The sequence below is a fragment of the Nelusetta ayraudi genome, unplaced genomic scaffold (assembly GCF_046127955.1).
Source record: "Nelusetta ayraudi isolate G7.1 ecotype Tasmania unplaced genomic scaffold, CSIRO-AGI_Nayr_v1 ptg000169l, whole genome shotgun sequence".
In the NCBI taxonomy this organism is placed as follows: Eukaryota; Metazoa; Chordata; class Actinopteri; order Tetraodontiformes; family Monacanthidae; genus Nelusetta; species Nelusetta ayraudi.
This window is the reverse complement of record NW_027466219.1, coordinates 572781-709666: the sequence shown is the minus strand read 5'-3', so window position 1 is coordinate 709666 and position 136886 is coordinate 572781. Positions and strand designations below refer to the sequence as shown.

General features: G+C 45.4%; 14 protein-coding genes across 19 annotated transcripts; 9 read left to right on the top strand and 5 right to left on the bottom strand.

The window, feature by feature from the left end:
* Window positions 1–5808: 5808 nt before the first annotated feature.
* Window positions 5809–28522, bottom strand: arhgef7a (Rho guanine nucleotide exchange factor (GEF) 7a). Of its 2 annotated transcripts, XM_076014595.1 has the most exons (22): window positions 28020–28522; window positions 25650–25733; window positions 18843–18927; window positions 18595–18728; window positions 17571–17775; window positions 17373–17461; window positions 17010–17104; window positions 16796–16891; window positions 16485–16607; window positions 15818–15956; window positions 15684–15743; window positions 15441–15587; window positions 14360–14446; window positions 13657–13735; window positions 13433–13572; window positions 12534–12758; window positions 12087–12180; window positions 11343–11432; window positions 10701–10880; window positions 7263–7362; window positions 6669–6723; window positions 5809–6482 (listed from the first exon to the last, which is right to left on the bottom strand). In XM_076014595.1, exons 1-22 carry the CDS (start codon window positions 28182–28184, stop codon window positions 6360–6362), a joined length of 2595 nt encoding a protein of 864 aa, XP_075870710.1. In that variant the 5' UTR covers window positions 28185–28522; the 3' UTR covers window positions 5809–6359. The 2 variants fall into 2 exon arrangements, with proteins under 2 accessions (XP_075870710.1, XP_075870709.1); XM_076014594.1 differs by lacking the exon at window positions 10701–10880 and having other exon boundaries at window positions 28020–28519.
* Window positions 28523–31353: 2831 nt separating this feature from the next.
* aff3 (AF4/FMR2 family, member 3) lies at window positions 31354–50284 on the top strand. The gene is made up of 19 exons (XM_076014626.1): window positions 31354–31580; window positions 33766–33810; window positions 36490–36568; window positions 36966–36998; window positions 37093–37150; window positions 37680–37731; window positions 38601–38635; window positions 38767–39001; window positions 41893–43758; window positions 43838–43950; window positions 44806–44968; window positions 45053–45153; window positions 45889–45952; window positions 47369–47505; window positions 47605–47676; window positions 47806–47899; window positions 48734–48783; window positions 48891–49087; window positions 49274–50284. The coding sequence occupies exons 1-19, from the start codon at window positions 31509–31511 to the stop codon at window positions 49393–49395; spliced, it is 3588 nt and encodes a 1195-aa protein (XP_075870741.1). The 5' UTR covers window positions 31354–31508; the 3' UTR covers window positions 49396–50284.
* Window positions 50285–52397: 2113 nt separating this feature from the next.
* On the top strand, window positions 52398–63673 carry rev1 (REV1 DNA directed polymerase). 2 transcript variants are annotated; one of them, XM_076014560.1, is made up of 22 exons: window positions 52398–52757; window positions 53939–54014; window positions 54201–54333; window positions 54508–54676; window positions 54765–55304; window positions 55426–56267; window positions 56463–56561; window positions 56897–57013; window positions 57103–57229; window positions 57320–57448; window positions 57635–57789; window positions 57863–57982; window positions 58076–58296; window positions 58380–58552; window positions 58846–59069; window positions 59152–59327; window positions 59416–59655; window positions 60105–60204; window positions 60580–60788; window positions 60878–61025; window positions 61564–61666; window positions 61758–63673. In XM_076014560.1, exons 2-22 carry the CDS (start codon window positions 53949–53951, stop codon window positions 61867–61869), a joined length of 4203 nt encoding a protein of 1400 aa, XP_075870675.1. In that variant the 5' UTR covers window positions 52398–52757; window positions 53939–53948; the 3' UTR covers window positions 61870–63673. The 2 variants fall into 2 exon arrangements, with proteins under 2 accessions (XP_075870675.1, XP_075870676.1); XM_076014561.1 differs by lacking the exon at window positions 52398–52757 and adding an exon at window positions 52799–53424.
* A 1720-nt stretch (window positions 63674–65393) lies between these two features.
* mrpl30 (mitochondrial ribosomal protein L30) lies at window positions 65394–68871 on the bottom strand. Its single transcript, XM_076014654.1, has 6 exons — window positions 68811–68871; window positions 68516–68656; window positions 68227–68310; window positions 67812–67958; window positions 67626–67699; window positions 65394–67537 (listed from the first exon to the last, which is right to left on the bottom strand). The coding sequence occupies exons 2-6, from the start codon at window positions 68555–68557 to the stop codon at window positions 67405–67407; spliced, it is 480 nt and encodes a 159-aa protein (XP_075870769.1). The 5' UTR covers window positions 68558–68656; window positions 68811–68871; the 3' UTR covers window positions 65394–67404.
* Window positions 65440–66996, top strand: txndc9 (thioredoxin domain containing 9). Its single transcript, XM_076014653.1, has 4 exons — window positions 65440–65613; window positions 65744–65862; window positions 66113–66367; window positions 66451–66996. Exons 1-4 carry the CDS (start codon window positions 65440–65442, stop codon window positions 66563–66565), a joined length of 663 nt encoding a protein of 220 aa, XP_075870768.1. The 3' UTR covers window positions 66566–66996.
* Window positions 68872–68967: 96 nt separating the features above from the next.
* Window positions 68968–72528, top strand: mitd1 (MIT, microtubule interacting and transport, domain containing 1). Its single transcript, XM_076014652.1, has 7 exons — window positions 68968–69298; window positions 69383–69484; window positions 70201–70337; window positions 70437–70523; window positions 70613–70725; window positions 70810–70870; window positions 70962–72528. The coding sequence occupies exons 1-7, from the start codon at window positions 69148–69150 to the stop codon at window positions 71055–71057; spliced, it is 747 nt and encodes a 248-aa protein (XP_075870767.1). The 5' UTR covers window positions 68968–69147; the 3' UTR covers window positions 71058–72528.
* A 779-nt stretch (window positions 72529–73307) lies between these two features.
* On the top strand, window positions 73308–78949 carry cracdla (cracd like a). Its single transcript, XM_076014650.1, has 10 exons — window positions 73308–73614; window positions 74518–74578; window positions 74808–74955; window positions 75045–75180; window positions 75250–75411; window positions 75692–75940; window positions 76029–77133; window positions 77299–78071; window positions 78245–78356; window positions 78444–78949. The coding sequence occupies exons 2-10, from the start codon at window positions 74530–74532 to the stop codon at window positions 78638–78640; spliced, it is 2931 nt and encodes a 976-aa protein (XP_075870765.1). The 5' UTR covers window positions 73308–73614; window positions 74518–74529; the 3' UTR covers window positions 78641–78949.
* Window positions 78950–79866: 917 nt separating this feature from the next.
* On the top strand, window positions 79867–82813 carry creg2 (cellular repressor of E1A-stimulated genes 2). The gene is made up of 4 exons (XM_076014651.1): window positions 79867–80373; window positions 81519–81688; window positions 82132–82245; window positions 82365–82813. The coding sequence occupies exons 1-4, from the start codon at window positions 79942–79944 to the stop codon at window positions 82504–82506; spliced, it is 858 nt and encodes a 285-aa protein (XP_075870766.1). The 5' UTR covers window positions 79867–79941; the 3' UTR covers window positions 82507–82813.
* A 1009-nt stretch (window positions 82814–83822) lies between these two features.
* On the top strand, window positions 83823–109655 carry mgat4a (alpha-1,3-mannosyl-glycoprotein 4-beta-N-acetylglucosaminyltransferase A). Of its 3 annotated transcripts, XM_076014647.1 has the most exons (17): window positions 83823–84422; window positions 94399–94566; window positions 94734–94874; window positions 94988–95035; window positions 101161–101294; window positions 101377–101423; window positions 101967–102080; window positions 103182–103257; window positions 103595–103709; window positions 104204–104334; window positions 104451–104558; window positions 104653–104727; window positions 104847–104965; window positions 106207–106285; window positions 106578–106638; window positions 107014–107126; window positions 107225–109655. In XM_076014647.1, exons 1-17 carry the CDS (start codon window positions 84329–84331, stop codon window positions 107249–107251), a joined length of 1650 nt encoding a protein of 549 aa, XP_075870762.1. In that variant the 5' UTR covers window positions 83823–84328; the 3' UTR covers window positions 107252–109655. The 3 variants fall into 3 exon arrangements, with proteins under 3 accessions (XP_075870762.1, XP_075870763.1, XP_075870764.1); XM_076014648.1 differs by lacking the exon at window positions 94988–95035 and having other exon boundaries at window positions 83825–84422; XM_076014649.1 differs by lacking the exons at window positions 83823–84422; window positions 94399–94566 and having other exon boundaries at window positions 94750–94874; window positions 94964–95035.
* A 756-nt stretch (window positions 109656–110411) lies between these two features.
* coa5 (cytochrome C oxidase assembly factor 5) lies at window positions 110412–111620 on the top strand. The gene is made up of 3 exons (XM_076014609.1): window positions 110412–110643; window positions 111101–111184; window positions 111315–111620. The coding sequence occupies exons 1-3, from the start codon at window positions 110542–110544 to the stop codon at window positions 111354–111356; spliced, it is 228 nt and encodes a 75-aa protein (XP_075870724.1). The 5' UTR covers window positions 110412–110541; the 3' UTR covers window positions 111357–111620.
* LOC142880642 (inosine-uridine preferring nucleoside hydrolase) lies at window positions 111617–114552 on the bottom strand. The gene is made up of 7 exons (XM_076014608.1): window positions 114416–114552; window positions 113860–113969; window positions 113543–113730; window positions 113045–113224; window positions 112857–112968; window positions 112572–112708; window positions 111617–112469 (listed from the first exon to the last, which is right to left on the bottom strand). Exons 1-7 carry the CDS (start codon window positions 114469–114471, stop codon window positions 112122–112124), a joined length of 1131 nt encoding a protein of 376 aa, XP_075870723.1. The 5' UTR covers window positions 114472–114552; the 3' UTR covers window positions 111617–112121.
* Window positions 114553–117814: 3262 nt separating this feature from the next.
* On the bottom strand, window positions 117815–121040 carry LOC142880617 (SLAM family member 5-like). The gene is made up of 9 exons (XM_076014557.1): window positions 120799–121040; window positions 119865–120158; window positions 119324–119578; window positions 119088–119186; window positions 118924–118983; window positions 118591–118683; window positions 118331–118435; window positions 118142–118177; window positions 117815–118013 (listed from the first exon to the last, which is right to left on the bottom strand). Exons 1-9 carry the CDS (start codon window positions 120845–120847, stop codon window positions 117898–117900), a joined length of 1107 nt encoding a protein of 368 aa, XP_075870672.1. The 5' UTR covers window positions 120848–121040; the 3' UTR covers window positions 117815–117897.
* Window positions 121041–121194: 154 nt separating this feature from the next.
* klhl6 (kelch-like family member 6) lies at window positions 121195–126501 on the bottom strand. 2 transcript variants are annotated; one of them, XM_076014559.1, is made up of 7 exons: window positions 126188–126501; window positions 125926–126091; window positions 124572–125021; window positions 124254–124491; window positions 123663–123865; window positions 122666–122879; window positions 121195–122335 (listed from the first exon to the last, which is right to left on the bottom strand). In XM_076014559.1, exons 1-7 carry the CDS (start codon window positions 126442–126444, stop codon window positions 122037–122039), a joined length of 1827 nt encoding a protein of 608 aa, XP_075870674.1. In that variant the 5' UTR covers window positions 126445–126501; the 3' UTR covers window positions 121195–122036. The 2 variants fall into 2 exon arrangements, with proteins under 2 accessions (XP_075870674.1, XP_075870673.1); XM_076014558.1 differs by having other exon boundaries at window positions 125926–126097; window positions 126194–126279.
* A 1433-nt stretch (window positions 126502–127934) lies between these two features.
* On the top strand, window positions 127935–136006 carry LOC142880635 (immunoglobulin superfamily member 3-like). The gene is made up of 10 exons (XM_076014599.1): window positions 127935–128406; window positions 129005–129379; window positions 129493–129909; window positions 130067–130471; window positions 130585–130944; window positions 132116–132490; window positions 132572–132964; window positions 133873–134283; window positions 135199–135573; window positions 135665–136006. The coding sequence occupies exons 1-10, from the start codon at window positions 128310–128312 to the stop codon at window positions 135853–135855; spliced, it is 3399 nt and encodes a 1132-aa protein (XP_075870714.1). The 5' UTR covers window positions 127935–128309; the 3' UTR covers window positions 135856–136006.
* The last annotated feature ends 880 nt before the right edge of the window (window positions 136007–136886 follow it).

Sequence of the window (136886 nt, the reverse complement as noted above, 5' to 3'; positions counted from 1 at the left end):
CCTGTAGAGCTTCTCCAAGCATCATTTTTAGCCCTGCGTTTGTGTCCTCATGTAAAAAAAAAAAAGAAAAGAAAAAAAGGCTCGTTTATAGCTTCCTGTCGACACTGATACTTTCTTCTACCTTCCACATGTTCAGCATGAAACAAACTGGTTGCATTGACTAACATAAGAGAGCGGCATGCCCTTTGTGACATCACAGTCTGTTTTAACTATACGTTTCAACACGCATTCTATGAAAGTCTGAGCAAGCAAAAGAAGTAAAAACCTGGCAAGAGATTGCATAATATTGTCTTTGAAAAAAAAAAAAATCAGCCTACTTCTGCGTTATTTTTTGTGTCCTTTTCCCAACTCTTACTGGTTGAGTTTGACGAGTGAAATGCGCAGCTAATAGCTGTTTGATGTGGATTAACATGCTCCATTACCCCGATGTACCAACACTGCCAGAATCATTACAGCGCACGAACACGCGAGGAAACACACGCTTCACGACACAGACACCAACACACTGACTGCTCCGTCCAAATCCACACACACACACACACACACACACACACACACACACACACACACACACACACACACGTCCGTCCAGCAACACTCCCCCTCATCCCAAGTCCCATCATTGCACAAGGCCAGACAGGAATGGCGTAATTCCGGGGGATAATTTTGGGGGATAATCTTCCGCAAACCGTTCGGAGCGCTGCCACCCAGTTTGCCCGCAGCCTGATTAGCGGGCTCTGAATGCCAGCCACTTGTAGTGACCAGCCCAGCCAGCAGCCACTTTGCTGTTGCCGCTGCATGCAAATACACAAAACAAGAGAGGACGGGGGAGTGGAGGCGCTGAAATTCACTGAATATTTCGGGTTAAAGACGCCACACACAAAATGGCGCGAATTCTCAATAATAAAAAAAAAAAACTACGGTGCAATTTAACGCAAACCATCGCCCAAGTCCCAACCCTCCAGTGCAGCCTTGAGGCCATGTCGTGGCTGAGCTGACCGAGTGATTAGCAACAGCTGCGCAACAATTTACCCAGTAAAAATTTATTTAGTAAAACTGTTTGAGACATTTGGAATACTTGCCTGTGACACATGACGCTTGATAGAGGAGTGCACGGCGTGCGTGTGTGTGTGTGTACTGTGAGGCGCGAATCTCTGCTTCGTCGCCTCGAAAACCGCCGAGCGAGGAGCCGCTGCGGCTCATGGCTTGATGAATACTGACATCTAGTGGCCGGGGTTATAAACGCACAGGGTCACGAGCGGCTGTTAGCTAGGAGCCGAGTCAATACCGCCACCTCTTGGCTAGCTAAGAGGTGACAACACATTTTTATAAATAACCGCCACCCTCCACCCCGGCAACACACGGTCATACGGACACACGCAGACACACACCCACACAAAACTGGGAACGAGGCGGACACACACGCCACGTTTTTTCTTGATGGAGTCAACAGCTTGTTCAAGCACGTTGTCGTCTCAAATATTTAAATTTATTTCCCAACACATCTCAAAAATACACGAATTCACAAGCTAGCTTATGACAGTAAAATGGAAATCATTATTGCGTGAATAAGTCTTCTTTCTTAAGTCACTTTATACGAGCGTGTGTGTATAATTGTGTTACACACACACACACACACACACACACACACTTACACACGCACACACTTACCAATACATGTGTGTATATTATAAATCTATAAATAGTGCATTTTATTTAACCCTTAAAAGTAATTACCAGTGATTTTTTTATGCTGATAACTTTCACATAACTTAGTAATACTAAGTATAAAATTAATAACTAATAGATTAATAGTAAGTTACTGAAAGTAATTGCCCCTTGGGACTAAATAAAGTATTCTGATTCTGATTTTAAGTACTGTGATGCACAGCAAAACTATCTGACCTGCTTTCACAGCTGACACAAACCTCAGTTTTTGTCTCCCCTTGCACACACAACTCAAATCTTTCCCTCAGACGGTGGCGACACACTCACATAGACACACAAACTCATTTCCAGTGTTCCCAGTAACAGCTGCTTCGAATTTACTTACCATTTTACAGCTTTTTGTCTGTCACTGAGAACAAGTCTCTGGGTTCACACGAATACTTCACCTTGAGAAAACTTTGTCCAGAATGTGCTATTGAGTCCAAAAGAAGGACAGGAATATAAAGTCAACATTGCAGCATCACAGACAAAAAAAAAATGTTTTACAAAAGTATCCAAAGTAAACTGCTTTTCAAAAAGACTCCAAAAGGGACTGATGCCCCTCACAGTCCAACAGTTTGAAATTGGAAGGTGGGCGAGGAAGACGCTCTGAGGTGAATCAGCTGATGCAGGCAGCAGGTTCCTCCCATCGGTCAGTCAGTCCGCTGTGATCAAAGTCCAGCTGTTCCTCGTCAAACAGGAAGTCCTGAGCGAGAGGCAACTCTCCGGGGGGGAAGCTCCCACCTGTCCGATCACGGGGGGGGGCAAACGCTGAGGGATAGCAGCAGGCACACGTGGAGGCAATGGAGAGGCGTGAACAGCCAGCTCATGGGGCAGTGAGCCTGCAGAGGCTGGAGGAAACTCCTGGTAAACAGTCTGTCTCCCCTCCTTTTCTCCCCTCCTCTCCTGTCCTCTCCTCTCCTCTGCACCTCTCCCAGTGGTTGGCCGCTTTCTGCTCGGCTCCATCTGCGCTGCACTTGACCGAAAAATAATACAAAAAAGAGAGAGAAAAAATACACTCCACCATCAGCTCCAGCATCCTCACCTCCGAAGCGGACCCCGCTCCTCTTTAATGTCACTCTGGCTCACGTGCCACCAAAAAAAATAAAAAGGAAAAGAAAAGAAAAGCCACTCACCTGTTAGAGGTACTCAGAGCCATTTCCAAGAAGTCGCTGTGCTCTTATCCTTCCCATCGTCTCCTCTCTCCCGCTTCTGTCATTCCCACCCCTCTAACTCCCGCCACCCCTCGCCAATTCCACTCCTTCCACTTCCCTTAGAAAACGTCCTCAGCCTGTACCCGGCCATTACCAATTTTCTTTGACATACTATTTGCTATTAGCCCCATGGTCTTCCTCCTCCTCCTCCTCCTCCACCTCCCTCCACACTCCATCCCTGCCTCTGCCTGTCCTCCTTATATATCCTCAGCCTTGCGCTTTGCCTTCTCCCCATCTCCAGCAGCATGAATATATTATTATCCACACAATGGGGCGCTGCTTATTGTTTATGAATTACCAGCCTTGCGGCCAAACAAAGCCTATTTTCATAAGAAACCTCCATTTCATTTCAGCTCCAATTAGATTGGGGGGCTAAAGAATAGGAGTCCTCGGGCCTCAGCCCCTAAGGATGGCAGGTCCATTCAGCTTCGTTCAATGGGGCCTTATTGCTTTCCCATACAAAAGAGCACGTGGATGGGCTTTCAGACTGAAACACCAACCAAAAATGACTGGGAGACAGTACTGTACAATAACAAATCTTTAAAGAAAGGACACTGAGTGCTTATCCCGCCATCCATCAATTCATCCCTCACTCCCCGCTTTCTTCCTCTCCTCGGTCGCTACATTGTGAGGACCTGGACATTAATGACAGACAGTTGAAAGAGAAAAGGGGAAGCGGGAGAAAGGAGAAGGAGAAGAAAGAGGCAGAGCAGCTCCGTTTTTTACAATACATGTCAAGTCTAAATGATCACTGGCTGCTGAATAGACAGATGGAAGGGAGAAGGAGTGAGTCACCTACATGCGTGCGAGTGTGTGTGTGTGTGTGTGTGTACAGCTGATTGATTCTTCGCTTTGAAAAAGAGAGAAAAGAGTGAATGAAAGAGAGAAGAAGACCTTGATGCTTTCCCCCCTCTTCCTCCTCCTCCTTCTCGTCCTCCTCCAGCGCCACAATAGTCGGGGGGGGGGGGGGGGGGGGAGGGCCGTCGTCTGAGTTTTATTGTGGAGCTGCGACAGTGACGAGCTGTCACTTCGTCTGAGCAGGAACGGCAGGAAGAGACACAGCAGCCTTCTGCTTCCTGGGCTGAGAGGTTTCAGGGATTCAGGGGGAGGTCCGGTTTTCAAGCTCAGATTCAAGCTCAAATGGTTGTGTTTATCAGGATGGAAGCTTGTTCCAAACTCTGAGCACAAGTAGTCTGCACCCTGACCTCAGGGCTTCCAACTCCAAGTGGAGTGGATGACCTTGAAGGCACTGCTTGGCTTATGAATGATGCACCAAGATGTCAGTATTTAGTTGGTGGGAGAACATGGGAAGAAAATTCTGTTACTTATTGGAAAAGGCGCCCACAAAGCGCTTATGTAGAGTTTGATGTTGTCGTGTTCGCAGCCAAAATACCCACTGAAGTCTCCTGTGATGTGGAGGTGCTAAGATCGCTGTCACCAGTCAAGCTAGACTTATTTCTGAGCTTGTCATCCAGCCCAAATTGTCAATCAAGTCAGTAGGAGCTGATGATGTCTAGAGCCGAATATCACGGGTGTTTGTGTTACACACAACTTGGTGTTTCAGTTCTTCTCTCCATTTTACTTGAGTCTAGAAGTTCTCAAACTAAAAAGAAAAATTGACGAATGTACAAAATATGTAAAGTAGGATCAGAAGCTGGTTGTCAGCAACGACACTTAAAGTCTTATTATTTTGGTCGTCTCCAGTCTGAGACAGTAAGCGATAGGGGATGATGAAGTCACATGTTGAATAATTAATACTATCAATGGAGCGCCACAGGACTTGGCAGAGTAAAAACAAAAGGCTTGCATAGGAGGTGCGACTCAGGTTTGATATTAACAGCGTCTCGCTCTTGACCTGGGCTAAACAGTCTGTCTTGCTCATTTATGTGTTCCAATACTTTGTGTGTGTGTGTGTGTGTGTGTGTGTGTGTTTGTGTTTGTGTGTGTCCCCTCCACTGTTTTGAAAACAAGCAGCCCTTTGGAACCTTTTTGTCTCGGCTGATATGCGCCACGAGTCACGCGTTTTGGGGGACGGAGTGGGAGGGGGGCATCATCGCTCTGATGAATAAGCGCAGATGTCAACCTTTTCAGTGCCGCTCTCACCTTGCTCGCTCATTAGTCACCAAAACACTCACCCTATTGTCTCACGCTGAATATTCCTTCAGAGGCGACAAAGGGCCGACAAACCGCATTCATCTTGCGGATCAGATGAGGTGGATGGGGAGATAAATGGCGGGCCGGTGCTGTCACGCTCTGACCTTGTTGGCCACTGGTGAAAGGAGCCTCTGGCTGCTGCTGCTGCTGAGGTGGATCCTGCATTATTTTTCATTAATTACGAAATTTGGAGCCTCCAACGCACACGGTGGCTACACACTTTGGCTGCAACTCCCTTCTCTGAGTTCCATTTCTTCCATTGCTGGAGCACAAGTTGAAGGGATAATTCACAGAGAATTAAAAAGTCACCCCACCAGTACTTACCCATGTGTGAATGGAGGCCCTGGTGACACTTTTTAAGCCTAGTTTCTATTAGTGTATTCTGTGTTGCTCATTTTTACTCTCTTACCTCTTTTTAGCAACCTGTGATTAATGTACCCTCTTTTACATCAGAGTAATGATCCTGTCAAACCCCCCCCCCCGAATCCCACCCTGAAACGCGTGACTAGGGCTGATTGTTTTCAAAACAACGGAGCATCAGCGAGGTGTTGAGTTCAGTGCACAGACACACTTTGTTACATCACCAAGGGCTGTTTTCCAAACACCTTGCGCCTTATCGCACACCTTTTGCGAAAACAAGCACAAGAGGAATGAACTTTTTAACATGAGGAGTTCACTGACAAGGACGCAGGATGTTGAGGATGCCAGGAGGATAAAGACTCATTCCAGAATAATTTTTCCAAACCCACATTTATTTCAAAAGGCTCATATTTTAGCAGTATTTACATTATCCGCTTATACAGTACACGTCTGATATCTGTACAGTTCCCTAGGATGCCTGGGGAGAATGTCAAAGTGTGAAGAGGTCAAGACGGCGACGGAGACAAGAAAACTGAACGACACAAAAAAAAAGAGGCGAGTCAAGGCGACCAATCAGGACACTGAGCCTGTACCAACGACAAATCAGAAAACAAAAACATTAAATAAAATAAGAGGTTGTGAAACAGCCTTTCTGCCCATGAATACCATTGGAGTACCACAGATGTACCACTGGACAGCGAACTGCTCAATAACTGTAAACAGAAGGTTTGGTGTCTCCCTCCAGCCGAGCACACAGGAGGTGGACATTCAGGCGGCGGGACGCAGCGGGAGGGTGAGGAGGGTTTTCTCCCGAACCCTCAGAGACTCAGGGCTGTTTGTGGAATGTCAAAGTGAAAGGGACGGGGGACAAGGCTGCGCGCGTGCGCGCACATGCACGTTCTATTTGCGAAAGCTTCGGACGGTTCAGAGGTTCGTTTCATCCCACGTCGGGTCGTTCATGCTCTTCAACACTCGCCTCACCACCTTCTCCAGGTCCTTGCGCGCTCTCTGCTCCTCCTCCAGCGACCTTTTCATCTTCTTGTTGTCCTGCCAGGTAGAAGCAACTTATGTGCAATTGTTTTTTTTTGGGGGGGGGGATTGTGGGTTATAACTTCACAGTAAAACTGACTACTGACGGTGGAGGACGCTTTAGAATAAAAAGGACGACTTTATAATTACAACAAAATGCTATTACTAGCCAATGACAGAGTATTACAGATTTCAGACACTGACCTGTTTGAGCTCCTGGACCTCGTCCCGCAGGGCGTACACCACATCCACCAGGCTCCTTCAGGGTGACCACATAACAGCAGGTTAGCCTCGTTTTCGGAAGCTTGTCATGGAATTTGTCGTACGTTCCAAACAACGTGTTACTTTATCTCGACTAAAAACTTTTATTTCACTACAATTCAATTTATCCCAGATCCGTTTACGCTACACGGATTGCAATATGCGTCTCAGGTCAGCAGGTGGTATCGCGTGCTGCTCGTCAGCATCTCAGCACAGGAAGTGAAGAAGCGAGAGGTGAGATGTGTCGCTGCGCTCATTAAAGATGCTAATATGAGTAAAAGGTTGTCACTTCAAACGCTTCAGACTTTATTATTCTTCAGGTAACTACTTAGTCGTCAAGCAAGTGAAGGCAACATGGGCAAATACGAAATAATGCAATGTGTTCTCATCTCTTTGAAAAGAAAGGTCCCAACTCAGCTCTTCTGGAAAAGTTATAACTCTTTGTTTTTTTACGGTGATGACTAGGACTACTACTACCAATAATAATAATAATAATAATAATAACAACTAGGCAAAGACAGTTAAATGTCATCTTACTTTTCCTCGGCTGCACTCTGCCCGTTGCGACTGGGCCCCTCCACCAGCAGCTTCTTCTCCCCGGGGACGATCACATGGAGTCCCGCTTCAGTTCGCGGCCCTGTTTTGAAAACAGAAGAGGGCTCAACGATCGGCACTCTGGCCAGCGGTGAGGAGTTGTTCGACCTCAGCGCCTCGGCCGCTGAAGAGAGAGAGAGTGTGAAAGAGAGCAGAGAAAAAACACCAGAGCTGCAATTAAGGAGAATGTTAGTCAGCGTCAGACAGGAACCGTATAGAAGGAAAGGAGAGACAGGAAAAATAGACGAATACAAGGGGAAAACGCAGAGGGTCATTCTGAGAAACCACCAGGATTCCAGAGTCTACCAAATGACAGATTTATTCAAAACTCATAATACAGCGTTTGGGACTTGAACACTTTGAGCAGTGAACGACATACACACTGACGGCGCCGTTAGCAAAGACACGGTCGCATGTGGACGGTCCTCATCCCGCCTGTCCCGCTTATAGTTTCTTAAACCACAGAATACAGCTGTCACACAGTATAGCACATGATATAAGGACAGTGATATTCTCAGCTCAAGTACTCATAGAAGGTATAATGATATTTTTCTTCTTCTTCTTCTTCTTCTTGCTCCATGACAACTAGTATTTACATAACTGGGGTACTATGTGCTCTTATACTTCAAGTCCACTCTGACAGTATTCTGAGGTTGGATGTTTACATAGAAATGTTCCTGTAGAATCACAGGCTCTGGTTTCTTTTCTTTTATTATTTTCTTTTTTTTTTTTTTTTAACCCAAATACTTTCCAAACACCAAAGGTGAGTATTTTCACTACGAATGAGCTTTTTACTTTACAGTAACACTGAATACTCAGGTCTACCTTGAAGACTATAATCATACACACTCTAGGTAGACGACAAAAGAAGTACAGAATTGAACAGATTCTATCCCCCTGCACCCGCTGGCCCGTTATATGATTGTGCAAAACAATTCACTTCATGTTATAGTTTTAAGTGTAAAATTTCATACAGACCATTCAAATGTAAATAATAATAATAACAATAATTTAAAAATAACAAAACTTTCAGGGCTCATACTGTAAACACTGACATACAGAATTAAATATAAATAAAAACAAACAAGAAAGTAAACATTTCCGAGACAGTGTACAGTCCTGTAACGTGGGCCATTAAACTCCATTCGTCATACACGCTGCTCGCCATGAGAGGAGATAGACTCGACCTGGATGCCAACCTGTACTTTTAATACCAAAAATACTTCTTCATAAAAAATAGTCATTAATGTGAGAGATGGCAGGAGGAATCCTGTCCACTTTGTGAGGCTTAAGCACGGGCGCCAGCTTGCTGTGACACGAAGGGATGCTGGTGTTTCCCCCAGGCGCATAAACCAGTGCGGTAAACCCTACGACTAAATCTACATTCAGGGAAACTGGTTTGGTCTCGGAGACTGTTGAGAGTTCGTCACGGTCGGTGCTGCGAGTTGGAACGACCGCAGGCCGGAAGCTAGGACGTGCGCTACGCAGAGTTTCTTTGCCGCTTTGCGTTCATCCTCGAATACGAAGAGAAGAACGCGAGGGTCAGGATCTTTAGCTAGAGACGGACCAAGCACAGACGAAAGACGTGCAGCGGGTAAACTGTTTGAAGATAGTCAAGTTCCCCAAGCTTTGGAGGCAAAACTTCTACATGGCCCCCTGGTGGCAAACAGGAAATATGCATCAATTGTTTCAAGAAGAAAATTGTTCTTTTGTACTTTCAAACTAAAAAAAAAAAAAAAAAGACCAATTCAGTTTATCTGTTTTTGGTGTTTATATCATATTAACACATCATTGGCCTTCACTACTGTCAACACTAGAAGCCTAAACCCAACCCCGAGACCATCTAAAGCTAATCTATTGTATTTGTCAGAGATTCTGGTGGTGGTAGATACTCAGTTTTATCTTTTCTACGAACAAAATCTTTGTCTCTCTGCAGCAGTTTTTCAACAGCAAATCTGATATGTGACTCGTTTCAACGTGTTCCAACGTAAAAGCGTCCTAAACTAAGAGGGGATGTTTAAAAAAAAGAAAAAGGCATTTACTTTGACTTTGAGGGATTGTAGCTGTGGTTGGCAGTATATCACAGTTAACCTGGCATGCTAAGGTTGTTTCAAAACGCATCTTTTGCTTGGTTACGTTTTAAAATCTGAGATTATGCTTGTGTGTAAATGTCCATATAACCCTGTTGAACCACTGGCAGATTTCAGAGATCAGGCTTTAAAGGATGATGCTTCAAAACAAACAAACAAGATCAACCAAGAAATTACGTAAGTCATTGGTATTATTGTTTCACCTCAATACAAAAAGGTATACACTCCAGCCTAATTACTGTGACGTTGCCTTGACTCGGACAAAGTTTTTGCAGTGTGTTGAGAGAGAGAGAGATATGTGCATGCGAAAAGCCATTGTACAATCCATTCGATTTCATGGAGGCGCTTTCTTTGACGGGAAGCTGACCTGCGATGCGAAAACCTTCAAAAAATATTGAGATAAGAAAATGTTTAAAGTGAACTAATCTGTAAGGAAAACCTGCTTTGAATTTGACCGACTTTCATTTAGTGAAGATTTGAGTTCCTTTGCTGTGTCAAACACTGAGCTGCGTTTTTACGAAAAATATGCACGGTATGGAAACTGCGTTGTCAACGTTAGCCATGTCGGATGTTCCTCAGCACTAATATACGACCTAGGTTACAAAAATGAAAGAATGAAAGATTGAGAATTTGGATACTCTGCTGTATTACCAGGCAGCAGGGCCGTGCGTGCCCAGAGATATGTTTCTGTGTGTGGCATCTGTGCTATGTTTAAGCATAAGTACTGGAGAGAAGTACTACATGGTAAATAGTCTGCACTCATTCCTGAATTATATCTGAATATCAGACAGGAAAAGCTCCGCCCCCTTCTCCTCCCCTCCAACCCCCGCCCCTCCCCCATCTCCCATCCCATCCCATCCACTCCGACGCCCCTGTGCTCCCTGCTGAGAGTGCTCAACGTTTTATGGTCAAACAAGGGGAGTGGTGACATTCAAGCAAAATGAACCCTAATAATAATTACTACACACTCTACTGCATGACACCTACACAAAGAGAGGAGGCACATAAAAGGGAAAGTGGCAAGGCAACAGGGAGATGCTCCAGACATCTTTAAAAACGAGCCGTCCGAAAAAAGAAAAGCGCATAAGTCGAATAAGTTAACGGAAGAAAAAGAGAGCAAATATAAAATCATAGAAAATAAATAGATAAATTAAAAACCCTACTTTCTTTTTTTTTTTTTTCTTTCTCCAGACATTGAAGATAAGAGGTAAGCGCGCCGTACGTTACATTACAGTGCAGCGTGGCAGTACAGTCACGTTTCCTTAGTTCTGGTGGGAGATGCAGCTCTTGCGCGGCACCGAGCCCATCCGGTAACTGTGGCTCGTCCAGATGGAGTCATAGTCCGAGTCCTCCGACAGGTCGGAGGAGAGCTCCGGCCGCGGCACGCTGCTGCGGCGGCCCGGCGAGTCCAAGCAGGACCGGTCCACGTCGGCCAGCACGTGGTTGTGCATCAGGTCGGTGCCCTGCCAGGCTGCTCGGTGGGGGGGGTTCGGGAGGGTGCGAGGGAGGGGGAGCGATGGTGCAGAGGGTGGAGGCGGGGGATGGGTTCAACGCGCAAACAAAAATGGGGAAAACCATAAAGAAAAAGGCAATGTGGATGGGATGGCGGGGGCGCAACCCAAGACATGGAGGGGGTCGAATCGTAGCGCGTTGTGGAGAAAAGAAACAAGTCGTGGACAAAAGCAAAATAAGATTTGAATAAAATAATAATTTGAAGTGAAAGAGGAATGCCGAAAAAAGTGAAGAGTGGAGAGGAAGAGACAGTGAAGGAGAAGACTTTGTTAGAAAGGTCAGTGCAGAACAACATCGGGGGTTAAAAAGAGCAACAGAGGGCACCAGGCGCGGCGTTAACGGAGACAGGAAGTGCGAACCTGGCCCTCCGCTCACCTCGCACATGTTACAGAGTGACTGGCACGCTGGCGTGATAGCTTACTGGAGTTGAGGGTCTGCCTGGTCTTGGCGCTGGTGCAGTACGCTTCGATCACCTTCAGGATCTGCGCGTCTTCCTCCAGAGCAGCCGTGCCTGAAGGAGGAAGCGGTCATCGTTTGAAAGGTTTTAGCAAGCGGCAAGCGCACGTGGCCGTAAAGAGCTTCACATCAAGATCAAGAGGATAAACAGGAAGTGACTGAGAGACCTGCTGATGGCGGAGAGATTCGCGTGGTTGCTACAGTAGCAGCAGTTTTGACAGAACTGGACGGTAGTTTCACATTAAAAGACAAAAAGAATTGGACGGTTTTTTTTCAAAACATTTTTTTTTTTTTTTTTTTTTTTTTACATCTGTGCTAAACTAGCAGCGATATCTGACTGTTCTGCTAGAACGTGATGCACTAAAAGATCACCTTCTAAGTTCCCTTTCCATGGACTCTTTACAGGATAAATATGCAACATAAATCCAAAGGATTGAGGAAACATTACATTCAGTTCAGTTAGATCACCATCAGATCACACAAGGAAATGTGAAAAGATTTTTAGCAATAAATGTAGTTGTAGAAATTTGTTAATGCCTGCCTGCGGATGATTAGTGCTCCTGCACTTCTGTGGTATTACAGGAAGTAGGAGAGTTTAGCTATTTTCTATACGTATGACTTGATTCTCATTAATAATGCCAGTGAGTTAGGATCCACAGATGTGTCTTCCAGACTGACTATGTTTCATCAGAGTTGAACACAAACTTACTCTTCCTCAAGGCAAATTCCTCCTCTGACTGTTTCCTCTCTGGCTTGCGCTTTGGAAGGAGCTTCTTCACACTCTTGGGGCTTTTACTAAGATCCTGCAAGTTTAAGGGAGAAAAAGGAGACGGGCCATTAGAATATGAACATAAAGGGAAAAAAATATGAGGATTAGGCTGGATTTCAACTACAAGGTGCATGTGACCCAATTTAGGTTTTATGCTTCTTCAGTAGCAAGGTTTAAAATTGTAACATGAACAAGCACGCAGGAAAAGAGCATGAATTTGGTTCCTGTCAGATAGAGAGAGTCTTCTTTACATGTGGAAATAGATCAGATAGGATCAACCAACTTGAATGCACTAACGCAGATATCGGCCGAGGGTCACTTTTCAAAGCAGATGCAGGCAGATAATACTAACTTCAGTGTTATTCACATCCAAGCTGTGTCACTCACTTCCTTGTAGCACAGGGCTGCTGAGGGCCTGAGCGGAGGCGCGGGCCGCAGGCAGCTCAGGCTCCAGGGTTTGGGGGTGTTGGGCGGCTCCAGGGGCCCCCACATCATGGTGCTGGAGAGGGAGGTCCCGTGGGAGGAGGGGTGAGGCAGGGTGTGGTAGGTGGGCGCCACCGTCATGGCCCTCCCCTCGGCGTGCCGGGAGGGGGTGAGGGGGTGAGACGGGAGCTGAGACGATAAAAAGGAAAGGGTTAGGGTTGGGTTACACTCCAATTAAATACAGGGTGTTATTTTGCTGCAGGGGACACTAGAGTCTGAGGAATGATCTTCCCAAAATTCAGATTTCACACATTGTATGTTCACCAAAGATGTCATCAGAGCCAACAAAGGCAAAGCGATTGGCAGGGAAAAGGTGACTTACATTGGAGGTGAACTATTTCTTTAATCTCAGAGAAAAAGATCCAGTGTGTAAAATTTGGCTAGATTTACAATTTTTATATTTGCAAAGGTTTAACATACTGCCCATAAATACGTTAATAAAAGTGAATACTCACAGTGCAATAAAAGTAATTTGGTTTTCCTATTCTTAGATTGGTTCTCATATATATAATAATATACATAGAGCAATAAGGGTCTTGCTTCTAGTTAGTAACAACCTGGCGCTGCCATTTTTTTAATGAAGCCGCCCTGACAGCGCCCTAAATAAGACACAGGCCGTCAGGCAGGCTACCTTAAATACTGGACTGCCTTAAAAATTTTACACAATGGCCCTTTGAGCCACACAGAATCATATAGTTTGTTGTTCATTTGTTTTTGTTTTTCCTCCAATGGTTCCTGCGCGGCTCTGCTGGAAAAAGTCAACCTGTCCATTCACAGTGTTGAAGACAGGACGGGATCCTGACCGTGTGGCAGGGAACGGTGAGCGGCTTGTGGCTGGGCGCCGTGGCCGCCGTGTGTTTGATCTGTCGGCTCAGGTGCTCCACCCAGTCCTGCAGGTCCTGCTGGTTCGTACACACCACCTGGAGCCGCTCGAACATCGGCCCTGCGGGCGACGAGAAACGGCAGCGGCGGTCACCAACGTGCGATCGCTTCAAGTGCGATTTTCAACATTTTCGGGTCGTCCTACCGTTGAGCTCGAACGCGTTTTTGTGAGCGTCACTGTCGTCCAGTTTGGTCACCGTCATGCTGGCCAGAGGCAGTTTCCCCTGCAGAGGGGGATCACAGGGAAGCAGAATGTTAAGTTTTTCAGCTGCAGAGCTGCTCACTTCGAGTTTCAAGGAAGTAAATGGAAAAAAATAAACACTATCCTTTGAATAAAAAAAACACCACAGAAATAATATAATTTATTGTTTTGTCAAGACACATAGGCTTTCTAATTCCTACAATACCTGCTCTGGAATAAGGAAGGAATAAAAAAAACCTACATGTCTGAAAAAAAATAGGAAAGCAGGATAGATAGAAATAAAGTTATTGAAAAAAAAACATAACAATCCCATCTCTTTTTGTTCAGTGTTTGCTTATAATTGCACGTGTTGGTCTTCAGTCAAGTCTCATTCAATGGAAGAAATCCTGACCTGGTTGTTGAGGTTTGACTTTATGACAAATATGTGGTTAAGATAAATATATGTCTTGGTCTTTGTGCAAAGGAAAGATTATAGCAGCAATTGAAACTTTTGCACCATTAAGCCAATCTAATGGGGCAGAACTGCTCCACACATGAGTCACTTTTCATGTCACACACTGTGTCACTGAGTCAGTCTACAGTGCTTTGCCTGTGACTCAACACGTGGGCGCAGCGTGAACTTGAGCCGCAGGAGGGCATCGCTCACCTGGAATATGAAGCCGCTCATGCGCGGGCTGGCGGACAACATGAGGAGGACGTGAGGGAAGAGCATGAGGTAGCGCTCGCTCTTCTCCTAGCAAACAGGAAGGAGAGTTCAGTGAGGTTAAAGGAATTCATGCCAGACGTCTGGCGGGAGCGGCGCGCTGTAATTCCGTCACCGCTCGAACAATGAAAACGTTCAAGACGCGGAGCGAGATAAGATGCCAAGGATTGAGGGGGAAAGAATGCCGTGAGGAGGACTCAGCGGCTGTCGTCAAGTCAACACGGAGCTCAAGGTGACGCAACCAATCAGCTCCTGGTTCGCACATCAGCACAGCCGACGGAACGGTACGTTCCCTTCCCGCCAGTCACAGCAGTGAACACGCACAGCGTCGCTCGCCACGGGAACCACGCGGCGCAAAATCCAATTTATTCAGCACACATCCTTCCAAGAAACCGTCAGGCTCGTTTCAACGACGCTTCATGTTGGTTTCTGGTCGCAGGAAATTTCATTTACAATTTTTACTCCTTTTAACATATAGTCCGGATTTTTTTGCTTAAATTTCAAAGGTATTTAACAATAATAACGATACATTTTATTTGAACACCCAAGGACACTTTACAAAATGCAATAAAGCAACAGTTGAAAGTTACACATAGAAAAGAATAATAATAACATTTACTAGGTACATGCAGTCCACATTATTATTATCATTCCTGCCGCAAGCTTGTCCACTAGAGAGCAGTGATAACACTGTTGACAGGCCCATAAGTGTGTGCTGTTAATGTCAAACTTTAGGAATGGAACACTCACATTTATCGACAACATTGAATAACTCGAGCAGGCTGTGCGTACTTTGCAGCTTTCTTTGACTCTGTTTGAGTCAAAGAAAGCTTTTTCCATTTGTTGTTTGCACTTCAAATATTTTCAATAGGGTGTCATTTAAAAAACAGCTAAAAATGCATTAATAAAAGTGACAAAAACACACACTTATGATTTCAGCATTCCAGCACATTTTCACATCCAACGCCTCTTATTCCTTTTCTGCGCCCCTGAGAGACAGCAGATGAATGTGTCAAGCCAGTACCTCTGAGCCGGGACTCTGGACCAGCACCTGGCTCATGTAGAGGACGGAGCCCAGGGTCTTGATGTCGTCCCCCTCCCACAGCCGGATGGACTCGGTGAGGATCTGCAGCTCCAGCTCCTTGCGCTTCCTCACCTCCTGACACTGGGCCTGGGCGGGGAAGCAGACACAGGGCCGCTCACAGACCTCGCATCAACTCATTCTGTCTGAGGACACCTGAGGTGAGAAGTTGCCATGCATGCTTACCGACAGGTTTTTGAAGGAGGCCATGCACTTGTGGATGTCTGGCCGGTCAGGGTGACTCTCCTGCAGACAGACGAGAGGAGGTTATGAGGCGAGTGCTATCAAAGAGGGGCTCCGTAACGTGTCTGGATACGGACCTCCATGTGCCTCTCCAGCTCTTTGAGTAAAGTGGGGTATTTGTCCAGCCTCATGAAGGGCTTACTGAGGCCTGTGGTCAGCGTGAGGATCCCCGGACTGCCGGCACCTCTCGCCTCCATGAACTCCCCCAGCACTTCGCTGCAGCACCAGAGGCAAACAAACAGGGACATAAAATAAGCTATAACAATAAACTTACAACAATAAAAACTGCCTAATTTCTGTGTTTTTAGTGGCATTTAGCAGCAAAAAAAGGCAAAAATTTTATTTAAAAAAAAAAAAGCTGTTTCTGTCAGTAGAGTAATAAGTGCAAATTATCATTATGCTGATGTTAGGCCTTGTTTTCGGTCACTAAAAGTGATGCTGATTTTTGCAGAATGCCCAGGATTATTCTTCACAACTGGCAGAGTCGGATAATGTGCATGTCTGCAAGGACTTGGCTTGGCTTTGGTGGCTTTTCTTTTTGGATCACTATCTCACAGGTAACTCCTTTATTAAGGAACATTTATTTTAGATTGCTTCTTTGCTTTGTTTGTTTCTGAATTGCTGCATTTGTCAATGTCAAAAACACGTGATTCCACACAAGCTAGTACACAAAAGTACAAGGTACACAAATACAATCTATTCTTCCTTTCACACAGGCTAAATGGACGTCAAAATGCAACATACCCATGCTGTGTGAGCACATTAACTGCAGACGGGTGGTTAGAGCAGTAACCCGTGTACAGGGCCTTCATCTGGGGCATGAGGTTGAGGAAGAAGCCCCCCACCCTCTGCTGGCTCTCTGGAAGCCTGAGGAAAAGAAGAAATGAAAGGATGCACAACACTTTACATGCTTATGCAACGATGCCTGCAGCGCATTTCTTTCCTCTCTGCAACATGGCTGTAATACAGGAGGTCCAACACTAGATGTCCCTGCTCTTACTGAGAAACAGTGCTGCAGTGTGTGTGTGTGTGGGGTGGGTGGGGGGGGGACCTACTTGGTGCACTCTTCCAGAGATTGGACCAGCATCTGCTGGAAGGTGCAGATCTCCTCCAGGTTTCCCAGAATCAGCGCCACATCAGAGCAGCTGAGCCTGAAACACACACGGTCAGAAGCCTTATGAGGCGCGAGATACGTTTGTGCAGTTTTCCGGCTCACAGCAGCTGCACAGTGGAGGTTTAATTCTAATGTCTGGAGTAAATGAGTCGTACTTGTCTGCGCTTTGAAGAGCTCGCAGGTAATTTGTCAGGAGGCTCTGAAGGTCCTTTGAATATTCTGTCTCGGTTTCCAAAATATTCTGCAACACCTGGAGGACAAATGGAAGAGAAAAGTCAACGTGGGTAAAGGGGGGAATTTCAAGTAATAGGCAACTGAATTGAAAGAAGATGTATTTTTTTTTCTATAACCAAAACATTTTTAAAATGAATAATCGCACCAAAGGTGAAAAGGATATTCCCCTTTCAGAAAAAAGAGAAGCAAATGTTTGAAAGGAGAACACGCAGAGATGCAGTTGATACAGAAAGAAGCAGCAGTAATCAGTAATGCAAGTCAAAAGCTAAATTCCAGGTGCTCACCAAGTTATAGTACGTCTTGCTGATGGCAGATGTGTCGAAACCTTTCGGCGGACTCTTCAGAGTGCCGGACTTGGGCGACACCTGTTTGTCTGCAACCCAGGACAGAAACACCTCAGTATTTGCAATCAATGACATTTGAAACCGTCATCCTGCTCACCAACGGCTGACACAGTAGGAGACGGCTGCACGTCCACCTACCGGAGCCTTTGAGCTCGCGCACGTAGTTGCTGGGAAACCAGCCGGTCCTCCCGTTGAGCGTCCCCTCCCACCAGCCGCCGTCCTCCTGGCGGGTCACGCCGATGAGGTCACCCTTGGCGAAGGTGAGCTCGTCTTCGTTGGTCTGCTGGAAGTTGAAGCGCGCCTTCACCAGCAGCTGCTGCTGCCCGCTGTTCTCCGACATGTCCTTGGGGGAGGGGAGATGAAGGAGACGTCAGCCGAGGACAAAGAGGAGAAATTACAGCAGTCAAAAGTCCCCCTTGGTGAAGTTCACGAATTATCCACTTTGGGAGACTTGGGACTGAATTGTTTTCAGCAACATCGTTAGTTTTTATGGCTGTGTGGTGGTTTCTCTGCAGAGTGAAGGACTTAAACCAGACAACTAAAGAGCATGCATGAGTATGAGGCTAGATGCAGTTTTTTAATGACATATCCCTTCCATTTTGTACAGATCTGTAAGGAAAAACCATCTATGCTCCTAACGCTGGCATAAAATGAAGGCCGCAATGCCGACAAGATATATAACACTGCTACTCAGGTTTCAATCTTGCCAGACAAACAAAAATTTTAGACGAGTCAGATGTGGTTTGACTGTGGAGGAACTCTGTTCCTCATTAAATCAGCCAGGCATCGGCTTCAGAGGAGATTTGAAAACAATGAAACTATGAACCGCTGCGGTTTTGCTTTGGGTCGTTTAAAATGAATGCAAGTAGATGACAATATTGAATTCAAGTCAACAGCACCAGCGCAGGCCATGGCCTCGGGCTGAGGCCACCCCGAATCTGCCGCTGCGATCAAACCCGGCAGAGACTGTGACTGCGCAGCGGCATCAGCAGGAACAAGAATCAAGACCTGCAGTTGGCAGCAGCAGCGGCAGCAACGTGATGCAGTTTGCTGCAACTTGGATTTAGCGTGTGCGAGCACAGCTGCAGTCTCCTGTGATTTCTAAACTGAGCGAGCGTTAGAACCTCCTGGAACTGTATGTGTGTGAGTGAGTAGACGTTACCAGACTGCGAAACTGGTTCTGCAGCAGCTTGGAGGATCGGCCCAGCGAGGCCTGGCAGGACAGGGACTCGAAGGACTTGATGCGGTGGGCCGAAGAGTGGCGGGCGCACACCGAGTCGCTGCCCACGCCGATGTCTGGGCAGGGGGAGGAGGCAGCAGCAGTGTGTAAACACAGTGGGGAAGAGGGTGCGAGGGGGGGGCTCAGTGCCAGGGCTCAGCAACACACACAAACCTTGCATTGCGACTCACCTGCCGTCACTTTATTCAGAGCCACCAGGCTGCTCAGCACCTTGGTGAAGTTCAGCCCCAGCAGCAGGTCACTGGCTTCGAACGGCTGTTGAGGAGAAAGAGCCGTCAGACCCAGCAGTTGTCACCCCGAGGTGCTATATGATGCAAAATCCACTACACTTGTGTTTTCTTTCTTTTTAACATAATTTATTTAGTCGTAGTCAGAATATTGTATTTATTTAACCTTTATTTTACCAGGAAAGTCCCATTGACATTAAAAGCCTCTTTTCCATGAATGGTCAAAACAATTAAGGTAGGCAACGTATGATAAAAGAGAAATAGCTAAATAAATATATAGAAATAAAGAAAAAATTAATTAAACAGCTGCCCGCATTTCTGCCAACCCGGCTTTACCAGGTCATTAATTGTCAGCCACTCATTAGTCTTTTCAAGCAATATGTGCCTTCAACCTGAAAAACACATCTTTTTCTTCTGCTTGCACTTCTGGAAATCACACCTTTAGAAGCACGCGCAGCCAGGTGGTCTGGCACATCGATCGCCTCCTTTTTGCCTCCTTTTAAACACACACAGGGTCCGACACGCCGCCGGGCTTGCAGGAGGTTCTAAACACTGGGCTAAATGCACCGTTTTTCCAGATCTGCAGAGTTTTGGGGATAATTAACGGTGGGAGGCGGCTCTGAGACAAACTGCAAAGTGCCAAGATCAATACTGTGTCTTCTCCCAGCGGCGGCGCCGGCAGCGGGCAGCCGATCGATGGAGCTCGCCTTCTCTGACAGAGGAGGTGGGCGGAGGGGTGAGCAGACACACATGCATCATCTGCATCATCTGCAGCAGCAGCAGCTAAAAGCAGATACGATGCACTACACACGAGTTAAAATAAGATCCTGGCAGCTTCATGAAGCTTCTGAGGAGAAAAGGCATCAAAGGCCACCATTGGCTGCGTTCAATCATTTTATTTTATTTTTTCTCATTAACAAAACGAAAGAACGAAAAAAAAAAAAAAGCATTTTGAATCACATGAGTCACATGTTTTTATTTTCTTTTGAATGGCTCTGAGGATTCATCAGCAGTTAACCACTTTACCAAGCAGCAGTTATTTTGAGAGTGGAACAGTTTTGCCATTTGTACCTCTACCCACATGTTTCTTTAACCATCCTCTTCTCCTCAAGGTGCTGCAGATCAGCTGACTGGCTGAGAGCCAGACAAACAAAAAAATTGCTATAAAAAAAAAACTCTTTCCCTTCAGGACACAAGAAAGCTTTTAACAGCATGACATGTTTGCTGTTTGGGGATTTTTATTTTATTTATTGTCTTGGGGCTACACTGATGATATATGACATAACAATGGGTATATATACACTACCAGTCACAAGTATGGACACGCCTGTCTCTTATTTATCTTTACTACTTTCTACACTGTAGAAATGTGGATTAATGTGGCAAAATAAAATTAAAAAAAAAGTTAAATACCTAAAAATGTTATCTTATATATATTTTATGTGAAGGGTGGCTATTCTAGATCATCCACAATATAAAACTTGTTATTTCACACTTTTTTGTTTAATACATATTCCACATGAGCTAATATCTACAATGCAAACAGTCATGAAAATGAAAGAAAAACCATTAAAGCAGAAGTATGTGTCCAAACGTCGTGTATCTGTGGCAAAATAGGTGTGTACAGATCAAGAGTTTGGGTCTCATACGATTACTTTGGTGTATCAGGCCACAGTATCCACAGTCTGAAGAAACTAGCATTATACAAATCCACTGATATGTTCACCTTTTAAATCAACGGCGCAAATGACACCACCGCTTTATTTCCTATGTTTAAACCAATGTTTCAACACGGAGTAACAGGTCACTTAGCAACAGCAGCTTTGCGTCCTAATGACGAAGACACTCGCACCACGTCGCCCTTCACGGGACGCCACGCGAGCAGCTAAAGGTCCCGCGTCAGAAACCATTTTCACATCTATATTTTTCCTCCTACGATTCTAGCGGAGCTGCCCTGCATGATTAATGAACCATTAACCTCAACACATCTCCTGCAAACAGCACGTTGAGTTAGCACCGCGTTTGCCTGCACCGACGTCGCACTCATTACGCAGCGTGGAATGTTGACGCCAGCACTATTTAAACATAATTACGGTCACGCACAAACAATGCGGGAGTGTCACAGACGAGACGGGGAGGACGAATGGCCGAGAACGCGGACCACTACGCCGACGGCAGATGGTTTCTCCTTCTCTGTGGGGTTTTGTTGACAATAAGACGCGCACAGAGGAATGCCGGCCTGGGTTTTTAATTTAACTCGAGCTGCGTTGCGTCACCGCATGAATGGCAGGGATTGTATCTCTGTTGACGGCCGCTGCCGTCGCCGTCCTCTTGGCTTCCTGCGCCGAGGGCTCCGCGCCGTGTCGTTTGTCTCGCTTCAGCTCCGCCGAGGGTTAGCCGCTGTCAGACGAGAGTCGCTTTTATCTGCCGCTCTGATTGCAGAGACGGCCCGGGGGAGGGGGGGGGGGGGGGGGGGACCGTGCGGGAGGCATAACAAGAGTGTGTTTTTAAGGGAGGAGGAGGCCGAGTTTACGTTGCGCACGAACGGGGGCTTCAGTTGAGATGCGTCGGCAACTTATTAAAGTAAATAAATCAAACTTGCCGGACGTCGCTGTTGTGGATGACTTGGAGGTCATTTCACCTGCTTGGTTTTTCAAAAACAAAAGTATCTATTAAACGACACAGTTCTGGAAGCTGGCCATATGTGATGTCACAAAGGGCACTGATGCCTCACTCTCTCTCAGGTTGGCTATAGAGCCCCCTGAAATGCCATCTCTTACCACCTTGTTTGAGTCACCAACCAAACAAGTGCAACAAATCATCAGTTTTATCTTGAATCTAAACCAGTGGTTCTCAAACTTTCTCTGTCACGCCCCACCTTGGAGGAAGAAATATTTTCATTCAAATTTGACGTGGCTGTGTCTTGAGGGATCCCGATGAACCTGCAAGTGGCCCCATGTCTCGAGGACAAAGTTGACTTTTGACCCCATAGACTTGCATGGCATAAAATGAGGTGTTTTTGCAAGAGGGCTGTAAACAGAGAGCTAAATGCTGCTGTATTTCCAAAGATCCGTGGAGGTTTTGCAGGGCTGCGCCACTGGATTAAGGGCCACAGCATAAGAAAATAAAGGCGAAAAAAAGATGTAAAGATAAATCAAACATTCATGCGGGAGGAGACCCTGTTATTACAAAACACGACTTGCTCGGGCACGTCCCCGCCGCCTGCGCATCACACTGGTGCAGCCGCTGTTTGGCGGCGTGGGCTGTAGACAACAGCGCGACGCCCTTCAGTGACTCAGCGAGGTAAAGCCCGGCGGTGAGTCCCGCCCACACCTGTCATGCTCGGGCAAATGACTGTTTAGCTGCTGAGCAGAACAACTTCACATCTGCCTGATGGTTTCCAAACGCCGACGGTGACGCCGCCGTGAATCCCCTCGCTGCCGAGGCCTTTGATCGATGATCAAACAGGAGCATGGCAGAGTGACAGGGTGCCGTTGACTTGTGTCAACACACTGCAGAAGCCAAGACGGTCACGTGACCTCGATGATATAAAACAGACGGAAGAAAGTCGCAGGCTAAATATCCAGGAATCCGTAAGGAGGTGACGGCTCTAAATCAAGTCCGACCAACATCGGCCAATCCCATCGTGTTCCACTCGTCTTGTGATGCAGAAGCGGGAAGTTAATGAACCTGATTTGCCTCCATAAAGGATTTACAAAGTTATCACACTCCAACTGGGAGGGTGTCAATTTACAACTAACCACGCTCAAGTCGATTTTGTAAATAATTCAAATCCAGACTCTTTTACAGCGGTGCCAACTGGAGCTCTGCACTGGTTGATGTATTATTTAGTAGCAATTTAAAAAAAACAAAAAAAACAATCAGACAGTCTCCAGTTACATTATGATATTTAAGATTTCAGATTTTAATGTGTTTTCCAAACTCTGTCCAACTATCTAATATGGTATAAATCCTATTCTTGAAACATGCTTTGGCCGCAATTAAAATCAGGCAAACCATATCACACACAAGTAATAAAACCCAACTATAAAGCAAAATTGTGATGACAGCATTGTTTGTTCAAATCTGTCTGCAAATGTTTGCGTGGTCAGGCATCTTAAAAAGCACCGAATGTGATAAGAAGCAATTCATCCTCTGACACTCTGAGGGACTGGTGTGACGTCAGGTTTGCGCGTTGAAACCCCTCAAACGGAAACTGCAAAACAAAAAACACGCCTTGCGATAACATGTCGGTGTAGGAAAAGAAACCCTTCCAGTATTAGAAGAGATAAGAGAAGAATTGCTGCAATAGATTCAAAACAGCACAGAAAAGCGGCTGCAGGAAGATCCCCGAGCAGAAATGAGACGGCCTCCCGAGAGCCGCGGAGACTTTGTTCTACTGCGCAAAGTAATAGAAAAGTCTCAGACGTATCTACAAGGGGGAAAGGAAACTTTACCAGACTTGCCACAGCTCCATGACAGTGAGTACAGCTCTTGCCATGGAAGTAAACCTGCCACATAGACCATGTATCGGCATGCTTCTGACTAAGCATGACAAAGGATGACTTGGGCAAAGTCAACACATTGTTATTTCACAATTGCGCTTTTTCAAAGTTCGGAACTGTTGCTCAAGTTTTGCGCCGGTGTTCCATGGAAGTTCAGCTTTTGTTTATATGCCGCCATCCAAACACCGATTCAGTCAAAGTCAATACTGTATGAACATACTGCGAATATGATGATGGCTTACATGGCGCCTCTCAAAAGACCAAGAAAACAAACAAAACAAAACTATACCATAATTGTACCACAGAATTCCCCATTGGACAGCAAAGGTGATCATGTGATCACTCTTACGTGAAGGCACAGAGTAATGTTACCACCCTTGAGGGACCTGCGGGGTCATGGGAAGACTAATGATCGCTTCCTGTGGCTGCAGATATGGGGGCGGGGTTAAGGGTCATTCACAGCAGCTGCCAACGTGTGAGCAGTGGTCTGCTGCGGATGCTCAGCCAGGCACACAGCTTAACTCTGTTTAAATCGAGAGGGATGCAGGACGGGGGCTGCAAAAAAGGCATGTTCCCTCTGGCGTACAAGGCCACGGCTCTAATCTGGAGCTCCGACAACCTGGGGTCAGAGCCAGAAGTGGCGTGGCCGCTGGACATCGTCCATCTTTTGGCTGTACAGATGGTGAACCGGACACAGTCCTTAGCGCTTCCGCAAAAAATCTCGTATAGGCAGGATGGGGCTTGCAAGCGCTGAAGGAATTAGTGACACACAAAAACAAGCAAAGATAGATAAATAAATAAAATCCAGCGATTCTCTGACTTCACGATCCTTGGCTGGGAGAAGTATAAACAACAGATTGATGGGAGTCAATCACCAATTTGTTTTTGGTGGGTGATGATTTATTTTCCCTTTTGTGCTGAGGGAATACAACCTCACCACAACACCACTAAATCATCTGGAAACGTACACATCCATCTCACCAAGATCCACTCCAAAGCGTTTTCACTCTGTCTTACTATTCCACTACCAATCTCCTGTAAAGCTGCGTGTCGCTTTCCTCCTAACGTTTGATATTAAACACTGTGGCACAGCGTGGCTGGCCACGGAGCGGCGACAACACAACTTGTACCAATGGAGCCTCACATTGGCACCTATTACCTGGCAGGATACACAGTCTGCCATCTGTGAATGTCTCCCTTTTTACCAACCCCATTAGAAAATGTTCAGGGGGAAAATTATTGTGTTCTGCGTCAACAAAAGACAAGACACAAGTTTATGAGTCACAAAGGAGCGATAAAACAGCAGATTATTGCTCAAAAAACATTTTCCTAGATGAAGCTTCTCTGCTAGAAAATAATAATCAAGATAATGGACATCTTTTATGCTGTGTAACACCACTAAAGTGGTTTAAAAAAGGGAGAGAAAAAAAGAAGTCATGCACTCGATGTGACAGTGCTTCGTCTCGGCTCCGTCCAACCGCTTTGCCTATTGGCTGCAGACTCGGCACGGAGGGGAGAAGAACACAGGGATGTATTGTCCCGCCGTGACAGTTCAATGACCCTTCTGTGCGGTGGTTCAACACATAGCACGCTGTCCTCCATTTGAAGACGATTATGAGGACTCTTCCACCACTGGGTTGTAAAGTATTTCCTTATAGATCTACAAATTCAACAGTTAAAACTGAACACCAGGGCTCCTCCTATAGTGTGTTACAACTTTTTTCTTTCTTACATAACGGGCTTGTTGGTTCTGTGGTAGCTTCACTAAAGGGAGAACAATTATCCCAAGGCGTGAGTGTAAATTGATGATGGCAGGAGAGCCACGCGAAGAGCCCCCCAGCGCAAAGTTTCCTCGTAAATTACGAGGCGTTAAAGCGTAAACAGAAGATGACCAGCGCTCGAGACAGTCTGCTGCTGTTGGATGCGGTTAAGGCTGCGTGTCTGGCGTTGTAGTTTACACAGACGTGGACAGGCGATGAGGAAGCAGCGAGGTGTGATTGTTCTCGGGACTGTGATTTTTCCTCTTACTACTCCTCCCCCCTTGCCTGCCTGCCTGTCAGGGGCTCGTCCCCCTCCGCGGACCCTATTGTTTATTTGTCTGGGTTCCTCTCCTCCGATACGCGCCCAAATAAAACAGCACCCCTGGGTGTCGGAACGCCTGACAAGGGTGTGGTATAAGCAGCGGAACAAAGTCCAAAAACGTGTAGAGGGGGGTGGATAAAAGAAGGAAAAACAGGGCGCTTACCTCGACGCGGAATGATGTGCAGCCCTTGAGGAACTCCTTTATGTTGTGCAGGCACTCGCCGTCGTTTTTGGGCTCCTGGTAGACCTGCGAAGACGGAAAACGCAGGTCAGGCGGACGCTTCCAGCTTCCGGCCGCTCACAATGCGCCTTTCTGGGTTCCCGAGCACAGAAAATGGGTCTTCGTGACCGACACGCATTCTCGACACACGGCAAGCGGGGCCCGACGCTCTCCGGGAGGCTAGTAGACTACTCGGCTCGTGCAGCAGGGAAGTGGAGGAGGCAGCAGTGTAGGGTCGGGGGGGAAGTGACGTCACAGAGGAGAAATTGACTCTCCCTCGCCACTCTCCCCCCACCGGTGGCGTTTGGATGATCCTGTAACTGTACACAAACACCTGTGCGGTGTTTGTGGTCATAAAAACACAGCGCCAAAAGAGATGAACTCTGAAAGGCGTTAAGGGTCACGTCTAAAAATTAGTTCAAGATGTGATTATCAGATGCAAATCAGATGCTTTGCCCCACGTTTGCTAAAAGGCTATACACTGCATGTATGTAGTATAGTTGTTATTTAGTTATGAGAATTAGTTACAGTTACTCAGTTAGTAGTCATTGTTTTCATTGTAAATGAGTAGATAGATAGATAGATAGATAGATAGATAGATAGATAGATAGATAGAATTTCCCAGTCCCAAAATTCATACTTTCGGACCCATTCTAGCTGAGATGTAGAACATTTTTGTAACTCACTTAACAAAGATTTATTTAGAAAATGTTTTCCCTTCTGTGTCGCAGAAACAGCCAAACAGATCTTTGTCACACTGTGTTTGAATAAGCACAGTTTACAACAGGTAAAGTGTGGATTGAAGCAAAACACAGAATTCAGCTGAAATTCTAGATTTTTTTTTTTTTTTTTTAAATTCATATGGTCCTACTTCCTCTTTCATGAATAAGAACAAATGGCAGCTTGAACACGAACAAGCATGTGATACTGGCAGTAATCATGTGTTTATGGGTTACGTTCTCCTTTAAAACTACATCGACTGCCTGCCTCTGTATAATTCTATTTGACATAAAACATACAAGCTACCAATATGTAATACTATGTAAGATTTGTTTTTAAGCTTTGTTTTCAACAAGTTCTTCATCCCGCGTTGGTTTGTTTACTTGAATAGCTTTTTCGATCTAGTTTCCAGTGGATGTATCTTTAAAAATGTAAAAAATATATATATATATTGCACTGCCAGCATTCTAAAACTACAGTCAAAAATCAATAATTAGAAGAACATTAGTATTAGCAATATTTCATGTATGATGTTTGTGAATTTCACCATGTTTTTCCCTATTGAGAGGCCACGCGCTGTCTCCTCACCTGTATCACAACCAAACACTTGTGCACATTATTGAGTTATGTCATGTGATAGAAATGAGGCAGCGAGCCATTGTCGTTTCGTGGGGAGGAGCGTGGACTGATTAAACCTGTTTTGCTATTTTATAGGCAAATGTGTCGAGCTTTGCGAGGATGTGCAAGCAGCCCGGAGCAGAACGGTTCCTCGTCATGAAAGAAAGAGCCCTACATTCGCCAAGCTGCAGCTTGACAGATACAAACACTGCGCTGTTTCTTTAAACGAGGAGAGGGATCCATCTCTATCTTTGCGCCTTTGCAGTCAATGGCGGCCCACACTTATTTGCTGTGGTCATACAGATAGCCGGTCATCCCTGGGATGATCGTGGGTTGTGTTTCAAAACACGCACTGACATTTAACCCACATCACACTGGATTAAAATTGAATATGAAAAAAAAAAACAGGCTGCTTCGGAAGCGCAACAGATCTGCGTGAATAAAAACGCGATAACACGGCCCTCGGTATTAACGCCTACTGGATGTGGATGGTGGCAACTGATACATTTAATCGACCCGTTTTCTGTTTTTTTCATTTAGTCTTTTTTTTTTCTATTTGGCCCTGACTCGTCCTGATCTAGGGCACATCGATAGGCAGTGGAAACAACGACCGTTGCGCACGTCTGTGTGTGTGTGTGTGTGTGTGTGTGTGTGTGTGTGTGTGTGTGTGTGTGTGTGCGTGCGTGCGTGCGTGCGTGCGCGCATATAGCGCCGTTTCCGCAGACAATAACCCGGGCTGCCGTGACCTACAAAAGGAATCGCCTCATGGACCAGTGCACAGACAGAGAGAGAAGCCCCAGACAACAAGCCGCGTCGCTTTTCACTGATCCGGGCGACGCACAGACGCGCAGACGGGGCGGGCGGTTGGTTTGTATGAGGCGGGGAGGAGGCGGTGGTTAGTGGCGGCGGTGGTAGTGGTGATGGTGATGATGATGATGATGATGAGCGCCGCTGGGGGCTGACGGTTGCGCTTACTTTCTCCGTGGATCCCGGGCTGAGCCGCTCCAACAGCCTGCACAGGACCACACCATCTCTCAGGGAGCTCTGCAGAAACGCTTCCGGATCCGAGATGGTCTTCTTGGGCGACTCCAGCACGCCGAGCGTGATCAGCCACGTAACCGTCTGCTCCGCCGAATTCATGTCCGGTCACGGCAGATCTTGCTCCACCAAATAAAAAATAAATAAAAGAAAAAACAAACGGCCGTGTTTGCGTCCTTGCCGCGGTTACGCTGTCATCAGTGCGTTCACAACGGGAGCGCGATGATGAATCCACCCCCCGACCGAAAGACGATGCATCGGATGGAGGAGAGGCGATGCGGGGAAACCCACCACCTCAGCTCGGATGCGGATGACGGCTTGGTGGGGGTAGGCGGTGTTCGTGGTGGAGGTGGGGGTCCTGTTTTTCCCTCTCCCCTTGGCTGGCGTGTGTCCCCCTTCCCTAACCTGCTGCTGCTGCTGCTGCTCGCCGTGACGCGCTCAAGCGGCGAACTGCATACATGCGCATCGCAGCCGCCAGCCACTCAATCCGTTGGATGACATCACACGAGAGGGACAAGCCAGTCCGAGCAGCTGCTTCTCTGTGGCTATGCACATTCTCCTCAACCCCCCTTCCCCCTTTTTATGTCTGTTGTGAAACATACAAGCTTTCCTTCCTCCTACATTCTTGTCTCATGCTGCTGGAGGCTGTGCAGATGATGATTTTTGTCTTTCCTTTTTTGGGGGAAGGGGTGTGGGGAGGGGGTCCTTCAGCTGAGAAGAAACGTCACATTACCCGTTTCAGTACCAGCAGTACCTGCATTCTGGATGGAAATACAAAATACACACATATAAAAGCAATAACCAATTAAAAATGCTGATAGTGCCATTTAGAAAATATTCACACAATTAAATCATTTAATGCAAATTAAATTATTCTTACTCAATCTCCGAAAGACCCAGCTTTTTCTGTCGTGCTGCTCACCAATTCATTGGAACTGACACATGTATACAATTCTGCGCACACCCTGCATTTTAAGGTGTTTGTTGTTGTTGTGGCTCTGCCGCACAGCTTGTCGGGTCGGTGTTACTCAATAACAACAACAGTCTCGCCCTCTCATTGCTTTTTTGTCCCCAGGCAACTGGGAAATGAAACATTAATAGTGATGCATGTTGTATCAACGAGGGTTCTGGAGTTCATTCCTCACTCGAGCCACAGGGTGGAGCTCTCCGCTTGGTGTCTGCTCATCCAACACTCAAGGGCCTTTTGGCAGCTTTTAAATTAGGTTATACCTATTTAGTCTCCAAACAGGTCAACAATTATTGCATCATTTAGATCAAACTGTAACCTTTGGCTGAAATACTCAGAGCATCAGAAAGCACTAAAACAAGTTGTTTAAAATTTGGTAAAAGACAGCTGGGATAGGCTCCAGCAGAACCCTGTGACCCTGAATAGGAATAAGCGGGTATAGAAGATGAATGAATGAATGATGACTTTCAAGACTACACGCACAATTACTTCCTCCAAAAGGTTAATAATTGTTTTAAACTGGAAGGTTGAAAACGTGTATCTTAGGATTTAGAATTTCATTTCCTACAAAAAAAAACAAAAAACGACTACCTGCTGGAATCTGTGATGGAGCATTTTCATAGAAGGAAGCAGCACCAACCCCTCAAGCAGCTCAACCCAAGCACTTATCAATCTCCAACTTCCTCCAGAAGGCCAAGTGTTTCTGTTGGAGATGGAAAGTGACTGTATGTGTTGTTAGGAAGGCTTCTGACTCCTGAGGCCAGCAGCGTTGCTCGCAGGCAGTGTCAAGGGATGCCGTTGTGCCTTTGAGGTCCTGTCGTCATGGTCTGTAACCATGGGTGCTCTCTGGCTGTGGAGACTGGCCCAAGGCATTTCTCATCCCTCCATTCCCATCTTCATCCATTCATTTCCACTGTCTTACCCTGTCAATGGAGGATGTCATCATGGAAACATTACAAGCTGCCACCTAGTATATGTTCTTTTCCTGAAATCTTGTTATTCTATAAACAATCCATATGGGTTGTTTTTTTTGTTTTTGTTTTTTTACCTCCGAGAGGCAAAGTCTTGTCGAGTACGAAATAAAGCTTTGTTTCTTTCGTTTCAGCTGCCATTTGAAGGCACTTACCCCATGGACTTAAAAAAGGTACCATTCTATCTCTTAAAAGGGGTTATATCAAGAAATATGATGTCATCTGTGGTCCTGCAAATCAGTACAGCCTTAATGCACTAAGGCTCCTTGTATTCGGCTTTCTCGTTGCTCTCGGCCATCCGGCCCTGAGGCCTGGGATCTGCGTAGACAGCTCATATTTTACTGTGACAGGGCAAAATCTATATGCAACTACCCCAAGCCAATTCACGAGCCAGAGTATACTGAGCATGATAAAGGGTGGACAAGTGCACAAGGTCAGTGTGGAGACAGGAGACGTGACAGAGAACCAAATTCATGCATACACATTAAAACAAATGTTGCCCATATCTTATGTTCACAGAACAAGCTTTTTCAAGCATGTCCTATTAGAAAACAGATTGATTGGTTCAAAACATAAAGTTTATTGAATATAACCCGTTGTTAACTCCACAAGATTTATTTAATTCACCAGCTAACTAGCAAGATTAACAATTTAATGTGAGCATGTTTAGCTTACATTCTAACCCGTAGCATAATTTGGCATTCCATGTCTTCAAAAAAAAAGCTGTACATTAAATATTCATTCATTCAGTTGTGAAGCAGAATGTGGGGTTTACATGACATGACATGTTTAGTCGTAGACGTTTAGCCAAATGCAATGATTCATTAGGCAAACCGGGTCGATGCTAACTAGGACATTTGTTTGATGCATTTTTTCCCCAACTGCTGCAATTACGAGAAGTACTAACACCACTATTGCTCTCACTAATACTTATAGTAATATTAAACAATAATATACAAACATCACTCATTTTACACTTGACAAAGGTCTGCGAACGTGTTAGCTACATGCTCGGCTATGCACCCTCGCGATAAAAAAAAAAAAAAAATACACATGCACAATTTGATCAGAGCATATGGCTAGAGCAGCCTGATATATTCTATCCTATAACAATGTCCTTCTTTCTTGTGATCATTTGTGAATGCGCATGTCTGTTTTGACACAACGCTAGAAGGCTGTATGACTACATTTAACTAGAATCGTTCAAATCGGCGGGTCTACTCCAGAAACTCGCTGGGCTGCTTTGAGTCGTGATCATGCCGCATGTGTCATCGTCGACGTCACCGGTCCGCCTACATCGCCTCGCCTTGCCTCGCCTCGCCTCGCCTCCCCCGGTGACACTCGCACTCGCCTCCCGCAGCTGCACGCACGCAAGATCCGTTGTGAGAGAGCAGAGAAAGAGAAGAGCCGGCCCGGAAGACGCACCGCTTCCAGCGCGCCCACACTGGCAATGGACACCGGAGCGGAGAACTGATCTACTCCGGAACCATGCCTGAGGTCCTCGGGGGCAAAGGGGAACTTTCCGTCATCTCTCTTCTAGTTCGATGCGGGTGTTCTCAGGTGAGTGGCCGCAAGAAGCTGACATGCGTAGACTCACATCCAGACTCACTTTTGGGAGAGTGATGCAACGGTTAGTTTGTGTCAGATGTCTAACAGCTTTTAAGAAACATTGATAAAAGAAGAGTTATTTTCTTGCAGAGTTGTGCCCCCACCCTCTTTTTTTTTTTTTTTTTTTTTTTTTTTTTTTTTTTTGTGCATCTATCGCCATCAAGATTCATTTTGAAGATTGAAAGTGTTCTGGAAATTCCCCCTGGGATGCACTTAACACAAATGGAGTTGCTGAATAGAGCGAAACAGGAGGAGTTAAACTGTGTTATATGGCGATACTTGAGTGTAACAAGTGTCTAATAGTGCAGAGTGTCTGAATGCAGCTTGATGCAGGTGTTGTGATGTGTTGTGCTTTGTTTGGTCCCTGGAGATTATGGTCACCCGGGTATTGCACCAGGGCTTGTAGCCTGTGATGCTTGTGGGAATGAAACGCATTGCGTTGATGTTAAAGGGGCTGAAAGTGTAAACTGAGGAGGCAGTGCTCACTCGAGCCAAAGCGGCTGCTTGCTGCTTGCCCGGGCACACACACGCACGCAAGCACGCACGCAAACACACACACGCGCTGGGCTGTCTGTGTTTATGTTTTTCATTTGGTGCTCACAGCATCATAGCTGCCTTGTGGCTCTAACAATCAGACAGATTCTCACACACGCCGCTCGCCATCCTGCAGGCAGAGTGCAGCCACTCAGACACTGACCTTAGTGAGTCATGCATGCAAGAGGAGACAGTTTCACAGTCACCCCCCCCCCCCCACACACACACACACACAAGCACAAAGCGCACACACATTTCATCCTGTGCATGCTTATACTGCACAGATGGCACAGATGACAAGTGGGACAAGGAGTAAGAAGCAAAGTACCAAACTGACAAGACAATATCTTTTCTGTCTTTGTAAAGGAAAGATCTAAGATAATGTTTCACATTAATTCATTACACCCTTATTCAGATCTTTCTTTATCATGTTGAAATCTAATTGAGCAGTCTCACATCAGTAACCACTAAACAAACTCAGTCCTCTGTTTGTCCTGTATTATCCTGTGGAAAAGCTGGGTTTTAGCTTCCGGCTTAAAGTGATGCTTTGTTGGATCTTCTATAGGTTTGGAAGGAGACACTGTGGTTTCACAGGGTAGAAAAAAACACTTATTCTGAGGAGCCGTCACTTTGATGGGTGAGGTGTCACTTCCCTTTATAACATCACAGAGAGCGAATTTCCAGGTTTGTTTTTTTTTGTTTAGCACCCCCTTTCTGAAAGGTAGAGTGAGCAGAATACGCAAAGGGTGAACTTTTCTGATTTCTGTAGAGTTCCATGTGCTACAAACACATTTTGTGCCATGTACAAAATTTTGGCAAAGTCACTTTTGCATTACATGAGGTATGAGTTGGAGCTAATGGAAAGCTAAGTTGACTATAAACTGAACAGGTACGATAAGTATTATATGAAAAAGTGTTTTCACGCAGCGCCCCACAGTCATAGTGAAACTCGCCCATGAAAAGAACAGAGCCATGCACAGCCTCACAGTTGGGGAAGTGTGAGCGATGTAAGGCGTTTTGTGCTTTATCTTAATGCTTGAGCAACTTCCCACTTTGCATTCATGCTGTGAATCAGAATTGTGAGCTCAAACGTGGAAAGGGGAGGGGGGACTGGGGAAGATGAGAACGAGTTGAAGGGGGAGGGTGTATGCGTGTGTGTGTGTTTGTGTGTGTGTGTGTGCGTGTGAGACGGGGATAAAAACAGAAAGTTGCCTGCAACCGTATCAGCATCCATCTGATCATCCACAGCTGTGATATCCAAGATATGAGTCATCGGCCGGCTTGAACCTCCGCACAAACTCTCACAATTACTGTGCGGGCGATGGTGACTCTTGAGGTGTACAGTAAAGTGTGCAACAGCGTGTTGTGACTGTTGTACCGCAAAGAAAGAAGAAGAAAAAAAAGGCGGGAGGAAACAGAGAGCGCAGGAGGTGAATCTTCTTTTTAGCCCGTGTCACTGTGGTTCAGTGAGAGAGCAGTGACGAGAGAACGTGGACAAACATGAAGGAGTTTTGTCCTCTGCGTACCTGTGGGTGCTTGAGCAACTCTTGCTTAATGTGTGCAAACTGAACTGTAGATAAATCTATGCATTCTCTTTGTGCAGGTTGCAAGGAGCCATCACAGCAGCAGTGCCAAAGATATTCTCCAGGTAAGAGAGTCGTTTGTAATTGCTTCCTGCCTTTCACCACCAAGACTATTGTGTTAACAAATCAATATCAGTATATTAGAATTGGAAGACTCAGTCAAGAAGATCCCTCTGTGTTACCCTTATTTAAAAAAAAAAAAAAAAACTACAAAAAAACATTTCAGTATGTATGCTAATCTTTTTAGTGTACAGTAGCATCACACCTCAGTCTGAGCCTGGTGTTGTCATGTTGGAGGTCACAGTGTGGAACCTTTCTGATGTCTGAGTCCAGTCACGAAGATGGGTGAGGAGGAGGAGGAGGAGGGAGATAGAGTGGAGGAGGAGAAGGAAAGTGATGCAGAATGAATGCAGGAGGGGTCGGGTTGGGAGGAAGATAGCAACACATAACTCTCCACCTGAGAGACCTTGTTGTTGTTATAGGAAGAGGAGGAGGAGGAGGAAGAAGGCGGGGAGGACTGCTGCTGTGTCCTTGGTGACTGGAGGGAGGGAGGGGAGATAATGAAGTGAAAAGATGAGAGGAAACACTTGGCTCCCCTCAGGGCCTTTACTGTGGAGGGCTGGAGGAAGGGAAGAGGAAGAGGGAAGCCACAGTCACCTGCTGCCTCGTTCATAAATATGTGGCATCAAAAGATGTGGCTTAGCACTCTTATAGTGTAGCTAAGGAACTAATCTGACCACTCTGTAGGGAAAATGTATACAATATTTGCATAGATACAGTTTTTGAACAGATACTGTGTAGCCACACTGAATGTACTGCCTTTGGCTATTTTGTTTCGAAAAACAAAAGATGCAGTTTAACCGGATTTGGTGGAGGGTCACAATGTTTCAAAGGTCTGACTTAACATTGACTTTACCATTGTTATCTAACAACAATAATCCTGTCAGTAGAATTAATGCTAGTAGTAATGAAAAAAAATCTCTTACTTGCTTTGTTTGCTCCATGTTCCAGAAGAAAGTGCGTGCTTAATCTGCAACATTTGAACATCAGCCCTTTGTGATGTAACAAAGGGCAACAATTCCTCACTGATACACCATGGACACCGGCCAGGTGTTCATTCCGCCCTTTAAGGCCGCCTCTTTACAAACACAAAAGGTCACAGAAAACATCAGTTCTAGCATGAAGCTAAAATTGAGCATATTTGCAGGATGCTGTAAACACAGGGCTAAATGTGATATTTTTGGGATCTGCAGCAATTTATTGACAATTAATTACGCAAGACTGCTCAACTGGAGTCCACACTATGGAAAACACGCATCCAAAGTCAGTATAGCATGGAACCTTTAAGATACAGCATGAAGCTGAATTGTGAAAATGTCATGTTGTGGAGGGCAGAGTGCCTCCAAGGCAAAGTAGTTGAGTAAGACATTTAAAGGAGGCTTCCATCCTCCTGGATGTGTCTTGGCAAGGGCACTCAAAAGTGCAAACTGCACTCCAGCCGAGCCATTGACTTTGCTGCCTGTCGCCTCTCGAGCTGATCTCCAGTTGGGGAACACACACACTCACACACACACACACCTTTATACACACACACACAAACACAAATGATGAAACATCCGTGGTCCTCAAACGCAGCCTCTTCCCCAGAGTTTTTTAACACCGCTTTCAGGAGCAAAAGCAGCCCACATCAGACAGGGAACCAGATCATGCTAGGACGCTAGGTGAATGATACCAAAAGGCATTTTTACCAGCATCCACTGGGGCCTGGCTTTCGGAGTGAGACTGTAGGCAATCTAATCAACCGAGATTATAATCAGAGCGAGAGCAAAGCCTGGATGCAGAGCTCGCCCAGCATAGCTGGTTCCCTCTCCAGTGTCACACAGAGCCAACATATAAAAAGAGACTGGGCCAAATGCTCACAACATTCCAGGTGTATAATCATGTGTAATCAACACAAGATGTGCATGAGTGGCGTGGCAAAGTGTGCCGCTCGGCAGTGAGCGTCCCGACGCTCATCCCGCTCCTTTCAACAGTGTTAATCTTTCGACGTGTCAAAAATACAGAGAGCATGTGCACGATTTCTGCGTTTGGGTGAGAACGTGTGAAGATCATTTAAAAAAAGTTTTTTTTTTTTTTAGCACTTTCAGTAACCATAAACGAACAATACCCACACAAAAAATGGTGACTGAAGTACTGAAGAATGTGATTTGGAAAACAGCTGGGGACTTTTTCGAACCATGTAATAGTCAAATCCCAGCCCCCAAACAAACACCATCCCACCGAGACTTGTGGAAGAGAAGAAGGGTCACAGGAATTAAAATAAACAAATAATCCTCTTCCTTTAAAAAAAAAAAAAAAAAAGCAACTTCACTATAAAAAAACAGGAAATATGATATTGTTTTAAAAGTCTTCAATGAATCCATTCGGAAACAGGAGAAAAAGGATTTACAATTTACAATTTCCATATTAGTTTTGACCACTGACCCCTATGGCCCAGACTAATACAGTGACACTCCCCCTGGTGGCCAAGAGCAGTACAGTGAATGACACTCGACCCGTCCTGGCTGTTTGCGCCGCACGTGTGAAAAAAGGGAGGGAAAAAGTTGCCCCAAACTAATTGAAAAATAGAGGCAGTAGATTTAGGACGGCCGGACTTTCTCGGTGTCACCACCATTAATCACAGAAACTTCCCTGGATTCACCTTTGACCTCTCACCCCCACTCCTCTTTCTTTCTGTGGCACAGGACATGACACAGTCCTGGCCGTCCCAGCAAGTCTTAGGGGGTGACCCGGCCCAGCGGATGCTCTACAACACTAAGGCATGTCAGTGTGTGGAATGTGTCTCTTTGGCCTCTATATTAGCAAATCACTTTTGAAAGTGCAAAACTGATCAAACATACAGGCCTGTTTGCAAAATGTTACAACAAGTTTGAGACAAAAAGGTCAAAATGCGACGTTGTCGGTGACCAAGGAAAATGTTATGAATGATAAACTAAACAGAAAATCAAGAACGAATAAATATAATTTGTATGTTTATTTGTATGTATATTGCGTTTGTTTAGTCTTCAAAATACAAGTTAAATTCAAGTGGCAGGCGACAAACAAAACGCAATACAAAAAAAATGCAACCAAAGAATGTGCTGAATTAAAATGTTATTCCTAATCTGTTGCAGAGTTTCTGATTCCATCGCTAATAATTTCTCACTCTTTCCCAAGGAAGCAAAACCACCAAACACACAGCAGCAAAGGCAGGGTTTGTCTCTTTATGCTGTCTATTAAATAGTAAGTGCAATCATAAAACTGTTTTCCGGCTGATATATGTCCCACTTCCTGGTTTCTCTCCCCAGGTCGGGGGGATGCTCAGCTGCGAATGGCCCGTCACCCTCGCCTGGCACCTCACAAATCGTAAGTCCGCCCTTTTGGAAACACAATCCACCGCGGGGCAGTTAAGCTCAAACTGCAGCTCAGGTACACACTCATTCACCCAAAGACGAGGTGAATTTCCCTCCCCGGGGCGAAGACAGAGCGAAACAGGTGTCGAGAACATCAGGATGAGCGCAGCCGCGAGGGGAAAGAATCACTGATAGAGGCAGAGCGATGGGAAGTCAGTTAACACTGTGTTCTGGGAGGCCAAACACAGGTCGGGTCAGAGGTCGTCCAACATTCTTGAAGGCTGTCAGCGGCAGACTGATGAGCTCCCGTTTGTTGCCCCTTTACATCCTCATTTTAATGCGAACCTCATGTTGCGCGAAACCTGCACGTTCGTCACGAGCCCTCAGTGTTTGTCCAGCTGAGTGACAGTTTCATTGCAACTTTCACTTCTTTTGATCGCCCTTGTTAAAATATGTTTAGCCACGCATGCAAAAGCGATGTCAGTTACGCTGTTTGAATGTCGCATTCACTTACGTGCGTGTTTGTTCTTCTCTGCTTGCAGCATGCTCGCTGATGACCTCAAGTTAAGCAGCGATGACGATGACATTCACAAGGTCTGCAGTGCATTCAGCTTTCCCTCTAAAGTTTTTGAAAGTTAAGAAAAGTAAAACGCTTTTCTTGTTCTTGCAGACGTTGTTCACTCTCAGGATGTGTTTGATTGATTGTGTTTGACATGATTTTTTTTGAAGCACAAAAACTGAAGTTGCATTTTAAAAATAAAGGATATTTAGATAGGATCGTCAGCTGGTGGCAGTTGAGTGAATTTCATTGTTTCCCAAAAAGAATTATTCATCTGAAACTGCGGCCATAGAACCTTTAACTTGCAACTAACTCACTGAAATGGTTTTGAGATTTTGAAATTAAATTTTGCATTTAAAAGAAGGCACAAATACGTGCACATGCATATAGCTGTTTTCAAAATCAAAGTCTTGAAAGCAGTTTAGCAACACATAGACACTTCTGCCACCTGAATCTCCAGTGGCAAAGCTGCTTGCCTGTCTCAAGATGGAGACAAGTGGTTCTCGCCATCATCATGATTTAAAAAAGAATTCCTGCCTTGCACCCACATCCAGGATCTATGCTATGGTCCATGGTGGCAGAAGATTATTATACAATAGTCGGAGTTGCAAGAAGGGGTTTAGATTTTGCAGAGCAGCAACATGTAGCGTGCGTGAAAATGTGCAGCTAATCTGAAGACATGTAGGAGAGAAGTGCATGACTGGAGGTTTTTATTGAGGGATGATAGTTTTCTGGTATGCATGCTATAACACAATATTAATAAGGACAAAGTGGAAGTATCGCTGAGAGCAGCAGGTTGTTAACTGATCTCTCTTTCTCTCTCTCTCTCTCTCTCTCTCTCTCTCTCCCTCTCTCTCTCTCTCTTTCTCTCTCTCCCTCTCTCTCTCTCTCTCCCGTCCTGAAGGCGACTCGTGCACCAACTTCCTGGGATGGACACAGGTACCTGACGACCGACTCTTTTGCCTGTCACGCATCGTTCTAATCCAAATCTGTCTGCACCCACTGGGCCACGCACCCACTCTGACCCTTCTCTCTAATGTTTGTGCGTGCTCGTGTTTGTTGACTGGCAGCTTGTCAGCGCAGCGAGCGCACACACACGGCAGGCGGGTGAGACATTCCAGCTCGGACTCTTCCGACTCGGACTGCTCGGCCCGCTCGTGTAGCAGCAGCGGCAGTGAGAGCGGCAGCAGCAGCAGCGGCGGTGGCGGAGGAGGAGGCAGCCTTCGCTCCCGCAGCCCCAGCAGGAGTCCAGAAGCTGACCCGGATCCTGAGTCGCCGGGTGACTCGCAGCGCCACGCCCGAGAGGTATTCCCGTCTCCCTCGGCCCACGCCGCGCGCGTGTCTTGTCAGTCCATTTTTCCCGTGCGGGTTGTGTGGCTCGTGAGTTAAATTCTTGGCGGGGAGCGGTGGCCCGGAGGCAGCGGACGGCAGGTGTGGGGAGGGACAGAGGGACGAGGAATGCATGTGAGTCAGTGTGGTTTGGAAGGGGGGTTGGTCAAAGAGCAGAGGCCAGAGGTTCCTGAATGCCGCTTCAACAGTGACGTCTGTTTCCAGGTCTTCGTTTTTCAAGCATGGAGGTGCTGCCTTGCACAATTAGTTATCAACAAAACACATATGGTTCTATTCATGGACGACACAGCAAGAAGGTTGTGGGTTCGATTCCAGGCCTGGGACCTCTCTGTGTGGAGTTTGCATGTTTTCCCTGTGTCTGCGTGGGTTCTCTCCAGGTTCTCCGGCTTCCTCACACAGTCCAAAAACATGCATGCGAGGTGAATTGGAAACTCTAAATTGGACAAGTGACCCAGTTTATCGCACATTGAGATAAAACAAAAGAGTTCCCGATTCGCCTCACGTGCATGTCTTTGGACTGTAAGAGAACCTGGAGAACCTACGAGAACATGCAAATTCCACACAACCCTCTTGCTCTGAGGCAACAGTGCTGACCATGTGCAATGTGTCAGCCTTTCTTAGTGCAAGATCCATACACAGAAGTATCAGGGCCCTTTTTGACATCACAAATGGGGGAGGGGGGGCAAGTTGCAAAAGTGCATGTTTCAGCCGTGCAGGAGCCGTGAATAGCTTATTTTGTATGACCGATAGATATAATCGCTACATATGTTGTGTGTGTTTATTCTTGTGGTTTATTTTGATTATGTAATTTGCACAGTAACTGGATCACAGATATAGTTGGGGACAACTAGTTAATATAGTCACCTGCTCACCTGCACTGATTTAAACTCCATTCAAGGAGAGAGGAGTGAGTCGTGGGTCGCTGTATTTTTGTCGACCGCTGTACATCCTCACCTGAGACTTTTTTCCCCCCCTATTTTTGGACACGTTATAATTAAGTTGGCTCGTGCCTTTAATACATGTTTGCTCTTCATGTTTTGAGCTCAGTGGATTTTCAAAAGCACATCTGACCAACAACAAAGCCCAACCTCAGCCTCTCAACGACTTCCTGCGGTCGTCGCCATAATCACGTACTTCACTAAAAGTGAACCGAGGAAAAGGAAAAAGTTCATTGACATTAAAGAGACGTATGTTATTCTCGGAAAAACGTGTTTGTGTTATTTTACACTTTTATTGTTTCCTCCATAATTCCCTGTGTGTTCACACGTAGTTTTGACGCCTTCAGTGAGAAACTGCAATGTCAACAGTCACGAGAATGAAAGAAAAGACATTCAATTCATCGAGTGTGTCCAAACTTTTGACTGATAGTGAACATGAATGAAAAAAAAGAATCTACAAGAATTCACACCGACTGCAGCTCGTGAACTGGAGAGACGGACTGAACGGTCTTGGAGCAGCGGTGACGTGGGACGCGGCGGCGATCGCTTAGCGGGCAACGAGGTGGAAACCCCGCTCACGCTTTATGAATGGAGGGCCCTGTACGACACAGCTGACTGTACCAGCGCCGCCGCTACGTTAGGGCCCCTATAGAGGAGCAGGGGTGTGGAGGGTGTGCGGAGGTGGAGTTTATGCCATGTGTTTTTCATTTCTGCAGACGGTTTTAAATGCCTTGTGGAGGAAGAGATGGGGGGTTGGAAGGAGCAGAGCCGAGTTCCAGGTAGAGAGGCAGAGAGGGAGGGGACAGAGAGGGAGGGAGGGGAGGAGGGGAGGAGGGGAGGGCGCTTCCAGACGGTACAAGAGATGCAGTGTCTTCACTGGAAAGAGGGAGAGGGATGAGGGGAAGGGTGGCCACTGTTTGACTTGAGGAGCAGAGGTTTAATTTAGCCTCCCCCCGGCTCTCAGCGACGGAGAGCTGAAGAGAACACGGGGCAGAGAAGGAAGTTTCCTCTCCAGCTGTGAGTATGGACCCTTGCTCTCTCTCTCTCGCTCTCTCTCTCTCGCGCTCCCTCGCTCTTTTTTTTCTCCCTCTCGTCGGCCTCGTTCTCATGGTTGCCGAGCAAGTTGTTGAGCAAATATTAAGTGAGCCATTTGGCGTTATTGGACGGCGGGGGAGCGAGAGTCAGCCTTCGCTGCACAGATGTGGACGGGGAGAGCAGGACGGCCGGCGTTGGGAAAGTTTGAATGTCGGTGGGATTCGGGGGGGTTATTGCACAGATGTTTGTCAGACGTTGAGTCACCGACCAGAGTTGTCACTTGGAGTTAGCGAGGTATTCGTCATGTGCGGTATGTTGTGGTATGCGCGCACTCGCACTCACTCTCCCTCTCTCTCTCTCACACACACACACACGCACACTAGTATGTGTCATTCCTCTCATGGCGACCTGGCACTACGCTCGCATCAAGTTTAAACTAGTTTTTGCCTTTTGGAAATAAGTCGACAGTTGCAAATTCACTTAACGCTCAGTGGGGGGAACTCAAGTTTGCATTTAAAAGGTTTTAAAGGTTTAAAAGGCAGTTCTTCTCATTTTCAACCTTTTAACAAGGTATGGTGCTTCCTTTTCTGCAGGGGCAGTTTTGGCTTGTTTGTTTTTTGTATTTACACATGCATATGATCATTTGAGAATAATAGAGGTTTGCATGTTCTTGGTACAATGCAATATGCCATGCAAAAGTAGTCCAATAGAATAATGGATAAGAAATGTCTATGACACTTCATTGAATATATAATATGTAATACACTATATATTACAAACTAAACTTGGACATGCTCACGTGTTAAAAACAGGAAGTAAAGCAAGTGAGATCGACATTTAACACATTTCTTCTGCGCTTTTTTTTTTTTTAAGAGTGACCGTCCCTCTGCCGCCCAGTGGCAGCTGGATAAATGGCTGCAAAAGTCCAAGACCAGCTCTGCCAGCAGTGAACAAGATCCCTCCCGGAGGATTCCAGGACGCCTGCCCTTGCCCCACAACCAGAGAGCCCCGTCCCCGGCCAGGTCCTGGGACAGCAACAAGGAGTACAGTCCCAGCCAAAGCCCCATCCCCAGCCCGCAGTTCCACTACAGCCAAAGCAGCGCCGTTCCTAGTCCTGGTTACAGCTACTGCCCGAGTCCCAGCCCTTTCCCCAGCACCTGCCCCAGCCCCAGCCCCAGCCCCAGCCCCAGGCACTGCCCAGTCCCCAGTCCAGATATTATCATCTGCCCCAGTCCTCATGGAAGCCCGAGAGCCAGCCGCAGCCCCAGCCCCATAACCAGAGAACCCCCGAAAAGTCCGGGTCCCAGCCTGCCTGCTCCTCCCAGGGCGCACCAACACCCGGAGAGTCGAGGCCAAACGCGACCCAGTCCGGCTCTTAATCCACACAGGCCGAAAAACAAGTTGTCCTCCCACCCTCAGCCACCTCATCAGTCCAGGACTCAACCCAAACACAATCAAGACGGAAGCCAAAGCAAATCCAAGGCTTCATCGGATTTACACTCCAAGCGAGCTCCCCGTGATAAACCCAGACCCAAGGAGAACGGCCGGCCCGCTTCTAAGCAGCCATCGGAGGCTCACAGAGACAAACATCTTCCACATCTTGAGCCGAGTGGCCGACCCGACCACAGGCCCGGGACTTTGTTTCGGTCTCGCACGCAGCCCAGCCCCACAGGAGCGAAGCACTCGGTTTCCGCGAGTCGTGAAACTCACCCCGCTCTCAGTTCTCTTTCTCAATCTACCTCAACAGCTGTTCCAGATTCCGACACCGGGTTAAACTCCAGATCGCGCACTAGCTCTGAGCACAGGGCCAAGCCCCGGGAGGCTCGAGCGCCGACTACCGCGCGTGGTAACCATACAAAAACAACACAGAAGAAACCCAAGCCGACACAGCGAGGGGTGGAACAGAGAGGAGGCCGGCCGAGCCGAGGTGAGAAGAGGAGACCGGCGAGGAAGGAGGAAAGGCACCGGGAGAAACACCAAGGCAAACAGGAGAGAAGGGAAGACAGGAGGCTGGCGGAGGAGCAGCTGCTGAGACGTTCCTGGGTGCAGAGTTCTTCCGAGGAGGAGGAGGGAGAGGAGGAGGGAGGCGAGGTGGTCGAGAGGCAGAGGGGGAGAGAGGAGACCGACAGAGGGGGACGCGGCGGCAGGAGGGAGCAGAAGCAGAGGCCCGAATGGCAGGCGGCCCCGGCCAAACAGCCGCACTGCCGACCCGAGGCCCGAGCGGAAAAGAGGGCGAGAAGTGAGGAGGAGAGGAGCCGCCCGCCTCCCGCAACACGTTCCTCCTCGTCCTCCGGTTCCGACTCGGAGCCGGGGTACCGGGCTCCCGTCGCCCGAGCTTCGGCCGACTCCACGTCCCACGAGAGAGCCTCCAAAAAGAGGCCGGGGGAGTCCGCCGGGTCGGCCGACTGTCGCGGCGCCAGCTGCCAGAAGCAGGAGCGGCCCAGAGGAGGCACTCCGGCTGAGCGGAAGCAAAAGCTTTACACCTTGGTGCCGTTCGGGCGAGGCGAACGCTCGACCACAGCCTCCCAGCGCGGCCTCCGCAACCTCCTGGTGCAGATAGACCTGTGTCTGCTCCGGAGGGTCCCGGACAGCGGGGAACTGTCCCCCGTGAAGAAACCTCCTGCCTCCTCCTCCTCTTCCTCCTCCTCCTCCTCTTCGGCCGCCAAAGACAAGCAGAGGGACATGAAACACCCCTACGTCCCTGACGGCGCCGCCAAGGACGGCAAGAGGAAGCGGAAGGTGAGTACCGGCGTAATCCGGCACAGTTGGGCGACTCTGCTGGATGAGTTCCAACACGTGTGCGTTTGTGTGTGACTAGCTGGAAAACGGCGTGTCCCACAAAGAAAGCAAGAGGGGCGCCCCCAATGCGAACCCCCCGTCGGGCTGCAGAGAGTCTGAGTGCTCCCTGGTCACAGAGACGACGCACAACGGGTGAGTTGAGACGCCGGACCCGCCTCTCTTGCCTTGAATGAATGAATGAATGAATGAATGGTTTCGTTCGCTTACAATATACAATACTTACACTGTGAGGCATCAACCAGCAAGAACGCTTAAATACAAGTTTGCACGATATATTTTCTCACCCCTGCTACCCTGAGTGCATTGGGCAGTTGGTATAGAAAATGAATGGATATTTTCTCACGGCAGAAATGTAACAAACTTTGTAGCCAAAAAAGGCCCATCCTGTACAATCTACATCAGGGATACGCAAACTAATTGATTGGTGGCTCCACGGTATTTAGCTCTTTATTGAAATGACTCTTAAAACACTGAAAAAAATGCATGAAATACAGCTATTTTATGATTTACTTACTATTAATATTATTTCTTCAAGTTCGGTGGGCCGAATTAAAAAGCCAAACGGGCCACATATTGCCCACAGGCCGTAGTTTGCCCACGCCTGATCTACACGATAACCCAGAATATCAGTAACAGAAAATCACTTTAAATTATTCTTCTTGATCATCAACCTTTTAATAGTTTTTCATTGAAATCCTTAATTATTTTAAAATGTTTTATTGAATCCCAATACAGATCTGCACAGTTTCAAGTCCACTCCAAGATTTTACCCCCCAAAATTAAATACACCTGTACATCTTTAACATTAATTCTCACAGAACTTATTTCAAAGACACTCCACCTTCTTAAATTATATTGAATAGAGGTGGGAAGACTTCTTTACTCAAAATAGTATCTCCAATGTTTTTATGTATACACGTTTTGCAGAATGCGTGCTTTTTGCGTGCTCATACGTCCACATACAGCAGTGTTGCTGCGTGCATGCAGGTTGTTGGAGGAGTACCTGGACAGCAAGAGGCCCTTGTCTCCCGTGTCTCCGCTGTCCGACGACCCCGAGCCCGCCAAGCCTTTGACCAAGGCCAACACCTCGGAGCTGCACTTCGGCCACGTCCAGAAGAACAAAGACAAGAATCGGGACTCCACAATAAAGGTAGAGAGAAAACGCACCCGGGGTTCCGACCCTGCGGCCTTGCTTCCCGTCGTTTGATCCGTCGTGTCTTTTGATCCCGTGCAGCCCAAGACGGAGGACGAATGTGTCAAAGTGTTAAGACCCCCCCAACCGCCCGAGTCCTGGGGTCCTGCAGGACACAGGGGGGCGCTGCCAAACCATGAAACGTGAGCACAGTCTGCACCACCACACCGCCACATGCTCGTCAGATAAAAGCCGCTTATCGCACACATAATATTAGCACAGATCTGATTGGCCGTGACTCAAATGTGCCAAAGGACACAGATATGGCAGAATTGGTACATGTCAAGCTTCTACAGCTACAAAAAACAGCTTCATTTTGGGTCGTATTTGTTGATTTATTTTACAGTGTGCTGAATGAAAATGCATCCTAAATGAAAAAAAAAAATCAAAGTGTGTTTTATTTAAGAATAAAGGAGAATTAAGACCATTAGTCTGTCTGAATCTCCAGAGTCTCATAGAGTTTCTGTTTTCACTGGCCGCTTCAAAATATTTGGCAGTTTTATTGATGTCATTTTTCAGAGATGCAGTTCAAATCTGGCAAATATCGAAGAGCAGATACGCACCCAGGCGTCCAGCCTTGTAGTGCGCTTGCTCGAAGCTACTTGTATGAAACTGTCATAGAGCTGCTGTTGCTGCCATTCCACTGCGGATGCCATGCTTGCTTACCGCACTGCATGTAAGCACGTTATTGCCTGTTTGAGAACAGCATGTATCTATCTGTGAGAGGATGAACCTTGTTTTTGTTCTTTTTTTACTTTTTCTCTTCCACCCTGACTTATTACCTCTACTCTGTCCCCCAAATCTGCTTTTGCTTAAGAAGTCAAAGGAATTTTTTTAAATCAAATGTAAATCCCCTCCCCCCTCTTTCTTCTGTGCAGCCACCATCATGCTGAGTACTACTTGCACGAGGCGAAAAGAATGAAGCACCGTGCAGACGCAATGGTGAGTCTGTAATATTGCATTGAATGTAATTCTAAGCCGCAAACTAAAGTTTGGGACACTCTGAAGAGAGGTTCTCTTGCACTGTTGCAATCACGGGCTTTTCTTACCTCAGAATATCTGGCAGCAGTTTAATCTGCTCAGAAGGCAAACAAACTAAACTTTATTTATGGGCACAACGTGCTCCGCAGTGCACGCTCTATAAACAGATTATGTAAACAGTGTGCCTTGGTCAAGCCAGGAGTTGGCACAACTGGTAAAAACAGTTTGGAGCAGGTTGGTTTGAAAAAGAAAAGAATAAAAAGGAAGCATTTTGTAAATATTCAATATGTAGAATTTGATTTGAAATGCAAACTTGTCTATCTTTGCAACATCTTAGCAACATCTTTTTTTGTGGGAAAAGGTATACAGTCCAGTTATATATGAAAGGTCCTATGTTATGTAAAAGTCACTTTAACAGTAATACGTGTATTTAGCCTGTTGATGAATCCCCAGACTTAAGCGAATTACTTCCTTTGTCGGATCTACCTTTTTAAAAGCTCTACGCAAAGGCATGCATCTAATACAAAGAAACAATCCTTGGTTATTTCACTTAGGATCCTTTTATCTTACTCGTATGTCTTCCTTATTAGTGAAAAACACCCCCAGTCTTTGTTTCACCCTCTGAGATTGATTTTAAACACTTGCCAAACAGATGAAAAATCTAAGGATCCATTTTAGCCTGAAGCTGAAAGCTGCAGGAGGCTGTAAATAGAACACTAATAAGCCGTTTTCTGAACATCTGTGTAGTTTTTTTTTTTTGCCACTCAGCTGGAGTCCAGAATTAATAAAAACAAAAGAAAAAATAAGAAAACTGGTTGCAATTTAATATGTAAATTCTTTATATGAAATCTGTTTCACACTGCTTGGCATGGGGCCCATAAACAAGAGATGAGGGAACATCGAGTAAAAAAGCCTTAAAGTTCTCCGAAAAGGCTCAAATTCAAGTCCTATTTATTTGTAGCTGTCACACAACAGTGGTCTGCGCCCTTTTAAAGACATCCGATGTCTGCTCGGAATCCGAGGTATCTGCTCAAGCAAAACCCAAAGCACAACCCCAGACTGTAACCAAGCCGTCCAGCGCCCAGTGAGGAAGAGGCCGAGGCGGTAAATGTGCTCCGCTAACGAGAAAGACAAGCCACAAAGTTATACTCCACTTTGATGGTTTTGCCTTGTTTGCATTTTTTCCCCCGCCGCGCCAAAGCTCCACTAAACACAACCTCAGTAACTCTTCCCTGTGGACGCGGAGAGCCGACGCGGTGCTCGGCTAGTCCCTGCTTGTGTCTGACCCCCGTGTATTGCGAAGGCATTCCTCTCCTTCCCTCACCTTTTTTCCGTCACCGCTGCTCAGGTTCAATGTCTGTTTTTCTCGCCCCCAAGGTGGACAAGCTGGGGAAGGCCGTGAATTACATCGACGCTGCCCTCTCCTTCATGGAATGTGGAAAAGCAATGGAAGAAGGGCCGTTGGAGGCAAAGTCTCCGTACGCCATGTACTCGGAGACGGTGGAGCTCATAAGGTGCGCACAAGTCAAAGACACAGAGACGCAAAAGACGGAGACTAGCATGCGCGCGTATTTGCGTTTGGCTCTGTTGCTAACAGGCCGCGGTGTTTTAAGGTACGCTATGAGGCTGAAGAGTCACTCGGGCCCCGGGGCGAGACAGGAAGACAAACAGCTGGAGGTCCTGTGGTGCGTATGTCACGTCCTCTGTTTTGTGCCACATGTGTAATCACACACCGGAGGAGCGGCGTCTTTGGCGATGATTTGTGGTTTGAGCCTTAAGTCTCTCAGACCTCTGCTCGTTTCCCCCTCTGCCAGTTTCCGATGCCTTGCCCTCCTTTACTGGCAAATGTTCCGTTTGAAGAAGGACCATGCGCTGAAATACTCCAAAGTGCTGCTGGACTATTTTAAGGTGTGTCTGAGAAAAGATTTACTGGAAATCCCTTTCCTTCATGTAACGCATCAATCATATACATGTGTGTGTGTGTGTGTGTGTGTGTGTGTGTGTACAGTATGTACTGTATATATTTATATACATACACACATCCATATATGTATATACAGTATATGAATATATATATGTATATATATATGTTACCTGGTGTACTATTAACTTAATTAATTAATTGTGTGTTTTTTTAAATGTTGTTATCTGATCCTCCAGAAGGAACAATCTCTAAATCCATTACATTTATCTTACGTGTCCATCTGGTGCAGAGCACATAGAAAGTGTTGTATGGGTACTTTACTTTGTAAGAGTAGCAATATAACAACCCTCTTGTTTATTTCAATCGAGCAAGACCAATCAGATATTTCATGGCTAAATTAGCATGAGGGGTTGACGTAGCTGCTATACCCTCAGTGTTAACTCAACCCCTGGAGTCAAAAGTAATGTGAAAACATATTGTCCGTGGGAAAAATCTCTTTTTTTGTTGTTGTTGTTGAAAATGTGGCAGTAAAATGTGGTCAGTGCAACACCTGTGCTAAACTATTTAGCGTCAGCTCAGCTAAGTCAATTTTTATTTTTTCTTCTTCATCCTCTTCGGGGTCTCATAAGAGGACCGAGCAGCAGTCAGTAACTGGTTCTGTAACAAGTGGAAGGGATCTAATTAATCATTGGGAGCCAATGCAAAAACTATAAATTCTCTCTTTTGGTTGGCGGGACACTTCAGAAATCAATTCTGGCTTTGCTGTGCAAGGTTTGAGAGTCAGACTATAGCCAACTTTGTTTTCGCTCTGGTTACAGAGTTCCCCTAAACTGTCTTCGACGCCGCCTTGCTGGACCAACACGGGGAAGTATGTACATCACACTTTCAACGCAAAGCTTTGCAAAGCTTATCTTTTGACTTGATTTAATCACTTTCCCGTGAACTCCCTTCGTTCGTTGTCTGTTCAACCGCTAGGAGCACAGGGGGGCCGCCTTCACTATCTCCCAACGCAAAGCAAAACAGACACGGCGGCAACAGCAACATGCCTTCCGTCATCAGCATTCCCCAACGTATCCACCAGATGGCAGCAAATCACCTGACCATAACCAACAGCGTCCTCTACAGCTACGAGCACTGGGAGGTGGCAGACAATCTCGCAAAGGAGAATAAAGGTGAGGATGCGAAGTTAGACGCCACAAGTGCGTGATTGTGGCAGACGTGTCAAACTCAAATACACATAGGGCCAACTTTTGACACCTATGGATTATGGGGATAGAATACTTCTGTTTACAAGTCAAGTATGATCATATTGATGGTTGACTCGTGGGGTTTGAAGGATCTTCTGTTTTTCTTTACAGAGTTTTTCAACTACTTGAACACTTTATCCGGGCCGTTGACTCTTCACAGTAGCATCGCTCACGCCGTCCAGTACACGAGACAGGCTCTTCAGTGGATTCGAATAAGTGCCAAACTGAACTGACTGTGAAGTCCGGATTCCTTCCCGCGCACTGGACCTCTGAGGACGGGCTCTGACACCGGCTGTTCTGAAGGACACAGAGACTTCTGAAGGAGCACGATGTCAACTCGCCAATGCAACTCTGTTCTCGCCGTTGGATTAATTTGGGGCGGTTGCTTGAATGCTGTGGATTTTTTTCCCCCTTTCCCTCCCCACTGTGACAGGACTCGTTTCTACTTGACTGTATACGTTTACATGTGTAGCTCTTTTCATCACATTGGAATGAAAAGAAACATCCAGCAGATGGTGTCACTGTGGCCAAAACAGAGGAAGACAGTGCCTAAAAAGAACTTTTTCAGAGGGAATCAGGTTGTTGTTTTTTTTAAGGTCGAACAGGAAACGACTTTAAATATTTGGTATTTTTACACCTTTTATGGTGCAATATTGGATGGATTACAGGTTGTTTTTTTGTTTTTTTACAGGTTTGTGTGTTTTGTTTGTTTGTTTTTTAAGAAAAATGGAAAAGCAGAGATTGTTGGTAAGTTTTAGAATCCAAGGTGCCTTTTTATACAAAATATATTTTTTTGTTCCAGCATTAGAGTGTTTTCTTAAACATCCTCCTTATAAATTTTACCTTTGTGGAATTGGATCAGGTCCGTTGTTTTAATTTTAGAATTATTTAAAGCACAAATGACTGTGGCTACCAATGTCTGGTCGAATGAGGTAGTAGTCTCATTATGGCATAATTAGCCCAATTAAAATGTTTTTTTTTTGTTTTGCATTTTTTTTTTTTTTTTTTTTTTACCTTCCAAAGAATACATGTCTGACAGTCAGACTGGATTTCAAACCTATAATTCATTTCTAAGTTATTTTATTGACTGAACAATAAAAGATGTGGTTGATAATGTTTAACTATACATTTGTCTTTTGCTGCATTTAATTGCGGACTCTGCATATCTTTTCATACCTATTCACTATACTGTATACTTTATGCACTATATATACACACAACTATACCCTGTCCGCTGTGCATTGATGGCACTTAGATCAAACAGCTTCTCTCCCTGAAGTGGGCTCCTCATCCAGCTCTGCAGCATTTCACTCAATTTCCACCTCCATGGGACAGTAACTGATCCCATAATCCCCCCTCCCTCCCCGCCCGCTCCTCTCGCAAACACGCTAACACACTCTTGGTGTCGGAGGTCCTGTGTGAGTCAGACTCATTATAGTCTGCTCCCCTATCTACACATCACTCCCTCACTCCCTCAACTACTTCCTGCCTGCCTCCGACACACAGGCCGCCGATGAAACTTCAACATCTGATGTCTGGTACCATAGCAACAGCGAGCAGCCAATAAGGGGGCTCCTCGGAGAAGACAAGCTCCATATCAGTAGCATCCTGTTTTGATTTTTTTTTTTTTTTCAAATTAATATATATGCGATATATGGCAATCATGCAAGGAGATTGAGGATATATATTAAACGTATTGAAGTACATTAGATAAAAATTTAGATCACGTGTCTGTCGGGTCAAACCAGGTCATGATCAACAGTTTTGTTTTGTTTTTTGTTTTTTTCCCTTTTACATTTTTTTTTGGCCGTCCACGCAACGTCACAGCGGATATCATACACTGTCGGGATGTGACGTTTTCCGGCGGCTGCTCGTCCACACGTGCGTGCGCGTCACAGCCATCGGTTTCTGCTCTGGCTGCGTGTTGGGCCGTCTGAGGACAGTCGCGCTCCCGCAGCCAGACAGTGCGCAGGCACGATGGAGGGATAGTGGGGGGCAAGCAAGCATAAAACCCCATCAATCGTAGACTGCCTGCTCCCGATTGGCTGTCTCCTGCAAATAATGAGAGCAAGACGGAGTTTGTGTGGGCGACCTTGCGAAGTCTTGTGGACGACAGAGTGCCTGCTCAAAGCCGGCGGAAGCATGTTTTTATTTTCTTGTATTTTAATTTAATTCTCATGAGCACGATCGGCGAGTCACGTGGTGTGAGATGTCCCCTGGTGGCCGGCGTGAGTTCCATAAAAATCAAAGGAGGGTCAGTAGTGTGGAAGGGGGGGACTGCCACAGTCACTTCAGGTGACATGTACTCGCCCGCATAGAGGCAGCACTAAAGCAAACTCCCAGCTCAAAACAAGGAGGAGGGGGGTTCAGACTAGGTCAAGGGAACCGCAGAGCACCGGAAGTGGAGCATATCTCTTCGTGGAAATAAAGTAACAATCTACACGCACGGCCTTTGTGTGCGGGCACGTGAGATAATAATAATAATAATAATAATAATAATAATAATAATAATAATAATAATAATAATAATAATAATTGTTTTTACACTGTCTTCAACCTGTCAAACTGCCTAAAATTAAGTCCATCCATTACTTCTTTTGCTTGCTCCACTTTTTATGAGTGAGCTGAGAGTGACAAATCATCCCTTTGTGATGTCACCAGTGGCATTAATGAGGGACTTCCTCGGCTCAGTGACAACATGAGGAATTAGCTCTGCCCACTTGGACCACCTTGCACCTACTTTTAGCCCACTATGAAGACCTACAAAATTGTAAATAAGTATTACTTTAACATGAACATGAATTGAGCGTTTTGGAAGAGTCTAACCAGTGGATAGAAATGCTGTTTTATTGAGAATTTATCATACAAAGCTTCTCCACATTCCTCCCACAGTCCAAAAACATGCATGTCAGGTCAATTGGACATTCTAAATTGTCCGTAGGTGTGCATGTGAGTGTGAGTGGTTGTTTGTTTCTATGTGGCCCTGCGGTGAACTGGCGACTTGTCCAGGGTGTCACCCTGCCTTTGCCCTAAAACAGCTGGGATTGGGTCCAGCAGACCCCCATCTCAGGAAGAAGCGGGTATAGAAAATGAATGAATGAACGACGCTTCTCCACTGAGGTCTGGGGTGGAAAAACTAAGGCCTGAAGATTACTATAATGGACCTCCCCACTCCCACTTGACATACATTTTATTTTGAAAACCTCCATCCGGACTCACACACCGACGGTACGTGCACTTGATTCGCACAGAAAAGGGAAAGCAAATGGATCAGGCGGCAGACATGGAGAGCAGCAGCACCGGGAGGGTGTGCGAAAATGTTTTGCAGACATGGCGCGGCAGCGAACCGTAGGGAGGGCAGCTTGGACCCGTCCTGGAGCACTTGTCCGTGGAATAAAAGTCACCAGTGAGGCGGCGAACCGAGTGGATGCTCCTCGTTTCGCCAGTTGCCGCGTTCTTTCCTCGTAATCGGTGCGCGCACACAGGACTCTTGTGTTGGGGGGCTTTCTCCGCAGAGGGAAGTGTGTGTGTGCGCGTGTGCGTGTGTTTGTGTGTGTGAGAGACTCCCGAACACCCCCGACTGACAGGATCAAAGGTAAAGAAAAGAAGTGACTTCCGCTCACCAGCATTCACCTCGGAACGTTGTTTGTTTACACCAGCGATTAACGTGGCGCCGAACTTAACTGTCAACCGCAACCGCGTCTTTCTCCCATTGTTTAGCAGATCGTGTTTTTTTTTTTTTTGTATTTTTTTTTTTTTTTTTTTTGCCAACATTGTCGCGGACTGCAGCCAACACACATTTGCACTCGTTCGCTGTCACCCACACTGTCTGCTCCGGGCGAGTTGCAAACGTCGCGGTCGTGTCGTGCCGTGTCGTGCCGCGGCGACTTTAGCGAATCACTAGCAACAGCAGAAGGCAACTGGCGGAGCTTTGTCCCGGAGTGACGAGCTAGGCTAATGCTAGCCTGCCTGCCTGCCTGCCTGCCTGCCTTGATTCCTTACACGGGAGATGTGTCAGAGTGCCACATGGGGCTCTGTTGTAAGCTACCTGTCAGCAGCAAGAGGAGCTGCCCGGACATGCCCTTGGACTCGCAGCCTCTAGAGTACAGCCAGCGTCATGACACTTGACATTACTACTGCGTTTAAGCACAGTGACAATTCGCTGGAAGAACACTCACCCGTTAACAGGTCGCTGCTTCGCTTCGCCCCCTTGAGTTGTTCGCCGTTGCTGGATACCAATAAAATACGTTAAAATCTTAAAGGTATATTCGTGTTCTGAAACGCATTTACCTGTTAAGCCAGCTGGAATTTATTTTGTACATATAATTATAAGCCTTATACGGGACCTTTTTATAATACAAAGTTCCCATATAAGACATTTGGATTGGAAGACGAGGGCCTTTTGAGAGAAAACCTGGAGGGTGATTGGACGGACCATGTGTCTGTCACATTAAAGCAGGTCATTTCAGCCAGGTAGCATCAACTTGAGGGTTGCAGTTGTTAAAAGTTGCACCAGAAGAGACTGTGCCTCACTACTTTATCTGGACCAAAGCGAACACGTGTTGTCCACTAAGAAAATCCCCAAGTGCTGCTTTTCTCATCCATCCAGTCATAAAAAAATGTCATTGAATTCTGAATACTGGCTCTTCCTCGATATCCTTGCTGCTCATTCTCACATCAAGTTTCGCTTGCGGGAGTTTCTTTTATTTATTTTCCTTCATGAATTTTGCTTAATTAAGAGCACAGTGAATCTATAGCGTCCCCTTTTTCTCCAAGGTGGCTCAGAATGAGTCGAGATGGATGGATGAAGAAGAAAGCCAACACCGGTGACGATAATGGTTGGGCGAGTCGGGTGAGTACACGTCGTGTGAGTCCTATCCCAGTGCTAAGTTTGTATTGTACCACTATGACAGGCCAATGTAATTGTGATTCAATGTGAGCGTCTTTTTTTTTTGTCCAGTTCATTGGTAGTCAGTGGATGTGGTGTGTGTGTGAATGTTGGATTTTTCTCACACCTTCCTCTACTCCTCATTTGTAGGGCGGCTACATGGCCGCCAAAGTCTCTAAACTGGATGAGCAGTTTAGATTCGATGCCCCCAGGGAAAAGCAGAAGGAAGGGTCGTACTCCAACATATTCGGTGGCGTGTCCATCTACGTCAACGGATACACGGGTAAGTCGAGAGCATTTGGTTTGTGATGAAAGTCTGTTTGCAATTAAAAAACAAAAAACAAAGTTGAAGACAAAGAAGAAATGGCCGTCCTAAAAAAAAATCACATAAAGTAAAATTGATAAAAATTGGTTTAATTGGGAAAAGTTGTAACTTAAACACGTGATGATTTTGCAGAGCCCAGTGCAGATGAGCTGCGCAGGCTGATGATGCTGCACGGCGGCCAGTTCCACGTCTACTATTCTCGTTCCAAGACCACCCACATCATCGCCAATAACTTGCCCAATAACAAAATTCAGGACCTCAAAGGGGAAAAGGTTATCCGGCCGCAGTGGATCACTGACAGGTGTGTTTAACGTCGGTATTTCTGCTGTTTTCGTCATTGCGATTTGCATCATTAGCTGAGACCGTCTTTCCCTTTTTTCCCACCCCAGCGTCAAGGCTGGATGTCTGCTGCCTTACCTGCAGTACCAACTGTACGCCAAACAGAAAGGCGCACTTTTCCCCATCATGACTCGGCAGCCGACGTCTGAGATCGCCGGACCGAGCCGAGCGCATCCCCAGCCAGTCGTCTGTCATCAGCTTTACCCGCCGCAGCGCTCTGCCCTCAACGGCGAGCTCTCTTCGTCCAGCTGTCAGGGCGACACCGCCCCACGCCGCACCTCCAGTCCACTTTACCAAGGCAACGCGCAACCTCAGCCAACCCAGCGGCGCTCTGCCGCTCACTTCACCGACCCCACGCAAAGTCCTGCAGCGTTCAGACATCTCAAGGCGGATCTCAAGCGCAGAGATCACTCACACGTCTTCGCGCCGTCCGGTTCAAGTCTAGCCAAGCAGCTGCACAGGCCTCCAGGGTCTGCTCTTCAAACGCCTCAGCTCAACTCTGAGCCCCAGCAGGCCGGTCAACAGCAACCTCAGATCATCTCTGCCCGCAACTCTGCCCAGCGTGGTTGCAAAGAGATGAAATCAAAAAAGTGAGTAAATGCCGGTTTAAATCTGTGAACCAGATGTCGGAGGCTTGTTTTTTTCCCCCCCTCACACAAACAATGTTCCGATTGGTTTTTATTAACTAGATGTTTGTTCCCCCTCTTTTAGAAACGGAGTATTACAGACCTCATTGGATGTGATGAGCCATTCAAAAATGAGTGAAATGCAAGAAGAGCATTGCAGGGAGGACGCAGTCCCACAGGGTGTGAGTGAGGCTCCCTTGACCAACGGTCACACTCACCTTGTTAATGGTGCCTTAAAGTCGGAGGACTCGTCCTCTGACGCAGACAAACTCTCAGTTGACAAGGAACTACGGAGACACGGAGCAAAGAGCTCGCTCAACAAACCTCAGAGTCCCTCGGCAGGGACTCAGGCCAAACCCGACCCGTATGAGTTTCCCCACAGTCCTCCAAAGCAGCCCGAGCCGTCCCCTTCGTCCCCGGAGCTGTGTGGCTCACATTTGGGCAACAAGGACACTCCCAGAACTTCACCTCCCTCCTACCGAGAGGCTGCGAAAGCTGCCGAGAATCACTCGCTCATCCAACACTTCCAGTCACCCAGCGGCGCTTCTTCCGACCCCCGACAGAGTCCTCTTTCACCCGCGCCCTGCTCCGTTCCAAGTCCCCCCATCCGACTGAACGGAAGTCACCACAGCACCTCCGCGTCGGACCCGGCTTCGCTGAACACATCCAGTGCGACCGTCAGACTCGGCTCGGCGTCCGAAAGGCCGTCTCCGGCCAAGTCTCCGGCGCAGCTGCTGGAACAAACGGGCGGCTTGATCTCAGAGTACTACTCCCACTCGCGGCTGCACCAGATCTCCACATGGCGGACGGGCTTTTCAGAGTACGTCAATGAACTGCACTGTAAGCGAAAGGCAGCGGGGGCTGCCTCTTTTCCGGGGAAGGACCGCCTGAGGAGATCTGCGGCGCAACACTCGGCAGACAGCGAAGGTAAGGGAGAGCGAGTCGCTTCCATCACTTTGAAGCTGCGTTCATGCCAAATCCAGCTTTTCAGTACAAAGCGAGATGGAGGCAACCGCTTGGATAGTGTCAAGACGGTCCGTTGTTGCTTTGATGTCTTCATGTATTTTGCACCGTCTTGAAAAGTGTCCACGAAGGCCTCACGTGGGCTGTTTGCGTTGCCAGGTACGACAACACCTGCCAGTGTGAAGTCTTGCATTCTTCATGTGGACATGGATTGTTTCTTCGTCTCTGTCGGGATCCGTCATCGGCCGGAGCTCAAAGGTGAGGCTTTGAAAAAATGACTCCAGATGAGGACTTTGACGAAGGGGAATGACTTGAAAAGAACAACTGGGGTTGTCGTGTTGTTGTAAATATGTCTGGGTATTTCTATTTAATATAGAGGCATTTTAGTGCTTGTCCTCCATCAGTCTTACAGATGATAGACAATGGGACTGGTGAAGGACACGGCAATAAACAACAGGAATTGTTCACCGATAGCACCTGGATTTAATGCATGTTTTGCTGCAGTTTGTGAGGTTCCTTAGTGTGCAGTGACTCGAGAGACATCTCACGCTTTTAAGTCCGTCCACCCGGTTGAATATATTGCTTCCCTTCAGGGAAGCCTGTCGCCGTGACCAGCAACCGTGGGGCAGGCCGGGTGCCGCAGAGGGCCGGGGTCAACTTTCAGCTGGAGCAGCAGTACTACCAGAAGAAGCTGGACCATCCTCGGCCTGGTGAGGCCGTCGCACCCGTCACGCGTACCATTGAGTCTCTCCTTTCCTTCATGTTAGTGTCTGGTAACATCCCTTGTCCCGCCTCCTAGATCTTGAAGACGAGGATCTGCACAGAAGCCCCTCACAGGAGAGTCCCGACTCCCACGCCAACGGACTGGGCCAGGATGCTACCGCGCTTTCCATGGCTGAGATTGCATCCTGCAGTTACGAGGCCAGGTAACGGGGTCATCTAAATCACTAGGAGCCAGTAAAGGAGCCAAGGTTCTTTGTAAGATACTGGTCTGTAAATCCGTTTATGTCTCGCAGGCAGGCAGGTGTGAGGAACGGAATGTTTTTTGGGAAAGCAAAACAGCTTTGTCCTTCGCTGCAGTCGGTCCCGTATGACTTCGAGGCCTACAAAGAGGTGGCCCTCACTTTGTATGAGACACTCGCAGGGTAAGAGTTGTTTTTTTTTTGTCTGTTTTTACATTATACACTGTATTTATTCTTCGATACCATAGTTGCTTAAATGGGCTTATTTTCTGAAATATTCCCACAACTAGGGAAATAGAGGATGTCCCAAAAAAATGTAATGCAGGCAGTTATAAGCTAATCTAATCTATCAATACCCGTTCTTTGCAGTTACACCCATGACATTGAGGCTCTGAGCTGCGATGAAGTCTTGATAGACGGCTCCTCCCTCTTGACTGAGCTGGGCGTCCGTCCAGAAGATCTGGCCCGAGCCATCAGAGCCGACATCAAGGAGAAAACGGGCTGCTGTGCCTCAGCGGGCATGGGTAGGTCTCGTGTTGAAAAATACATCATTACACTGTGTGCATTAGAACCTCGACTGACTGACTCTCTGCTCAGGGTCCAACATCCTGTTGGCTCGGTTGGCCACCCGGAAGGCCAAGCCAGACGGGTTCTACTTCCTGAGATCTGAAGACGTGGACGACTTCATCAGGGATCTTCCGGTGACCAGCTTACCAGGTGAGACGCAGCGCCGCCTGCCGCTGGTGTCTGCTTTCACGACACTGTTGCCATGCTCCCTGGTGATAACACGCGGCTCAACCACGTCTCCAGGTGTGGGACCTGTCATGGGCAGGAAGTTGGCCGCTATGGGCGTGAGGTCGTGCGGGGACCTCCTGCAGGTGTCTCTGTCCCAGCTGCAAAAGAAGTTTGGACCCCGGACCGGACAAACGCTGTTCCGCTTCTGCAGGGGTCTCGACGACCGACCCGTCCGCTACGAAAAGGAGAGGAAGTCCGTCTCCGCTGAGATGAACTACAACATCCGCTTCACGAAGGTCAGAGCTCTTTGTTCTGCCTGCCTGTCACCCTCCCCGTAGGTTTCCTCTCTAACTTGTCTCGCTTTCCCCTCTGCTGCCAGGTGGACGAGGCCGAGTGTTTCCTGACCAACCTGTCCATGGAGGTACAAAAGCGTTTGAAAGAAGCTGGGCTGCGGGGTCGCAGGGTCACACTGAAGGTTATGGTCCGGAAGGTCGGAGCTCCGCTGGAACCTTCTAAATACGGTGGACACGGCATATGTGATAACTTTGCCAGGTAAGTTGTGTTAACGTTCACCCATAAATCTCACAGTACAAGTTTATAATATGACATATTGTGAGATAAACGAGGGAAAATAACTACAGGTGGTGTTAATAGATCAGTAATTGAACGTTAAGCGTTACAGTATGGACAGAAAACTGGATGATGGGAACACATAGGTCTGAAGACCTGTCCTTTTAAACCGTCATATGTCCGTAATGACATTGAGACACTTTCTTCATCATAGTTTCCAAAAATTGGCACCGTCGGCGTCCTCGTAATTGTACTTTGCCTGCCTTCTCTGTCAGGACGGTGATGCTCGCCCAGTCCACTGACAGCGGGCAGCTGATTGCGGCAGCCGTCATCAAGCTGTTCCATGCCATGAAGCTGCAGGTGCAGGACCTCAGGGGGGTCGGCATCCAGGTGCAGCTCCTGGACGGACACGCGCGGCAGGATTCGGCAGGGCTCCGGACGCGTTCCATCAAGGAGATGCTGCTGGAGCACGGCGTGAGCGGCAAAGCGGGCCACCGAGGTCAGTGTGACGACTTTCGTTTTTTTGTCATCGGTCTTGCTTGTCGGGAATTATAAGTTTGGCCGTTCATCTTTTGTTGCAGATGCTGCTGAGGTGCATCAGGAGAAGACTTCCTCAACCGCGGCCCCATCGTCTCATCTTCAGTCCTCTCCGGAGCCGGTCCCGGGCACGAGCAGAGACCTGCCGGCGTGCAGGCAAACCCCAAAACACCATCGGGAACAACTCAACCTGAGCATCGAGGTCCCGTCGCCCTCACAGGTGAGGAGTCCATGGAAAGGTTGGACTAACAGAATAAAGGCAGAAGACGGAATAAGGCAAATTTAAACGCTTCTTCACGTCGTCTAAGGTGGATCGCTCCGTCCTGGAGGCCCTGCCTGCAGAGCTGAGGGAACAAGTGGAGCGGTCGTGGACCAGTCGAGACTGGAAACCCAGCAAACCGCAGCCTGCTGCGCCACTGTCCTGTCCAACCACTCCTCCTCGTCCCCCCACCTCTGTCCCCGCGCCATACACGCCACCTGTTGGCACGTTGCTGCTGCACATTCCAAACAGTCCAGGGATCATCCTGGAGCTGCCAAATTTCTCCCAGGTAAGGTTCCAGCTTTTTATGGTTGCATGTAGTGTTGCAGTCAAGACTGCACCAACCGAGACCAAGACATTAACAAGAGTATCGAGATTGAGACAAGACCAAGACTTTATATATCAAAGGAAAATAATAACAAAACAGAAAAATTTTATTTTTTTAAATTCAAGGTTGCTTCTAAATCAAACAGCAATGTCTTATCTCAGCAAGGTATCTTTTAAGAATTTTCTTTTACATTACATTTCGCTGCTTTGCCAACTATTTTGAAACATTTTCAAAAAAAGAACTTTGCTTCAAAAAATAAAAAAATAATCAACTTGGAATAAGGGGATGTAAAATAAAAATAGTACTTTTCCAAATTGTTGTTTTAAGAGTCTGCAATGGCACACTGCTGATTTAGTTGCGATTAGAAATTCAGCCTTTCCTCAATCAACATCTGGTTCTCCGAACGACAGGTCGATCCAGATGTATTTGCTGCCCTTCCCAAAGACCTCCAGGAGGAGTTGAAGTCCGCCTACAACCGTGGACAACATAACCAGGCCCAGGGTAAAATATGTACGTCTGTCCAGAAATGAGTCGCGTATTCCAAACAATATCTGGAAGGTTCTAGTAGAAGTTTAATGTTCCATATTAGACTCATTTTCATCCATGAATGCTGCATCCCATTCCTAAGCACAATGAAAAATGTTCTGCAAATCAAAGATGAAATGGGGGAACTCTACAAAGTTCATCAGATAATAAATTCAGTAGTACCCTTTTTAAAGCTGAAAAAAATATTAAATTGATTATTACATAAACGCATTACTCTAAGTAAGGCGAGTTGGAAGTTCCAAGATTTACATTACAATTAAAATCTTCCCCCTGCTGTGTGTTGTTACCGCCATTCAATCCCCTTCATGTAGACTTTGTTGTTGTGTGGCTGTTTCTCAGTACCTGAGCAGAAGAATTCGCTGTTGCTGCTGAAACAGTCGGCAGTCGGGACTGGAATGGGACGTGTGAAGCGGCGGTACAAAAGAAAGAATGCCGGAAGCCCAGCTAAGAAAGGTCCTTCCCCTGTCAAGAGGTGCCAGACGGCAAGCAGCCCAACCAAAGCGCTTCCTTTGGCCGTCAAGTCAAGGGAACTGACGGCCATCAGCAAGGTGAGCTGGCGGCGTGTTGAAGACACGACCGCGAACGTCTGTTTCGCTCAGCCAGATTCTATAAGTTTGCCTCCGTTGATCTTCCCCAGGTGGAAAATGGTCCTTCTACGTCCACCTCAAAACAAGAAGCAGCGGTTCTGACCACATTCACCCCTCGGCCTGCTCCAGCGTTGGCGGGAGCCTATGACCTGACGGACATCAGAACCCTTCTAAAGGAATGGGTCACCACCATAACAGGTAGACAAGAGTCGAGGCTATGGACTAAGACTAAAAGTGCCAAAATTAAATAAATAAATACATTGTGAAATGCCTAATTGAATGTAAAAAAAAAATTTATTAAATGTTATAATGCATGTTTCATTAATGAATTAAAATACCACTACATTTTATATATTAAAAAAACATAATTTTTTTCATGATGCATTTAATTATTTAATGTTGCATTTAATTATTTCATGGTCCTGTGTTGCGGCGCTTCGTGAACCTACTGACTTTGATGGCCAAGTTTGACCAATAAAATGTATTCATGAAGTGCTGCAACACGGATCCATGAAATAATCAAAACATCATGAAATATTGATGTTTTTTTTTGTTTTTGTTTTTGTTTTTACATAAAATTAAACAGTATATTAATTACTAATGAAACATTCAGAAACAAATGTAATTATTTCACAATGTATTTATTTAATTTTGGCACGTGTACTCCTCCATTCGAGGCAGCCTTGTTGCGCATGTGTGTAAGAACGCACCTCTGACAACATTTTCCTCATGTTAGAACCCATGGAGGAGGACATCCTGCAGGTGGTGAAGTACTGCACTGATTTAATCGACGATAAAGATCTTGAGAAGTTGGATTTGATCATAAAATATATGAAAAGGTACAGTGTGCACTACAGAGGGCTCTACTTCCTCCCTGCATTCTGTCGTTGTGCCAGTTTCCGTCATCTCACCTCGATCTCTTTTCCGCAGACTCATGCAGCAGTCGGTGGAGTCTGTGTGGAGCATGGCCTTCGACTTCATCCTGGACAACGTGCAGGTGGTGGTGCAGCAGGCCTACGGCAGCACCTTAAAGATAACATGAAGGCAAAGGTGTACTGGTTCTCGAAATCATCAGAATCGTCTAAATCATGATTGTTCTTCACCTCGAAGGTGACAACACTGCAACTTTCGCCAAAAAGGTCTCAGTGGCCTCCTGAGACACGAACAACAGACTCGACACATTTGCAGAGGATCACTTTTTTTGGAAACGTTAATCAACAAAAGACTAATCGAAACACGGGAACTACATTCTGAATTCATACAACTAGCCAACGGATGTAATCGTAGCGGTTTTTAGCTGTTTGACAGAATTTCATACCGAGGTGTTTTCTAACGAATGCTCAGCCTCATTTCTCAAATTAGTGACATTTTTATAAAATAAAATAAAAAATAAAATCTTTTTATGGTCTGTGTTTGGCTAAAACTTCCCTCCTCCCAGTGAAAGAATTCCATCCTTGACAACTGTGATTATTATAACTTTTAAGTAATGTCCTGCCACAGTTGGAGGGATTTCATTTTCTATGATACCAATGCAGTACAAGTCGTTTTTTGTTTTGTTTTTTAAGAACTGTGTTCAACAATCATTGAGTTTCAACTCATTTTGGATTTAGGTTGTGTCACAGCGCCACCTTTATACAGGTTATAACAGAAATCTTACGGGAATATAAATGTTAGTGTTTATTTTCATTTTCTTTGGTGCTTGATGACACTTTTGCTAACCTGTGAAAAACCTACGTTTTTGTCCTAAAAAAAAAAGAAAGAAAGAAAAAGATCCAGTCTGCTGCACACAGCTGTGTCTATATTTCTCATCTCTCAAAAAAGTGCCAAACCATGGTATTGTAGTGTGTAAATAATATTTTAAAGACACTTGTTTTAAAGTCTAAAGAAAAGATACATGTGGAGGTTTTTGCCTCTTGTATTGTTTACATGTAGTGGATTCTTAGTAACTTGTCTTTAAATTGTAAATCTTCTCACTCTTTTACTGTAAGTGTTTGAAGGCAGAAATCAGAAACCGGCCAAAGCTCTTGCTTAATAAGGTGACATATTAGTTGTCAGAGTAACTCTGACTTGACTGGGGATGTAAAAGACTTAATTAGGACCTATGCATCTTTTTATTTAGCTGTTAGAAAGTAAGATGTCCCTTAAAGGTGATGTAACATTTCATAAAGCGCTTGTGTCTGGAGTAAGTCATGCTTTCCATGTGTGTCTTCAGCCTTGTTACCAGGGTCAAAACAATGAAATTAAATTTGGCAACCATTTTGTCCTGACAAACTCTGGAAACTGAGTTGCACATCCACCCTTTTTGATGACCCACAGATGTTTATCCTCCAAGTAACCAAAGTCGACTCTTATTATTCCGTACTCTTTGGAATGAAAATTCCAACAGTTTTGACACTGAAATTCCCCCAAGTGCAAATTGCATTCATCTTCCGATATCTGAACGTGGAGATTTTATCCTTATCTGCTTTATCTGGTGTCCTGTATGGTTTGTGGCTAACGCAAAGTATTTCTGTGACGTTAAGTTTCTTGATTGGTCATCAGATGTGGCAGGCTGGCTGGTGATCTCATCATGCAAGACAAGTGTCTGGTTAAAACAAAAATTGGTTTAAAACCGTATTTCAATATGCAACTAAATTAATTTATCCTGTCGAATGTAATTCAGAATGTGCACGTCTTCACTCACTTCAAAAGTGTTTGCTTCTCTTCAACTGCTCATATCTTGTCAGAGGTTTAAATCGGCCAGTCTTGACTTCTTTGAACTGGCTTGTGCCTGAAGACCTGAAGCTGTGAACTTGTTTGTAAGTTTTCTAAATCTTGGTAATAAACTGTAAATTCTGTATTAATAATGAGTCGTGGAACTTTACTTTTCACTTTTTTTTTTCTTTTTGTTTTTACTTTCGTTCTTCTTCGTCTTTTTTTTTTTTTTTTTACTTTTCACGTTGCCCAACAGCCTTAAAATGCAGGTGTGTAAATTAAAACCTAGCTAATATATATATATGTGGGATTTGTTATACTTACGTAAAACCCATGAACGCGTGATAATGAAGGGGGCGGGGCAAGAAGTCCCGCCAGCTTCCTCAGAAGTGCATCCTGGGAGGGCTTGTACTGCTGTTGTTTTTCTTTAGAACGCTAATTCTTAAACCGATTATCGTTGGCGAAATAACAAGTTGGATAGATTAATTTATGCACAAACTAATCAAAGCTATGTAATACTTAAAAAATATATATATATATTTTTTTTATATATATTAATTTCCCCCGACGTCTCTTATTGTTGCTTTTGACGTAACATCCGCTACGACTGTGACGCATCAACTGTGTTGAGGACCTAAAACGAATCGTATCAGGTAACCCTCTTTTCTGACTTTCATTTTGGAGAAATATATGTATGCTAACTGTTATATATTATTCAGACTTATTCTAAGCAAATGACGAAATAGATATTTCCAAACTGGTAAGTGTCCGTGAAATCTATCATCGCTAACGTCAGCAAGCTTTAGCAGGCACAGGCTAAAGCTCACTCAGGCTCTCTCATTGTCTAATAATTCTCTAATTGAGGTAAAAGTCAAGGCCCATGACTTCAGATAGACTGGTGTATATCATTTGGCTGAACTGACTTAACAATTGGAAAATTGGAAGAAAAAAAAAAAATTCAGCAGGTCATCGTTGGTATGTAGAACGAGCCAAATACGCTAGTGCTAGCTGGCGACCCAGACTGCAGTGTTGCCCCGTCTGCGAGCCGCACCTAGATTCACAGCTTTTGTGTCGGTTTTACAGAAACTCTGATGCAATTGAAGATGCAGAGACTTTATCTGATATTTAATCAACGAGGTACATGGAAAAATAACGACTGTAACAAACTGGATAAAATGGTGCTAAAAAGCTATGGTGTCTCATGTTTTCACCTCATCATAGCCTTTCCTTTCCTTTGACATGTGTATAATGCTGCAGTGGTGTATCATATGGGTTTTATTGTTAATTGTGCTGCTTATATGTAGCCAATATCCAAAGCATTGTGTGATTGTTCATGACTGGCAAGTCTATGTGATGTCAGTGATGTCATTTATTTTACACCAATTTGACAGTAAGTTTAACCAGGTCGTGTTCCTTTTTTCCAATGTTGCCACCTAACCGAACCAATTCACCGCCTGGTGGTGTGGAGTGCACAATCACCACCGCTTTGATGTTGGATTATGACCAAAAAAAAAAAGAAAAAGAAAAAGTCAATATAATGCACCACTTAGCATATTCACTAGGGAATAATTACAACTAAGGGTGCGTGTGCTGTTGCAGCACTTTGGATACTGGCTGTCATTAAATCCTGAAGAAGGAGAATGAGCATGGGACTGATTTTCTCCTAGAATAAGCAGTAGAGTACACTGTAGTGACTGGGCAGATGGCTCAAAGCTGTTCATTTTGGTCACAGTTTTTGCTGAAAGAGAAAAAAACAACAACACATGACTTTGTGAATGATCATTTCAACAACCCCCTTTATTTCCATGGTAGGGTTTGTTTGGTTTGATCACTTGTCTTTTTATCTGTTGGCTTATCAAAATACCCCCCCCCCCCCTCTCCGCAGCTTCAGACAGTGTTTTGCTCGGAGGACGCAGCCATGGACAACCAGTCGATTGACCTCATAACCAAGGTGCTGGAGCAGTCAGCCAAGCTTGTGGAAGAGGAGGTGGACGCAAAGTTGAGTAAACTGAATGAAATGGACGAAGATGACTTCGAAAGACTGAGGGAGAAGAGATTAGATGCTCTGAAAAAAGCCCAGAAGCAGAAGCAGGTATGAAGACGGTCATTGTTGGGTTTTCTATTTGTAGATTGTACAAATTTAGTGTTTTGAGAATGATCTGAGCTGTTTTGTAAGCCTGTTCATCTTGTTCTAATACTCTCCTAAACTTGGTCTTTCAAAGGAATTGTTGTCTAAAGGCCATGGGGAGTACAGAGAAATCCCCAGTGAGAAAGACTTTTTCAGCGAGGTCAAGGAGAGCACGAATGTTGTTTGCCACTTCTACAGAAATTCCACCTTCAGGTAAATCCAAAGATAGCATACTTGCCTATAGCCTAAATGGAACAAAGTTGCCTTAAACATTTAATTAGGTTTTAGTCATTTTTAAATTGCGCAATTTGTAAAAGTTGTGCTTAGTTTACATTGTTGAACCTTTCAATTGTTTGCTATGCTATTTTTATTATGTCTCTATAGGTTTGCTTCTTTCTTTTTTAAAATTACTCTTTAAAATTGTATTTACTGACAATTTTCCCCATTTGTCCCCTTCATACAGATGTAAAATCCTTGACAAACACTTGGCCATCCTGGCCAAAAAGCACGTCGAAACCAAGTTCATCAAGCTTAACGTGGAAAAGGCCCCGTTTCTGACAGAAAGGCTGCACATCAAAGTAATTCCCACAATGGCTCTGGTGTTGGACGGAAAAACAAAGGACTACGTGGTTGGATTCACCGATCTTGGAAACACAGACGAGTTTTCCACAGAGATGCTTGAATGGAGACTCGGCTGCGCAAACATTATCAACTACAGGTGGGATGCCCGCGTGATGCTCTGCTCGTCTTGACAATGTTGAAATTCCACCCTGATTTTAACCGACGCTTGTCATGATCTAGTGGGAACCTCATGGAGCCTCCAACAACAACCCAGAGGCCGGGCACCAAGATCACCAAGGTGGACAAGAAGACCATCAGAGGGAGAGGTTATGACTCTGATTCTGAAGATGATTGAAAAACTGCACCCATCTAGTCTCCTTTCCTGGGGCTACCTCATTTAAAAGAAAAATTGGGATATAGACCTCATTTTGTCCTGACTTATCGATTTCATCGTACATATCTATTTAAAATCAACACTTTCTAAATCATGTTTTTTTTTTTATTATTTGATTTTTCAGCAAACTTCTACCAGCAAAGAATCGGTAAACGCTCGTTGTTTTACTTCAATTTGAATTGTTTCGTTTTTTTTTTTTCACTTGTTTGTTCCCACAATGCCTTGTCTCATCTCAATCCAACTCCTTTGGTTTGTACTGTCATTTTATTGCCCTTGTATCAAAAAGAAAACATGAGTGCCATTACCACTTTTTGAAATCGTAGGACATTTTTTACACAACTTATCCTTGTAGCAAGACTAAAATGGCTCAATAAAATAGTTGGCGGTAGAAATTGCTTGTGATTTTTTGCTGTTCTGCATTATGATGGATTGGCGAAACAACATCTCAGGTTTTAGGTTTTCTTTTGAGGGTGTCAACAATGGCAATGCATCTTAAATGGCAGAGGTTGAAGCACTTTATGTAAAAGCTTTTTTTTTTTCTTCTGTTAAATAGCCAGGAGGGCCAAACGATGGATAAGATAATTGTAAACTCGCAACTACAATTCACACTCCAAGAATAATGATGCTATTTCAAAACATCTTTTTAATAAAGAGATTGGAAGTCTTATGACACAACAACCTGTTACAATTGAGAATGGCCATTCAAACATCCAGTCCAGTTCAGTCAGTCTTGTTTGTGTGTATGGTCTGCAGAACAAAATGTCCAGCTCGCAAGCGATGCGAAGTGAATGCGGTGGGAGCTAGGATTCTATCGCCTTGGGTTCTGCAGGTTTGAGTACGCGACGCACCATCAACTCCCCCTTGCTGTTGATGAAGGTGTCGGCCATTTCCTCCTCGCTAGGGAGCCCATGGGGAGTCTTCAGTGGCTGGATCCTAAATCAACAGGGAAATGCCCTCACTGACCCCGACTCTTCACGTCATCATTGCTCATCTGAAACAGCTGTGTTACCGCTGGTCTTACCTAACGAGGTGCTTGACAAACTTCAGTTGGCTGTTGAGAGCAGGTGTGTTTTTGTGAATCACAGGAACGTGTGCCTGAATACAATGGGAAAGGTTTGAGACATCGGTGTTGCACAATTCTGGGGGGGGAAATTGATTGTATAGAGAAAACTAAATATGTGGATGTTAATCAGATGCAGAGCCTCACCTTCTGAAGCCCGAGGTATTTTATCATGTCCTTCTCCCAGTAAGGTCGCCGCATCACACTTTTGACTCGTGTCACTATGTGCAGCTTGTGGGGTTGTTCTGGATCGCCTCCATACTTGTCATGCTCTTTAGCTCTTTCTGCAAAATGCTGCAACCATAAGAGATGTGGCATGAGACAAAGGGGAGCATGACAAAATAGATACAAGCAACCAAGAGGATGAATAAATGATTGCATCACTGCAGTAGAACTTTCTACACTCGTGACACAACAGAAAATGAAGCATTATTCTGACTGTCATACATTATGTATAAACAATGTGAGACCAATCTAAAATCACAAGGGATAAAGTTTTAAACCGAAGAGTAATGCATGTGCACATTACATTCCTAACCGCAAACAAATGAACAACTCGTACCTCTGGTGGAATTCTTGCTTTGGTGAATTTGCTTCTTGCCAACACTGACCAGGGACAAGGAGAAAATGTCGCTTTTGATAAAACCTGGAAATTAAAATGGCAAAAAAAAAAAAACAACCCCAAAAAATGAACACATATTTTTAACATTTGCGTGGTTTCACATTAACAGTTATGTCAGTGTTCCAGCTCTTCGAATTGCAGCCCATGAAGTCTCAACCTGCTAGTCGATCGAATAGCCTACTCTATCATGTTGACAATACGATACAAGTCGACGGAACGAACTTCCTACCTTTGTCGACAACACGGTGAAACTGCGATGAATAGCAGACATTTTTATGTTGTGGTGAAATGACAGCTCCCTGTCGGAGGCTGAGACGCCTGAAACGGTGTTAGGCTAACACGACTCCGCCAAGGTTACAGGCGTGCTGGGCTTAAAAAAAGAAAAATCAAACAAAAATACCATTATGAGGGGAAAAAAAACACAACACCGCTACACCGAGACCAAACTCAACACATTAGGGTTTAAATTATAAACTCAAACCGTAACCATAACATACGACTTCCATATTAGTAAGGGTATCTACCAGTTTAAGCAATGTGTGTCCCTACAACCGGAAGTGCTCTGGGGTTACATCGAAATACCACCGGTGTGAAAAAAAACAACTTACAGTTGAATCATACCTACCATAGTTAGTGTTTAAATATAAAAAATAAATATAATTTGGTTTATTTGCATTGTGTATTTATACTGTAAATATTTTATATGTGCGTTTTCAAGACAGATGCATGCCTCTGGTAGTTAATAACTGCCATGGAGCAATTACTTCCGTTTCGCCAGTTGTTTTGGTGACGCGCTTATGTAGCTTCCTTGGAAGGTACCTTTTCTTATTTTAGTGACGTTCTTATCATTGGATAGCCAACATGTCAACATCCCAGACTCATGTTTCGGGGATGGAAGCGTCCGCAATCTCGGTCCTGAAACGAGCGGTGGAATTGGATCAGAACGGCCGTTTCCAGGAGTCCCTAGTCTGCTACCAGGAGGGCATTCAGCTCCTTATTGATGTCTTGAAAGGTACTCTACTCCAGCCAAACACACGGTACAAGTACAGCTGGTCAAAGCCGTTTATTGACTTCGATCATTTTCTCCTCCCCACAGTTGTAAAAGATGACTCAAAGAGAGAACGATACAGGGACAAGATCAAGAGCTACATGGACAGAGCAGAACACATCAAATCTCATGTCAAGCAGATTAAAGAAGGTAAACTATCAAGCGATTGGTTGATTCTTGACTGGTTTCATATCTGGAGGGGATCAGCTCCCAGGTCGTAATTTGTGTGTATGCTTCTAAAATCACAACACTGAGTTTACTTTCCTGAACTTCAACACCTTGAAAAATATTGTAATGTATATTTACTTGTTTGTTTATGATTATAATACAGGTGTGTCACAAAGATACCTCACATTAGAAACAGGTTATTTCAAGCATAACTAGCCTGGATGTTTTATGACAACTAACGAGATAGCAGATAACTAGTCATACAACAACTTTTGTGGTCCAGTATAAATTCTGAATATCTCACTTTGCAAAGTTGACACTATCACAGCTTGACATAAACCTTATGTCATGCTATCTTAGCTGATACAATTAGATACAAGCCTCATGGATAAAAGCAAGAGGGAAAAGAAAGGCATGAATAGCCACTCAGTTGCAATGTCATAATTGTAACTGAGTGGCTATTCATGCTTTCGAAAGCATTGTGGGTTATAACCAGTCAGCCATTACATTTAGTTGCAATCAACATAGTCATACAGATAAATGTATTTGCACATCATTGCTTTTAGAGGTTGATATACATTCATTACATATGAAACTATACACAAGTTATTTTACTGTTGACATTATATTATGATTATTAAATGAAATAATTTAAAAAATATAACTCCTTTTTCATGTGTTTTGGCCTCTGTTCTCAGATGGGAAATACCATGAGCAGATTAGAATAGCAGAAAACTCCACGGGGTACAGCTACGGGGCTCTGTTCAAGCCGTACATCAGCAGTCTACTCACTGAGGTTTGGGTGGAGGATCCATACATACGGCACATCCATCAAGTAAAAACGTCTCTCTCATAAACAAGTGCACCTGTGAGATCTCAATGAAACTTTACTGTAAGTTCCTCACCTTTCGCTTTCTCCTTCCTTCTACCTCAGTTGTACAACTTTGTGCGGTTCTGCGAGATGCTGTTGAAATCTCCCTGCAAAGTGAAAAAGATCCACCTTCTGACCACACAGGATGACGTGAGTCTTTTTCGGGCTTGCGCTGCATCCTAAATTAAGTCTCATCTAATTAGTCATGTTGTCTCACCGCCATTCATCACATCCTGCAGACAAACGGCAGCAAACAGAGCAGCGCCCTGGCTGAGCTGAAAGGGAGTCTGGCCACTCGGGGAGTAACTCTAGATGTGCAGCACTCCGCCACGATACACGACAGGGAGATCAGGTGCAGCTACAACTGACACATGAAGGATTATCTGTTAATATATACTGAACTGTGGAAAAGTAATGCAGGAATACCTGTTTTTAGGTTTGACAATGGCTGGATCATCAAAATAGGGAGAGGGCTGGATTACTTCAAAAGGCCCCAGGTGAGGACTGAACTAAACAAATATTCATTTTAGGGTTTTACTCACTATTGTCTATATTTATCTGATGACACATGTTCATTTTCTTTTCTAGGGAACATTCTCCATTGGATATTGTGACTATGATCTCAGGCAATGCCATGAGACCACCGTTGACATCTTTCACAATGAGCACACCAAGACTCTATGAGATTCTTGAGCCTTTATTTTTCTCTCTCCACGTGTCCACAAAACTGATCCTGAAATAACTTTTTGGATTGGTCTTGAACAGTCTGTAAAATAAATGATTTTTTTATATGCTGTGCAATATGCTTTTAGGTTTTTTATAAGTCTTATTTTAGTCAACTGCACATTGTATTTTTTTACTGCATTTATTTTGTGGCATATTTATATTTTTATCTGTTCATTTTAGGGTTTCACTCTTTTTGAGTTGCCTATTTACAAAATTATCTTTGCTTTTAAAACGGCTTTGTGCCAATTGTTTACAGACAGCGTCATGAGTGGTGAGAAGACGTTGTTAAATAATTTTACTGTTTTCTGAAAATGCTGTTTTAATTATTAAATTTTGTCTTTTTTTTGATTAATAACTTTTAACTGTGTTGTGAGCTAATTATAAGGCCTTTTTCTTGTCATACTTGAATCGTAAAAATTGAGATTTTTAATCATCATTAAAGGCTCATTAACCTTTTAATTTCATATTTGTCAGCAGTTCCAATATGCTTAATTTCATATATACATATATTGACAAGAATTGGCCACCTGTCCGGAGGAAGTGTTATTTTTCTCCATGAATTCTTTTACTACTAGGTCATATTGAATTCTCATTAGAAATGATCTGAATGAACAGCCACCCGTGTGAGCTCAAACGGTGCCTGTGATCGGATTATCTATCGGCCTTAATCTCGATATGCCCGGTCCTCATCTGGGCTCTGAGAGGAAGAAATAATAATCCATGAGAAAAGCACATAAACCAGCGCCAGTCATAAATATGGTCGAGTGCTTACTTTGTATGACAGAGGGAAATGCTGCACCGCAGGGATGCTGTGAGCGTTGCAAGAGGTTGGATTAATTACTGATAATCACATTATTCCTTATGTGTTGATAATAAGAATAATGATAAACTCATAAATGGCAGAATAACATCCCTGGCTTCTGTGTCTCTGTCCTCTATTAACACGCGGCCTATGTTTGGTTGCATGTAATCCGGATGTCAGTGGCTGGGTTTATATTCTGGTGGCAGAGATAAGGATTCGTGTGATGAGGAGCCTCATGAGAAGAGTTATTCAGCCGCGCACATACGCACAGAAGTATGAGGATGCAACGTTTGCCTTTTCTCTTCCTGTTGCCCGCCCCTCTCGCTGACAGTAGCCCAGTGGCCTAGATATAATGTCTCAGCGTGTATGTACCCTGTGTGTACGTGTTGAATTCACTGCTGCAACACGGCTGGTATAAAAATGTGTGTGGGAGATATCATTGTCTCTTTTCCAAGAAACACCGCAGGAGGCAAATTTGGAGAACACGCAAAAATCGAGTCCTGCCTGATATCTTTAGAAGCGCCTCAAAAGCGCCGTGGATGAGTCAGCCCTCGCTTGTCAGTTGGACGAAAAAACCCCAAGTGATGATTAAATGTGCTAATGTAACAATGTATTCATACAACTGGAGTCTTTTGAAAGGCCTAATGTGTATCATCAAAATGGTTCTGTGAGCTTGAAATGAAAATTGAAAAAATTGTCTGTTCCGATTTATATGAAGGTACTATAAATGATGCTGATGCCAAACATTTCATGGGGCTGCCAGATTGCATCACAACATGTCTCCAGTAGCCCAGGACATGCATCTGCTCGGGGTTCCTCTCGGTATTCACTCTGACATCGCAGGGAGATACAATTTAACATCAGTACACAGATATCAACATAAACTGTCTGCAGTGTACTTTGTCACCATATGATGCTACCAGATCTCACATGGAGAACGTCACAAGAGATTTAAACTCATTTTTCACGTATCACTTGGTTTTTGAACTCTGGATACCACCGATGGTGAAAAACTGCTAAACCAGGGGCTTGCGGCTTTAATATTTAACTTACAAAGACACACACACACACCGACCTACAGGCACACACACACATATGGCTAAGACACACATCAGCAACCTGGTGTAATGTGTAAACAGTCCTATCCCAGCAGTAATTCATGCATGCCTGTCCTCTTTCCCGAGTGGAGCTTTATTTTTTCCCTCTACTCTCATTTCTGGACCTAAAATCAGGTTAGCGTTTTATAAGGAGCTTAGCGCAGAGGGCCACAGTGTGCCACTAATGTAATAGAGTATCTCTCTCTCTCTCTCTCTCTCTCTCTCTCTCTCTCTCTCTCTCTCTCCCTCTCTCTCATTCTCCTCTGTCCTCTTTTCTCTTTGTGCGCTTGCTTACCCCCGTCATGTAGAGGAGTCCTCTCCTCGCGCTCTCTCCGACTCTCCCTCCTCCCCTGCCTGTTTTCTCATTCTCTCTCTCTGCCATCTCTCTATCTCTCTCCCCCCTGCTCTCCCTCCGCATCTCCCTCCGATGAGGACGACGCCAGCCTGAGGTTTCAACGCAACGGGGCTGGGACGCACAGCCGAGGGCAAGACGAGCTGGCTGGAGGGAGGAAGGACGTAGAGGAGAAAGAGGAGCTGAGGAGGAAGAGGTGCTGCTGCTGCTGCTGCTGCTGCTGCTGCTGCTGCTGCTGCTAGTGCTGCTCTAGTCAGTCCCAAGGTAAGTTCCCTGAGTGTTGCGGAGGGGAGAACTGGCTGCTGCGAGTACATTTCAAGGGAAGTTCGCAGTGAAACTGGTGGATTGTTGTGCTGTTGAAATCTTCCATAGATCTTTTGGCAATATCACTAATCCCCCTGGATTATCCTCCGTTTCTTTCGGGCGCTATAGCTTGTTTCTGTTGGAGGCACAAAAAAACAGTGGATGCAGTCTATAATCCAGTGCTTTAGTTTCATTCAGGCCAGGTCATATTTGAATTAAAACAATTTGATGTTTTGATTGACAGGTTGACGCAAGGTGCAGTAAGGACTTTGCATGTTCAAGCGTATCCCGGTATACGTATCATGTCATGTCATGTCAGTGGCACACAGACAGGTCTTGGTTTGTTGACAGCAAGAGCTCCTTGGCTACACAGGGAGAGTCTGAGGAGTCGGTAAAGTCTGCAGTAATGACCCAGTGGCAAATCAACTAAGTGCCAGTTTCTGACCAGCGTTTTGAGAGTGGTATTTTACAGTCAGGCAAAGCCATGTTCAAATACGTCCTCTGCACCCTTCCACACTGTGTTTATGTCTTCACAGCATGTGTTTTTCCCTCCCTCGTGTCAAAGCTTCTTTGGATACACTCGGCAGATAAGAAGCAAAGCAAACTCGGCGCGCCTAGCTACAGTAGAGACTTGGTTCTTTATAAGAGCAATAAAACTTTGACCCCCAAGTCCAAGTGTCACAACTTTGTGCAGGAACATTGCGTGTACATGTGTCGAGAGAACAGAGAACAGCCTGGTGTCAGATGCCCTGAGGCATGTGACAAGGGCCCTTTAAACGCTGTGTGTGTCTGAGACTTTTGTTCATCCACCGTCGCTTTTTTCAATCTGCTTCCTCTTTTTTTCTCTGCACACTTTTCTTCCAGGCTTTGAGACCAATGGAGTCCTTCTGCGGAGATACGGAGGAAAATGCCGACGACGTCTCAGGTGAGATTACTATCCTGCGGTCCTGCACAATGGCCAGCCTTTGTTAGAGACAAACTGTCACTTTTGTCAGCAGAACGTTGCATTGTCAGTGACAGATTTTAATCTGCAGCAGAAACTTTCATAGATTCGGCAGAGCAATCAGTAAAAGTTGGCAGGGAATAAAAAAAAAAAAGGCTGTGTGCCTTTGAGCTGCTGTGACCAGGTTGAATCTCCATGCAATCCTTGCCAGGACATAAGAGGTCCAAGCTCAAGTCTCTGAAAAAAACTGGCATCTCGCGGAGAAGTAAAAAAGAAGTCGGGGAGGGAACGGCCAAACTCAGCCAGTCAGCAAGTGACATTACGGCAGCAGAGGGACTTGGATCAGAGGAGGATTTGACGTGAGTGTGTATGGATCAACACAATTGCGCAATTCCCTGCAACTTTCTGAACTCCTGATTCTGATTCACACTCTATTGTAACACTACAGATGCTCCCAGGGCACGATGGGATCCCGGTCGCTGTCCCACGACAGCATCTTTCTGGCTGATTTGGACCAGGAAGATCCAGAACCAGCTCGGGTTTTATCCCAGGAGAACGTCCACAGCAAGATAAAAGCCCTGCAGGTAAAAGCCTTTAATCTCCTTGGAGTCGGAAATGTTTTATTACAGGTGGCACTTTTTTTGTTGTCGCAGATGAAGCTCCAGCTGCAGAAGATGCATTTGGGGCCGCCGCCTTTGGTTCTGCCGATGAGGAGAGCAGAGGACGTGGAAAGCCGTTACGTGGGAGAGGATCTTCCTCTCAGCCCTGCCGAAGCCTCCGGAGTGGACGTCTCAAGCCAGGGAATCCTGTCCAAGGTGAATTCATGTAAAGTTTTTTGATTAAGGAGTATTACAAAGTGGATAAACTGTATTGGACAGAAACTAGAGAAGCTCTAAACAATAAAACAAACCCGTAGGCATTGGTTATTTTTATTACTGCAGGGGGTTTTCTTTACAATAAAAAGATAAATGTGATATTTTTTGTTTTCGTTAATTGGTCGGAATCCTTATTTTTCACTGAAGGATTAAACAATTTTTCTGTAAATTTATGCCCGTCCCATATTTGCAGTCACAACCATTTTTCCATTCTTTGCAGGCGACACCGCAGCCATTCTCCTATCCTGTATCATTCACACCCAGAACGGCATCCTTGAAATCGGTGGCCCGACCTCCAGCACATACTCTTCCCCTTTCCAACCCTCCCAATCCCTCTGCTGCCGAGGACTCGCTGGACTTCAGTTCTGTAGCCCAGTCCACTTCCTGCCTGGACAATTCGGCCGCGCACCACCGGTTGTCGGTCAAGCCCAGAAACCAGAGGGCCGGCACCAAGAAGAGATTAATTGTTGTGAGAATAAATACTGAGTTTTAAGATTGTTTTTAAGTAAAACAAAACAAAACAAGAAGTCTAAATGTTTGTTTGACTTTGTTCACAGGCCAACGTTGAGTGCCACACCGAGAACAACATCAACCACACGCAGCCACTGAAAGGGGAGGACATTTCTGCTCTAGAGGGGGTGATGTTGGAGAAAAGACAGCCAGGGACTGTCAGTCCCGTGGCATCTCAGGTGCATCCTGAGGCGCCAGTCGCACCGGAGGAAACCTCCCAACCACCCAGCTCAGCGCTAACCCATCAGTACCAAGTTCTCCCAGGGAGAGAACCCTCTGTACCCTCGCATGTGCTCCGAGTCAAAACGCTGCGAGCGGCAGATGTCACCCGTGCTGAACGGCCGCATTCGTCGTTTATACCATCGGAGCTAAAACACAGAAAAGAACCGGAATTTGAGATGCCCACAGTGGCCACTGGTAAGAAAAATACCATTAGCAAGGCTGGTGGGATTGAGGTTTCCCCCAGCCAGGCCTCCTCAACCTCAACCTCAGCTGTGGCACTGAAATCTAGCCCAGTTCAGCAGCAGGGTCAGGGGGAGGCGGGAAATGCGAGAGGGATAAAGAGGCCCGGTTCAGGCTCCTTCCACTTCTCCATCACCCCTGCTAAGAGCAGAGATGCAGAAAGACCACGATCTGGAAGCTTTGTGGGAGTCCTGGAACAAACCGAAGCCCGGAGCGCAATTGGGGAGAAATCCTTCTCCAGCATGAAGGAAAAGGGGGAGCGTAAAGGCTTGCAGCCAAGAGGAGGTCTTCATTCTGTGGGAGTCTTCCGCAGGGACTCGATCCCTCCGTGGGAGGGCAGGGAAAACGGTAAAAAAGTGGAACCAGCGCCCCCACAAACAAACACCACCACAGAGCTGGCGACCGCCAAAGCGGAGGAGGCGGACGGCAGACAGGAATCGGCAGAGGAGGCGATGGAGGCACGGGAAGCGGGGGAGGAAGAGGTGAAGTCGGCGTTCGGTGTCAAGCTGCGCTCGACGTCTCAGTCGTTCAGACTGCGGGACGACTCTTCGTCAGGCCAAACTCCGAAGCCGCCGGTGTGCGGGGAGCGTTGTGACAGGCAGAAAAGACAGGAGGCAGGCGCCGTGTGTAGCAGGCAGCCGACAAACACCTTCGGCACCCCGTCCGTCTACGAAGACCTTAAACTGACGGGTGAGTAATCCGATTAATTTCAGAATGTGGATGCTTCATTTCAAATGCGGGACTGTTTATCCCGCAGGACTAAACATAGCCAAGGTGCAGTTTTCCAGATATAAAAACACTGGACTGATCACATAGGACTGGCTTTAACAGAACTGTCTTCCTTCCTTCTCGTAGAACCGGCTTCGTCTGGCCTCCCTTCACCTGTCAAGACTATGGCGCCGTTGACCAGTGAACCACGAACCAGGCCGACAGAAACCCAAAGCGTCCCCTCAAGCCCAAAAGAGGCTGAGGGTGACCTCACAGCCTCCCAGAAGCAGGAGCAGCAGCAGCAGCAGGCCGCCTCCAAGACGTCTGAGATGTCCTGGATGAGCATGGCGATGGAGAAGACGAGAAGCTTCCAGCAGCTTCTGACTGGAAGATTCTCCCGAGACTACGGGGGCGCGCAGGCGGCGGCTCGACCTCAGACGACGAGCCAGTCTGGGGAGCAGACGCAGGCGAAATCGCCGGAGGCCGCCAGTCAACCGTCGAGCGACGCCCTCAAAGCCCTGCAGACAAACCAGCCCCCGTCTGCCTCTTCTGCGCAGACCGAGTGCTCGTCTCAGCCGGCACAAGGCAACGTCACGCAGTCCCTCGCACACTTTTACCTTTCGACGGGTCAGCAGCAGCAGCAGCAGCAGCAGCAGGAGCAGGAGCAGCAGGAGCCCCCCTGGGCCTGGCGAGCTCATGCCGGCAACAAATCCTCGACTTCAGCTCCACCTGGAGTTTTGGACGTTCCTTTGGGGACATCTCCTCCCTCCGTAGTATGGAGCGAAAGTCAAGTCTCTGTGCAGAAAAAAGAGGGCCCGCCTCCGTCAGGGAGACGTCCGGTTTGGACTGGGTTAGTGAGTGAAAAGGCTGCTTTCCTGGAGAGACAGAGCGGGCAGACATCCCCTCCTGGAAGCAAAGAGGTCAGTAACTGCGCTACTAAAATGATGAAAACTATTTCTCTTTTTTCTGTTTTGATACATTGATTTTTTAGAAATTTGGTGACAGTTCATAATATTGTTAGATTTAGCCTCTGACTGTGTTTCTGCGCACGCATCTCGCAAAGGTAGATGATCTGATTCTCACATCTCCACAGGTGGAGACGGCAAAAGCACAAGTGGAAGAGCGACCAGTGGGTGAGATCATAGTGATAGAAAAAGCCGCCCCACTAATCAAAGACCCAAGGAGGCCAGGACTAAGGCCTGCAGGTGTGCCTACACACACACAGCGAACTTTGCGTTCGGTATCCCCTAAAGTGCTGCAACGTCAGATTTATTATTGTCTTCCCTTTTCAGAGTCAAGTCCGGTGAAAGTTCCTGAAAGGCCTTGTGATGACAAATGGATGCGGAAAAATGTGCCGTCACCTTCGTCGCCCTCAACGTCACCCACGATAGCACCAGCGTGCCAGTCCACGTCTGACAGCGGCCAGCCGTCCTGGATGGAACTAGCCAAAAGGAAGTCAAGGGCCTGGAGCGACAAGTCCATGGACTGAGCGGAGAGAAAGCACATACACACATAGTTGTACAGCATATGCAGCCCCCTCAAACAAACAGACTGAGTGAACTTTTGTTATGTCTGAAAGTTTCTGATTTATGGATGATGTGGCTATTTTGTTTGCTGGTTGAATTTTATTAAATTGTAAAGTAATATAAATGGAGATGGCCGCATTATGTGTTGCAGGAGTCAAGGTCACGCTACCACAATTACTTCAGGATATTTTAAACAAAGTTTTATGTAATTGAGAGGATCAGTGCTGTATATAAAATTTGCTGAATGAAAATAAAAGAAATCCTTATTGCTCTTTAAATTTCACTATACAGTCACCTAAAATGGCGTTACAACAAAAATATTTATTGACGGATTATGCATATCTCTCTATCTAGTTATTTATGCCTTCTATCACTGCTTATCCTGCATAGAGCATTCTGGGAAGACAGGTTACGCCCTGATGTCACCGGTTTATTGTGTGGCAGACAGAGAGAAAAAAAAATGCACTCACAATTACAATTTAAACTTGCCAGTTCACCTAACGTGCAAGTTTTTGGACTGTGGGAGGAAGCCAGAGAACCCACCTAGCCAAGGGGAGAAACAAGCTAACTTCACACAGAACGCCAAGCTCAAGTATTGATTATATATCGACAGTATATTCAACACTATACAATATCATGTTAATCACAAAAAACATATACACTACCAGTCAAAAGTTTGGGTAATGTAACGGGATTACTGTGGCAAAACTGGTAATTACACCACAATTACTTTATCAAGTAACGAGTCCGTTACTTTTCCGAAATATTTTGAAAAACATCCAAAAACAACGGTGTCAGATTATTTTAACAATATGGGCTGTGCAAAAGGCACAAGTGCTGTACGTGAGTTTGTTCTGTGAAATGTGCAGTTTGTGTTCAGAGAGCAAACACTCATTCATGTTCGGAGGACACAGGCAATATTTGCAATTTAATAAATAAATCAATTAATAAAGTTCATCCCAAAGCACTGAGCAACTGTTACTTTATCTTTTTTTAACCAAAGTAATTAATAAGTAATCGACTACTTATGAAACACAGTAATTAAAGAAGTAATTGGATTGCATGAGAAGGTGTGTCCAAACAAAAACACGATTCGACAGATAATGGTTATACAGTTAGTACCTCCAGTTTGTCAGCAGAGGTCGCTGTGTCCCGCTCTCGCTGTTGCGAAAGCCCCCTCGTGTTGCGAAAAACACAGACACGTGAGGTTGTAAACAGGAGCGAAGTGGATGCCGTCCGGCCATCGTGCTCGCTCGGCGGTGAGATGGGGCTCCGCTACGATGTCGCCCGGGCGACTGTGTTTGCGTGCGTCCTGTGTCTGTGCCACGGCTACACCCTGAGGAGCTCCGTCTCCTGGGTCGTCCCCTCCACCGACGTGGTGGAGGACGCCGACCTGTCGGAGGAGGACGCCCCGGCGCTGCTGGCGGACAGCGCCGGGCTGTGGAAGCAGGCGTACCCGTCCACCAGTGCACTGGCTGACAGCGCCGATAGCACCGGGGAGCTGGTCAAGTCTGAGGGCGACAGTGTGGCGCAGCTCTCCTCTCGCCTCTTCTCCTACCGGCTAGATAAGGTGAAGAAGACCGCCGGCGGCGGCACTCCTGGTCCACCTCCCCACCAGGAAACCGCCAGGACTGCCAGATATATCGCCCACTACAGTGACTGGGGACACCTGGCGACCATTTCCACCCAGGACAAGGTAATAATGCCCGAGCACTGGCAGAAATTTTGGAACGCAAATGTAGTTTACACTTTACGGTAAGTGCGCTCGATCAATCGGGGTTGTTTGCTTGCCAAACAAACAAAGCAGGCCTTTCTTCACTGTGCCAATGAAGCGTACTAGAAAACACCAGTAGCTATGACGATTTAAAGTGAAATATATAAACTCAGCATGGCTGAACTTTGTTTACCAACCCTAACCTCTTTGTCGCAACTTTTGAGCCAGTTGATAAATTAACATACTTTTAATTATTGATTCAGAGTTGTGTCACAAACTACTTCCACCTCAGTTTGACCTTGTGGAGAACAGAAAACCATTGCAACAACCTTTAAAGTGTGACAAGCATTACTTTCTTACAGTAATGCTGACTTGAGTACTACTTACATGTAGTTTTAACGATTTCAACTGTGTATTCTTTGAATGTTCTCATCTTAATTTTAGTCTTAACTTTATTCAAGTTAAGTTAGTTATCTATTCAGAAAATGTTCGTCACCCATCTGTGTTTGCTAAACTTTTACTGTTGCATTATTGTGCAGTTTTTGAAAAATTATATGTCCAAATCCATTCTGCTCAAAATCCCAATAAACACAATGAAATAATGAAAATATTTATTATATCTCAATTTTACAATCAACTTTTTAGTTTTTGATCAAGTACTTCTTACAATTTACCTTCAATTTTGGAGGCGGCAGTGGCACAGTATATGTCTATGTATTGTATGTGCGATGAACTTGTGTTCACCCTGCCTTCACCCCATGACAGCTGGGAATAGGCTCCAGCAGACCCCCACAACCCTGAGTATAGGAGAAAGTGGGCCCATTCTTCTTTTCTTTTTTTCTTTAATGATTTTTAAGGCTGCCAAAAAGCAGAGGGCATGTGACCTGTGGTGATTCTGCTATAAATGCATTTTGTCAATTGTGATTTAACAAAATTTAGTCAGCCGCCACAGGGGGTTCCTGAGTCTTCCAGGTATTTACCACTTACTTATGATAATAACTAGTACACACAAGTCATTACCCTGTATAAATAGGAAAAAGTATACAGGAACACAGTTTTTGTATGTTTAATAAAACATGTTTGACATGTGTTTACCTCAAGAAAAAACTTGGTATGTTTTCTTACAGATTAAAGGGTTACCCTTCGGCAACATCTTCTCAGTGAGCGATGGGCCGTCGGACAACAGCACAGGAGTCATCTATTTTTATGTGACTCCAATGGACTACACAGTGTCAGACCTGAAAAGCAATCCCTTTGCTTCACTCACATTCTCAGAAGCTGAGGGAGAATTTTGCCGGTGAGTCACAACACTTCACAGTCTGCTTAGGTTGGGTTAATTTTCCTGCTCTCTAAATATATATGTATATATATATATATATATATATATATGTATATATATATATATATATATATATATGTATATATGTATATATATATATATATATATATATATGTATATATGTATATGTATATATATATATATATATATATGTATATATGTATATATATATATATATATATATATATATGTATATATGTATATGTATATATATATATATATATATATATATATATATATATATATGTATATATATATATATATATATATATATATATATATATATATATATATATATGTATACATGTTTACTGATTCACCAACTGCGAATTACGAAAATTAAATTATAAGAAAATATCCTTTTTATTGTTGAATATTGTATTTTGGTTTTGTATTTCAAGGAAAATGGTGTATGATCCAGAGGACCCAAGATGTGCACGACTCTCACTTACAGGCAAGATGGTGGAAGTGTCACCTGAGGAGCTTGCTTTTGCAAAGGAGGCAATGTTCTCAAGGTACCTTGGGTTAAATAAAAGTTTAGTTGTGGGGATAAGCACTGACCACAGTCAAATTAAGGGTGGAGAAAGAATAAATGTGTCGCACTTAACTTTATATGTACTCTTATTTTTTGTAGACATCCTGTCATGGCAAAGTGGCCCGTAGGCCACAATTGGTTCTTCATGAAGCTTGAATTGATCCAGGTCTGGCTACAGGACTGGGTTGGAGGCGTGTCTCTCATTCCACTGGAGGACTACTTTAAAGCTACGCCTTTCTGAGATAGCATCCTGCTCTTTTGCTACATATGTAAAGTCAAGAGAATTCCAAAATCTTTTCAGAATACTTGCCATCACAAGTTAACCTCACCTTCGATTGCCATACAGAAACATTTAGTTTTTTGTGTTTTGCTAATGAATGTAATAACATCCATACGTTTGGCAGAGGTTAATGGTCAGAGACAAAGACAGCAAACTGATAAAAATGTTGTTCATTTTGTTTTATTTATAAATATGTATCATTACATTTCACTTGATTGCAATGCATACCTGTGCTCTTTGCAAGAATAAATGAATGTATACACACAAATGTATTTCTCATTGCTTGTTGTGATTTCAGCCACTAGATGGTGACCTTTTCAATTTTTTTATTGGCTGCCTTTTAACGAGTGGATCTGCACACGTACACACACACACACACACACACACACACACACACACACACACACACACACACACACACACACACACACACACACACCCTACATCAAGATCAAGGGGGCCGGTCTGTCGCAGACTATTCCATAGACTTTTGCACTCAGGTCTGCCAGAGCAATTGGAACGTCGAAGCCCTGTGTGATGCTTACTCGTGCCTGGGGAGCTACGTCAAGGATGAGCTGGTCTCTTATGAGCTCCCTAATTCAATAGATAGTCTCATTGAGCTGGGAACATTGGTGGATTGATGTATCCAGTCCAAAAACATGCATGTGAGGTGAATTGGGAACTCTAAATTCACCATAGGTGTGTGTGGGAGAGAGGGAGCAAATGGTTGTTCTTTTTTCTTTAGTTGATACTTTTTATTTACTATTTTCAATTTAGGGAGAAAAAAGTTGACAAAGTGTTAAGGCAAAAACACACAGAGAACAAAGAAAAAAAAAAGAAAGAAAAAGGCGGGGAAGAACATGGGGGCTCCTTTAGTAATGCTACTATATTAAATGTCTCTTGTCTTCAGTCATTTCGGCTTGGGGACTCAGTTTTATACCAGCACTTTGTTATAGCATTTTTTTTTTAACAGGCTATCAACAGTATTTTACACAGATACCTGTGTTAATACAATTTTTAACTGACATTATGTTGATTTTTGTGTTATCCTCAAACTTCATACCAGAAGACAGAGGCCCATCACCAAACTCCCCTTGATTTGACTTTTTAATTGTATTTCTATTGGGCACCAAATTATCTCGTTCTCCCAGAACGGATGAGGAGGGGCCCCATGCCTACTGTACATACGCCTTGCCCCCTCAGTGCCCCGCCCCCCATTTAAAAAAAGAAAAAAAGAAAATGCAATCCGCCACTGTTTGTAGCTCACGTCTGGAGTGGGTGTGAGGGAGGGGAAAAACCGAGGGGGACTCAAAATGAAACGCATCGGCCGCTAGCTTCGCGTCTCCTCCTACCTTCTAACCCCACCATGGGAGCTCTCTTGCCGCGGGAGGCAGCTGACTCGTGACCGGGGTCGCTGTATAATGGTCCAGGGGGGAGCCGGAGAAGAAGCCCTCCGAGTCCGAACAACGACGAGGAAAGACGCAGCGAGACTGTTTTTGCGACGTCCGCGCTCACACCCCTACGACCGCCGCCGCCGCCACCACCAGCACCAGCAGCTCGCTCCCAGCTTCAAGAGTCACTACTGTTTACCCTCGTGTTTGATAGAGTTTTATTTCTTCCCCTCCTCCCTCCCTCCGCGTCCCTCTGACGCCCACGTATGTCTACGCCAACACCCGCCCCAGCAGCAGCGGCAGCACCGTGAAGGCAGCGAGCGAGCGAGGTAAGGGCAGCTCCCGGAGCTCCCGCGACACCCAGCCGAGGGAAGAGGCATCGTTGAAATGAGATGAGGCTCAGAAATGGAACGGTGGCCACCGCGATCATTTTCTTCACGTCCTTCCTCAGCCTGTCCTGGTACACAGCGTGGCAAAATGGCAAAGGTAAGGCGAAAGCTAAAAGCAGCCGGGGAGCACTCCTCCGGCTCGCCGTCAGCAGCGCGTATGTTAGAGGGGGAGAAACATCCGAGTTCTCGGCATGTCTGGGCGGCTTTTTTTTTCTGTGCGTGTACCCGGGCCTGGTTGCCAGGCTGGTGGTGGACACGGTACCCTCGGCTTGTCGCGTGACAGCAGGTTGCTGCTGCGTTTCTCGCCGGGTGCATCGCGTCTTCTGCTTTAACTCATTTCTCCCCCCCCCCGCATGCCACCATTTGTGGTCATTTGCATTCTGAACTCGTTCGACAGCTAAAGCACGCCGGTGCGGCATTTTCACAGGGGTTCCTGTTTTTCTTTACCAGCCAGTTTTAACAGCATCACATGTCTGAAGTCACCTCCCGCTCACCCAGAAATAAAACCTCTCCGAAACCCCCCCCCCCCCTTATCTCACTTCACAGCTCATTGCTAGCTCCCAACCGGTACATTGTTCTCTTCCCTTCCCAATCCAATCAGGAGTAATTCGGCTCGCCGCTATCGGTCCCGAACACAAGGCAACACAGTGTTGTGTTCATTCAGCACGACACTCACCCACTTGCCCGTGTTCCGGCAAACACGCAGGTTCACTTTCCGGGGTCAACCCGGTTGGGTCAAGGGCCTGACTTCGCGGCAGGGTGTAAATAATTGCAACTCTTACTTAAATTCCAAACCAAGGTTTCATTTTTATGATTAAAGTGAGGGTTTATCGGCGTGATGGAATGTTGTCCCTGGCTGCCCGGCCAGGGGCGCTTCCAGATTGGCTGGCAAAGGGGCACATGGATCCTTGACTTGGGCTGAGCAACGTTCTTCTCTCCATCTCTATTGGAGCGCTTTAGTAGAGATGGGGAGTAGCCAAGTACAAATACTCCCTTACTGTACTTTTGTAGATTTTTCAGTTACCTATACTCGAGTATGTCTGAAAACTTTTTTACTTTTACTCCCTACATATGCACACAAACATTGCACATTCGACTCTTTTCAAATTCTGTTCAAAGAACTTCACTTAAATGGCTCCACTTGAACTCTGCTGGTGGGTAGTTAAATATAAAACTGGATCATATTTTGGAGGGAGACTATTTGGGAGTACCTCGACTTTGAGGTCCCTGTTGAGTTTTCAGTACAGAGAAAAATAAACATGCCGCAAAATTACATTGGTTATTGTAATTAAAAGTCCAGTACAGGCTTATTGGTCATAACTTCCACTGATCACAGTTTGGTTGTGCTGCTGCTAAAATAGAAAAGAAAAGCTATAGAAAAAATAATTGGGATACTCATATAAGACCTCTGGTTAGTTCACCCCAGATTATTCAATTACAACTTTTTCATTGTTACAAATTATCATCAAATGTATTGTTTCATGAATGGCAAAAAAAACAAAAACAAAAATAAATAAATCATTTTTATTGTTTACTTGAGTATATTTCAGAACTTTTACTTTCTTACTTTTTACTCAAGCAAAGAAGTTGCGTCAGTACTTTAGACAGGTTAGACAGGTCTGTCATTCTGTAGCCACAACATTCAAGCAGACGGTGGCATTTTTTTTTTACCTTTGACTTCCCGTTACGCTGTCATCTGATGAGAGTCGAGACGCTCGGCCACAAAACAAATGACACCTCGTCCAGTGCTTCCGCCTACCTGATTGGCCTTTTGAATGGCATCATCAATCACACAGACATGCGCTGCCATGTGAGCCTTTTGCTTTTAATGTTGAACAGACTGGGTGAAATAATGTTGGTTACCAATGTTGCAAGGTGTATTGGAGCAAGATTGAGGACAGCAGACTGCTAGAACCACACTAGTGGCTAATTAATATATGGCAACTTATTCATTGGCGTTGTGGTATATTTGCAGAGTTTTTTTTTGTTGTGTGTTTTGGCTGGTTTGATATGATGTCATTTTGTTTTGCCACACATCCTAATGGATGTCTTAATGGTGCAATTGATGGAAAATGTATTGCCTTCACTTGCGGCCTTAACCTGCGCTGGACTGCTTTGGTCCTAACCCCCACACCCAGTTGTGGTTGGCTTCTCTTCTTAATGCTGCCTCGCGTGGGTGTTCAGTGTTGTACTTAGCTCCAGGCATTGAGTCATTCTAAAAATGAAGAATTTCAACCCCCCCCCCCCAACCCAACCCCAATACAAAAGCAAAACGCTTTGAGTCGCGCTGAAGACGGCGTCGTCTATTCACGAGCAGTCAGTCGGACACCGACGATGTCTTTGTGTGGGGCCGAGGGTGCAATTTGGGACGGAGACGTCATTTCAGATGGAGTTTTCTATTTTATTTTGGCCCTTCGTCTCCGTCGCGTTTCGACCGCTCGTCTTGTCTCGGTCGCTTGACTGCTGTGAATGAGCGCCCGCGCGCGTCAGTCAGCTGTTCAAACACTCTTGTGCTGAGTGACTCTCTCCATAATGTGTGCTTTAGTATCATTTTCCGCCCTACCCTGCAGTTGAGGGCTGCGTTCTGGTTTCGATGGCATTACACCCTAAATATAAAAAAAACCTGCAGGATTTATACACGTAATCATGCTGAGAGTCGAGGTAGGGATTGGATTTTGCTGCGTGATCTGAAACGCTGACATTCCTCTGTTTTAAATGTCTGATATTATTCCCACAAACATCTTTTGACTCTAGACTTCGGTGGAGCAGCCTCACGAGATTAATTATTCCAAGAAAAACAAAAGCCTCTGTCACTTAAAAAAAAAAGAAGAAGAATATTTAATGAAAAAAAATATGGATAAGATGAAGAAGGTTTTTGATAATATACCGTGACAATGTCAAGTACATTATGGCCCTGTTTTCACCTCGGGAGGTGGTTTTGGGGAAACGCATTCGTCACGGACGTGCGAACAGAATGCAAGCTCAGTCCACATTAACGACCGCCTACTCCACTCACCTCTCCCGTGTACGTATTTGGTCGGCGCCCCAACTTCCGCCGTCGTCATTATAAAGTTACAAACAAGAAGCGAAAAAAAAACATTTTTGTTAGACTCGTTTATTAGCATGCTAATAAATTTAATTCCGGATTAGCGTATTGTTAGCGGAGCACTGGTCGCAGTTTCCCACATATGTGATTAAATGTGCGACGTTGCATCCCAAATTTGATCCGAAAATAAAGTCATCACCACTCTGTCCCAACAGTCATTACTCCTCGTTCGGATCCATACGAGCTGCCGTAGAATTAAAACGAGTGACTTGATATAGTCCGCAAACAGGAAGTTGAGTCCTATATTCGCTGTCATGTAAAACTCGCCGTGGTTTTGCGCTTTACTGCCCCCAGTCGTTAAAAACGTAAATGACGCATGTTGCATTTGCATAGGTTCGGCGGGGGGGTGTGATGCGATCACAAATGGCACGCTCGAGACGCATGTTAATGGCTGAGTGCGAACAGATGCTGTGAGATCCGTTCTCGTGATCCAATCACCCAAAACAGTTACAAGTGACCAAGTGAAAACAGGGCCTATGACTTTTTGCGATCAGATCTTTACGCTGACATTTTCCAAATTGTTCAGCAAGGTAGGATCCCCTAAGGTCAAGTCCCCTTTATCTTTGTCTTACAAAATATAACTATGAACCATCACAAGCAGTCGCCTATTGTGTTACATTGTGGCAAACACCGCGTCCTCTATAACTGACACCGGTAGTGGTTGGTTTCTGCACCTCCGCCTGGCATCAGACGAGCCTTTGAAGTCTGCATTAGCGGAGAATGAAAACACTGGTGTATTAATATCTCTCCGACAACATCAACGACCTTCTGAAATGAGCCGGGCTGAATGGCGTCTGAGGATTAATTTAACAGCAGGATAAAGACTGTTTTAATTGTAATCACTGGAAAAAAAACAACAATAATCTCTTATCATTTTTTGTGAGTTTCCGCCTTTTGCTCTGACATGTTCTTCTTGTTTTGTATGTCCTTGTCATGTCCTCATGTTGGCGCAGTTTGAGAACTCACCCCCCCACCACCCTCCTCCAAAGACCAGACATAACCGCTTCCTTTTGAGTGAAACACAACTTCCTCATTCTTCCCCCCCCCTCTCCCCCCCCTCCATTCGTTCGACAGCGCTGCCTCTCTTCCATCTCCGCATCCAGACTCTCTTTATCGGCCCTGCGCCCGTTAAAGAGAGTCTGGGCGGCCAGATACTCATCCGAACGGGACGTGACGCCGTGTTTTGTCTTTTTCTTATTTGCATCTTCTGGTTGCATCCTGTGTGCGGATTTAACCCGTTGAGGGCGAGGGAGGGTCGCGTGGGAGAAGCCCGACAATAACAAAAAAAAACCCTTGAGTGGCTGGGATGCAGAGAATAAAGGCCTGAACCTGAAAGAGAAAATGAAGAGCCTGCGGTGAGCTGCGTGTTGTAGGAGACGGAACAAGAGCGCCGCCGACAAGACCCCGGGCCTCCAACACAGCGTTGAAATTCAAAATCTGCTGGAGTCCACTCGCATGCAATCTCGGCTGTGGCAAACTTATTTTTTCACTCTTGTCGTAGTTTCTGATGTGCGGTTTTTCATTCCATGTTTTCAGTTTCTAAATATTTGTCTGCCGCGCACATGTTTATTGAGCTTGTTGTCCCTCTTTCAGTCAACAAGTCGCTCTGGAGGTATCGCACACGGCGGCTGCATTTGCATGGGGCTTTGGTTTTCCGGGTTTCGAAACCCTTGTCCTGGTTTTGGGTTGTGTTGACGATACGGTGTTTACATGCACACAGAGCAACACAAATCTTCATATCCGTGTGTAAATGATAAATATTCGCACCTTGGTTTCTGTTGACGGTATTGTTCTTGGGGGGGCAGCGATGTTTTGTTTTTTCAGAGATCATGGAGAAACGAGAGGGATCTTAAACACAAACACTGTGTTGCAAATGTAGCTTATCATTTCGAGCGACTGGAGAAGAGAGCGAGGTTGCGTTCGAGGTTGCTAGACAGTCAGCCGCTGTGGCTCTTCCACTGAGAGAAAGGTCATCATCTGAGAGTTTTATGGCGCGTCTCCTTTGCAGATATGGATGGCAGCTGAAGTTTCACCGCTTACCAAGTATAAAGCTGGAGAACCGAGATGCTTTCGGAAACCCTATCACCACCGAGGTGACACAGAGAGTCCCAAGGATAAATAATATAAACAAGATGCAACACAGTCAATGAGATTCTTACTTTCCAAGGCCTCAAAAGTGCCCCTTTATAGCTTCCTCTTCCTCTGTTAAAGCCCACAGGTCCGCATCTTTATTTTTATTTATTTTTTGGTGAACGATTCCGTTCCGTCCAATCCACTAAAGCGTCTCTCAGATGGGTCAACGACGCTCAGTGAAAACAAAAGCAGGCCCCTGCAGCATTTGGCGAATTAGCGGTTGTTTTCTCCCGCTGTTGCTTCCGCTCGCGTCCTGTGTTGACTAAATTAACTCTCTTCCGCTCGCAGACTCGGTGCTCCGTCTTGGAAGAGTCGCGTCATAGAGCGGGAAGCGCCTGCAAGTTTCAGTGACCCCCGCGTCGGCGCTCGTCTTTATCGTCGGCGTTCTGTGTACACAAGGACTGCCGTGTAAACACGAGCACACAGAGCAAGCAAGCGCTTATGTAAACAGCACCATCGACCATAAAGCAAGTCACCGGATGTCAAAATCCAGATATCGTTCGAAAATGCCTAGTTTTTTTGGGGGGACGGTACTGAAAAATTTGTTCTGGAAATCAGCCATTTGTGATATCACAAAGGGCAATGCCACCTTCCCTACATTGGTAACAACAAGCCAAGCCGGATGGTCAGTCACCAGCCTGAGGTCACCTTGTTTGTGTCAACGTCATCAGTTTGAACTGGAGGAGTAAACTGAGAATTTTGATGGAGGCTGTAAACAGAAGGATAACAATGCTATATATATATTTTTTTTGCTTTTGTGAGCTCAGTCTTGCTATTTGATGTTGTGATCATTTGAGTCTGTTTCAAAGGCTTTTTTAATTCATTTTCTTTAGACCTTCATTTATTTGAATATTGAGGTCTTCTTCACTGTCATTCAGGCTGGGTGTGTTCTTGCTGTAACTGCTTTTCTTTTGTAATTGAGTCCCAATGAATGAATGACTCATAATTCAGTCGTGTCGGGAAAAAAAAAAACTCCGTCCCAAAGAGTTGAAAGTGCACGTTGCTTTGTTTTGCAAGATGTAGGAAGCGTTCAAAAGAACAGCTGTCCGGCAGTTCTGATGCGAGACAGTGCCGGCTATTGTTTGTCGACGGCCCTGCCAGATGCGAGGCCGCGGACGGGAGCTCCTTCTCCTAGCGCTAAAATCACATGTGCACTGCTCCACACCGGTCCACTCCGCAGTTGCAGAGAGAGAGAGAGGGAGAGAGAGGGAGAGAATGCAGCGAAGGTGAGCGTTTTGTCTTTCAGCAAACTACATCGCTGGGCTCAGAGAGCAGCGCCCGCCCACTCGGGGATCAACTTGCACTTTTCTTTCAAGGGAATGCTGCTCAAAATCAATACTACTACTCCGTACGTGTGCAGCACTTCTTTTTTTTTTTTGTTTCGTTTTCCTAGTTCTCCTATGATTTGTCTGTTTTTTCTTCTTCGTTGTGATGATGGATAACCTGCGGCTTTGCTTGATTTGTCTTGCTCATCTTCAAAGTTTTTTTTTTGTGCCGTTCATTTTTTTCCCATCTAAAGTTAATGTTTTAGAGTGTCTCTAAATGAGAGCACGGCCCAGTTTAGTATATTTCTGTTTCTTGCCCTGTTATTCCTGTGTTCTTTTCTTTCTTTTTTCTTTTTTAACCATCTGCCCCGCTTCAAGGAGCCCCGACTCGCTTGCTTTCTTCTGCACATAACAGCTGCACTGTGGGGAGGGCCATCCGTCCAGCAGGTGCACCACTTGAGGCCCCCCCCCACCCCCAATACATGCATAATGCATGTGGACCTGTTTTGCATGCATTTTATTCTCGTCAGTCAAGGATGGAATCTGCGGCCACACTTAATGATGAAAGACTAATCAACTTTTAAAGCTGTTACCTTTTCAGCAGAGTGTTGAAACGGCAGTGTCACGGACTTCACAGAGCATGGGTCATAATTGAAGGGTGCTGCTATTAGACAGTTGGCCACATTTGATCAGGACTGTTGGCAAAATGGAATGTCAATTTCATTAGTAGATAAAAAGAAATGTGAATTTGGAAAATCAAGCTTGTGGCCGAAAGCTTCGCATTCACCGCAAAGGCAAAGCTTGCTGGTGTGTGTGTGTGTGTGTGTGTGTGTGTGTGTTTATAATTTAGTGTTGCAGACCCCCCCCCCTTTTTTTTTTACACCCAATTTCCCACAACAATCTGTGTGGAAGCAGCTGGACTGCTGAAAAAAACAAACCCCAAAGGTTTTTAAGTGGATTGTCTGCTTTTGTTTGGTGTAGTGCAGAAATCAAACACTTTCTGTACATAGAAACAATGTGGGCAAAAATAGACCCTTTTTTTTTTAACAGTGAAATATTAAATAAAAGAACTGAAGTCCAGAAATTCTGTGTCGGAACACTTCTCACTGCTGCCTGCTAGGCCTGCGGAACAGTAATGGTATTTTCTTCGTAGACACCCAAACACGGCCAGCGATCCGTCGCCAGTGAAGTAGAACTTTGCACCGCCGAGGTTTTTTCGCACACTACAGTGTGTGCTGTTTCTCTCTCACACTGTGCAAACATAAAGCGCACGAGTCCCTCATCAGCACTTGATGGCGCAGTCAGCAACATGCATCAGCAAGATGGGGGGAGGGGGAGGTCAAGGGCACGAGGCTCCATGCTGGTTTTCAGAAGCCAACGGATTGGCTGTTGAAACTTGGCGGCGGTGGCGGCGGCCACCGCTGATGGGTTCAGGGTTCCATTCCCGAGAGGGTCTCCTCGGCGCCGGCCTAGATCTTGTTCTCTTGGTCAAGACCCGTGCGACCGTTCTCGCGTGTTTGCAACGTCGGCGACGTCTGCAGCCACGCATTTAGCCCAAAAGTCCAGATACTTCTGCAACTGGTTAACACAACCAGTAAACTAGTCCTGGCTGGTTCACATAAAAAAGTACATCACAGGTATGACCTCTACGTTGACGGCTATGAATCAGAATCACCGTCTTAAAACACTCCCAACACCTTCTCTACTGTCATTTGAGATATTTTGGTTGTGTTTTTTTTTTTTTTTCAATCGAAACCCACAAGCTGGTAGAACTTGTTTGGCAAAAATTTGTTCCGCTCAAGCTAGTCTTGCACAACCTCTTACAAGGTCCAACCCACCGTTGCTCCTTCACCGCTATAGAAAAACACAGAGATTTATGGGATGGCATTAATCTTTGTGTTTTCAGTCGGAATGTGGCACTACATCAAACTCGTAAATCCCTGGTAAAGCCGTGGGTGCGGGAGAACATACATCCAATAGAAACCGCTCCTTCCTCTTTCTGCCCTCCGTGCTCCTCTGTGGGCCTTTTGTTTCCAGACGCTGGCCAGAATTCCAGGTGTTGTTTCAAGTCGACGTGTCGGGTGTGCCGCGATCAAAGGAGCGGCGCGCAGATAGATGAAAGTCCGTCTTGGATTGAAAATGACAGCCCACCTCCCCCTTGAGATTCTGGCCAAATGACAGAACCTGCCTTGTGTGCGCGGTCAAGGGTGACAAATAAAAAATACATACACACACACACAAAAAAAAAGCCAAACTTAATGTGATGTGATGGCAAGAGTGAGCACCTTGGGAACAATAGCTGCGTTTGCATTACCCCTAGAATTGCGTAAAACCGAAATATAGCAATAAAAAACTGGTAAATGGAAACGGCTAAACTTCGAAAAAACCTCTGAAATATCGCTAAAAGGTTTTTACGCTCTCGTGAGGTAGTTTTTCAGACATGTCAATACAGAGGTTTATCACCAAAGTGTCATGGAAACCCTTTTTCGCATTTACGCGTCAGTGGACGTGACGTACGGGGTCACGTGACCAGTTCACTTCAAGTGAAAACGGCGTGTTATGTTTGGACGGTGGAGGAGATGGAATATTTTTCACATCAGTCATCATAAGGCGTGTTTTCATTGCCTCGCCTCGCCTCGCCACGGTACGGTGTTAGGGTGTTTGCACTGGCCACTACACGGTTGTAGGGGGTGCTGTCTTGGTACCTCTATCGTTGAGGGGCTGAGCGAGACGAAGCGGGTTTAGCGGTGGCGTAGCGACGAGCAGCGACTCTCCGCGAAAAACCCGACCGCCATTTCTTTTTTGCAACGGTTCTAGTTTGTGCCGTGTGTTTTTAGTTGTGAAGATGGCTGAGCGATTTTTGCCGTGGACAAACTCCGAGGTCCAATGTTTTTCTTGTGTGTTCAGCCTGGCCGCCCCGAGTCTTTCCTGTCTTTCATGTCATTTTTTTTCTTATTAAAAAGCAACCACAGACCGAGCAGCAGGTATAAAACAACCTCTACGTTGTCCATTGCTGCGCTGTTGTGTGGCGCAAAGAAATGACGCTGACGAAAACGTTGTCCCGCTCGACCGATGAAAACACAATCGTACCGACGCCTGGCGAACTGTAGCGAACTGTGGCGAGGCAATTAAAACACGCCCATAGAGAAAAATGTAACAACCATTCTTGACAGCAAACAAACGTAAACAAACAAAAGCAATTATCATAAATCTCGCGGGACAAGATAAATCTCGTAAATCTCGTTGGACGAGATTTTACGAGAATTGCGGCTTATGCCCATCACATCATTTAATGGAAGCGCCTGCAAATCGCAATTGTACTTTGTCGAAGTTTTAGAAATATTGTTTTTATTTTGCGAAAAACTGTAAAGGAAACGCAGCTAGTAGCAGGTCATAGTAATCAATCGAGGTGAACTAATCAGTTCACCTTGATTGTGTGTTTTTGATTGTGAAAAGCCAAGACAGGGAAACCCGGTCAAACGCAATCCACTGATGGCCACTGTTGTCAGTCTAGGGTCAAAGGTGAACCAAACTTTGATCCCGTGTGTCGCCGCCGCTCTTTGTTACAGAGAAGCTGATAGCGTACCAGAGAGAGTTCCATGCCTTGAAAGAGCGCCTCCGCGTGGCCGAGCACAGGACGCTGCAGCGCTCGTCCGAGCTCAACACCATCCTCGAGCAGTTCAGGCGCGCCATCGCAGAGACCAACAGCAGCAAAGATGCCCTCACCAACTTCTCAGGTAACGCCAGGGAGGACATGAGCTCTTATGAGCTTGGATGCATCGTACAACATATTGTCGCGTCGTTAGCATATATTTTATATTTCTGTCCCACCATGCTGCCGCCACTGCACAAGTCAAGGCAATTCCTTGTCGACTGTCCCTTTCCCTTTGTGCCTCCTCCCCAGACGAGACGCAGAAACTGCTGAAGGAGCTCGCGAACAGGAAACCTCTCCAGGTGCCAAACATCTACCACCACCTGCCTCACCTTCTCAACAATGAGGGCAGCTTGCAACCCGCTGTGCAGGTCGGCCTGGGCCGCACAGGGGGTGAGAGTCACTTTCTATTCTAAAATAGCCCTATTTTCCTTTGTGTGTATATGTGGTTGTGTGGTTTTTTTTTTTTTTTTTTTTCATAGATTACGCGTAACACTTCCACACAGACGCAGTAAATCCTCCAGAGAGCCTCCTTACGCAAGAGAGCGAGTCAAGTCTTGACAAGTTCACCGCCGCTGGCGGGTCGGCAACAAGTTTTTCCTCAGCTCAGGGTCTGAACAACACCCAGGCATCACTCTCATTCCGTTGAGATGATGCTAGCTTTAGTTCCGGGTGCGGATCCAGACATGTCAGTGGTATCATAATTCCCACCAATAACATCCTTGTCGTGCAAAACACGTTGCAGGCCTTTAGATGCTTCCACGTTAGGGGTCTGAGCAGAGCAGAAATGCCAAGGGTTCCACATTTAATGCAAATGTTTTCTCTCCGTGATATATGTCAGTGAACTCACCACAGTCCGCTCAGTTTTCGATGACCTCACCGTGACGTCACAAAGGTTCCAGCAGGAAGGTATTCTGAAGCATTTTCAAAGAAAACTAGGAAGAAAAAAAATTCAAAACTTGGGAGAATAAATTGTTCAGTGCTGCTCCAACAGACTGTAGGATTAAACAAAAACGAGGACCGGGGTTTATGATGTGCCTTTAGGTCATAGGTGTCAAACTCGGGCCCGCGGGTTCAATTATATTTGGCCTGCGAGGCAATACAAAATCACTACTAGAGCTGGCCAGCCGGTATTATACAGCACTTGTGCTGCTAATACTAAAAATCCCAGAATGCTCTGCTCAATCCGGACAGGATGTTCATTGAAGGATATATTATTATTACTTAATTGGCTTATTGTTGTTACCTTATTTTGAAATGTATTGGGAAAAACGTTTCTTTTTAAATTTAATTGGATTTTGCATGTGTGCAACACTAAGTTATTTATTGGATAGTTACAAGCTTTGCTTGTTCCATATTCAGGCTGAAGCAAAACTTGTTTGCTTCCTCATAAAAAGGTTCACTGTTATATCTTGTGGAGGATTTTTTTTTGTTGTTGCAATAAATATCAATGTTGGCCCGCGACAATGTCCAAGGTTGAAATTTTGGCCCGCTGTGTGTTTTAAGTTTGACACCTCTGCTTTCGGTGGTAATATGTAATAAGAGTGAGGCCACACTGGTAGTTTTCATGACACAGCTGACACTGTGACGCACACAGAAGTCCTACTTTGCTTCTTAAAAGCCAGCCTGTCATTACCAACTGCGTTGCCCTCTTTCCTCATTCTGGAACTTTTTAACTTTGTTACACATAAGTGAAGGCATCCTTTCTTTCCTCCTTCCCGTCAAACCATAGAGGCAGCTGCGTGTATCATGTGACCTGGGCTGTATCAACATCTCTCTAAGAGGATTTCTTATCTTGGCACTGCCACAATGATAAGTGCAGTGACTTAGCGGCGCAATTCTTATTTGGGGTGGGGGGTGGTGCTGACAGAAACGCTACTGCATTCCGAGTAACAATGACCGAGGGGAGGGGCTGAGGCTGCAGACCAATTAGAGGACGGGAACGTGGTGAAAGAAAATAGTAGCTTCTTTTCCCGCAAGACTGAAGCCTCTTTTGCCTGAGGAGTGCACGTTATTCCCAGCGGAGCAAAGCAAGGAAAGCAGCCAGTAACAGCAGCCTCTCCAAATCCACTGCAAGTTTCTGTAGCAGGTTTTATTTTTACCCCTCCCCTTCCCCCCCGACGGGGTTTTTCGTTTTTGGCCTTCCTTCACAGTCTTGCCGATAAAGCAGCAGGACGCATCCAAAATGCCTGAGGTCCAGGGAAAGACGCTCGCATTGATTCCCCCCCTCTCTCCTCTGTCTGACTACTCACTCTTGGATGCTCAAAGGAGGCGCCCGCGTTTTGTCAAACCGCGGGCTCCCATTGGCTCGCTGCAGCGCAACTCTGAAGGAAAAGAGAAAGAAAATGGGACATGGATCTGTTATTTTTTTCTTAGCTGCAGGCGATGACGCTTGTTAAAACAGCTGAGCTTTGCATAGTAACAGTGGGCGCAGTGCAGATGTCTGGCGGTGGGGTAGTGACCAGAAGCCCTGCACGTTGTGTTATTACGAAAACCCAAGACCTGATCATTTCAGAGGTGTTTGTCCCGCAGGGTGCCACTCGCACCTGTGACCTCTTCCTCAGCACCCTCAGGCTGCGAAGCTAACACGGAACTACTTTATTATTATTATTATTTTTTTTTTAAAGCTGATGAAACTCGATTTGAAATGAGCACCAGCAACTTGAGACAAACAAGGGCAACCTTCTGAATCGCACACTTCTGTGCAAAACTTCTCAGAGAAGTTGGCCAAAGTTCAGTGCATTATTTATCGTATTGGCCTCGGCGGGCCAGGGATGGTTAGCTGCTCCTGAAGCTACAGTGACTCAAATAAATCAGGCAGTCACATTGTCTGTGGTGCGTGATTGGTAATGTGTGTCATCTTTGCTCTCTGTTTTTTTTTTTTTTTTTTTTTTTTTTTTCAGAATAAAGCCAAACTGAGTCATGGATACAGTGGAAGTAGTGAAAAAGAAGAAGTGGTTAAAAAAAAAAAAGTCGCTTTCTTTATATTCAAAGCGGCAGTGAGCGATCTGAGATGATGGCCGTGCATCAAGTGGAATATTGAAAGTGTTTTATTTGGAATGAAGCCAAGATTGAGATTAGCTCAATTAAGCAAAAAAAAAAAAAAAATGCAAGGATATAAATACACATATATCTTTAGAAGTAGTAGTTTTATTTATGTACAGTCTGACGTTTTCTACTGATTTGGCTTTATTTTCTTAAATGAAATCATAGACACATAGATATACGCACACACACAAACACAAATATACATATTTGTGTTTATGTATATGTGTATATCATATGAATATTATGTTTTTACAAGTTTGATTGGCGACTAAAGGTGTGATCCAGTTCTGTCATTGCCTTCCTTCGGGAACGTCAGCAGCGGACAGGCGCACGTGCCGTCCTCTCAAATCAACTATCAGGGGACATTTTGCTGAATACCGTCAACACGGCCGCTCGTCAGCTCCGCACGCCAACTCTGGTTCCGTTAAAGGACGTTGCAGAGGAGGAAGGGACGGAGTGGCGGACACTTCTCCTTTTTGTTTGACGGAGTAGGGATGCTGGGGGGAGAGTGGAGGGAGGGTGGGGTTGCTGTTAGCGAGCATGCGGTCCATCACCGCAGTCGCCCGGCATTATCACTCACTCCCTGTCTGCTGCCACCCGCCCGTCTCCTCTCCTTCCTCCCACGTTCCCCTTTCATCCTCGACCTACTTTCCTCGGCGGCAGCGGTGGGTGTCGCTACACGGGCGCGGAGCTCGGGGTGAGAAGCACAATATAACTAAACTGGGACAGATTCTCCACGCTGCACACACATCACTGCGGCGGATCGCCGCCTTTTGTCGAGGGCCTCAGCGCTGTGCTTGTGCTACTAGCTATTTTGTGTGTGTGTGTGTGTGTGTGTGTGTCGGCTTTGCTTTGTGGCGCAGTTTGGGGCCTCTTGAGCCCCCACAGCAGCACAGAGGGACATGCATACACCAGCACCAGCACCAGCAGATGCACACGTGGTCTATCTTTATACTCTGAGATCTTTGCTGTCCCTGTTGCTTGTGTTGCTCACTTCATCTAAAAACTTCATCTTCACTTAAAGGGTCCAATGTGCAACATTTAAATGGCTCCACTGCCATGAAAAAGATCAAGTCACTATAAAACAAAAAAATGTATTATATGTATATATACGTTTTCATTTGCTAGCAATAAGCATGTAGAATTCCATAGAGCGAGCGCCCACTTGTGTTTGCTTTGTAGTCCAGAGTATGGATCTGCTCAGTGGGTCATGGGGCTATGTTTTTTTTTTTTTTTTTTTCACAGCTGGGCTGAGCTCTGCTCTCTCACCCCCTCGCCGCGTCCTCTCCCACAGAAAGAAGCCGTCCTGTTTCGTAGCGTGCGGAAAGAGGCGATTGAACCTCGACTGCAGGACTCATTTTTTTTTCTTCAGCAGCTCAGGTCGGCGGTCGGACGATTCAGCGAATCTCTCTCTCTCTCTCCACGCCGACAGAAAGGACTGCCTGTTCAGCAGCAGCCACTCCAGGCCTGACACACAAGGAGCAATAAGGAGAAGACAATGGGCCCTTTTCTGGCTGCTGCTATCTGCTCACTTCATCAGCCGCTCTGCAGCTTAGCGCCGTTACTCTTGACCTCGGCTGCATCCCATCACCATCATCAGCTCCCTTTGGGCGATGAATAGACGTCTCTGCCGATTTGAATGGCAGAATTGATTTGATTCTGTGTTTTTTTTTCTTGAATTCTTTGTTTGTTTTGGCTTGAATGGTTTTGCTGTGCTTGTATGTCACTCATATGATTCTAGCTCATGTTTAATTGTACAAGTACAGACTGGCTAAAGGGATACTTAAGCCACGTTCAGACTGCCAGCCATAATCCGATTTTCAGTCCATCCAGATTGAAACCGGATGGCTCTTTTGTAGTCTGAACAGACAAATCACGTGAAATCCGATTTTTGCAAAACGGATTGAAACCGCCTTAGGGAGGTAGTTTCAAATCACATTTAGATTTGAAACTATCTTACGTCACTCTATGCGACGTCAGACCCAATGGAGCAGACGGAAGCAGTAGAAAACAGCAGTTCCTGGACAGAGGAGGAAACTCATTGGCTCATCAGTGTGTGGGGTGATGACTCCATTCATGCCCAGCTCCGGGGCATGTATCGCAACAAGTGCCGCTGTCGCAATGATATGACGTCATACGCTACACGCGCTGGACGACGCCTCCTCTCCGACGTTGTTGCTACAGCAACCTGTCAGATGGGTCAATAAAAATCAGATTTGAGAAGGAATCTGATTTGAATCGGATGCGCCTGCAGTCTGAACGCAGCCTTGGAGGAAGATGGGGCGTGACAGCCAAATTTGATGTGGCTGTGTCTTGAGGGATCCCGATGAACCTGCAAGTGGTCCCATGTCTCTAGGACAAAGTTGACTTTTGACCCCATAAACTTGCATGGCATTAGGGTTAGCGATAAGGCTGGAATTAGGGTTAGGGTTACTGCTGGAATTAGGGTTAGGGTTTCGGGGTTCCTCATGGGCTAGAAGCCCCAAATTTGACGTGGCTGTGTCTTGAGGGATACCGATGAACCTGCAAGTGGTCCCATGTCTCTAGGACAAAGTTGACTTTTGACCCCATAGACTTGCATGGCATTAGAGTTAGCGATAAGGCTGGAATTATGGTTAGGGTTAGGGTTACTGCTGGAATTAGGGTTAGGATTTCAGGGTTCCTCATGGGCTAGAAGCCCCAAATTTGACGTGGCTGTGTCTTGAGGGATCCCGATGAACCTGTAAGTGGCGCCATGTCGCTAGGAAAAAGTTGACTGTGCAGTGGTTATCAAACTTTCTCTGTCACGCCCCACCTTGGAGGAAGAAAATGTTTCATTTTTGTTAATTGTTCCTCCGTGGAAAAAGTTCCGACGTGAAAACATTAGTTCCCCCGGGCGCGCCGTCTCCCTCCCGCCCGGTGTTTCGCGCCCCCCCAGACGCGCCACCCACTTTGAGAAACACTGCTGTAGAACTTGCAAATTTGCCAAAGATGTTGAACCATCCCTTTAATAATTGCCAGCTATGGTTGACAATTGAGGTCACATAGTTTGTAGCAAGGCGAGCAGATACTTCTAGCCAGTTGGAGAATGTGTTGATGGCGAAACCACGGTTTGAATTCGGGAAGTGAAATGGTTCCGTTCCAGTTTATTTTTACACTCCCAAGATGGGAGGGTGCCTCACTGATAATGATGAATGACACAAAACGATGCGTCCTTCCTGTACAGAATGAGTCCCACACAGGAAGTTCGCCCTAAGCCGCCCTGTTTCACTCTGCCACCAGATTCTCGAGAAATCGAACTGTCAGAACAGTCAGCCATTTCTCCGCGTGACTAAAGTGAAAGCGGCCGCCGGTCCCTTCCCGTAAGCGCGTCTGAGCCCTTCACATAGGCCGTTATTAAAAGATGCATTTCTCTAATTGCCTGCGACACTCGGGTGGAAGCACAGAAGAAACCACCTCCGCCATAAATGCCTCCCGCAGGCCATCTGTCAGTTTGGCGAAAAAACATTTTACGGCTTTAGCGGTTTCGCAGTGATGCACTTAGTTTTATCTAATAATCAGAGATCAGGGTGGTGGTGGTGATGAGGTTTCAGCCCTGTTGGCCAGATATTGACGTTTGTCGGTCTCATGTCACCCTCGCCCTCCCTCTCAGTTACCATGGTTATGGGGATCCCCACGGTGAAGAGGAAGGTGAAGTCCTATCTGTCTGAGACGCTGCGCTCCCTCATAGACAAGCTCTCGCCGGAGGAGAAGCTCGACTGCGTCATCATCGTCTTCGTCGGGGAGGTGAGCTTCCTCCACGGTCAGGTTTGTCACGCACAGTGGCGCGCAATGCTGACGTGTTGACTTGTCCCCCCTCCGTCCGCAGACTGACGTGGACTACGTGCACAGCGTGGTGGCCGTTCTGGAGAAGGAGTGAGTCGCTTTAACCCGCCTGGAAGGATTTGTTTTGTTTTTTTATTTGATTTATTTATTTCGAACATGTAAAGAAGGAAAGAGAATAAAAGGAAACAAAACCAAAACACACAAAATAAAAACAACAACAAAAAAAACAAAAACACAGCAAGGTAAGAATAAATAAGCAAACACCAGTGAAATACACAAGAGAATAATGTTGCTCATGTTCGAAAAGGGGTAGGAAGAAGTATAAACTTGTATATACCTACCCCTAGACAAACTTATGAACTAAATTAAATACAAGGTCAAAGAAACTAGCAGGCAGCAGGAAGAGAGAAAAAAAGAAGGACACAGATAACAGAAAACAACTCTAGAAGGTCTCAATAATTATAATATAGTGCAAGAATTCTTCTGTATCAACACTGGAACAATAATATAAGTATATATACATGTGTAGTAATAATAATAACAATAATCAGTTTACAATATTATTAGGATGGCGAGGGTGCGTTGTTGTGACGTCGCTCTCTCACTCACTCGGGTGAACTCGCTCTCGTCCAGGTTCTCCACCGAGCTGAGCTCAGGGCTGCTGGAGGTGATCTCACCGCCGGCCGCCTATTACCCCGACCTCGCCAACCTCAAGGAGACTTTCGGAGACTCGCGGGAGAGAGTCAAGTAAGCCACTCGCACACTCAAAAAAACGTGTGCTTTGTTGTGTTGTTTGGTGTCATTATGGAGAATCCCAAAAGCCCTGTAAGAGTTAACGGTCCCACAATGTGCAACATCCCCATCAGCAGCGTCCTTTCATAATCAATTGTGTCTCTGTCCCGTCGGAGAACTCGTCTGCAACGAGTCCACCCCTGGCAGCCCTTTTGCCCCTCGTGACATCACAAACCGGCTGATCCGCTTCTATATATATATATATATATAATATGCTACCCTTTAAATGCACTGGAGCTATTTTGAGGACTGCAGGAGAGAAAAAAAGGTGTAAGGATGAGTCAGGGGGAAAGCGGTGAGGGTGGGAGCGAGAAGGAGGAGGAGGAGGGGGAAGGGGAGTAAGAGGGAGCTTTTAGGTAGGCAGCCCGGGTACTTAGTATTCCACAGGCATTTCTCAAAGTCGCATCAAGGTCATCGGCACCGGTGCCCCCTCCCTCTGTCTCTCGGTGGAGCGCTCCCTCCCATAATCCCCTGCAGTTGTCTTTATGGCTGTCTGACTGCGGGCTCCATTAGAAATCTGTTTGTGTTGCACTTTCTGTCAACCGCTTACAGTACACACTTTCAGATCGCTGCTTTTTCTTTTTCGCTGCCCCAGGGCAGTAAATATACAGCGTGTGCACAGATGCCCCCGGTGGCTGATCCGATCAGTCCACGTCCTGTTCAGCGTTTTTTTTTTTTTTTTTGGGACGAGAGGACGTGAGAGGAGAAAAGATCTCATGCAAAACACCAGAAGCATAAACTGGAGTCCAAAATGCAACTGAATTTAGCTTCCAATTCCGTATGTGGGATGATTTGAGTGTGTGTGTGTTGAAATCTGTGCAGTTTGACTCACCCTCCTTGTTGAAAGCCACCGTGAGCAGCCCCTGAGTGAAGCTGCAACAAGGGCAGATCAGGCAGAACCAACATTTAGTGTGACAGCGCTGCTTTATAAATTATTCAAATGGAGCTCCCGCTGGTGTCCCGGCGAACACTTGACTTGCACCGCTTTGCTGTTCGCTGTTGTAAAAAATGTAGGCGGCTTGACTATGTTTTTTCGTTTCTTTTTCGGCTGTTCAGATGGAGGACCAAGCAGAACCTGGACTATTCCTTCCTCATGATGTACGCTGTGAGCAAAGGGGTTTATTACGTCCAGGTACGTCTGTGGAAGAAGAAAGCATCCGTCGGGGGTCTAACTGCCTGCACCGGTGTTTTTCTTTTCCCGCCGGAACCAGTTTCACTCATTCTGAGCCTGATCCCTCACGGCCACGTGCAAGTCTCATCTCTCGTCTTGGCAAGAGCCGGTGTTCCAATTCGGCTGCGCTTAAGTCGTGCAGATGCAAATTGCAGGCCTTTGACACGCTAACACCAAAGACTCGGCGCAAACTTTCCACTGCTCAGTTCTCACCCTGTCTGTCCGCCTCAGAGAGCGTTGTTGAAAATGTACCAACACCTTCTCTCTCTTACATGTGGCCTCATCTCTCTCTCCGCAGCTGGAGGACGACATCGTGGCCAAGCCCAACTACTTTGCCACCATGAAGAACTTTGCTCTGCAGCTCTCCTCTGAGGACTGGATGATCCTGGAGTTCTCTCAGCTGGGCTTCATCGGTACGATCCATTAAGCCGCTGATCAATACTCAAAGAGTCTTCTCCCGACGATGCCGGATCAGCACCGTCAGCTGATTGGAATAACTTGAGCGGCTAAATGGCCTCTCTGAGGTGGTGGTTAAGGACTTTTGTCTTAACGCTGAATTCAAATATTGACCTAAATTATTAAATATGAACGTGGTGGATGGAAATTTGCGTTAGCATTTTTTTTTTTTTTTTGTCAGGTGGTGAAGGACTACAGTTATTTCATATTAGATATATTTCAGAGTTTTGTTTTTCTGTGTAGGCGTTTGAGTTTTATCTGCTCATTTAAAATAAAAAAAGATGCACACACACACACACACACACACACACACGTACATGGCTCCATTGCCGTGATATGTGTGCGTGGGCGTGTGTGTGTGTTTTATAACCCAAAAACATGGAAAAGGGAGAAAAAAAAAGGAGATCACTGGTTGGTTGTCGATTGATATGCTATGTTCTCGTTCCCTCAGGGAAGATGTTCCAAGCTCCAGACTTGAACCTCATTGTGGAGTTCATCTTCATGTTCTACAAGGAGAAGCCCATCGACTGGCTGCTGGACCACATTCTCTGGGTCAAAGTGTGCAATCCTGAGAAAGACGCGGTACGTTTGAATCGCTATCAATCACCCGCTGAACAAAGAGTGACTCACCAATTCATTCCTTTCGGCCACTCCCTCCTCCCCTCACCCCCTCTTTTTTTTTTGTTTTCTTTTTAAAGAAACACTGCGAGCGGCAGAAGTCCAGCCTGCGCGTGCGCTTCCGACCGTCCCTCTTCCAGCACGTGGGACTTCATTCTTCGCTCGCCGGCAAGATCCAAAAGCTCACAGTGAGTCCCACGCCTCTCGGCAGCCATCTATTTTCGGCGACTGCACAAGCTACTTCCTGCACAGACCCATTTGTCTCGGCTCTGCATCCTGCAGGACAAGGACTTCCTGAAGCCGCTGCTGCACAAGATGCACGTCAACCCGCCAGCTGAGGTTTCCACTTCAATGAAGGTGAGGAGTCGGCGAGGCGCATAAAAAAAATGCAGCGCTTTTTATTTTGAGGGTAGATTGGAGATGACAAAATACAGACAATGCAATATATATTCTGCTGTTTTACTTTTATCGCACAGGTTTACCAGGGCCACACTCTGGAGAAGACCTACCTGGGAGAGGACTTCTTCTGGGCCATCACCCCCACCGCAGGAGACTACATCCTCTTCAAATTCGACCGGCCAGTCAGCATAGAGAGGCACGTCATCGGCGCGAGGAGGAGGCTGCATCTGTCTTTTTTTTTTCTTCTTTTTTTTTTCTTTTTGCGAGGAAGGGATTTAGTGACCATATAAGGGCAGGATAACTTAATCAGCGCTTTTACATAAATCTGCATCTCCCACGCGTGCGCGCGCCTCCCGTGTGCCAGTGTGCATTTGTGGCTCTGAGGATCAGGGTGAGATAATGAGGGTTTAAAATAAGCACTCTCGGGCCGCCCTCCCACTTTCCCAAGGGGAGCCGCCGCCGCCGCCGCCGCAGCGGCAGAGGCTAGCGGGAGTTGGAGAGCGCGCAGAGAGAGAGCGAGAGAGTGGCGGCCTTGGATGAGAGCCGACCTGAAAAGGATGTTCGCGTTCAGCCATGCGGAGATTTAATCGAGTACAGCGAGACGTGGTTGTGTGGAAGCCGAAAATTATTTTTACCGATTTGATGTTTGCAAATTTAAGCAGCTCGTGTCAGTGAAACTGCAACTCGCGGGGCGTCAAAATGTTATTTTCCTGCCACGGGAGATCAGTTATTGCGGTTGTGCGCGTTTTAGTAATCTGCAGCGCCAACGTTTCGATTTAATAATTGCACGTATTTGCTGTTAAACAACAGTGAAACGAGTGCGGTGTCACTGGAGGTTTATTATCCGACCTGCGTGCCAGACAAAGAACTCTCAGGTTGGCAGTGGGCAGAAAAAGGAGCCGTTTGTGCTCCGCTCTCTGACTCTGAAGTGTTCCGTCGGCCGCTGAATGACATCCATTACACCGTCGGAGACACTGGTGCCAGACTGATTAGCTGATTATCTCGTCAGCAGTGGGTCAGTAGGAGCAACTTCCACTTTATCACGGCAGCGTCGCCGCTCGCCTCTGGCCAGGATTCCTCCTCTGTCTCCGGGAGTCCGTCACTGGAGACCTCCTGTTTTTTATGATGCAACCAACACTAAAACACACACACACACACACACACACACACACACACACACACACACACACACACACACACACACAAACAGGCTAGTCATGCTGCTGGCAAGAACCAGATGTTGAAAAATCACTTTCAAGTGTAGACACTGTGGCTCCTTTTGGAATTAAAAATGACTCTTGATGCCGTAGCAGGATTGTAACTGTTTGCTTACCGAAACTGAAAATCTAATTTGACTGTTCTTTTTTTGGACATTGTTTACAAGTGAAACTAACCTTTAAAATAAATACAATGTTTTTGTTTTTTTCCATCTGCCAGGTTTTTGTTTCGCAGCGGCAACCAGGAGCACCCAGGGGACAAGATCGGAAACACCACAGTGGAAATACTGCCAGTCACGGTAGACACACACACACACACACACACACACACACACACACACACACACACACACACACATGAACTTGTGTTCTACATCTGCGGTGTGATGTGCAAATGGATTTGGTTAGGTTTCAGTGAGTGGTGGAAGCATATTGACTATTGAGGGAAATGCTCAATGACTGACTTGCTTGTCAGGCCACAGGCGATGCGCTGTGATGCGCTGCGATATTGTGATTACACACACACGCACACACGGCCGCTGCTGGTACATGAGCGTGTAACGTCCTTTTTTTTTTGCGTTGAACCTTAAGGGCCCTGCAGTGCAGACCAAAGAGAAGTACAAGCGGACAGAAGACCGATTTTACAGGATTGGTGAGTGGATCGAGCCGCCTCGTGCTGCGCAAGTTACGCAACAAGTTGAAGAATGACGCTGGCCGTCGCAGCCGTCTCCCTTCAATTTCTCATGGAAAACTGCGATCCTCCTGCGAGGATCTCGTCATATTTTTTAAAATTAGCTTCCCATAACTTTATTTTTTCATTTCCTATTCCCCTCGTTGAGCTGATTTGCTGGAAAATGTAATGAACGCCACATGCGGAGGCTCGATTAGATTTGGGTTCTTCTCATAAGACGCTGAATGTTGCCATTATTCGCCCGAGCACTGCTCTGGTAGTCATTGCACGGGCAACAAAGTACGCTCCTGATCCCTCCCTGTGTGTGTGTGTGTGTGTGTGTGTGTGAACGCTCAGGTCATTTCGAGAAGGGTGTGGCTGAAGGGGCCGTGGACCCCTCCTTCAACCCGGTGATGGCGCTCCGGCTCTCGGTGCTCAAAGACTCGGCCGTGTGGGCCATTCTCAGCGAAGTGAGTGCACCGGAACGGATCGGCCCATTCTTGCCTCCCCGGTCACATGATCGTTTCCGCTAACCAGTGTCACGCGATGCTTTGCTTCCTCCCTGCAGATACACATAAAGAGGATAGCTGGCTGAGTTGGCTGGAGGGAGGGGAGCGGGGGGGGGCGCACATGATTCATGCCTCTCCCCCCCCCCCCCGCCACCATCCCCCAAGGGGACCAAAATCTCCTAGACTGCTAACGTAGGGCCTCTGGCACCTAGCAACCGACAGTGAAGTCAATAGCACCCACTAGAGTTGCTCGCCCGAGCTCGCCCGAGGAACGCCGCCTCTTTCTCCCCGCTGCTCCTAACGTTTATCACTCTGCTCCTCATCTGTCCATTCCCCCAAACCCTCTCTCTCTCCCCCTTCAGTCTCTCCGCGCTCTCCTTCACTCTTGTGCTCTTAATTCATTGGTGAGAATGTGAATACTACTGTTTTAAAAAAAAAAAAAGATCAACGGCGATCGCGCGGGAAGTCCAATTCCTGGCTCCTGCCTCGGTCTCTCAAAGTGACTGTTTCGTTCAGCGGCTTTGACCATCACCATAAAACGTCTGGATGAATGATCGAGCGACAACCAGCCTCACGTCTGTGGAGAACCGGTCCCCTGGTGTAGATGCTGCCAAATCCTCCTATTACTCAATGCTGCCACCTGTTGGGCGGGCTGAGGCCCTGCACTTGTCACTAACGCCTCAGCTGAGCCCACGAAGATCAAGAATGTTGTCGTCACTGATGGCCAAATGCTCTTGGTTCTCTACAGAGGTGACTTAGCTCTCGGCCCACGCTAGCCCAAACGAAAGAACCCCCTCCTCCACAGTGTTGTCAGTGGCTCTCAGATACTCCACCTGTCCTGAAACATTGCCTCAGGACATAAACAACGATTCAGTGGTTACTAGACCAATCCATCCAGAAAACTAGTACCCGTCTATCTCACCTCTAGTACGACAGGATATGTACGACCTCAGAGTCCGTTTCTAGGAAGAAAAAAAAACAAAACCCAATCAGACATTGCCTTGGCGTGATTTTCCCGAAGGAATATGTTGTTACATTGATCTATTGCTACAGCTATGACGATCTATGAAGGTGACTTAATTTATTTGAAATAAATCTTTAATTTGTACAAGAGGTAAAATATATTTTTATTCTATTAAGAGATGTTTATGGTAGTTCAGAGTCTGTTTTATTTGTGCATTGTTATTTTTGTTTTCTTGTCGTTTGTTTCTATCTTTTTGCATTTTGGTTGCGTCGCTGGAGTTGCATACTTCTTTTGCCAGCGCGGAAAGTATCTCGGATCAATCTGGAAACCTTTTTACTCTGAGCTAATGGTCACAGCCAAACCTTTTCCGATTCATCTACGTGAAAAATGAGTGGAGAATGCAGAATTACAGAACGGTTCGGTTTCAGTATTCTGAGGTTAGAATTGGAAAATGTGCCTTATGTCCGGGTCAGAATAACATAATTCAAATCTGTTCCCTCTCACCTTTCCTGCAGATTAATTCCTGTTTGGATTTGAAGTATATCTTGTGTTATGTTGTGTTGAAGTTGGCAAGATAATTAGGCCACAGGTTGTTGCACCAGTACCATCAGAGAGGACGTGATTTGCACTGTTTGTTCACTTTTTTTTATTTTTTTTATGTTGTTGCCACCTCACTCTTCATCGTTGGGCCGGAAGTTCCCGTCATTCCCATTACTGGGAGCTCAGTCCACACATACGGAATTTGTTTTGTTTCATCAAGTACTTGTTCTGTGATTGGACAAAATACTTACTACTGATCATTCAGAATGCACCTTTTGTTGATTTGATGATATGCTGAAGGCTGTGTAGTTCTTTCACTGACTGTAAATACATAAAATAGCAATGGCCATTATCTCTGTTTCCCTCCCTCACAACACTCTTTTGCTTCACTCAATAGTTCATTGAAATTCACTTGACATGTTTTGTATCCGTGTGGCCAACGTTTGTGAGTAAAAACTATTTTCGAGTGAAACTTGATCCATTTTACATTGCAGTGGTATAATGACTAGCTTAGTAAAGTGCCTTTTGGTGAAACTGTTACAAAAACAAGGTGGTTTAATCATGCCAGTTTACAAGCATGGTCATTTGTAAATGCATAGACAGCCTCTTTGAGTCGTTCATCAAATATCCATGCTAGAACTGGTAAAAGTGGCTTGATCTCAGCCTCATCATCCAATCATCTTCATCTGATGGGAGGATGGTGATGCTGCAATGTGTTATTCCACAACAGATACTGCTAATAATAGGATTGGCTTCTCTCCCTTCTCCTGCATCCATGTTAAACCGATGGCTAGATGCATGAAAACAGCATGAACGGTCTTGTGGCCATGTCTAAAGTGGGCAGGAGACATCACAGAGAAACCTCTCCTTCAAAACCATGCACCCCATTGTTTCATGTGCCTTCATCATGTGTATGCCTGTCTCTGATACTGACATCATTTTACATGGACATCTTTGAAATAAATGAGAAACATTGTGCAAAGTCATGGCCATTTTTTTCCCTTCATTTTTTTTTTTTAAATTTCTTTCTCACTCACGTCATCCGTATCTGCTGTGACAGGGCAGATTTGAGAACACATGATGTGAAGACAGATTTAAAACCATGGTGAGTGAAATTATTTCTTTTTTGCACTTTAATGTCATTGAGTAATAGGACAAATTAAAAGGGAGCATAAAATAAATACTTACTAAATACACAGGCCAACACAGTAGTGCAGCGGTTAGCGCCCCGTAGCAAAAAGGTGGGTTCAATGTGAGTGCAGGAAAAATGGGTATAGAAAATGAATCAATATCTGTTTAGCTAAAGGGATGTAGCTTGCTTTTCTTTTTTTTGGGGGGGGGGGGGGGGGAATTAATGGTGAATAGTAAAACTGATATTTTAAAGGCCTTTAAAGTGGAATTAATTAACCTCTCATGGTTCAATAGAATGTCAATTGATGTATACCCATGATTTCTCATGTACAACTTCATCCTCTATTTCTTTTTAAAATGAGCTGTCATGTCAAGACAAATTCGTGAAATCCTGACCAGAACCAATTTTGCAAGGTGTAGAGTAGTAGTTTCCTCTATATGCGAACATTTCAAATCTCGACGTTATTTTCAGTTGCTATCTCAAACTTAAGGTATTTATTATTAATTTTACGTTTAATCCCATTTGTTGCACCCCAAATCTCCTTTAAATGTTACCCATTGGGCCCTTTAAAATCACACACGCATCAGTACCTTCCCAGCATGCACCAGTTCGGTGACGTACTTCCGTGAGGCTGTTCTGGAAACATGGCTGATAACTTATATCAACAACATCGCTGTCATTGACGTTTTTCGACCTAACAAGTCAGACGCTGTTCACACTGGGAAGACAGTTGTGGGAAAATGCCGAAGTATTACGAAGATAAAGAAGAAGACACCAGAGCGTGCGCCGGAATTAGGGAGGACTTTAGGGCTTGTCTCCTTCAGCATGACTGTGTCGTTAAGGTAGGTAAGGTGAACGAACGCTGTCTTGTCTGCTTGGGTACGCGAGCAAGTCTGAAAGTTAATTCATTTAAAAAGAAAAGAAAAAAAAGCGCCAGGTTTCTTTAATTGTTCTGCCCTTGTAAGTTAATATGGTTTCTTGACACACACGTCAGTATAGCTCTCTTTCAGATAGCTAACGTGGTGTTAGCATGTAGCTGAACAGCGGGTGGACATGTTTAACAAAATAACAAAACATATTTAACACTGACAATTTAAATGTCAATGGGGCGTGTTTCCTACAACTGTCCATGATAACGTGTTTACAATGCTAGCCTCACCGGTCGTCTTGAATAGCATAAAATGTGCGACTGCTCTTACTCGTTACCTCACTTTAAAAATAAATAAAAATGCATTTCCGGTCTGTTAAATAGGTTACTGTGCTACGTTTTGCCTGTTTCAATGTTTTTTCCTGCCTAAGGAGGGGAAGATGCCCAGTGAGTGTTTAAAGGAGGGACACTGCAAAGCTCTGCAGACGTCATTCTTTGAGTGCAAGAGGTCCATGGTATGTTTTTAAGGGTGATGCAACATGTATTATTTATTTATTTATTTTTGAAAGTTAATACTAAATTTAACCTGGTCATTGTTCCAACTAAGGTGCTGAGCATAAACCTCTGTCTGATCTTTCCTGACAGCTGGACACAAGGTCGCGGTTCAGAGGAAGGAAAGGATACTGAGGAAGCGTCTAAAACGAAGCAATGTTATTGACTTCATACTGATTCAAGGAACTCAGCTGCCTGGAGGTAGCTTTATGACCTCACCTGAAGAACGGGTTTGAAAATGGACTGTCTCAAAGAACTGAAGTCCCCTGGCAAATAAGTGGACTAACCCGAGGTCAGAAAATGCTGAAAGGAGTATTTACCTGGCGCTTGCTCAAGATATTGTGTGTAAACATTTGTGTTTTAATGGACATTTAAATAAATAAAATGCTAAGAAATGGAGATTATATTTTTTTATCAATTTTTTTTTGCAGAAAATACAGACTTGTGTTGTCAATCAAACATGAACGTTAACTCTTTGGGTGGTCAATGAGGCTTTAGAAATGTTATTGTAGAGCGACTATCAAAGGACCAGGGGAAACAAAAAATATAGTCGCAGAGAGGCTAAGTACCTGCCGGACGGATGGATGAAGTCACGGCTCCTGAGACGAGTTGCTATTGTAGATTTATTGCATGGTGTTTGAGTGACAAAAAAAAAATTAAGGTTCAAACAAAAATAAGGCCAAGCAAAGGAAAGTGGTCAGCAAAAGTAGGACATCCCCTCCCTCACCCTCTCAGTTCATTCAAAAAACCCGCCAGGTGAAGAGCAGCTGATATTCGCTTCTGCCGATGTCCCACCCACACCACGTGATGTGTAACCCAGCGTATGAAAAATAACGCATAATAAAAAACATCCTGTGAAACAACGGACGAAGTACAAACAACATTAGCTGGCACATACAGTTATTGTAAAGCAGCCATCATCATCTCCTCAAACTTCTTTATATCCACCTTCTTCATGATGAACACCTTGTGGCCCTTTTTCAGAAAGCCCACAGTGTCGACTACCATCATGCCTCGGGTGTGAGTGCCGGTCACTTCCACACTGACAGGATAGTGGTCGTATTCTGTTAGGACCGAATCATCAATGGCAACTGCCGCAGCGTAACAGTCGCAAGACACAAAGCCTGAGCCGGCGATAAACTCTTTGTCGTGGCGCTCGCTTTTTGATGATTCCATGCTGTAGCGAAAGATTCGCTCCATGAAGCGAGCCTTGTCTGTGCCCTGCGCTAACCAGGCGTCACAATACTCCTGTGAAGACAAGGGGAGGGTAGAGTACCGCAATGAGTTTGTGTGATATTTTTTTCTTTGTTTTGTTGAAGAAATCTAAGTTAATCTAAGAGAAGACCGTACCCAGGACAACATGTTGAGGCAGGTAAACTCCCAGCAGGCCATGTAGGTGTTACAGATGTATTCATTAAGAACGATGTATGCAGCTTCCGGATCAGCTGCAAAGTTGAACTCGCCACACACTGTGGTGTTTCCTCGAGCTGAAAGAAGAGAAATGGCAAGAAAAAAAGGCCATAGATGAAAAATCTTTAAATCAATTAATAACTGTAATTTTGCCAATCAATTAAACAGTTTGTACGGACAATCACACACATAGTTATGGTTATTTAGGTCATTAGACTCACTGACAGTCAGTGTTGCCTCCCATGATGTAAAGCCCATGAAGTTTGCTTGGTATCGACGGATCCATTTTCACAGCAAGAGCCAGGTTGGTTAGTGGGGCAGTGGCAACCAGAGATATCTGAAAAGGAGTAAAGGCTTGCAATAAAATACCTGAAACAGGCTTGGAAACAAAACACTGTGTAAAAACTCCCAACCTGGCCTGGGTGCTCATTAACGATCTGGATGATGGCATCCACGGCGTGCTCCTTCTGAATCATGTCCAGACTTGGAGCTTTGGGATCGGGAGCATCTCCAAGACCATCCTGGCCATGGAAGTAACCCGCATTGATGCTGTTCCCCATGATGGGCTTAGTGGCACCTCGGAACACTGGAATCTGAGCAGATGGGTGAAAGAGAGCATGCCTGAGTCTTTGTTTTGTTGAGTGTTTTTTCCAATGAAAAAGCTGTGACAACTTCTAGCTGAAGCCATAAAATATGTCCGTCACATTCCGGGGACAAACTGATGTTCCCGCCTTTCGTCACAGGGGCCTGCGGTACAACAACTCACTGTGGGTACTTTTAAAAACAGCAGTGTGACACATCACATGATGAGAAAATTCTTCTTGGGGTCCAGCAGCAGCAACGAGCGCTGTGTTCACCAGTAAAAGCTCCGACGGACGGGCTCAGTCCAGTGACTGAAATGTTGCACCTACATCCAGTCTCTTACAGGCCTGCAGGACTCGCAGTGTGTTCCGACAGACGTTGTCCACGGAGGTGTTCCCTTGCACGCAGGTGATGCCCAAGAGGTCAACGTTGGGGGCCGCCAGTACCAACATAATGGCCTGGGCGTCGTCCACCCCGCAGTCTACGTCCATTACCAACTTCTTCCTCACCATGGTGCCTGAAAGATATTTTTTATAACTGCTGTGTGGATTGTTAACCCGACAAAACGTTTTTTAAACTGTGGAGCGATTAGAAAAATCAGAAAAATCATGTGAACCTGAGACACACCAAGATAAATAACACCTACCACCAGCTTCAAAAGATGACTTGTGTCGTCTGCAGGCTGTTCCGGGTCGATCCTTGACCAACTGGAACCGGAGCTGGTCGCAAAACAATCTTGGGTGCCGCACAATCAGACTGCAAAATGGCAGTAGTGGGTTAGCTGGCGAGTGTAATTAATAATTATCTTCTCACATAGGTTAAACTTCACCTTTCGCTGTGAATAAATGATTTAGAGAGTCATAGAAAACAATTTTAAAGAAGCTATAGTAGTGCATCGTTCGCGTTAAAGTTTTGTCATTAGCAAATGCAAAATGAATGTGTGTATGGCAACCTGCAACGTTTACTTTACTGACATGATCTGGACAAGTAAATTATTTTCAAGATGCAGCTGCGAGAGAACACAGTACGACGAGGCAGCAGCTTTGTATAAAACCCACAGAAAAACAATAAGACGAGTACAATAAAAACGAAAGTGAAAGTATAGGGTGAAATTTTTCCCGGGTGGTGAAAAAAAGAGAACAATTCTGGGAATAACGGGACGGGTGGCAACCCTAGTGTGCAAACTCGAAACGTCGTCTCACCTGGCAGAGCGGCTCAAGCGTCGACATGCGGCAGAGAAGTGGACAGTAAGGGTCATTGACTAACTCTAAAAGCACTCAATAAGGTCACTTCCGGTGCAGACACGAGACTCAAATTAGGAACGTGTCGGAAAACTGATAAATCCGCGCATACGCATTCCACTTCCGCATCAACTGCGCTTGCGCGACTCACTTCGAGCAGGTCCTCAGATCGGGTTGCGACAGTTACGTTGCTTGCTATCCGAACGCGCCCTGTGAGTTTGTAGCGATGGAGAATACCGCGGTCGAGCCGAACTCTGGATATTAACAGAGATTTCAAACGTTTCTTATTTTATGTCCGTTTTATTAAATTATGAGTGGACACCATGGACACCATGACCAAATCCATTTCGCTCAGAAAAGACAAAGTCTTTGGTCTGGAAAGTGAGTTGATGATTTGTCGAATGAATTGATTTTGTGTTTGACTCTAGAATTACGTTTGTTCTAGTTTCTGGTCGTAGAGCACCTCAACGGGGGTCTCTACCCAGATGGTAGCTTCATTTCTCCAACCATCTGTCTTGTTCCGATGAGGATATCATCAACATGAAACATTTATCCATAGTGTTGGGCATGGAACAATCTAAGGATCATGGCCTCTGTCAGGGTCAACAGCTGGATATACTTGTTGGCTTTCACTGTTTTAATTTTAGAGTCGTTTTCTTCACGGAAGATGGTATTTAATTATTAGTTGTTGTTTTTTTTTTCTTCCCAAGTCCATATTGAGCCATATTACTATGATGATTGCTTTGGTTTCAATATTGTAAAAGACGTGTAAAAGTCACTGTACTGTACTGGTGCATTGTGAGCGTCTGTCTGTGCTGCATGTACAGTATCATCCCATTCTTTTCCTGCAAACACTGCCACCAAGCGGTGGATGTCATAGCCAGGACCTCACCCACTCGTTTGAATGGAATGTTTGAAAGAAAAACTGGCGGTCTTTTCGTTCAGTGTGTGCGAATTTTTTGAAAACATAAAAATTAATCGTCTTGTTCATGTGGCCTATGTTGGTTCAGTGCAGCAGCCAGTTCAATCGCAAACTCTTGACTCTTGCTTGGCTCGTATAAAAGAAGTCGAACACTCTGCCAACAAGCATCTTTACTTTTATTTCTGATAAACAAAACTTGGAATAAATTCGACTAATGTTTTTTTTTTTTTGCATCAATTTTGCCTTTGAAAAATATAGATATACATCATATAGGTATACATATTTATGCACATTAAACACACACAGGCCAATGTATAATTCATTAACTATTATTATTATTATTTTTTTTTTTAAACTTTAAAAAATGGCAAAAGGAAGAAACCAACATGAGCAGATTAGTACAAAAAAAACTATTATTGTTAAGATCAATGGTAATTTCATTTGTGTGAATCAAATACAACAAATTATGACAATATTCCCAATATTTACAGTCCTTCATTTAGGGCAGGGGGTGCCCAATACGTTGATCGCGAGCTACTGGTCATCTTCTAATGTAATTCACTTGGAATAAATGAAATATGTGTTGCTTGTTTTGTTTGTTTGTAAGTTGATTCAAGCAGAACCTTTATTCAAGCGATGGATGACAGAGCTTTATTATCACAGTGATCTCATTCATTAGGCTTTTCTCTCCTTAAACTAGACTTCAGGGAGTCAGTTTTGGCCTTCCTTATGTTCAGCATCATCCATGTCTTCATCCTTCTGTGCTTGTAGCTATGTGCTTATCGTCATTTTGGTTGGAATCACCTAATTTATCTTTTTCACTAGGACTGTCCAGATTACTGCTGGCTTTTGCCTCTTCCACCACGTCAACACTCTGCGTTGCTTCATCTTCACTTGCAGATTCTTCACTGTGAGTTTTGTGCTGATCGCCTTCACTATTGTTCTTTTTTGCTTCAGTTTCATGTGGAGAATCTTCATTGCCAATTTTCTGTTGACTGTGTCCCATTTTAGCTGCTTGTGCCTCTGACAAGTTCGGATCTTTTACACCTTCTGATGTTTCTGAACCTAACTGCTCAGTAGTGGTTTGTAGCGGTGTGTCATCATTTTGGTTGTAATCACCTACTTTATCTTTTTCACTAGGACTGTCCAGATCACTGCTGGCCTTATCCTCTTCCAACACGTGGCCGCTCTTTTTTGCTTCAGTTTCAACTGGAGAATCTTCATCGTCAATGTTCTGTTGACTGTGTTCCATTTTAGCTGCTTGTGCCTGTGACAAGTTCGGATCTTTTACACCTGTTTCTGAACCTAACTGCTCAGTAGTGGTTTGTAGCGGCGTGTCATCATTTTGGTTGGAATCACCTACTTTATCTTTTTCACTAGGACTGTCCAGATCACTGCTGGCCTTATCCTCTTCCAACACGTGGTCGCTCTTTTTTGCTTCAGTTTCAACTGGAGAATCTTCATTGTCAATTTTCTGTTGACTGTGTCCCATTTTAGCTGCGTGTGCCTCTGAAAAGTTCGGATCTTTTACACCTTCTGATGTTTCTGAACCTAACTGCTCAGTAGTGGTTTGTAGCGGTGTGTCATCATTTTGGTTGTAATCACCTACTTTATCTTTTTCACTAGGACTGTCCAGATCACTGCTGGCCTTATCCTCTTCCAACACGTGGTCGCTCTTTTTTGCTTCAGTTTCAACTGGAGAATCTTCATTGTCAATTTTCTGTTGACTGTGTTCCATTTTAGCTGCTTGTGCCTCTGACAAGTTCGGATCTTTTACACCTTCTGATGTTTCTGAACCTAACTGCTCAGTAGTGGTTTGTAGCGGTGTGTCATCATTTTGGCTGGAATCATCTAATTCTTCTTTTTCTCTGTGATTGTCCAGATCACTGCTGGCTTTTGCCTCTTCCACCACGTCAACACTCTGCGTTGCTTCATCTTCACTTGCAGATTCTTCACCGTCAGTTTTGTGCTGATCGCCTTCACTATTGTCAGTGTTTCCATGTGGCAACTTTGCTTCTTTTCCACCCTCTAATATATCTGAACCTCTGTGTTCATTCATGGTTGGTTGCTGTGTCTCTGCGTTGAGTTTTGTGTCGTGCCCACCGTCTGCATCTTGGGCGGTGAGATTTGCAGAGCTCTGGGTCAGTGGTGCAGATTCTTCACCAGCAGAATTGTCTGCACTAGTAGTTGCTTCTGTCAGTGACAAGTTTGAATCTTTTCCACCATCGGTTGGTTCTGAAATTACTTGCTTAGGAGTAGCTGGTGGCTGTGTGTTCTCATCATTTTGCTTGCAATGACCTGAATTATCTTCTTTAGTAGTGTTCAGATCACTGCCGGCCTCTACCTCTTCTACCACATTGCCATCCTTCGCTGCTTTATCTTCATCTACAGAATCTGCACGATTAGTTTTCTGTTGATTGTCTTCTTCAGCAATAGTCACATCTTCTAATTTCTGTTCCAAACCTACAAAGAAGGTGCAGCAAAATACAGTGTGAAAAATGTTGAAAATGAATAATATAATTCACAACAGAGACTTTAAGAGATTACCAGTTTTCTTTGACGTGGGTGTGTTGAAAATCTGTTTAAAATCATCCCCATCCCTCTGCTCAATCTTCTTTACCCTCTCCCTCACAGTTCCTAGGAGGTGAAAATTTGCAGAATTTAGATAATTGTGCTGCAGATTTTTCTCAGTTTAGAGGTCAGTTCATACCAAAAGCATTTAAAAAAAAAAAGAATAAGAAAATAAGAAAATCTGTTTATGTAACCTTTTTGTGGCCACTGTTGTGACTCCACATCATGTGCTGTGAAACAAGATAAAAAAAAAAAAAAAAAACATTTAATTTTAACAATACTCTGTTGAAATGAAATTCAAAGAGAGACTTTTGCAAATCTTTGAAACATTTTAACGTTTTAATGATCAAATGTTAATTTGAATCTTTGAACCAGCCTTTTACCGTTTTCAGCGCCCAGTTGATTCTGTAGCGGAGGAGACGTTGCTGTGGGCTGACCTGTAAGAAGAGGCTTCTTTTCTTCATCCCGACGTGACTCCTCATGCAAATCTTAGAAACAGGTGGAAAAAAAATCAAGCACCTTTAGGTGTGGTGATAGGAAATGGATGGACAGAACTGTGATGTGTCAAAAAAGTGTCTCGTGAACAAGTTTGTCTTTATTTATTTATTTTGTGTGGCTGCCATCATAATCCTGCCGTCATTACCCTGATAGGAGGCGAGTGGCCTGGATGAAGGAAGTGTGGTTTCTCTTTCAATGGCCCTGGTTCTCTTTTCTTCTGCACTCTTCTTATGTGGCCCTGAATGGAATGAATGGAATATTAAAGAAAATGTAGCACCGGACCAGTCAAGCATTGCATAAATATTGCATAGTTAATAAAGGCATAATGAAGAAATAAAAGTTTCAAAACAAAAACAATTTAGGCAAAATAACGTTTTCTTTTCTTAAAGCCAAATACAGTAAGCAAAACAAATCAGAGTGACAGAATACTAAAAATATGTTTTCTGCAAAAGACGGACTAGTGAGACAGATATCCCACCTTTAGATGGTGTTGGCATTTCCAAATCACGCTGCTGTCCATTTTTGAAACATGCTAAATCTGAGGGAAAAGAACAGCGAGCTTAAGTTTTGTGTAGTGCACTATAGCCTAAAACTAAGAGCTGTTTGTTTAAGCAACATTTCTAATGTAGGATGAACACTAACCTTTTCTTTTTAGCATGTACAATAACATAAGTAAACCCACGCAGACCATCAGAATAATGAGGACAATGACAACAACCATTCCTGAAGATAAACCCGTATCTGAAACAGAAACAGAGACACCCCATTGCATACTTCTGTTCACAACATTAATGAGTGTGGACACAGAAATGGCATTTTAACATGAGATGAGACGTTAGAAGCACTCCCTATATTGCAAATCACTGGTGAAATCCTACCTGTGTTGCAGTCTTTTGCTGTGAAGGTCGCAGTTTCCTGGCTCACAGGATTGCTCACTCGACAAGTGTATTGCCGCTCGTCAAGTTCGCCCCCCAGAAATATGGTTAAGGTTTCGCCGGACTGGACGTTTCTGTCTGAGCTCCACTCAAACATTAATGGCGAGCGAGGCTGGCCGACAGAGCACAGCAGCACTGCAGACAAGTTGGAGCTGCTGTTGTTTATCTCACAGGTGATGGCAGGTTTGACAACCTTCTCTGTGTAGAGATGAAATATTTGTTCAGCAAATTGTTGAACTTTTATTAAGGAACATGATGTCTATTTTCTTTTCTAACGACCGCAAAAAAATTAAGGAGCAAGTCAAATGTTGCCATTATTATGATGAATAATTACAATGCCATCAGTGATATATTTAAAGACGTATCAGTGCTAGAGACTGCTGGTGGATGAGCAACAGCTCATTGAGGCTCGATGCTTGACGGGCTGCAAATCTTAGCAGAACAGAAAATACAAGCAGTACGTCAAACACTCTTAAACTCTTACCTATGACCTCCAACTCATAAGAGGATACATGCAGTTTTCCTCCCGTCATTATTTCATATTCGTATGTCCCACTGTCCTCCAAGCGGAGGTCAGAGATCTGCAGTTGTGCAGTGTGCCAGTAGAGAATGATGCGGCCTTCGTAGGAGCCGTACACGCTTTCCTCAGAACCAGCAAACTCCACCACTTTGTTGCCATTGTGCTTCCACAGGATCGAATCGGGCTCCTGAGGGAGGATGCTTGGCCCCAACTGGGCCTGCTCGCTCTTGAGTTCATACATCACAGACCGGACGGTAACTGGAAACAGATGAAAGAGCGGAAAATGCAGATAAAGACGAGCAAGAGGACCACTCAAAATGTAATGAATGCAAATAAATCAATAAATTTAAAAATAAATAAATAATAAAAAGTAAAGGTTTAAAATTCAGAATACAGTTGCAGATTCCTTCATCAATAATTATAATAATGTGTCATTTGTACTTGGTTGATAACACATACTGTATCTCTTTATTAAACAGTAGTCAAGTTTCGGCCAGATCAAAATGAACACTTTTATATGTACCTTTATTTTCTAGAGTAGGGAGAGGCCAAGAACAGCTTCAGAAAATATTATTATACCAATCACACAAATCATAATCGTTACACTAAAGATGAATTGACCTGTGTTATTACTTCGTGTAATAGTAGAGTAGATTAATTGTCACGTTATTCATTCGTCCTTAACTCTACAACTGTTCATTTTCCTGCACAGAGCATTCATGACAAAAAGGTTTCAAGACGCAGACGTTTCTGGACTATTGGACTTGGGATGAATCATTCACGCGTCGCACTAAACCGTGTGGACTTCCGCCTCTCGTCACATCGACTCAAATAGCAGTGAACAACAAGAAAGAAAATGTTATAAAAACAAGATAGGGTAAACGTGCAAATTTCTCACCCCAGCTCAAGCAGAGAAGGAAGAGCGACAGCACACGGCGACGACCCATTTAACTGCAGTGGGAAATCAGAGTCTTCTTGCTTTCACTTTTTCCCAAACAGGTGTCGCGGGTTGTCTTGCTTTACCTGTCCTTCCCCTTCGCACATGGAGTCGAAACTGGCAGGTTAGAGTGACTTTCTTTCCCCCTACTTTATCCCGACAAGTTAAGGCAAGTTTCGAGCAAAGAGAAACAAAAAAAAAAAAAAAAAAAAAAAGAGAGGCGTGTTTATAAACGGGAAAAATCTTACCCACACAGGAATGGACATCTGCGAGCTTCCGGTTGTTTCTTCTTTTCTTTTCCCCTCTCTCTCTCTCTCTCTCTCTCTCTCTCTCTCTCTCTCTCTCTCTCTCTCTCTCTCTCTCTCTCCCCAACTCTCACTTCCCTCCCCGCCTCCGAATGGACGAACGAAAGTCCGCGCTGTGTTTTCTTTCAAAACTTTCTCAAATATTTTATTTTAATCATCACACGTCCATATAGATAAACACGGTTACATAAATATACACCTTTACACGTACAAAAATATTGGGGAATTTGTTGTCTGCAGCGTTAACGTCTTTCTGAACCTTCTGGCTCCGCCCACAAACAACATCCCGGGTCAACAGGTTGGGGAAGACGTTTGCCTCTATCAATTAAATCAATGTCTTTATTTTGCTGGCTGATGGAATCAGAGGTCTAAATCCAGTGATTTCCTGTTGTCCAAAATCACTTCTTAAAGATTTATTTTTTTTATTGTATATATGTATATTTTTTTTCCTTTGATTAAAAAGAACGATGATCCGAAAAAGAAATTGGGCCAAAAATGTTCAGGAAATGCAAAATTTTGTATTCACTAAAACAAGTGGTTATTAATAGTGTTAATAAATATAGTGAGATGGGTCTGAGGGTAAAAAAACAAAAACAAAACCTGTTGGTTCCCTAATGAAAGTCTCGCTTAATGTAAACAGACATATTTTTAGACATCAATATTCACATTTCACATCATTCTTGTTCCGCATTCACACCGAATACCTGTTGCTTTTTGTTTGAAAAAAAATATATATATTTTTTTAAACAAAAAACCCATAAAGCGATGTACTTGTTTTAAATATGGCACAAATTAGAGGTTTTCAGTCAGTGAATATTTTCAGGTGCAGAGATTTCTTTTTTTTTTTGTTCTTCGAAACTTAACTGTGATGGCATCCGAAAGAAAGACACTGTGTCACTGGCTCGCCGATGCAGGTGGTATTCTGTGAATGTGTGTGTAGGACTTCATCAGCGTCACACTGCCGTGGTGCGACACTCCCATGGGCAACGCGCACTCCTCTGTCAAAACCCCCCGATCGACGTCCCAGCACATGACAGTGGAGATGACTTGGTTTTTGTTGTCCCGCCCCCCGGTGATGAAGAGTTTGTTGTTACAGGCGGCGATGGCGCAGCTCGCCCTCTCACCCAGGCGCGTGACCAGCGACCAGGAGTCTGACAGAGGCGAGTAGCAGTACATGGCGTGCATGGCGCCACCTGGGAGGCAAGAGAGGACAATGCTGAAGTTGTGGACGCGCAGACGAATGTGACAGAGTGTTTTTGATCCATTTTAACACTGGATGAAATTCTTTTGAATTAATCAAAGTGAATCAAAAGGTGGAAGATCTTCTTTCCCCATTACATTTAATCTGGTTTTATGTCACGCTCTACAAGTTAGCGATTCATTGATGTTGAATATAATTAAAGCAGACATTTCAAAATTCCTATTTGTGTGTAAAATCATCATCAAGCAGTAAAGTGACTGTTAAGGAAAAGGAGGTCCTAAATTTTCTCTAATGCACAAACCTCATATATCTGCAAGCTTACCAACGATATAGATGCAGTCTTTGAATGTGACAGCATTTGTGCATTTGGTCTCTATAGGAATAGGGGCCCGCAGCTCCCAGTAGTCTGTCCCGGGCTCCCAGCACTGGACCTGGTCCGTCGCCAGCTTCCCATTCGGCCCGCCGCCGATCACAAAGATCCATCTGTCGAAGCTCGCAGCAGCGAAGGAGCTGACGCCGACTGTAAGAGGTGTCACCTGCACACACGGTCAATAGAGTGTCTGAGTAATCATCTCCCAAGGGACACAGTAATATCACAGTGATTAACATTACTCTCACGGCCCTTCAAGATTTTAAGGAGACGTTTTTAATTTATTTTCACTAGCAGAAGTGCAGCCGTCTCACATTACATTGGGTTAATTCTACCTTGTCAGCAACCAAGACTAGCTCCATTACTAATTTAAGTTGACATCATCGTCAGTAGCATCCTGAAGCCACTACCTGACTGCAGGGAGGATGCAGACATATTTTATTTATTTGGCATCTTCCTGTGCAGCCACAACAAACTTCATAATTCAGTGGTGCTTATGTAAGAAAATCAATACGATACTTCAGTGACATGTATAATGGAAAGTTTTTTTTTATAAATACAAAAAATGTAAACGAATACTGACACTAAACTCATAAGGTTTATTAGGGCGGACCTTTTACTCTTGAAAAAAGTTTTCCGTTTGTTTGTTTGTCTGTTTCCTTTCAAAATCTAAAAGTAGAATGTCAGTGATAGTTTTAAATCAATTTTAGCAATGGGAAATGAATGTATTTCATCCTATATCGCAGACATGACCCACATCTGGAGTGTCATATGACTGTGAGGTCCCAAACTTGTCAAATTTTCCAAAAAATTAAATAAAAATCAACATTTCAGAGGCGGTCACGCTCGCAGTGAAAAAGAAATCAAAATAGCAGCTGCTACTTTTTGAAACCATTTTGGTCGATCTTCCCACAAATCGCCACATGATTGAACACTCTTGCTTGTGTACCTGGCTCCAGCGATTGTGAAAGGGGTCGTAGCTCTCGACGCTGGCCAGTCTCTGGGCGCCGTCGAATCCCCCCAGTGCGTACACTTTCCCCCCGTGGACGGCCATCTTGTGTCTCCAGCGACCGGTCATCATAGACTCAATCTGGATCCACTTGTCCAGAGCGCCGTTGTACTTCCACACGTCATGCTGCGTCTCTTTACCTCCTGTGGAAGTCAGGGGGAAAGAGTCAGGCCAGCTGCCACGCTACACGTGGTGAGAAAACATAAGATTTCTAGCTAAAACATGGGTCACCTAATATTCTTTCAGGTTAAAGTTAAAAAAATCCCTGAAAATTCTGTACGCTCATAAGACAACCAAGACCGAGACTCAGTTCCTCTGCTGGGAAAGACCCCAAACACTCTTGCAAAAGCCACGACAACTGCAGATGACGTCAATTTGTCTTTCTGCTGTCATCATTCAACTGTGAACCTCAACAAGGCAGCAATATATTCCGATGACGTTGAGACAGGAACAATTCATCCGCTGATTCCTTGAGCAATTAATTGTCAGGCTCGTGTACGATAAACAAATTCAAAAGAAAACTCCGCTCACCAGAAATAAACACTTCATTCCGAAAGGTGACGCAGGCAAATTCCACCCATTTCTTGTTTTGGGATTCGTACTCCATCTCTGTGAAAGGCAGCCGGGCCACCTCAAGCCTGCTGCGCCTGAGAGGGTCCAGACACGTGACTGTGGCCACGAAGTTCTCGTCCTTGGTGCAGCCGCCGATGATCAGAAACACCTCCGACAAGATGTGCCGCACACGGGGTTTGGTTCGCTCTGACACCACCTGCGAAGGTTGGTGGAATACAGAATGAAGGCCTGACTTTTAACACGTGTAATGTTGCAGAAAGACGCCGGCACACTGACCTCTGTCCCGGCGAGGTGATACTGTCGGACTTCTTGCAACAGAGGGAAGGCGTCGGCGCAGCCACGGATGAGTTCATCCGACTCCACTTTCTCCACGAAGAACGCAGGCTCCAGCAGCGGCAGCCGCACGTGCGAGAGCAGCCTGGCCAGAAAGGGCTGGCGTTCTTCCCGGGCAGCCCGGACCCAACGCATGAGGGCCTGGAAGACGCACTCCTCACGGTTCACCTCCAGGTCGTCCCTCTGCAGGACAGTCTCCAGCGAGTCGGACGGCAGCTCCAAGAAGTCCTGCTGCTTGGCCACCTGGGAGAAGTGAGAGGTGATGTACTCCTCGGTGTGGGTCTTCAGGGTGGTCAGCACGTGGCTCTCGGCAAGGTTCAGGATCCCGATGCAGCTGTCCAGGTGGAGCGACTTGCTCAGGAAGCCGGCGCAAGCGTCGACCACTCGTAGGAACTGCGGCGTGACAGACGGTAGCGATATTATGTTACGCAAGGAGGTGCAACGCAAAAAATGAGAAGTCAAGAAGTGCAGAAATATACAATTTGGAAGAGGCCATTGAAGGGTTTAGAAGATTTTTGTGAACGGTTTTGTATACTGAAACATCAAGTAAGTCCCCCAAAAACAAGTTGGAGGAAGTGGCAGCCAGCCACACTGTTTGAATGTTGTCTTCCTTTTTAAGTACCAAAATCGAAGTAAACACAAATAAAGGAACACAAACATCTGCTTTCTCGTATGGCAGTGCAGCTGTGGAGTTAATTTAAGCCAATATGGAAAACTGATCCAGTGTGTAAACAACTGGCCAACTTTCACTTCCCCTTCAGGGCCACTCAGCTCTCTGCATTGTCCCAGCAAGTGGAGAAACAACTGTGTGAAGACACATTAGTAGAGCAGCAGGAGCATAAAAAGGGACACTTCCAGTCAGGAATTCTTCATTTTTGAACAAGTGGGTAATTTTCTACAATTGCGTTGATTTATTCTTTCTGGTAGAATAAGAGTGCTTTCGTTCCAAAGTAAGCATTGGTATGTACAAACACAGCGTGTAAAAACACAAAATATAAAACAACATAATTTATTTGTATAGAATTAAGAATCAATAAGCATACATTCTTTAAACGACAATAGTGAGAACCCCGTGACTGTTTTTTTTTTTTTTTTTTTTTTTAAACTGTAGTTTACTTTGTCTTGCCACTGAAGACTCGAGATGACAGCCATGTGGTCACATTTGCGCTGAATGTGAAAGTGTGAACAAAAGAAGAACACTTCATCAAAGTGGAAAGTGTGTCGGGCTGCGAACATCCCAGAGTGACGGTAGTCGCAACAATACCAATTGCATCCTATTGAGCTGGTGACAGGTTACCTGAAACTGACAGGCAGCTTCCAGTATCTGCTGGACGTTGGAGTGTGTGAGGTGGGCTTGGCTGGTGTAGGTGTACTCCAGCAGCACGCGCATCACCTCGCTGTCCACCCCCTTCAAGTCCACCCGCTCCTCGTGACTCTCCCTCAGGCCGTTGCAAAACATCGCCCTGAACGTAGCAGCACAGCAGCAGAAGCTCAGTAAAGCAACAGCATGAGGAGTGTGTGTGTGTGTGTGTGTGTGTGTGTGTGTACCGTAGACTTGCCTGAAGTACTGACTGGCAGCGGCGAGCACGGCTCGGTGGCAGGGGAAGTCGTAGCCCTGAACGCTCAGCACCACGTCGGTCAGCTCGCGGTTCACCCGGAGGTTCTCCATTCCTCTCTGCAGCTCCGCGGGCAGGCCTCCATCCTTCCAGCACAGCTGGCTGAGGTCGGTCAGGCTCTCCGCGACATCCTCCTGGCTGCCGCCTCCGTTATCAGGAGGCAGGGGACAGTCGGTTGTCCTCTCCAGCGACTCGCTCATCTCTCACACCGGACAGTCTTCACAGAGACAAAAAGAATTAAGAAAAAAAAGAAAGAAAGAAAGAAAGAAAAAAAAAAAGCATTGAATGACGTGAAGTTTCCGTGAGAACAGCGCGCAGCTTTCTGATGTGCAGTTGCACCAGTAAAGAGCAACCCTGCGGTTTATGTTTGCGACAGTGCAGTCACGTTAAGATGTGTTTGTCTTTTCCTGCCCCCATCATACTTCCTTTTCTTGTTCTGGGAGGAACATGCACATGTAGCAAAGCTTGTTTGACACACTTCCTCTTCGCGTGTGTTTTGTTTTCCAGTGCGCAAGAAATGTTTTTTATTTTATTTTTTTTATCTCTCTCTTTTTCTCCAGAGAGTTTGAAATCTTCCCAAACAAAAACATATTAGAATAGTCCTGTGTGTGTGTGTGTGTGTGTGTGTGTGTGTGTGTGTGTGTGTGTGTGTGTGTGTGTGTGTGTGTTTACTGAAGTGAAATGCATTCATCTTGTGATTGTAAACTGTCCTATAGGTGTGGAAAAACATCATGACCACAACTGACGTTCTCACGTTGATGGTGAGAGAGAGAGAGAGAGAGAGAGAGAGAGAGAGAGAGAGAGAGAGAGAGAGAGAGAGCGTGAGAGAGAGAGAGAGAGAGAGAGAGAGAGAGAGAGAGAGAGAGAGAGAGACTATTATTCACTATTCTTGCCAAAATTGCTTTTTTATGTTTACTTTGTATGCAGTTTTGTGTGTTCAAAAATTGTCAACGGTTTTAGATAGCGAAATATAATTAAACAAAATGAGTGATGATCTAGATGAGGCCTTTAAAAAGAATAGAAAAACGGTATTTATATCCCTTGACAAGCCTGGAGTTTTAAATGATGCGCTTCCAGCTGGGTAGCGATGATGAAGATTCTGGCTCATGATGAAGATTCTGGGACACTGACACCCTGCTGTTGTTGCAAGGCTGCAGAAATTATTTGTCAACTCACAGGGGTTTTTTTGTATGGGGGCGAAGAATTCAAATATATACTTTTCGTATTGTCGCAGGCTTAACGTTCTCTACATTTTTTCTTAATTTGCACTGATATTTTTTTCTTACAGATCTTCCCTCAAATTTTACTACTCATAAAATGACGTTAAAATTGCAGGCCTGCATGTTCTCACATTCTCCACTGGGTGGCACTGTAAGTCCGAAAACACACGAGTCCCTCATTAACGTAAATTTGAGTTCCCCGGAAACGGGCAGCGGACCAAAATAATACTACATGTCGATAACACACTGCTACTGAGTCCATTTATTTATTTATTTATTTTTTATCTACGTTCTCGCAGAATGTGCGTTTTGTCATTTCCGGTATTGCGACAATCACCGATTATTCTATTATTAGGAGACCAGCCCAGTTTACTTTTTAAAGAACCTAACCAACAAACGAAACAAAGATTCCGTGAAACTCGTGATTTACTGCAGGGGCTAAGGTGTCATCGGTCTGAACATTCCGAGAAGGCGGGCGACTGAACGCCTCATTAAACTTTAACCGAAAAGGAACAAATCTGCCGCGTCTTGACGAACAACATTTCAACGTTAAAAATAGGTCGGATATTGACGTCAGTATTAATGAAGCGCATCTAGTGATGACAGCACGAGACGAGACGGAGACTGAAGCTACTTTAGAGTGGAAAAAGATGGGATCCGATCTTAACAAAATTAAATCTAAGTGGAAACAAACAAAAGAGACAAAACGAGATGTTTAATTGTGTCGTGCAGAGGTTTGTAGGGACTGTAACGCGTGCGTGAAATAGTCCAGGCTCGTAACCAGCCTCTTAGTTTAGCAACAGGAAGCACACACCACTTCCATATCTGTGTATGTGCACAGGCAGATGTTCAGTGAGTTTGACGGGCGATGCTGCAGCAGGATGGACTGCTCTCGGCTGACACCTTATTTCCTCCTCTGTTTGGGGTTCTTCCTGCACTCTGGTAAGTTGTCCACGTCAAGACACAAGGAATTCTGCTGGGAATTTATTGTGAGAGAAAAATGATACAAATGAAAATTATCTTATTAAGTTTCTTTCTTTCTTTCTTTTTTTTTTTTTTAACGTATGACATTATTTTATATTGACAAGTACAAAAAATGTTTGTTTGTGTGTTCACCTTTAATATATATCAACATAATAATGTAAACTTGTTTAGTGTGCAAACAACAGTTATGCAGTAAGGTGCGTGGGACTAAGTGGCCAAGTGCTTTGTTTGAAATGTCTAACCGTGTTCTGGATCTTTTACTTGAGATGTTTTCAAATAACAACTAATTTCAGTACAAGAAATGAAAATCGATTTTGGAAATTAATTTCCTTTTAAAAAATCTGAATAAACTTGAAAACATGTTCTTTAAAAACTTAACAAAACGTTTTAAATAAATAAATAAATGAATAAATAAATAACTGCAAATGTAAAGGTTAGGCAGGTTTCACTTCTTTAGAGGAAGAACCAGATTTTCAGGTATCGTGACTTTCAGAACAATGATTGGCACCTAACGTTGAATGTGCTTGGCACCTGTGTCTTTTTTTTTTCCACTCAGGAGGCGCCCAAGTGCTCACTGAGTCCCAGTGGGGGCCCCTGTACCGCACGCTGGGCTCCCGTCTCTCCATCACTTGCAACGTGAGTGGCTTCTCGAGCCACAGCGCCACCAAGAAATTTCAGTTCTGCTTCTTTTCCCCTTCGAACCCGTCGACCCCCCTCAACATCATCAGCACCAGCAACAAAAATTTCGGCTATGCCATGTATTCGGGTCGCGTGCAGACCGGCGACATCAAGCTGACGCACGCGTCCCCCAACTCGGTGGTCTTTGAGATGCAGAGCCTGCAGAGGGGCGACGAGGGGGAGTTTGAGTGTTTGGTGTTAAACTCGGAGAGTGTCTATAATGGAATCTACAGTAGCATAACGGCGGTGAAAGGTAATCATCGCACTCCTCTGCTCTGTTCTGATTATATGAGTTTGTAATTGCGTGTGACCGGGGACAACACTAAATAAATTGCTCCTCTTTGGCGTCTCGCGTTGTCCCCACAGTGATCGACAACTCCCTCAGTGTTTCATCCACAGCATCGGCCGTGCTGAGCCACAACGAGGGCGAGGCTCTCACTCTGTCCTGCCAGGCCTCCAGCAACACCCTCCAGCACACTCATCTGTCTCTCGGCTGGTATCTTCACAAAAGCGGCGAGGACGCCGCCCGGCCCATCGTCTCTCTCAACAGGGACTTCACGCTGACGGCGGGCCGTGGGTTCGAGGGACGCCACCGCACCGGGCTGATAAGGCTGGATAAAGTGGGAGAGGCCACGTACAAGCTCGAAATGGCCAAGCTGGAGGTGTCGGACCAAGGCGAGATTTATTGCCGGGCGGAAGAGTGGATTCAAGATCCGGACCGATCCTGGTACTCCATCGCTCAGAAGGACTCGGCGAGGAGTAACTTGACTGTTAAGGCCAGAGGTTAGACAGCTCGCAGTCACTCAAACAGTTCAGCTCACGACCTTGCATGCTCGTCTCTTCTCGTCTTGCACAGGATATGACTTTGTGGGACTTATGGTTTTATGTGTTTGTGGGCGCGTGCGTGCGTGCGTGCGTATGTGTCTGTTTTCTCACGTAGAAGTCAGGCCCGGATCGTCAGCGGTGACGGCGATGCTGTCGGTGCAGCCGAGCTCGTTGCAGGAGGGCCAGGAGCTGTCGCTCACCTGCAGCATCGACGCGCTGAACCAGGACCAGAGGTTCTTTTCCGTGGCCTGGCTCAGGGGGGACGTGGAGCTGGCTCGCATCGGCCCGACGGGGATCCTGTCGGTGGGGCCTGAGCACAGCGGGCGCGAAAAAGACGGGGACTTCAGGGCAGCCCGGGTGGCAACCAGAGATTATCGTCTCACGTTGCAGCCCGTCAGAACGGAGGACCAGGGCGCGTACGTGTGCAGGGTGTGGCCCCAGGAACGAGGACAGGACGGGGCCTTCGAGCAGGGAGAAGCACAGGACTCCGACTCGGTGCAGGTCACCATCTCAGCCACAGGTCAGCAGACACTGCCGGCGTTTCCGCCGTCTCATTTCCAGTTGTTTTAATCTCAGATTAATCTCCCTGTAAATGTTAAACCATCGGACGCTTTCACACCCTTCTTGCAACAGAGAGCGGGCTCTCGCTGGAAATGGCCAGCGCCGTCAGCGTTAAGGAAGGCGATTGTCTGAGGCTCACCTGCACAGTGCGCGGGATCAAGGGTCAGCTGTCCGTCGCCTGGCAGCGCAAGTCCCCCCACGCGGCCGGCTTCACCAGCGTCGTCGCGCTGAACCAGGAGGGCGTGCTGGAGGCGCCTCCGACTGGACGCAGCGCATCGGCGGCACGTCCAGCAGCTGACACCTTCACCCTGGAGCTGGAGGAGGTGACGGCAGAGGACTCGGGTGTCTATCAGTGCGTAGTGTCCGAGTGGAAAACCAACAGCAAGACCACCAGCCAGTCACAGACGGCCACTGTGACAGTGGTGCCAATGGGTGAGTAGCGGATCTTTGCTTTGGTTTCAGGTTCAAGGTATCTTTACTGTCAATCATACTGTCAATCATACAATATATGGACATACACAGAACATTAAGGATAACATGCAGTTTATTTTAAATGTTTTAATGTATTGATAATCATGGGAAGAATAATAATAAAAGATTGCATCAGGCAGCTACGTGATACGTAATTAAATTAAATGTCGACTAACATCATTTGTACGTGATCGTTTCCAATGTGATTTAATTTTATCTCTGATATTTATGTACAAAACTCACATTCTTGATATTCCCAGAAGAAAATGCATTCCCCAAAGAGCATTTGGAAGAAAAAAAAAAAAAATCCACTCTGAGCGATTGACCTCCATGCTTTCCGACTTGAGATTCTGTTTATACGCAACAGTAACTCTAAATCCTGCATACATTTGCATCCATCCATCTCCCCCATTTCCTATCACGGCTTCTCCTGCACTCAGGGTCACGGGGCTGCTGATTTGTTTTTAGGCGAGTGCAGAATTGACATTTGTTTCTTTTTTAGTTTTTTCTTTTTTCAATTTCATTGTTTCAGTCAGTACTGATATGATGACATTTGGCAGTAGGAGACGTGCAGAAAAACAGTGACGTCAATGTTTTTCCTACAAGTAAACACACATGATTGCGTGATCGTCCACTAACTTCTCATTTTTCGACTCGCCGTCCGCTGTCGCACTTGTTTGTTGCGTTGCAGAGTCCTTAGTGACACTGAGCCTCATTGGTCGAAAAGGCAAACATGCACGATTGCGTTATCGTCCATTAACTTTACATAAGCATTGCCCAACCGATCCTCCTCCACTGTTCCCCCTGCTTCTTCAACATGCTGTCAGCGCCACACAGAAACAGACTCACACGGACCACACACAGGGCTTCCGGGATCACTGGACTCCCCAGAACCAACCTAGCAGATCTCAACAGCACAGCCACCGTACGCAGAGCACATGCTGTTGCACATGACCTCAGTCAACCACTGGAAAAAGGTCAAATTCAGCAAAGGCCTCACACCCAGTGCAGTAACCGAGCTGAACAAAGCAATGAGACCTACAGCATGTCATGTGTTACATGTAAATGTGTGTGGCGAAGGGTGTATGTTTCATTTGTGACACCGCTGACGCCCTTGTTTCTTGCGTTGCAGAGTCCTTTGTGACACTGGGCCTCATCGGTCGAAACAGCATGGCGACAGTGGGCGACAGTGTGGAGTTGATGTGCCGGGTCAGAGGGTTGAATCTGCCGATGACTCTGTCATGGACCCTGCAGCGCTATGGGTCCAGCCTGGACCTGGACAACGTCTTGACGATGTACTCTGACGGTTCCATCATCTGGGCCAGAGAGCAGCACAGCTACCAGCTAAGAGTGCAGAAAATCCCAAATGGACTTTATCATTATCTTGTTATAAATGGCGTCAGTCAAAGAGAGGCGGGAAGATACCAGTGTCACGTTGTCGTCTCTCTGAAAAATGTGCCCAAGAAGCTGGAATCCAACTTGCTGGCTGTGATTGTGCATAACCCAGGTAGGGCCTTAACCTTCTTTGAAACTCATCCGCGCCATGGTTTGCTTTTGTTTCTCATCTCATCGAATCCTTCCACTGCAGTTAGCATGCTGTCTCTGAGGCCGGATCCATCTCTGAGACGTCACGTTAACACCGACGTAGAGATGAGATGCACCGTCACCTCCGAGCCGTCTGCGACCTCCCGCTACTCCGTGACTTGGCTCCTCGTACAGCAGGCCGAAAAGCTGACACTCCTGACAACGGACCAGGATGGGCTTGTGACGTTTGGATCCACCCTGGATCCGAGCTACAGGAAGCGAATCAGCGCGAGGCGCTCGGAAGGCCCCACCTTCCAGCTGAGTCTTCGCCAAGCTCAGACCTCAGACCGCGGCTCCTACGTATGTGAGGTGGCGGAGTGGCTACAAGTCTCCAAAAGTCAGTGGTATCAACTGTCACCAGTGATTGAGACTATCCAGCTAACGCTCACAGTACCAGGTGGGTTTGGGTGAATTTAGGATTTAACTGGAAAACTTTTTGTTTATTGTCACTATTAGCAAATTTCTAGGGTTATGGGTCCTCATTGAACAGTGTGTGTGTGTGTGTGTGAGACATCATTTGTGCACCAGTTAGAATAGTGCAACGTCCCACATCAGGATGTGGTGACAGCAGCCCTAAGTGAGTCAAAACCAGAGATGAGAATATGTAACCGACTTCAAATGCAGACAACTCATCAGTAAAACCTTAAATATAATGAGACTTTGCTCACTGTACAAGAAAAAAACAGATAACAGTCCCTTCTCATACCAATTTAAGTTTGATTCTTCTATATTTTTTTCTCCATTTTTTATCTTGAACTCCTTTGACAATTTACATTATCAACTACAGATCTTCAGAAAACTATTTTCGCCCTCAATTTGCAACCTCCACTAAAATAAAACAATAACAGTGTAATAGTTCTACATGTGAATAGTTTTTATCTTGTACAGTGAATATTTTGACGTTCAATAAATAACCTACTTTGAGTTATTAGTCATGCCTTTATGCGGTGATGACATTTATGACCAATTCTCCTTTTTCTCAGCTTCAGACATCTTTGTGTAACCACAAGGTTTACGACGCGGGGCAATTCTGGCTAAGGCGGTGTACTCTGACCCTTTTTATTTTATGACAACAGGATGGTTGATAAGTGAGGCCAGTGTTTCCAAAGCATTTCTCATTTCTGAAGAGTTTACAGATAACATTATCAATCATATTTATGGAGAACTTCAATTTCCGCATAATGTGGGACATTTAATCTCCCAAAATGATTGATTCTTAAATCCTGTTGTTGATTTGCTGACATCAAAAGTGTATTGTGATGAAGCCCACAAAGTGAATCCTTCTCCGATTCCTTCCTTCCACAGCCAACGACCTTCGGGTCAATCTGACACAGCGGTCGTTGGCGGCCTCGGAGGGAGACGAAGTGAAGCTCGAGTGCAACATCATCACGGGTGCTTTCGCTCCGTCCCTTTTCTACGCGGTTTCGTGGCTGTACAGCAGGGACGACCCTGCAGAACCCAAGGCCCTGGTGGAGCTCGATCACACGGGCCTCCTCAAATACCCGCAAGTCCGGGGTCTTGAAGGCCTGCAGGGGCGCCTGCGTCTCTCCAGACCCACTCAGAGCAGCTTCCGCCTGCACATTCAGAGGAGCCACGAGGAGGATGGAGGCACGTACAAGTGCATGATCAAGCAATTCCATCTGGACAACAAGGGCCAATGGCAGCAGAAGGCCTCGGAGAGCGCCGGGCCTGTCGTGTTAACCGTAAAAGTTCCAGGTAGGACCTCAACCCTTTACGCCAGTGATGTACGCTACCGTTCAAAAGTTTTTCATTTCTGCGCTGGACGCCGTTATAACCAGTTTTTTGAAATGGTGCTTTTGAATGCTCTGCAATCATTACGAGTATGTGAAAATCAGTACAGTTCAGTTTTGTTTATTCGGTCATAATTGTACGTATACAAATAAACAGATAAAGAATACAGTGATAAGAAAATCATATTGACCGAAAAGGTGTAGGCTGAAGCGTTGGCTTATGTAACCTACTCTTTACATATCATGTAAGCGTCTCATGTTTTTTTAATAGTCCATACATGAACAAATCAAAATAAAAGGTTCTAAATGATTTCCATAAACAGGCTAATGACACAATGAAAATGAAATCAGTCAATATTAGCACACACATCAAGTGTGAGTATAAAACAAAGCTTTGTTTTAGAAATGTTGACTTTTTTTAATCGCAATTTTAAAGCGTGCAGCTGCTGTAATAATGGCTGAGTATGGCACACTTGAGATTGATTCTCTAAAACCACATTCAATTAGACAATCAAGGCAACAACTGTCAAAGCCATCCCGTATGTGGTCAACACATCCGACTAGCAATGTTCTTAGAGCATTCCAGTATATTATCTTGTAAAGCTGGTCAGTGGCGCCAAGCTTTTGAACATTAGTGATTTTTCCTATGCCAAGTCATACAACACATCCACTTTGTTCGTCTTTCAACACATCTGTGAAGGAAGTGTATGATATGTGTCGGAGCTTTGTCTGCGTGCTGTCTGGACCCCAAACTGTAAAGAAATGACCGCAACCTTGTGACAAATGTGCTGCTGTGTCGGCAAAAGGCACGAGCCCCCTATTTGCAGAGCAAAAGTAGCGGCTAAAGCTAACAAAGTGTCTTTTGTTGTCTCTTTCGCAGGTAAGAACTTGTCTGTTTTGCAGGAGGAAGTGGTGTTGAACGTGAGCGCGTCCCAGAAATTCACCGTTCCCTGCCAGATCACCCGGCAGTCCAGCGCGGGCTCTGAGTTCCAGGTGACGTGGTTTTTCCAGAAAGACACAAAATTCGAACAAGAGCCCATATTCAAAGTCGGCTGGAACTCCACTCTGCCGTTTTGGAACGGCAATGAGCTTAGATTTAGCCGCCCTTCACCCGAACAGTTTAGTCTCACGTTGGTCACTGAAAAAAGTGGACTGTACTTCTGTGAGGTAGAGGAGTGGGTTCCCTCGCTGTCGCACGGCTGGAGGAAGGTTGCCATTGAAAGGTCTGGAAATTACAACATCATCTACACAGAAGGTAAACACGCCTTGATTTTCTTCCCTGTGTCAATTTTAGTAGCCATCATGTCCAAATGTGCAGGATTTTGATGTGTTCTGTCCTTTTCCAGGAGGCAATGCAGAGCCGCAGTGCCAGTCCAGTACCTTTCTTGGGATTCTCATACCGATCACCTTGCTCCTGCTGTTTGTCATATTTCTGCTTGTGCTGAAGTTGTGTCGAAGCAAGGGGGTGAAAAAGCCACAGCCATCCCTGTGGACAGAGCAGCACCCTCTGAACTCCAAGCCCAGTGTAGATAGTTGAAGCTGGAGGAGAAGAGAGGTGTGTGGAGTGGTCCAGTATTCTTCTGTAAGTTGTGACAGTTCCACAAGTGAATAGTTTTTATCTGTTGTAATGAAGATTTTTGTCTTATTCTTGTACAATGAATATTTTGAAGTTCAATAAACACCCTACTTTGAGTTATTAGTCATGCCTTTGTGAGGTTATGACATTTAGATAACCAATTCTCCTTTTTCTCAGCTTCAGATGTCTTTGTGTAATCACAAGGTTTATGACACGGGCCGATTATGGCTAAGGCATCGTACTCTGACCTTCAATCAAACGGCCTCAATCAAACAGTGTGTGGGATGTAAAGTGTCAGTTAGAAGCGGCATTTCTTAAGGCACCATGAAGCAGGAAATGTAGTCAGATTTGATGTCTTTGCTCCACAAGCAACAAAGCAAAGATAGCTCACTGAGGAAGTGAGACTCTGCAGTGGCTACAGTGCGGTTTGCGATTCTGCTGAGGTATGAGACCGAATGTCTCGTCTGAGACTGTAGACATTGTCACTTAACAGAAGACCTCGTTGGGCCATGAGGCTCTTGGGTTGCCAGGTTTTTATATCTGCTTTGAACTTTTACCAACATTCTTTTATGTCAAACTGATAAGAATGACAAGCGCTTAGTGCAGACCAGTGAGAGCAACACCAGGCCTTATTCTCCGTGTCTGTTTGCCCTCAGTACATTTCTTTCGATTGCTGTAAAATGATCACAAATATTTCAATTTTGCAAAATTGCAAAAGTCTGCATAATTAAGAAAACAACAAAACAAAAGTACATCCCACATACTCAGTCCAATATGTTGAATCTCATTTGGAAACATTTGAGACTTTTCCAGATGTACCGACATAGTGACATGAAAGTGAGATTCAACATTGATTTCGATGAACTCCTGCATGAAGTATATAAAGAGCTACCATGACTTCCCATGTATTTCATGGGTTCACAGTGACTAAGTCTTATAAATTTGTTTTGAAATTTTTAAGTGTTGCAGCCTCTTGGCCAGGACTTCCTTGG

Bases quoted from the DNA above. Each gene is read 5' to 3' on its own strand.
- arhgef7a (XM_076014595.1), bottom strand. From the start codon at position 28,184: ATGAATTCGGCGGAGCAGACGGTTACGTGGCTGATCACGCTCGGCGTG. The intron at 17,776-18,594 runs GTAACGTCTACT...CCCTCCCCCAAG, and splicing joins AGAACCAGTTTCGCAGTCTG to GACATGTCGGAGAACAGCGG. The intron at 15,744-15,817 runs GTCCGTATCCAG...GTCTGTCTGCAG, and splicing joins AGCTGGAGAGGCACATGGAG to GAGAGTCACCCTGACCGGCC.
- aff3 (XM_076014626.1), top strand. From the start codon at position 31,509: ATGCCTGAGGTCCTCGGGGGCAAAGGGGAACTTTCCGTCATCTCTCTT. The intron at 39,002-41,892 runs GTATTCCCGTCT...TTTTTTTTTAAG, and splicing joins CGCAGCGCCACGCCCGAGAG to AGTGACCGTCCCTCTGCCGC. The intron at 45,953-47,368 runs GTGAGTCTGTAA...CTCGCCCCCAAG, and splicing joins AGCACCGTGCAGACGCAATG to GTGGACAAGCTGGGGAAGGC.
- rev1 (XM_076014560.1), top strand. From the start codon at position 53,949: ATGAGTCGAGATGGATGGATGAAGAAGAAAGCCAACACCGGTGACGAT. The intron at 55,305-55,425 runs GTGAGTAAATGC...CCCCTCTTTTAG, and splicing joins AAAGAGATGAAATCAAAAAA to AAACGGAGTATTACAGACCT. The intron at 59,070-59,151 runs GTCAGTGTGACG...CTTTTGTTGCAG, and splicing joins CGGCAAAGCGGGCCACCGAG to ATGCTGCTGAGGTGCATCAG.
- txndc9 (XM_076014653.1), top strand. From the start codon at position 65,440: ATGGACAACCAGTCGATTGACCTCATAACCAAGGTGCTGGAGCAGTCA. The intron at 65,614-65,743 runs GTATGAAGACGG...GGTCTTTCAAAG, and splicing joins AAGCCCAGAAGCAGAAGCAG to GAATTGTTGTCTAAAGGCCA. The intron at 66,368-66,450 runs GTGGGATGCCCG...GTCATGATCTAG, and splicing joins GCAAACATTATCAACTACAG to TGGGAACCTCATGGAGCCTC.
- mrpl30 (XM_076014654.1), bottom strand. From the start codon at position 68,557: ATGTCTGCTATTCATCGCAGTTTCACCGTGTTGTCGACAAAG. The intron at 68,311-68,515 runs GTAGGAAGTTCG...TTTAATTTCCAG, and splicing joins TCACCGTGTTGTCGACAAAG to GTTTTATCAAAAGCGACATT. The intron at 67,700-67,811 runs GTGAGGCTCTGC...CATTGTATTCAG, and splicing joins AATACCTCGGGCTTCAGAAG to GCACACGTTCCTGTGATTCA.
- mitd1 (XM_076014652.1), top strand. From the start codon at position 69,148: ATGTCAACATCCCAGACTCATGTTTCGGGGATGGAAGCGTCCGCAATC. The intron at 70,338-70,436 runs GTAAAAACGTCT...CTTCTACCTCAG, and splicing joins ACATACGGCACATCCATCAA to TTGTACAACTTTGTGCGGTT. The intron at 70,726-70,809 runs GTGCAGCTACAA...ACCTGTTTTTAG, and splicing joins ATACACGACAGGGAGATCAG to GTTTGACAATGGCTGGATCA.
- cracdla (XM_076014650.1), top strand. From the start codon at position 74,530: ATGGAGTCCTTCTGCGGAGATACGGAGGAAAATGCCGACGACGTCTCA. The intron at 75,941-76,028 runs GTGAGAATAAAT...CTTTGTTCACAG, and splicing joins CCAAGAAGAGATTAATTGTT to GCCAACGTTGAGTGCCACAC. The intron at 78,072-78,244 runs GTCAGTAACTGC...ACATCTCCACAG, and splicing joins CCCCTCCTGGAAGCAAAGAG to GTGGAGACGGCAAAAGCACA.
- creg2 (XM_076014651.1), top strand. From the start codon at position 79,942: ATGGGGCTCCGCTACGATGTCGCCCGGGCGACTGTGTTTGCGTGCGTC. The intron at 80,374-81,518 runs GTAATAATGCCC...GTTTTCTTACAG, and splicing joins CCATTTCCACCCAGGACAAG to ATTAAAGGGTTACCCTTCGG. The intron at 81,689-82,131 runs GTGAGTCACAAC...TTGTATTTCAAG, and splicing joins GCTGAGGGAGAATTTTGCCG to GAAAATGGTGTATGATCCAG.
- mgat4a (XM_076014647.1), top strand. From the start codon at position 84,329: ATGAGGCTCAGAAATGGAACGGTGGCCACCGCGATCATTTTCTTCACG. The intron at 104,335-104,450 runs GTACGTTTGAAT...TTCTTTTTAAAG, and splicing joins GCAATCCTGAGAAAGACGCG to AAACACTGCGAGCGGCAGAA. The intron at 104,966-106,206 runs GCACGTCATCGG...TCCATCTGCCAG, and splicing joins CGGCCAGTCAGCATAGAGAG to GTTTTTGTTTCGCAGCGGCA.
- coa5 (XM_076014609.1), top strand. From the start codon at position 110,542: ATGCCGAAGTATTACGAAGATAAAGAAGAAGACACCAGAGCGTGCGCC. The intron at 110,644-111,100 runs GTAGGTAAGGTG...TTCCTGCCTAAG, and splicing joins AGCATGACTGTGTCGTTAAG to GAGGGGAAGATGCCCAGTGA. The intron at 111,185-111,314 runs GTATGTTTTTAA...CTTTCCTGACAG, and splicing joins TTGAGTGCAAGAGGTCCATG to CTGGACACAAGGTCGCGGTT.
- LOC142880642 (XM_076014608.1), bottom strand. From the start codon at position 114,471: ATGACCCTTACTGTCCACTTCTCTGCCGCATGTCGACGCTTGAGCCGC. The intron at 113,970-114,415 runs GTGAGACGACGT...GCCATTTTGCAG, and splicing joins CGCTTGAGCCGCTCTGCCAG to TCTGATTGTGCGGCACCCAA. The intron at 112,969-113,044 runs GTTGGGAGTTTT...ACTCCTTTTCAG, and splicing joins TTAATGAGCACCCAGGCCAG to ATATCTCTGGTTGCCACTGC.
- LOC142880617 (XM_076014557.1), bottom strand. From the start codon at position 120,847: ATGGGTCGTCGCCGTGTGCTGTCGCTCTTCCTTCTCTGCTTGAGCTGG. The intron at 119,579-119,864 runs GTAAGAGTTTAA...ATCTCTACACAG, and splicing joins TTATGAGTTGGAGGTCATAG to AGAAGGTTGTCAAACCTGCC. The intron at 118,178-118,330 runs GTAAAAGGCTGG...CTTGTTTCACAG, and splicing joins TCAACTGGGCGCTGAAAACG to CACATGATGTGGAGTCACAA.
- klhl6 (XM_076014559.1), bottom strand. From the start codon at position 126,444: ATGAGCGAGTCGCTGGAGAGGACAACCGACTGTCCCCTGCCTCCTGAT. The intron at 126,092-126,187 runs GCAAGTCTACGG...TGCTACGTTCAG, and splicing joins GCTGCCAGTCAGTACTTCAG to GGCGATGTTTTGCAACGGCC. The intron at 125,022-125,925 runs GTAACCTGTCAC...GTCACGCCGCAG, and splicing joins AAGCTGCCTGTCAGTTTCAG to TTCCTACGAGTGGTCGACGC.
- LOC142880635 (XM_076014599.1), top strand. From the start codon at position 128,310: ATGTTCAGTGAGTTTGACGGGCGATGCTGCAGCAGGATGGACTGCTCT. The intron at 128,407-129,004 runs GTAAGTTGTCCA...TTTTCCACTCAG, and splicing joins GGGGTTCTTCCTGCACTCTG to GAGGCGCCCAAGTGCTCACT. The intron at 135,574-135,664 runs GTAAACACGCCT...GTCCTTTTCCAG, and splicing joins CAACATCATCTACACAGAAG to GAGGCAATGCAGAGCCGCAG.